This window comes from Nicotiana tomentosiformis, chromosome 3 (genome assembly GCF_000390325.3).
Source record: "Nicotiana tomentosiformis chromosome 3, ASM39032v3, whole genome shotgun sequence".
Lineage (NCBI taxonomy): Eukaryota > Viridiplantae > Streptophyta > Magnoliopsida > Solanales > Solanaceae > Nicotiana > Nicotiana tomentosiformis.
In genome coordinates this window covers 95,119,676-95,263,854 of record NC_090814.1, presented here as the reverse complement: position 1 = coordinate 95,263,854, position 144,179 = coordinate 95,119,676, and the positions used below count along the sequence as shown (strand labels likewise).

Genomic DNA, 144,179 nt, shown 5'->3' with positions numbered 1-144,179 from the left:
TTTGGAGCCATAGCAAAAAGAATTGTCGAATTCGGACATTGTATGAGAGAGTTATGCCCATTTTAATTTCAGGAAAGATTTCCCGTCGCTGCCAGCTCCCAGGGTAGCGTGGGGCGCTAGCCCTGGCGCTGGGAATTTTCGAAATTCTGAAAATTGCGCCACAGGAAGCGCCCCACGCTACATGTGGTGCTACAAACAGAAGGGGCTCTATAAACGGGGGTTTTTGCCATTTTTGACATAAACAGAGTTGGGGAGCTCGATTTGGGCGATTTTCAGAGGCAAACTTCACAAATTGGACTGGGGTAAGTAATCGTAACTTGATTTGGTCTGTTATTCATGAATCTAACACTATTTCCAGCACCTATTTTGTGATTTGGGGGATTAGATTAGAATTTTTCCCAAAATTGATTTAAGAGTTTGAAGACCGAACCGGAGTCGGAATGTAGTAATTATTGTATGGTTGGACTCGTGATTGAATGGGCGTTGATATTTTGTAACTTTTGTCGAGTTCTGAGACGTGGGCCCTACTGTTGATTTTTGAGTTAAATTTCGAATTTTATTGTGAAATTTAGCATTTTCATATGGAATTGATTCCTACACCTCGTGTTGATTGTATCGAATTATTTTGACTAAGATTCAAGGCGTTCGGAGGCCGAATCGCGAGGAAAAGGCTTATTCGAATAAAGAATTGCTCGGATTGAGGTAAGTAACAGTTCTAAATTTTGTCTTAAGGGTATGAAACCTCAGATTTTGGTGATACGTGATTGGTTTTGAGGTGACGCACATGCTAGGTGACGGGCATGTAGGCATGTACCGTAGGAAGTATGACTTGGTAAATTCCATGGAGCTGTGTAGTTGAATAATCAATTTTTATCCACATATTTTCTATGTATTAGAGAAATCGAACTACAAATCATGCTTAGGCTATGTGTTGGCAATGTAGGGACCCACAGAGGTCGGGTACATGTTGAATTACCTGCTAAATTGTTATTTTACACTCGGTCACAGTTTTACTTGCTTATTATACCTCATTCTCTATTGTTCATTATTGATTCATCAAATTGTTGTTGTTTGGGCAGATTTTCATGATTTCTAAGAGCCCGAGAAACTTGAGAGATTTATGACTGAGTGAGGCCGAGGTCCTGATTGTGCGACATTGATACCGTAGCACGTGAGTTGTCCGTGCGGATCCAGATATTATACTAGCATGTGATTTGTCCGTGCGGATTATAGCGCTTGGGCTGAAAGAGTCCCTCTGGAGTCTGTTCACACCCCCATTAAGCACAGGTACCTACTGAGTGCGAGTGCCGAGTGACAAGTGCTGAGTGAATGGGAGGACTGAGTGACTGTTGCTCTGAGAGGATGTATTGATTTCATTATTGTTGCACTTCAGCTGTCATATATCATTGTTTTGGAAATTTTTGAGAGATATTATCTTCTGTTTCAGTTGAACTTGATACGAAATTACTGTTAGGGTATTAAATGTTGAACTTGAAAGCATGCCTACTTTCTTATGTTGGAAATTACTATTATTGGACTTAGCTGTGAAGCTCGTCACTATTTTCAGCTCTTTATTTAGTATTGTTACTTACTAAGTTGGTTGTACTCATACTACATCCTGAACTTCATGTGCAGATCCAGGTGTTCCCGGACACAGTAGGTGTTGATTTCCTCGCGCAATTGATCTTCCGAAGATTCCGAGGTAGTTGTAGGTGTTTCACAAACCTTGTCTCTCCTTCCCCATCTTCTTGCTTATTGTATTTAGCCTCAGACTATTATAGACCGTGTTTTCCAGACTTATGATATATAGATGCTCATGTACTCTGTGACACCCCGATTGTTGGGAATTCCGCGTTGAGTTTTAGGTTTCTATCCCTGTTTATGAGAATTTTTGTCACTTAAACTGCTTTAATTCATTTTCTATTAAAAGGTTTGGAATTATTTTGTAATGTCGGCATGCCTAGTACCACGATAGGCGTCATCACGACAGGTTAGGGTTTTGGGTCGTGACAAAGTCACCATGTGATACCTCATTTCAAAATTATAACAATTACGGGTCTCAGTCCACTTTTATATTTCCACGGCATCTCGTGCCCATATGTCTATCACAACCGCACGGACAATTCACAAGGCAGAAGACATAATAATATAATGAAATGATTGAGAAGTGAACAAATGAGAAATTACATAAAGAAAACAACACATCAAATAGAGGTAAACAACAAGGGGCGCTCCTGAGGTACCGCCTCGTAGTCCCAAAAGTAAATACATAACAGAGGAGCTCCTGAGGTAAATTAACTCAGCAAGAAAAACATCTTCTTTAATCCAAATTTCTGATAAATATATTAACGCCTCTTTTTAAACTTATTTAATTAGTTATTTGCCGATGAAAAATCCATAATGTAATTATTTTCAGGAAATGTCAACTCAACAAGCAGACGGAATTCACATAAAAATCAAAGTAGCAATCACACCAAATTATTATATAAAATAAATTCGACAACCAAAGAATGAGGCATGACAAATAAGGATTAATAGGTGCCAGAAATTTCCAATGTAATACATAAAAATACCTAAGACTTTAAAGCAATAAAATTTGCACATATAAGCCCAAGTACGTACTCGCCACCTCGCGTATACGGCTTTCACATTACACAAATGACACATACGACTCAATACCTAAGGGGTAATTCCCCCACTCAAGGTTAGGCAAGATACTTACTTCAAACCAAAAATCGACTCAAAGCTCAACCACAACTTTGCCTTTCGAATTTGCTTCCAAACCAATCAAACCTAGTAATTTATTTACCAACAATTCAATTTGAGCTTTAGAAATTATTCACAATTCGACAAAGACTTGATTTAAGTCATTTTCGAAAAAGTTAACCAAACGTCAATGTGGGTCCCACTTTTAGGAACCCGACAAAAAATCACGGAATCCAAACACCCATTCCAATATGAGTTCAACCATACAAAAATTATCGAATTCCGACATCGAATTGTTTCAAATCTTCATTTTACATTTGTCACGACCCAAATTCTCCCTCCGTGAATCGTCGTGACGGCACCTAGTCTCTACGACTAGGTAATCCTAATACTTGAGGAAATTAAATGAAAAACATAAAAATTTAACAACTAACAGTAATAGATATTTTAATAAGCAATTGAGATGCCGCTCGGCATATACAATAATCAACTCTGGAAATATACATGACACTCCCAAGACCCGGAACACCGTAAGTCACAAGCTTCTACGAAGTTCTAACTATTCTATACATCGGTGACTATAGAAATAAGAGAAGAATCAACATAGGGGGATAGTGGGGGACTCCGAGGATCTGCGGGGGCGGGCAGATGTACCTTGAAGTTCTCCGAAACAACAGCGACTGCAACTAAGGACAAGGCTGGTAAAAGGAACCTGGATCTGTACACGAAAAACATGTGCAGGAAAGGGCGTAAGTACACTACAGCGGTACCTAGTAAGTGCCAATCCTAACCTCGGCCGAGTAGTGACGAGGTCAGGTCAAGGCCCTACTGGTATATAATAAATAAGCAGGAGAGTATAACAATATAATAAGAGACTGGAATTTAAACAAGGAGAACATAGCAAAGTAGCAACGCAGGACACAAGGATAACAGCAGGGGATCTTTCGAGATACCGTCTCGTAGTCCCGAAATAAAAGTGCAAGGAGATCTCCCAAGGTACTGCCTCGTAGTCTCAAAAGTAAACATGCAGGGAGAACTCCCGAGGAACTGCCTCGTAGTCTCAAAAGTAAATGTGCGGGGAGATCTCCCGAGGAACCGCCTCATAGTCTCAAAAGTAAATATACAGGGGGGATCTCCCGCGATACCGTATCATAGTCCCAAAGTAAATACGCAGCTCAAACTAATGAGTATAATAGTTATAGCAAGAAACCTATAATTTAGACTAAGTACAAGTCAAGAAAGAAGCGGGATTTACTAAACATGTTGAAAAGAGTTTAAATAGGCAATTAGGACACATAGACATGCTATTCTAGGCTAACAGGATAACTACACATGCTAGTATATTCAGATAAGATGAAAAACAGGCTATTACTCGGTAAAAATAAGGTTTTTTCACAAATAGCCCGTGTACGCACTCGTCACCTCGCGTACACAGCGCTCACATATCATAACAACACCAAATCCTAAGGGGATTTCCCCCACACAAGGTTAGGCAAGCCATTTACCTCTAACCAAGCTCAATCAATTGGTAACAATGCCTTTTCAACGAATATCCGGCTCTGAATGGCCCAAATCTAGCCAAAATCAATTACATACCATAAATACAACTATAAGAAATTAATCTAATTAATGAAATCAAAGCTAAAGCAAGAAATTAGAAAATCGCACCAAAATGTCTCCCCGGGCCCACGTCTCGGAATCGGGTAAAAGTAACAAAATATAAACACCCATTCACTCATGAGTTCACTCGTACCAAAATTTTCCAAATCTGATGTCAAAATCTCAATCAAAACCCAAAATCTTAGTTGAAGAACTTCTTCCTATTTTCCCCAAATTTCTCAACCAAATTTCTTAATTAGAAGATGAAATCAACCATAGATTAGTGGAATATAACCACTAAGGAGTTAAGAATCATTAGCCACAAGCTTCCTATGAAAATCCCTCAAAATTTCGCCTTAATCTGAGCTCTCAACTTCCCAAAAATTGAAATGAGATAAAACCCTTGATTTGGTCCTTTTTCTGCCAGTAAACCCGCTTCTACGGGATTTCAACCGCACCTGCATTACCGCACCTGAGGAAATAACATCGTAGGTGCAAAAAATCACTAAAGGGGCTGGGACCGCATCTGCGGCAAGGGGGTCGCACCTGCGTGTGCACGCCTACAGAGCACTATCCGCTTCTGCGATCACTCTATCACATCTGCGATCACTCCTCCATTTTTCCACTTCTGCGCTTGACTCTCCTCACGTGCGATCCTGCACCTGTGGTCTCCCCACCGCAGGTACCAAAACACCAGATGCCTGAAGACTTCAGAAACAACACAAACCCAACTTTTGATCTGTTAAGCAACCGAAACTCACCCGAGGCCCCCGAGACCTCATCTAAACATACCAACCAATCCTAAATCACCATACGAACATAGTCGAGCCCTCAAACCACATCAAACAATGCTGAATTCATGAATCATCCTCCTATTCAAACTTAAAGAACTTGAAACTTCCAATTTCGACAACCAATGCTGAAACCAACCAAACCATGTCCGATTGACCCCAAATTTTGCACACAGGTCATATTCAACCCTACGGACCTATTCCAACTTTCGGAATTGGGATCCGACCCCGATATCAAAAAGTCCATTACCGGTCAAAATCTCCAAAACTTCGACTTTCGCCATTTCAAGCCTAAATGAGCTACAGATCTCCAAAATACTATCCGGGCATGCCCCTAAGTCCAAAATCACCTAACGAAGCTAACAGAACCGACAGAACTCAATTCCGGAGTCGTGTTCACACAGTTTCGACTACGGTCCAAATCCTAAGGCTCTATTTAGGTACTAAGTGTCCCAAAACACTCCAAAACCAAACCGAACCCTCCCGGCAAGTCACAATAGCAGAAATAGGTATGGGAGAAGCAGTTAATAGGGGATCGGGGATATAACCCTCGAAATGACTGGTCGGGTCGTTACAATATTTTTTGAAGATTTTAAAAAAATTTGATTTTCTTCAATTAAATTCACGGATTCATGATATAAATAAGTATGAAATCATAAAATATAAATGATTTAAGATAAAGAACACTTACTCAGTTCAAACTTGAGAAAAATCCCTCTAAAAATCACCCAAACCGAGCTCCCCAACTCTATTTTTGTCAAAAATGGCGAAACCCCCCGTTTATAGGGGTAAATATATATAGAGACACAGGTGGCGTGGGGAACTGCCTATGGCGCCGTTTCCAGAACTTCAAAAATCCTAGCGCCAAGGCTAGCGCCCTACGCTACCCTGGACATTGACGACGGGAAAGATTTTCTCTTATGATGTCCGAATTCGACGATTCTTTTTGCTATGGATCCGAAATTTCAATACGGATCTAATGCTTCAATCAAAACTGAATTCAGAGCTCATTTTCTTAATGTGATACCACTTATTCTTGAAGAAACGAGGTCAAAAACATTCTAGAAATATCCAAATTAAATTTCGTTAACCATCCGAAATCCACCCGAGGCCCTTAGGACATCAACCAAATATATCAACAAGTCCTAAAACATCATATGAACTTAGTCGATGCTTCAAATAATATCAAACAACACTAAAAACATGAATCACACCACAATTCAAGCTTAAATGAAACTATCAAATTCAAACTTCTACATTCGATGCCGAAACCTATCAAATCAAGTCCGATTGACTTCAAACTATGCACACAAGTCATAAACGACTTAATGGACCTATTAAAATTTTGAGAATCGAATTCCAATCCCAATATCAATAAAGTCAACTCCCGGTCAAACCTCCAAACCTTCCATTTTCAACTTTCGCCATTTCAAGCCAAAATCAACTACGGACTTCCAAATAAATATCCGAACACACTCCTAAGTCCAAAATCACCATACGGAGCTATTAAAACCATCAAAACTCCATTCCGGAGTCGTTTGCACAAAAGTCAAACTTCGGTCAACTCTTTTCACTTAAGCTTCAAAAAATGAGAATTATTCTTTCAATTTAATCTCGTATCATCCGAAAATCAAACTCGACCATACACGCAAGTCATAATGCACATTACAAAGCTGCTCGAGACCTTAAACTGCTGAAGGGGACGTCAATTCTCAAAACGACTAGTCGGGTCATTATATTCTCCCCCTCTTAAACAAACATTCGTCCTCGAACGTGCCAAGAATCTTTTCGAGGACATTAAATTACTGAGTGTATTATTACACACACTCACGGGTGATTCTTCGTCACCGTAAATTTAATATGGATCCAACAACGCCATCTCAATTGAAGATTATTTCTTTCATCCATACTTATAAACTTTAAAACCAAATTTCTTACACTCCAAATATTTTAAAAATGACTGATTTTCACATCAACATACGGTATTAATCTCAATCGGCTGTTGCAACTCGTGCCTACACACACACCATACGTATGCCCATAACCACATCTCTGGTCATAATAGTTGTTCATAATCAATTTCAGCATCGTTAATTAACCTCATATTAACCAAAACCTTATTTCGAATTCTCACAACATTGACAACAAAACCTGAGGCATGAAGACTGATAAGTGAAGATTTTGACTACTTATTAGCGCCTTTTAGCTTTCGTTATAGTCCAAAAGTGCTTAATTATATTCCCAAAAATTGATGAAATATGCTTAATTGCAGGAGTATTGGAAAAAAAAGCCAATAAGATGAAAGCCAACTCAAGAAGGAATGATCTGAACTCAAGGACAAAAATCAGGCACAGAAGCTCAAGTGTGGACCGCAGATTTTCATCTGCGGCCGCAGAATGTGAAGGAAATTTAACAGAGTCTAAGTGCAAAGTGTGGACCGCACAATTATTGTGCGGCCGCAGAAGCTATGCAAGAGCTAAAGTTCAGAGAGTCTCATTTCAAGCTCAAAAAGAAATGCGGACCACACAATAAATGTGCGACCGCAGAAATCAGCTACGTGGCCGCACTCAGAAATGTGTGGTCCGCAGAAGAGCCATGTGCGGCCGTACCAAGAATTGTGCGGACCGCAGAATATAAGAGATGCGGCCACAGAGTCAACTCCTGTCAAGACTGAAGAGAAGTGCAGACCGCACATGGAATTGTGCGGCCGCAGAACCTCTAAAAGGGCATTTTTGTCCGAAAATTCTAGCTTTGTATAAATAGACTAGTTTCATGAAATTAGGTTAAGTTTTGAATATTGAATATTGAAAGTCATGTAGTCATTTTTACTTGCCTCATTAGGCAACTTTAGCTTACTTTGGTGATTTAACATTGGATTTTTATCTTTTAATCTTGCAATATGAGTTTTATCATCTTTTCTTCTTTATTTTCTTCTATACCCATTATGAGTAGCCAGATTTCTAACTAGGGTTGTAATCCAACCCTAATGTGTAAACCTAATGGGTGTTTGATTTATGGCTTGTTTATGGTTGGACGTTTATTATTTTAGCCTTGTTCTTGCTTTTAATTGAAGAATTAATGGTTGCAAACATTCGTTCATGCCTATTTGACTTGGTCTCTTTTTGAGAAAGAGAGACTTAGTCTAGGAAAACTTGGCTAACAAGAATTTGGGATAAAATCAAGAGATTGATATTCCCAATTAAAGGGTTGAACCTAGAGATAGTAAAACCCGACTTGAGCATTTTATTAACTGTTTTGTTCAATACCCATTTGGACTTGAGAAAGCCAAATTGGGCAAAATCACTCTCTTACCGAGAGGTATTAAGTTGGTACTTGAGTGTCAATAGCTATAATACACCCCGACCAACGAAACAAGCTTTACAGTTTACAACCCATTAGGCAAACATCTAGGTGAAGGTCATAACCCTAGGCCTTTTACATTATTTGAAAACAACAACAAAAATAATTTCTTAGTTTTAATTATTTATCTTACAATCTTAGTTTAAACTAGACTTGGAATCAACCAAACCTTGTGGAAGTGTAATTTAAGATAGGTTAAGCTCATTCACCACAATATATACCTCTAAATCCGATTCATATAGCTCCCTGTGGAATTCGACCCTGACTCTCTGTTGGGTATTACTATTGCATCGACCATTTCATAACCTCAAATAGAGGTGTGACTTGGACGTGGCTCTCAACAATAATGATCCTCTTGGAAACATTCCTTTGGGGGATGTGGACGTGGAAGATGACCAAGTTGGAGAGGTTCCTCTTGAACCTCAAGCAAATACACGAGGCTGACCGCTTCAAGACAATGTTTTCGTTCCACCCCCACCTACACCAAGAGCGGCTCTACATCGGGTGTTGCCGAATGAAGGGTATGCAAGTGCCATAGTCACGCCCCGCATTAGGGCGGGCAACTTTCAAATCACAAATGTTATGCTCACATTGCTAGAACAATGGGGATTCTTCACGGGGGCTCCAAATCAAAATGCGTACAAACACTTGAAGGGGTTTATGGACACTTGCTGGGGGAGTAAACAGACAAACGTCTCCGAGAATGCTTTAAGGTTGAGGATATTTCCTTTCTCTCTACGGGGGAAAGCCTTGGATTGGTTAGAAAGGTTGCCAACCATTCCACCCATACATGGGATGAACTGGCGGAAGCGCAGAAATTTATTTCCAAGTTCTTTCCCCCCGGGTATATGGCTACTCTTAGAGATGAGATTCTAGAACTCAATGAGCCGTTACATGTAATATAGGAGAGGTACCGAACTATGGTGAAAGAGTGCCCAAACAATGACATGACGGAGGCTATGATTCAACAAACTTTCTACAGGGGGATCAATACTACCAATCAATGCGTGGTCAACCAACTTGCCGGTGAAAATTTCATGACAACGCCATATGCGGAAGCTTGTGAGATCTTAGATGAAATGCTGGATACTTCATCAGCATGGCAAAGTAGAGAAAATGTTCCTCAAGGTGATCCAAACGCGATTCACCTACATAAAGAATTGCATGATCATGGGCAAGCAATTGCCGAGTTGACCACCATAATGAATCAATTAGACAAGGCTCAACTTCAACAAGTGCAAGATCCTAAGCAAGTAAATGCAATGGAGGGAGTTAATATGATGGTAAACAAGAGAAGGCAAAAGGGTCCTCAAGTGCAAAACCGTGCGAAACATTATGTGCAAGAAGATAGTGGGTTTGATCAAGATGAATCTTACAATGAACAAGAGGAGGAAGTACAATATGTGAACAACTTCCAAGGGCAAAGAAATAACTCTCAAGTCCTGAATCAACAACAATGGCGACCTCATGGTAATCAAGGGAATTGAAATTCTAGCAACCAAGGTAATTGGAATGGTGGCAATAACCAAGGGAATTGGAACAATCAAAATAATCAAGGAAATTGGAATGGTCAAAATAACCAAGGCAATTGGAGTGGCAATAGTCAAGGATATTGGGGAGGCAACAACCAGGGGGTGGAATAATAACCAAGGATATCGGGGGCCGGGCATTCAAAGGCCCCCGATGTATCAACAACCGAGCAACCCGCCTCCTTATCCTTCCCATAGTCCAATCTCTTCCAACAATGAGATGGGACGAATTGAAAACATGTTCAAACAAATAATGGATAAGAATGCCGACTCCGATGCCCAACTAGCCTCTCACAACACTTTAATTCGTAATTTGGAAGTTCAATTGGGGCAAATCTCGCAAGCTTTAAACACTCGTCCTAAGGGGGCACTACCAAGTGACATGGTGGTGAACCCAAAGGGTGGGAACAACACGGGACATGTCATGGCCGTTACTACAGAAGTGGAAAAGGTGGGGATTCACCCACCTCAAGTCAAAGGAAAATTGTGGATGATGAGCAAGTGGTACAAGAAGATGAGATCCCGAACAATGTGGTGCAACCAAATGATGAAGTGAGAATTGATATTGATGACAATGTGGAGGAGATTCAAGAGGAAGTGAACCCGTCTAGGGAGCACATTGTTGACATACTGGAACCGGTAGTGCCAAAGGCTAAGGCACAAATGCCAAGGCTTCCACCTCCATATCCTCAAAGGCTTACCAAGAAAAATGGTGAGAATCAATTCAAAAAGTTTATTGACATGATGAAGAGTCTATCTATTAATATGCCATTGGTTGAGGCTTTGGAGAAAATTCTCGGTTATGCAAAGTTCATGAAGGACTTGGTGACAAAGAAGCGGTCGATGAATTGTGAAACTATAAAGATGACTCATCAAGTGAGTGCAATTGTGCATTCAATGGCTCCTAAATTGGAAGATTTCGGTGCTTTCACAATCCCTTGTACAATTGGAAGTGATGACATTGCTAAATCTCTTTGTGATCTTGGGGCAAGTATCAATTTGATACCCTATTCGATTTTCAAGACTTTGGGAATTGGGCAACCAAGACCCACATCTATGAGATTACAAATGGCCGATCGTACCATGAAGAGACTGCTAGGTATAATTGATGATGTGTTGGTTTGTGTTGATAAATTCATTCTCCCGACGGATTTTGTTATTCTTGATTGTGAGGTTGATTATGAGGTGACGATCATTCTTAGGAGACCTTTCCTTGCTATGGGGAAGGCTCTAGTTGATGTGGAAGCCGGAGAACTTACATTCCGGGTTGGTGATAAAAAGGTAGTTTTCCATGTGTGTAAATCTATAAGGCAACCCAATAGCAATGAGGTGTGTTCTTTCGTAGATTTGGTGACCGATGTGATTGTAGATGATGCAAGTGCCGTGATGAATGTTGATGATACATTGGAGGCCTTCTTGCTCAATTGTGATGATGAAGAAATTGAGGGTTACGTGGAATGTGTGAACTCTTTGCAAGGGATGGGTCGTACACTTATGATCCCCGCAAATTGTCCTTGTATCTTGAGAATAGAACCACTCCTCCAACAAAGCCTTCAATTGAGGAGCCTCCCATCTTGGAGTTAAATCCATTACCTCCACATCTTCGGTATGAATTTCTTGGTCCTTCTTCTACTTTACCAGTTATTCTTTCCTCTTGTTTGACTAATGTGCAGGCAGACTCCATATTGGCAGTGCTACAAAAGAAGAAGAAGAAGAAGAAGAAGAAGAAGAAGAAGAAGAAGAAGAAGAAGAAGAAGAAGAAGAAGAAGAAGAAGAAGAAGAAGAAGAAGAAGGATATTGGATGGACTTTGGCGGAGATTCAGGGGATAAGCCCCGTATTTTGCATGCACAAGATTAATTTGGATGAAGGTGCCAAACCATCTATTGAACATAAAATGAGACTCAATGAAGCTATGCATGAGGTTTTCAAGAAGGAGATCATCAAGTGGTTAGATACCGGGGTTGTTTATCCCATTTCCGATAGTTTGTGGACTTCTCCGGTGCATTGTGTCCCAAAGAAAGGGGGCATGACAGTGCTTACTAATGACAAGAACGAGTTGATTCCCACAATAACGGTGACCGGGTGGAGAGTGTGTATGGACTATCGCAAGCTCAAAAAGTCACAAGGAAGGATCATTTCCCACTTCTATTCCTAGATCAAATGCTTGATAGATTGGCCGGTCATGCTTTATATTGTTTCCTTGATGGGTATTCCGGCTGCAATCAAATTCTTATTGCTCCCGAGGATCAAGAGAAAACTACTTTCACATGTCCTTATGGTACTTTCGCATTCTCGCGGATGCCATTTGGGTTATGCAATGCACCGACGACTTTTCAAAGGTGTATGATGGCTATCTTCACGGACATGGTGGAGGATTTTCTTGAAGTCTTCATGGATGACTTTTCGGTGGTCGGAAATTCTTTTGATGATTGTTTAGCAAACTTGGACAAAGTGTTGGCAAGATGTGAAGAAACAAGGCTAATATTGAGGTGATTTCTAAACTTCCACCTCCAACTTCAGTGAAAGGCGTGCAGAGTTTCTTAGGTCACGCGGGATTTTACCGGTGTTTCATCAAGGATTTATCTAAAGTGGTAAACCCGTTGTGCAAGCTTTTGGAGAAAGATATCAAGTTTCATTTCAATGATGATTGCATGAGAGCCTTTGAGTTGCTAAAGCTCAAGTTGACCACTACTCCCATTATCACCGCTCTAAATTGGAATGTTCCTTTTAAGCTCATGTGCGATGCAAGTGATGTAGAGGTAGGGGTTGTTTTGGGGAAATGCATCAACAAGATCTTTCATCCGGTCTATTATGCAAGCAGGACCATGAATAGTGCCCAAGTCAACTACATCGTTACGTAGAAAGAGCTCCTTTCCATTATGTTTCCTATTGAGAAGTTACGCCTGTACTTGATGGGTGCAAAAGTGATTGTTCATATGGATCATGCGGCACTTTGCTACCTTATGAGCAAGAAAGATTCAAAAGCTCGTTTGATAAGATGGGTACTTTTGTTGCAAGAGTTTGATATAGACATCCAAGATCAAAAAGGAAGTGAAAACCAAGTGGCGAATCACTTGTCTCGTTTGGAGGAGGAGGGGAGGCCGCATAATGGCCTTGAAATCAATGACTCCTTCCCCGATGAGCAGCTCTTGGCTATTTCAATGAAAGAGCTGCCTTGGTTCGCGAATCTGGCAAATTATCTTGTGAGTGGTATCATTCTGGTTGAGTTCTCTTCAAACCAAAGGAAAAAGCTCAAACGGTATTGTCAAGACTACTATTGGGATGAATCGTACCTTTTTCGAATTTATACGAATGGAGTGATTAGAAGATGTGTACCGGAGGAGGAACAAAGTGAAATTCTTGGGTCATGTCATTCTTCGTCGTATGGTGGTCACCATGGTGGAGAAAGAACGGCGGCTAAAGTGTTAAGTTGCGATTTCTATTGGACCACTCTTTACAAGAATGCAAGTGATCTCGTCAAGTGTGTGGGGTATTGACTTCATGGGTCCTTTTGTGAGTTCTTGTGGAAATACCTACATCTTGGTCATGGTTGACTATGTGTCCAAATGGGTTGAGGCCGTTGCTTTTCCCAATAATGAAGCGAGAAGTATGGTGGCGTTTTTGAAGAAGAACATCTTTACAAGATTTGGTACTCCAAGGGCTATCATAAGGGATAGGGGATCGCATTTTTGCAACAAAGCTTTCGACACCTTACTCACCAAGTATGGTGTCACTCATAAAGTCATGACTCCCTATCATCCTCAAGAAAGTGGTCAAGTTGAAGTCTCCAACCAAGAGATAAAGAGTATTTTGTCAAAACAGTGAATGCTAACCGGACAGATTGGTCAAAGAAACTTGATGATGCTTTATGGGCTTATAGGACGGCTTACAAAACACCGATTGGGATGTCTCCATACCGATTGGTGTTCAGGAAAGCTAGTCATCTTCCAGTGGAACTTGAGCACAAAGCCATGTGGGCATTAAAGAAGTTGAATCTTGAGTGGGATGTCGCCGTCAACTTAAGGGTGAAACAATTGAATGAGTTAGATGAGTTCCGGTACCATGCATATATAAGTTTGTCCTTATACAAGGAGAAGATGAAGTACCTCCATGACAAGTACATTTAGAACAAGGAGTTTAAATAAGGTGATCTTGTGTTATTGTTCAATTCTCGATTACTAATATTTCCGGGAAAGTTGAAGTCTAAATGGAGTGGCCCGTTTGAGGTTGTGAGTGTGACATCCTTTGGTGCATTGGACTTGAAGAATAAAAATGATGAGGTGTTTAGAGTCAATGGTCACCGGGTGAAGCACTATTTGGGAAAAGTTGGTGATGGCCATGTCGTGGCAGTGATTCATTTCAAGTGATGATGGTAATCTGCATCGTGCCGCGACGTTAAATCAGGCACTTCTTGGGAGGCAACCCATGTTTCTTTTACTTTTTTCTTTTTCTTCTTCTTTAGATAGGTCTTGTTTAATGCTAACTGGTTTTGAAGTGTGTTGCAGGAATGAGTGTGCTTTGCAGGAACTGTGCTCAGAAAAATGGCTAAGTGTGAAAAAAATGCGGACCGCATATTTTGAATGCCATAGCAGAAAGGGATCTGCAGCCGCACAATTCTTGTGCAGACAACTGGAGATCAAAAATTGCAAACTCTCTGAAGTTTGCCTGTCAGAGAAATGGCCAAAGTGCGGGCGCACAAGGAAATGTGCGATCCACACCAATATCTACTGCCACACTCAAAAATGTGCGGACCGCAGATCAACAAATGGTAAATGTGTAACAGGTAAAGAAGTGCAGACCGCACATGAAATTGTGCGGCCGCACTCATCTCTTGAACTCTTGCCCTAACCGGTTAAGTATAAATAGTAGCCTTCTCGCTACTGTTGGGACTTTACGAACTCTGAACAATTAACACAAAGGCAAACACAGTGCACTCAATTGATTCACGCATCTAACACTTATTTCATCATCTTTGATTCTTCCTTAGAATCACTACATTACTGGTATGTTCAATTCATCTTTAAATTTTTCAATTTTCTTAATTTTGTTCATAATTAGTTTAGCTATTTTTAGGCCTAATGTCAAATTCATCATCATGTGAGCTTAAATTTGTGTGGGTAACTTCCTATTTGCTATTTGGGGGATGGGTAAACTGTGTATCATGTCTAAATTGCCACTACCATGTCTAAATTATGTGTGAATTAGAAACCCTAAGTTTACTGCCGATTGTTTTTGAATTGTGCGGCCACAAAAGGAATTGTGCGGTCCGCAGATCAGTAGGCTAGGGAATATGGTGTGAAATGATTGTGTGGACCGCACTTGAAATTGTGCGGTCCGCAGAAATTGAACTGCGGCCACAGAAAAGTGTGTGCGGCCGCAGATCGAGCAATTCTCTGTCTTCAGAGAGTTGTGATTTTTGAGCTTTCATTGTGAGGACACACTCAAAATTGTGTGGACTGCATTTCAATTGTGCGGTCGCACTAAAAATTATGCGGATCGCAGAATCACCACTACGGAGGCACTTCCAAATTGTGTGGTCCGCACAAACCTATCTGCAGCCGCACTCAAAAATATGCGGACCGCACTTCCCCAACCAGCATACTGTTTTATCTGCGACTGTCTGATACCCTGAATTTGAACTATAACTAATTCATGTAGCTATGTATTGCAGACAATGGTTAGATCTCTGGGACGAGGTGATACATCCAAGGGGAGGGGTTAACCCTCTTGAGGCCGAGGCAGGGGTACCCTACAACTCTCCGTACAAAAAAGTTATATCCAAAAAGGCAACCGCCGGGCGAGGTAGGGTTGCAGAGCCCTTTGAATCAAGTTTATATGTCCCATCTAGGGAAGCATCAGACCCCTTGCGGCCCTAGCAGGATGCGCTGGTGTCTGCTCAGCTAACCCGATAGCACGTGTCCTCACTATATGTGAGAGAATAGAGATACAAAGACTCAAATTCCAAAATCCACAATTTCCACACGACAGAAATGAAAGAAGTGGAAATTTTCTAATAGTTTTGTAGCCTCTCGAAGATAAGTACAGACGTTTCCGTACCGATCCGCAAGACTCTACTAAACTCGTTTGTGACTCGTAGAACCTATGAACCTAGAACTCTGATACCAACTTGTCACGACCCAAAATTCCACCGCAGGCGTCGTGATGGCACTTAGTGTCTAAGACTAGGTAAGCAGATTATAATTACATTTCGAGCAATTTTTTTTTGAAACATATAATTTAATACAAGTGTCGAAACTAAAAGCGAAAATAACTATAACAATCTCCCAAGACTGGTAATACTGAGTCACGAACTCTAACTGAATACATGCAATGATCTCAAGGATCGAATATACAATACTATTCGAATAAGAGATGATAGTACAATAAAATGGAAAGACTCCAAGGGACTGCGACGGCCAAGCAGCTCTACGTTGAATCCTTGCGATCAACACACTAACTCTGTCCGAGTCTGATATCTCCAATATCTGGCTCTGCACAAAATGTGCAGAAGTGTAGAATAAGTATATCACAGTTGGTACCTAGTAAGTATCAAGACTAACCTCGGTGGAGTAGTGATGAGGTACCATCAAGACACTCACTAGTCAAATGACCGGTGCAGTGTAGCATAGAAAAATAATAGAAAGACAAATAGCAGTGATAGCAACAATAATCAACTAGTGATATAAACAGCAAGGTAGCAAGAACACCATAAATATTGCCCAAACGAATAATGAACACAAGCACAACCAATTAATCAAGTCCTTCAAAATATACATCTTTTATCTACAAGTTTTTCAAATAGAAATCTTTAGAATATAATCCTTTAAAATAAATATCTTACGAATATAATTCTTTCAAATAAATATATTTCAAATATAATCCTTTCAAATAAAATATCTTTCGAATATAATTCCTTCAAATAAATATCTTTCGAATATAATCCTTTCAAATAAGTATATTTCGAATATAATTCTTCAAATAAATATCTTTCGAATAAAATTCTTCAAATAAAATCTTTCGAATATAATTCTTTCAAATATAATTCTTTTCAAGTAAAAGTCACCATGTGACACCTCATTTCAAAATCATAAAAATTACAGGTCTCGTACCACTTTCATATTTCCACGGCGCCTCGTGCCCATATCTCTATCACAACCGCACGGACAACTCACGTGCCAATATTATCATCATTTACTCGTGCTACCTCATGCCCACATTTCATATCACAAATGCACGAACAATTCACAAGGCAGAAAATATAATAATATAATGAAATGAATGAGAAGTGAACAAATGAGAAATTACAGAAAGAAAACAACATAGCAAAAAGAGGTAAACAACAGGGACGCTCCCGAGGTACCGCCTCATAGTCCCAAAAGTAAATATGCAATAGGGGAGTCCCGAGGTACCGCCTCGTAGTCCAAAAAGTAAATATGCAACATGGGAGCTCCCGAGGTACCGCCTCATAGTCCCAAAAGTAAATATACAACATCAAAGATGGAAAATTAACTCAGCAAGAACAACCTCTTCTTTAATCCAGATTTTTGATGAATATATTAGTGCCTCTTTTTAAACTTATTTAATTAATTATTTGTAGATGAAAAATCTATAATGTAATTATTTTCAGGAAATGTCAACTCAACAAGCACACGGAATGCACATAAAAATCAAAGTAGCAATCACACAAAATTATCATATAAAACAAATTCGACAACCAAAGAATGAGGCATGACAAATAAGGATTAATAAGTGCCAGCAATTTCCAATATAATGCATAAAAATGCCTAAGACTTTAAAGAAATAAAATTTGCACATATAAGCCCGAGTACGTACTCGTCACCTCACGTATACGGCTTTCACATTACACAAATGGCACATACGACTCAATGCCTATGGGGTAATTCCTCCACTCAAGGTTAGGCAAGATACTTACCTCAAACCAAAAATCAACTCAAAGCTCAACCACGGCTTTGCCTTTCGAATTTTCCTCCAAACCAATCAAGCCTAGCAATTTATTTACCAACAATTCAATTTGAGCTTTAGAAATTATTTACAATTCGACAGAGACTTGATTTAAGTCATTTTCGAAAAAGTCAACCAAAGGTCAATGGGGGCCCACTTTTAGGAACCCGATGAAAAATTATGAAATCCAAACACCCATTCCGATACGAGTTCAACCATACAAAAATTATCGAATTCCGACATCGGATTGCCTTTCAAATCTTCATTTTACATTTTTGGAAGATTTTACAAAAATCTGATTTTCTTCAATTAAATTCACGGATTCATGATGTAAATAAGTATGGAATCATGAAATATAAATAATTTAGGATAAAGAACACTTACCCAGTTGAAACTTGTGAAAAGTCCCTCTGAAAATCACCCAAACCGAGCTCCCCAACTCTATTTTTGTCAAAAATGGCGAAACTCCCTATTTATATTGTTAAATGTCTATAGTGCCACAGGTGGCATGGGAGCTGCCTATGGCGCCGTTTCAAGAACTCCAAAAATCCCAGCGCCCCCACGCTACCCTAAACGCTGACGACGGCAAATCTTTTTTGGTACGGAAATGGGCATAACTCTCTCATACGATGTCCGAATTCGATGATTCCTTTTGCTATGGTTCCAAAATTTTAATACAAATCTAATGCTTCAATCAAAACTAAATTTGGAGCTCATTTGCTTAATGTGATACCACTTATTCTTGAAAACAGTCGAAACATTCTAGAAATATCCAAATTAAATTTTGTTAACCATCCGAAATCCACCTGAGGCGCTCGGAACCTCAACCAAATATACCAACAAGTCCTAAAACATCATACAAACTTAGTCGATGCCTCAAATCACATCAAACAATACTAAAAACACGAATCACACCCGAATTCAAGCTTAAATGAAACTATTGAATTCTAACTTCTACATTCGATGCCGAAACTTATCAAATCAAGTCCGGTTGAATTCAAATTTTGCACACAAGTCATAAAGGGCATAACGGACCTATCAAAATTTTCAGAATCGGATTCCAACCCCAATATCAATAAAGTCAACTCCCGGTCAAACTTCCAAATCTTTCATTTCTAACTTTCGTCATTTCAAGCCAAAATCAACTACGGACTTCCAAATAAATATCCGAACACACTCCTAAGTCCAAAATTATCATACAGAGCTATTAAAACCATCAAAACTCTATTCCGGAGTCGTTTGTACAAAAGTCAAACTTCGGTCAACTCTTTTCACTTAAGCTTCAAAAAATGAGAATTATTCTTTCAATTTAATCCTGTATTATCCGAAAATCAAACTAGACCATACACGCAAGTCATAATGCATATTACAAAGCTGCTCGAGACTTTAAGCTGCTGAAGGGGACGTCAATTCTCAAAACGACTAGTCGGATCGTTACCGTAGGTTGTCACATACGTATTACCCCGCTACAAGTTGTAATAATAGAAGATATTAAATCTTTCCTTTATTTATAGGCTCAATATAATTTACCGCTTTTGCTAATACTTTAGAAACTCAATAAGTTTCTTTGAGACTTACTACAATACAATGCCTTATTGAAAATTAATTTTATTTCTCCAAATAGTAATAATTGGCTCTTCCAGAGCTCTTAAATAATTTTATACTAACATATATTCATCAACATCCATATGGTAAATATATATTTCAAGGAGAAAGTTATACCATTATGGTCATGGTCAAAATTATTATAGGCAAGATATGTTACTTCTATTACTTTTGCCCTATAATAATCACATTGCCATAATATTTTGGCATAATCATAATAGGTACGTGATCAATGACCATGTATGCCATAATAATAAAATTATTTTCTTATTTCATCTCAAACCTCCTTCTAGAGGTGAGTGTGGTATATTCACTCACATTCTTCCAAGAATGAATGTATTCATAAATCACATGTTATCACATTCACATTATGAATGGACCATAATCATCTATATATGCTTTACAAAATCTCATGTCAAATCGATCACAAATATTACTTTCACAGAGTGAACGATTATTTTGAGAATCTTTATTGTTCTCTTTACCACAATGATGGCGATTATAGTTTCGTCTATTGCCACATCCACATCCATTGATACCTTCACGGTAATAATTTTGTCTTCTTTCAGACTTATCACATACTGCTACCACATTCTCTTAGGGGAATGAGAATGAAGCAAATTCAATGGGACAAGTTTTTACTTCTGTGCCCACAATCATACATGAATTTGAACATGGCAAGGCATAGAAATTTTACCACTTCGGGTGGTTATAATTTCTCACAAACTCTATTAGAGTTATAATCAAAATTATTGTCTTTGCTTGTATTTAAAATCAAATTATAGAATTTCAAGAATTTAAAAGAGAAAAATAAGGTTAAATACTTACCTTAAATCTAGAATTTATTTCCGAAGGAAGTTCATGGATCAATTGACAATCATTATGCTCAATATTATGTACAAGTTGAGCATCATGCAAGTATCCCAAAGCCTGGCGACCAAAGCAAGTGCCTCTACTCAGTTAGTTAGAGTCTCCTGCTGATAACGTGTTATAAAACAATAAAAGAAGGAGAAGAGTATTAGAGAGAAAAGTAGAGAGAGAGAGAGAGAGAGAGAGAGAGAGAGAGAGAGAATTCTTATTGATTTGTGATGAATTACAATGGAATAGAACTTCTCTATTTATAGGGGGAAAGTGACTTAGCCACCAAGTAACAAACCCTAAAATCTTTTTAAATATAGACATTCACATTAAATACAATTCTATTTATAACACATTTGAAATTTTTTTAAAGTACCGCTTAAAAAAATTCACCTCGACTTAAAATAGATATAGTATTACTCAGGGGCGGATTTACCTTAGGTCAAGCGGTGTCACTGGTCCGAAAATTTTATTAAATATGTATATATAATTAAAAGACAAATAAAATACGATTAAAATACTTCAAGTGACATCACTTGAAACAAATAACTATGTCGCTAAGTTGGTTAAGCTCCTTAATTACTTTCCAGTATAGGTCGTGGGTTTGAAGCCTTAAATCTTCGTTAACATTCAAAATTTTTGTGCTTCATTTACACAGAACATACATTATATTTAGCGGGGTCGAACTGTTGTCCTCTAAGAAGCTAAGATAACTTTTAGCCAGTAGACACTTTTCTATACTGTTGTGACAATAAAGTATTTCTTCCTTGGTTAGTTGTACTAATTTTTTTCCTTATTCCTTCCATCTCCTTTGTAGCCAATAAAATTGATTAAGAACAGTATGTGAACTTTTAGTGATTATTAGGTACTTTATATAGAACAATAATATTTAGTATTATTTCTAATGAGGCTATTTTGAATACCTTTCAAAAAACAAAATTCATGGAAAAGAATTGTTGATTCGAATTGTATTCTCTTTTTATATGATGTTGTTAGTAGTTCTTTGTTTACTTGTATATTTTTATAGTGTGACACCGCTTATGAAAAATTTTGTGTACGCCACTGGTATACTTTACCGTTTTTACCTAGTTGACTTATCCCTCTTTTCATATCAGATATCAGCCATTTGCATTGTAGAAAAATAAATTCTATAGATGTCCATGCTCAAATGGAATTTGTTCGCATTGTCTGGTCGCTTGTGAGACTAGGAGAGACTCATAAAACATATGATGTTAATTTCTACTCCATTGGAAAACATGTTAGTTGTTATTTTATAGTTTATAGAGCTAGCTTCCAAGTTCCAAAGGTTGAATACGGAGCATCTTCTTATTGTTGCTTTATCAGAAATTCAGCATGAAAAAGCTTTAGCTTCCCTGTTTAAATTTGTTTTATTTATATTAGCAAGAATTACCTAAACAGTCATACATCTAATCACTTAAATTAAAATTAGCTATCGAATATATAATATATACAAAATTCATATATAATATGCCTATAACAGTGTACAATATACATAGACTGATTAGAGTAAATAAAAAATCTGACTGGCTATTTATGTAAAGCTTTTAGTACAAAGATATAAGCTGGAGCCCAATCATGGATTGGTCATAAAGGGGATTTTTAACTAGTTATAGTATAATAGAAACCTATTTACCTTCTTTATTTAGGTTCCTTATTAATTTCTTTGTATATCTATATTTACAAGTTATATACAAAATCATAAAAAAGAAGAAAATTCAAGATCCCTTAAATTTAGCCTATCAGTTACATGACACCCATCCCCCATTTCCAATAACCCATACATTTAAGATTCTGTTCCTTTTTCAAAAAAAAATATTCTCTCTCGCTTGATAATCACCCAAAATCTCTCTTAATTTTTTATAACCATTGTTATCCCCCCAAAATTATCGATTCTTTTCTTTTTCCAAAACTTTTCAAACCCAATTTTTTCTTTTCTTACTAATCACCCAAAATCTCTCTTTTTTATTGATACAATGCAGATGAAATTCGGAATATTGCTTTAGAATCAAGTTGTTGGTAAGTTTTGAATCTTGTTTTCTTTCTTTCTAATTTTTTTTATTATATGTGACTTGTATATGATACATCAATACCCAAAACAATACTTGATACAATGCTAATACAATTATACTATGATTATGTTAGATTTTTAGTATAGAGTTGTGATTGAAACTTGAAGAAGAAGGAGATCATAATTATATCACAATTTTTCAGAAATGTATCGCGATTTTATTATAATTGTATATGTATCATAATTGTTGAAGGAATTGTATTACAAATGTACGATAATTGTATATTCATTATATATTGTTACGATCGAGCAGTTGTGAGTTCGTGACGAATTTCACAGTTTGTATCACAAATATATGATAATTATATATTAATTTATTAGTATTGTATCAGGTATTATTTTGGGTATTAATGTACCAAATAGATATAATTGTGATACAAGTATGATACAATTATGTTTTGAGCATTGATGTATCTGATACAATTCAAATTCAATTATGATACAATTATCATACAATTCCTGAATATTTCTTCATTTTCAGTATTGTCTAGTCTCCCAGCAAAAAAAAAACGATGCAATTGATAATTTTTTAATAATATAAAGCTTTCGGCAATGGTGGAAAGAGAGAAGATGGAGATTCTGGCATAGATTAAGGGATTTTGATGTAAAAAAGGAGAGAGAAGAGGAGAGGGGGAAAGGGGGAGGGACGAAGGAAAAGATATAATTGAATCCCTTAATTGAAGGCACTAATAATGGGGCGCGAGACTTTTAAGGAGCAATCTATATAATTTGTTAGAAAAAACCTAGATATTTATTAAAAACTATAAAACATAGAGAACATAGGTAAATAAGTTTTTAATATAATATAGCTAGGTAAAAATCCCGTCATAAAACGAGGGGAAATTGACACATATAGATGGCGAAGCCAAAAACCCATACATGAAGGAACATTCGTTGAGAGCAGCCCACTTTGTTGTCGAAAGGAATTTTTACCTAGATATAATTTTTTTAGACAAATATTTACCACTTTTTTATATTCTTTGAAAATTATATTGTGTTCTATTTTATAGTATTACAGTCTTAGATATTTGTTGTTGCGTGTATTTTCATTTGCGCTCGTGTCTAATTACCTGATTGTTGCTACTGTCTGTTTATTGCTTCATTTACACTTCCTTTGAGTTGAGGATCTTTTGGAAACAACCTCTCTACTTTCATTAGGAGGGGTAAGGTCTGCGTACACTTTACCCTCCCCAAACTCCACTTGTAAGATTTTACCAGGCTTCTTGTTGTTGTTGCTGCTGTAAAAATTATATTGTGTATTTATATTTATTATTTATATACAAGACGATAATAAAATAAGGATCCCTTACTCTTTATACAATGTTGATCAATGTTCTTATTGTCCGTTGCTGCCTTACATATTCGTTTTTATGTATGACAATGGTGTCGTGGTGTTTCAATCTTGTAGTTTCATTTGAAGTCCCGTTATAACCTAGCTTGTCAAGACTTATTCTATCAGGTGTTGCGCAAAAAACTAAGCAAAAAACATATTTTCAAATGGGTACGGTTGAAATTTATTAAAAACATATAAATGAGTCAATATACAAAATTTGAGGAAGATTACAGGTGATTTGGTATCAAAATTCGTAGTTATAATCGAGTTTAAAAAAAAATTCTACGATACATGTATCTCACACACATGTATACTTGGATATACATGTGATACACATTTGATACAAATATGATACATGTGTGATACACAAATGATACACATATTATTTTTTTTCATGTTCATATTCTACTTCGAATTTTCAATTCAAACCACCTCAAAACTCTACCAAATCATCTCAAAACTGAAATTCAAGCTCCTTAAGATGTACCCAATCTATTCTAATAACACCCGCTCAAAAAAAAGTAAACATTTAATCTTTTTTTGCTACAAAAAAGCTAATTGGCTAATATTGATAATATTTGGCAAATATTAATAATATTTTATAATTGATAAATTTTTGTAATAAGGTACTTATAAATTGACATAGCTGGTAGTTATGCTGCAGTTCATTGTCAAGAGTGCTTCTCAAAATTCCGGCCGAAGACAATTTTCCTAAATTTTTTCTTACCAAATCAAAATTTAATCAATAGTCCTAAAAGTTAGTGCATAAGGTGAGGATTGCTCAAGACCATACACTACTAGAAAACTGCCTAAAACAGTCCAGAAATACCGACCGAAATCGGTTGGAAAACTAAAAAAAACCGACTGATTTCTGACCGACTTTAATCAGTCGAAATTAGGTTGGTCGGTAATAAATAGCGATCGAAGTCAGTCGCAATTTTTGACCAATTTCAGTCGGTCAATTAAGTTTCACAAATGACCCAAAAAGAAAAAATTTGCCGAAAAAACCGATCGAAGTCGGTCGATATTTTCCGACCGAATTCGGACGGTATTTTTAATTATTCAATTCAAAAATACACCGTCTAGGAATCAAATCAGGGTCTATACTGTGGCAAGATATTATTCTACCACTAGACCATTAGTACATTTTGGTTTAAGACTTTTTTTTATTTTATTTGTATTCTTTAATTGCATTTTCGCGCGAAAATAACCAACCGATTTCGGTTGGTTTTATTAAAAATATAAAATTACCGACTGATAACAAAGTAGGTCGGTTTTTTAAAATGACTGACTGAAATAACGGACCGATTTCAGTCGATTTTTTAAATTTTAATTTTAATTTATTTTATATGAAAAATTGACTGACTTAAATAACATTATTTTAATTTATAACGTGAAGAATGCAATGTCGGTTCCTGTATTACACTTATGTTTACTTTCTTTTCTTTATTATTATTCAACCTCTCGCGTTTAAATTTTAAATTGTCTGATCTATAACTTTATAGACTATAAGTTTACAGACCTATTCCAATTTATTTTTTTTAAATGTGACTTGTGTGTATGCTATTTTCAAAGGGGACATGGTCACCTTTTTATCTCTTCTTTTGACGAAAAAATAAACCTAAGATATACATACCTTAAAAAAATTATCATCATCCGCTGAAAGATGAGACCAAGAAGATGACGCCCCTCATACTTTAACAATTCCCTAAAGGATGAGACTGAAAACGATATGCCCCTTTGGCTAAGACGTGGCCATACACGCAGGACAAAGGTAGAGTGCGGGATACGGGTTCGATCGAATCCGGTAGTTTTTGTTCAAATTATATATTTGTCTTAAGAAATTCATTGAATATGTACAACTTATTAATTTAGAACTAGTAACTTAAACGGATTACAATTCCGAATTTATAAGGTTCAAATCCTGGCTACGCCTCTACATACACGTGAGTCATGATTTAGCAACATTGTTAGGATCAATTTATCATTGAATAAAATCTACAGAGCCCGATAATTAGATTGAATGTATAAAGAAACTAAGAATTTAATGACTTTTTTTTATTTTAATTTAGCACTTACTCATGGTTTAGTTAATTAATGACAACACGAACTTAGAGTCACTTGAGTTCGACGCCAGTTGCAAGCAGCTCAAAATATTAATTTCATCGGATGGGTTAAAGTTGAAAAATAAGTGTTAGAAGTTTAGGTTAAAAAGAAGTTTATTGGAAGCTGAAGTTATTTTTGGACACCAACTTCACTTTAGAGAAATTCTTTTCTGAAAGCAGAAGATGTGAGAGTAGAGTGATAATTTAAAAACTTCACTTGAATTACACATTTTAAACCAACAATTGTCTTCGATACTGAGTTTTTAATGCATATATAAAGAATAGATAAAAATTATTGGGTACAGTCGAACCCGTATCAAATAGATTAACTCCTCTCTTAAATAAAAGAGAATAATATCTTGTTTGACCAAGCATGAAAATCAGCTTATTTTGAGAACTGCTTTTTTCAACATTCTTTTTCGAAAAAGTACTTTTGGAGATAAACATTTTGTGTTTGGCTAATCAATTTGAAAAATACTTTTGACTAATAATTTGTCTTTGACCAAAATTTTCAAAAAGTGTTTTAAGTATAATTAGGAATTAGGACATGAAGAGATTTACTTAATAGTTAATATTATATAAGTAAATAAATAATTTCAAATTTTATTATATTAAAGATGTTAATTAAGTTTTTTCATTTTATTTAAGTAAAATATAAAAATAAAATTAAAAAGTACTATAGTTCTTTCAAGATGATTTAAATATATCAAAACATTATTCAACAAATATAAAAGCATTCACCCCAGAAGATACTAAGTACTATATTAGAAAATTATCCCAAAAAAAAAAAAATTATTTATAGATTAATATCGTAAGTATTAGGTTTAGAATAAACAAGATTATTTTGGAATATACTATATTTTGTTAAGGGTATTCTTGATAAGAAAAAAAGTCTAAACTGCTTCTTCTTCTGTTTATGGGGAGAAACTAACTTTTTGTGCATCTCAAAAAGTATTTCTGCTTCTCAAAAATATTTTTTTTCAAAAGAGTTGACCAAACAACTTAAATTTTTTAAAAAAATACTTTTAAAAAAAAATTACTTTTGAAAAAAAATATTTTTGAACTTAGAAGATGTTTGGTCAGGTTATAAGAATGTTACTTCTAAACTTTGGCCAAAAGGAAAAGGAGGTATAAAATGACTGGATAAGATACGTATGGTTGCTTGGAGAGAATTTATGTCAACAGTTCTGATCATCTTTTATAACCTTCCTCGATTACATTTATCCCAAGGTTATCCAAACTTCATTTAAGATTGAATCAATGTTGTCCTCATCTGCTTTTGTTCTCTTATTTATTGCAGTATTTTAAAAATTATTTTCAGGGCGAGGCGCATCAAAAATGTTCCGAGGAAATGATAAGAGGCAAAAGTTTCATGAGGCGTATGCCCAATAATTTTGAGTATACGCACAGGTGTTTAAGCGCATTTTTGTAGTTAGGCGTAAGCCCCAAAAAATTTTTTAAATTAAAATAAAATTTATTAAATAAATCATTCATATTACACCCAATTCTCAAAAGTCAACTTATAATTACTCAAAAGTTTTAAAAAGGAACTGAAACATTAAATTTTGAAGTCAAGATATATTTTATTGATAGAAGCCCTAATTTATGATTTTTTTCAATTTTTTATCTTGTCCGCTAGTCTGCTACTATCTCCCAAAAGCAATAAATAGTCAATTTTTTATTTTTGCAAATACAAAGAGAACTCGATTCTCCTTTATAGTAGCAAGTTCAAAGTTAAAATTATAAATTAATCATCATTTTTGTTTCTTTATGTAGAAAGCTTTATTTTTTTTAACTCAAATTACTTGTGTTTATACGTAACGTATAACGGATTATTTTGACTAGGCTTTGTGGGGATGGAGCACATCTATATATATTTTTCACATATTTATAATTTTTTCAATTTTTATGTAATTTTACCTATTTATAAAATTTACTATAATTATTTTATTTAATAAAATATTAAAAATTAAATACTTATAAGGCTAATACCCCGTGCCTCAGGACTTACGCCTTCTTAAGAAATATATAAAACGCTTTACATTTGTATACGCCTTTTAAACCAATGGTTTATTGACAGTCAATTTTCATTTTCAAACCCTAAAAAACAAATGTAAAATTTAAAAATTCCATAAGATATACACAATGTACCTATTATCCTAGTAGATGCCAGCTAGGTTTGGCGTGTCACAAGCTTTTCTTACCAAAAATAAAAATATTCTTGTGATTCCTCCTTTGGTAGACGTCATTTGGCATATGTCACTCCATGAGTACTGATGACCAGCTCATCCGATGATAAAAAAAATTTAGCCTAGCAACTTTAGAAAATGTAACTCAATTTGAACCGAATATCTCGGTCTTAAATTGAATATATATGAACCCCTTATCGGAACTCAATTCTAGTTCCTAAATTCAAGTCTAAAACAGACGAAGGGACTTTATCTAGAGCTAGTCACTGAAAAAAATTAAGAAAGTGAAGGGTACACGACGATTTAATCTGACAGAAAAAGATCATAACTCTTAAGTAAGTGCAGATTCAATTCTTTGTTTCATAGATAAAGGTCGCGATAATTGACTCGCCCATCTCATAAGAGCATTATTAGTCGGCTAATGACTAATGACTAGCTAGAAAAATAATGCTAACATATGTGACCATCTTCCTCTTATGCTGGCTCAATCCTTGTTTACAAAAAGTCTGCATTCTGCAACCTACCTACTAAAATCTAGGCACCATTCAAAATTAGGGTGCTACGTCTTTTCTGTCTCTTTAATGTATGATGATACCAAATACCAAGATATTCAAGATTGTTCTAGATGGGCAAATACGAGCTTGAAAATGAAGAGATGCAGTCTTAATTAAGTTTCATTATCAATAATTATAATACTTGGTGCAAATCCAAATGATTTTTGACAATTACCTGTGCATTAGTCATCTTAGTTGAAGTACACACAAACGATTTAAATATTATCTATATCAAATTAATAAATTATAATACGAAGAGATATGATATCTTTTAAGATTTTAAATTCACTACAATTAATTGAGGGTCCAACGGTACGTAATCTATTAAGCTATCCGTTACCTGCAAGCAATTGCTCTAATAGTAAATTTGTATGAACGCGCGGGTCTACTTAAATAAATGGTCTTCTCATAATGCCAACACACTACAGCCCCACGTTAATCCAGGAGGAAGAAGAAAGTAGTATAGTCAAAATATATGATATTATTTAATAGAAAAAAATCAACTACATGTATTTAAGCGATGAATAAGAAACTCATATTTCTAAAGGGAACTAAGACAATAATATTTTGAAAAATAGGCAGATAGAACACTTCACATGACCAAAGACTTAAACTAATTAACGCAACTACCATTTTGTGATTGGTCTGATCAATAAATACTCAGTATCAGGTCTAAACAATTTTCTCATCCATGCACTACTTGTTTACCCGTAAAATGGTACAGTTAAATTTATACGTGATTTTTAGACAAGTGAATTAATTCGATCCTGAAATAATAAGACAATTGAAGAAATATATAATACTTAACCTTGATATGAAGATAAAATGACAGAAATAAGGATTTCAGTAGTGAAGCCTCCGGGCGCAACAATGATAAGAAAAGTAATAAAAACAAAAACTAAGAAGATAAAATTGTATAGAGCTTTGAGTAGATTGTAGTACTAGTTTTGCCAGAAAATTCCTCTTCCTCACAATGATAACATAGCTCGCTATTTATAGTTACGTCTAGGAAACGAGATCCTAGGATCGTGCCCTTCTTTAATGTCAATTATGAGGGTCATTGATGAAGATATAACGATGAGCATAAATGCCAAATTACTTGTAACGGGCAGCGTATTTAATGCTGTGAAATATTCGTCATTAATGCCATCGGGCGGAGGGTATTTATTGCTTCTTTATGAATGACATTCCTTCCGGTATCAAAAGGGATAGTTGTCTTCGGATCCACGTATCATTCTTTTAGACGGCCACCTAGCATGACATATTTTACCCTATACAGATAGTCTCCCTACTTTCCGGTGATATAGTTTTGTGTTATCGGAAAGTTGGTAAAAATACTTTTTTGGCGGGAATTACTATAATTCCTTCTGAACACTTCTGACGGTTGATTAAACACACGTCTCTATGCATTTAATGCTCCAAACATGCGTCATCCCATAATTCAGCATAGCTTTTGTTCGTTATCGAGGTAATCATGGCTATGAATTTAGCCGCCAAAACTTTTACTTATACGCATCAACCTTCTCCCCTTATACTCCATAACTTTCCAAACTTTCTAAATTCTTTCTTGTTGTTACTCAACCTTTCTGCAACTCCCTTCAAACAGAAAAGCTTTCCTTTCATTCAAATGGCTTTTTCTTCAAAGAACGTTAGTTCTTCAGAGGGCAAGAGCAAAATCGAAGACGCTGCTCCTCCAACGGTGGATTCTATCATTCCTAGAGGTCTTGTTACAATAAAAGACTTCGAAGAGAAATTCCTTTCGGCTCTCCCTCGCACGCGGAATGTTAGCAGATACTCTTCTTCCAATCGTCCTTCCAGTATTCCTATTGTGAAGGAAGACTGCCATTGCTAGGATTTGGACACTGTTGCTCCTAATCTAACAGAACGAGTGACCCTTCCCAAGGAGGGTTCTACATATTTTTATACGTATCCCTTTACTTTGGGTGTATTTTTTTTTAGCGGAGAGCTTGACTCCATTATTGCAGAGTTCTGCCTCCACTATCAAGTCTGTTTGGCATAAGTAAGTCCTTCTGTGTGGAGGACGATTGCTTGTCTTCGGCACTTGTGCCAAGAGACGGGAGAAGAGCTATATTTATCTCATGTGATGAATCTCTATTCTCCCAAAATCTTCTGCGGGGGAATAATAAATTTCAGCAAACGTGGCCACCATACCCTGTTATCCATCATGGATGATGACAGCGACCGTGGGTGGATGGAACGGTTTGTTGAAGTTCCTACCAATGACATCATTCCGGCAATGACTTCATCCTTTCCGGAAACGTGGAACCGCATTCGTAAGCTTCTTATTTAATATTTAATATTTCTTTTATTAGGGATTCTTCCATACCCGTATTGATCCTTCATCCTTCGCTCGTTTCAGCAACTCGATGGGTTCCACCTACGGTTGAAGGCTTGGATCAGTGGGTCCAGAAAATCATGGACGTCACTACGCCCTAAACCCGCACGTGAAAAGAATTGCCCCTTAAATACGGATGGAAGGACAAAAATCATGGTAACTCAGACGTAACTTGTTTCATCTTTTTATATGAGGAAATTGATTGATCCCTTCTATCTTTTCCTTGAAATTAGGTCTACCCGCGGGCTCAGTTGATATCCCCGAGGAGGATGTTTTGGCTGACCCTGTTGAAGCGGCGAGGCTGCTTTAGGAGGCGCTCACTCGAACAAGTGTCTCCGGGCTTGCTTTTGGTACAAGTGTTTTACTATGGAGTCCCCGGCCGGAGAACAAGCAACCAAAAATAAAGCGTTCTTCCACGGCCGGGGAAAAGAATAAGAGGGTGAGTCATCTCCAAAAGTGGTGGTGACTACTGACTAGCCCTCCCTCCGGTCCGTTCATAGACACTGTGATGATCGACGATGATGGGGAAGCTAGTGATGAGGGAGCTTCTCTACATAGAAGACGTCGATCCTTATCATCTCAAAAGGATGCTCAACCTGTTGAGTTAGTTACACCAACTGAGGACGATGCCTCGGCACTCTGGGGGGAATTTGATTTGGTAGAAAATGTCAACTCCCGTTTCCAGGCCTCAATTGTTATGCCTGGTACTGCGAGGCTGAGTACCGGGTCCCTGTCGTCTTCGGTTAGTGAGCATCCAACAACCAACACTGCATTTGACACGGTTGCTTCTCATCCTTCATCGCCATCAGCTTCATCTCCTTCTTCCCCAGTCCTTCCATCAGCAACTACTACATCATCTCCACCGGCCGCACCTGACCATGAAGAAGGTGTTCCTCTTCCCCAGTCCCCAGTTCATAGGAATTTGGGGCAAAATTATGCTGTCCCCTTTGAAGATCCACAGGGAAGGAGGAATGTTACTCTTTTGATCTCCACCGGATGCAACTTGTTATCCCGGCCGGTGGAACTTGCTAATTATCTGAAGTCTTTGGCTTCAGAAAAAGATTGGGAAAAGATTCAGTCTCTCTCAGGATAGTGCTTGTTGAACAATGCCATGCACAATGCTACAACGGTACTTTCTTTACTTCCTTTGTTATTTCTTCTATTTTTGCCTAAACATATCCTGAGTTTTTCCTTTCTTGCTTTGTAGGCCAACTTTCTTTCTTCCGAGGTCCTTTAAAGTTTGATTCGTGAGAAGGAAGAAATTACCTCCGCACGGGATCAGGTTTTGGCAGAGAAGGAGCAAAGTGTCATTCGCCTATCGGAACAGGAAGCCAAATCCACTGAGGCGGTTGTATTGGAGGCTCGTTTGCAGCAAAGCGAGCAAGAGGTGGAAACCCTTAGCTAAGAGATCGCCCCTTTGAAGGTTCAATTTGAAGAGGCTAAAGCTAAATGGGTTGAAGTCCATAAAGTTGTTCTTGCTGCATCCGGTCATGAGGCTGCCTCTACTGCGAGGGCAAAATATGCCCGGTTGGAGGAGAAGTATAAAAATATCCAAGAGCACAATTGAATATTCAGCTCTATTGTCCGTGATATTGACGTTAGCCTCAAGTCTATTTAGATCTGCCCGGGAAAGTCTTTCTGTTGAGGTGACTCAACTCAAAGAAGAATTTAAGCTCCGAGCGGCCTCCCTCGTTGTTGAAAAGACTTACGCCATGCACCGCATGTGGAGAAAACCCGTGGAGGGGCCAAAGCTGATATCATTGATTTTAATGCTGAAATTGCTAAGGCCCGTGAACTTAAGTTGGCTGCTAAAATGGACTCTCGACGGGTCCCTCGGCAGAGCCTGATGACCCCGGTTCTTCTGGTTCTGGTTCTGAATTTTCAGGAACTGAAGAAGAACCGGAAGGTGATGATGTTGAGGGCCAATCTGTTGAGGCATCGACGAATCTTTCTACTTCCCCTGGGGCGGGCACTTCTCTTCCTCCGGGTTCCGGAGAGGCAGCAATTTAGATTTCCATTCTTTTCCCAACTTTTGTACTTGTGCTATTTTTGGCATGTTTATTGTAAATAAAACATCTTTTTTGCATAAGTCTTTCTGCGTTATTTCATTTGCAAGTTTTAACTTTGCATTCCTTTTTTGCTTAAATGTTTTGCGCAAATTTACTATCTGCGTCTGATTATATAAGGCCTTGGGTGTATTTATCCCCGAGGGTGTTTTGATTCTGGGCATAAATTCTTCCAAAACCAATACTTTAACGTGAGGGATTTCATAAGTATTTGCGCAAGTTTGCGTTTTTGAGTCTTTTTGTGCAAGGCTTCGGGTGCATTTTCCCAAGGAGGCATTTTGATTCCGGGCATGAGTTCTTCTGAAACCAACCCTTTAACGTGAGGGTTTTTAATAAGAGAGGGTCGTCTTATGTTTACGGTGCTCTTGAAAAGGACGTCTCCTGTTCATTATGGCACTAGCATTTTAAGTATTTATTTAACTTTCAAATGACAAAGTTAGTTCATCGCTCAGACAAGAAACAAGATGAAAACAAAAGGGCTTCATTTTATTCCTTCCATTTTTAAAAAGTACAAAAGAATTTGTTATGCTAAAAAAGAAATTGCCATTTACTTGTGGCTAATTTGTACAACTTATTTCTATGGGGTTGGCCGCGCAGTCCCCGGTCCCGATGATACAATTATGTTTTCGATTTTCATTCTTCGGTCGACGTGGCAGTCATTGCTGCCTTATCCTCATATCATTCCCCCCAATGTTTGAATGCGAAGAATGCGAATTGGAACACTAGAAGTTTTGCGCCTTCGAGGACCCCATTAATGAATCGCTAGACAATCTTATGCTCGGTAACAAACGTCACTTCCCCTTAGGAATTTATGCTATCGAGCAAAAGACTATCTAACAATCCTTTAATGGTTTGCACTTGCGAACGGTCATGTAACCTTTGTCCTATAGCAAACTTAACTTCCCGGTGGGAATTTTTGCTATAGAGCCAAAGACTATCTAACCGTTCCGGAGTGTCTCTTTGCTTGCGTGCCTTGCCACAAAAGGTTTTATTGCTGCTGTAAAAGCTTTCTTTGTAGTATGCTTTCTGTTGTTGCCTGGTTAAAAACCTTGCCATAAAAACCCAATTGGGTCAAAAACTGGTTGAAGGTAAAAAGAGTCCAGCACATACTTTCAGTTCAGGTGATGTTCATCAGCAATAATATCTTTTGAGGTGTGCCACGTTCCAGTTGCTTGGCAATGCTTCTCTATATTAATTCTCCAATTCATACGAACCTTTCCCGGTGATGGCTGAAACCCGGTAGGGACATTCCCATGTTGAACCTAGCTTCCCTGCGTTGAGCTTCCGGGTATTTTGGGTTACTTTTCTTAGGACCAAGTCTCCTACTTTGAAGTAACGGAGGTTAGCTCTTCGATTATAATATTGTTCCATTCTCTGCTTTTGGGTAGCCATTCTTACATGCACCAAGTCTCTGCGTTCTTCTAGTAGTTCCAAGTTGACTAACATTTTTTCATTGTTTGATTCTTCATCTGCTTGGAAATATCTTAAGGTGGGTTCCCCTACTTCTACCGGGATCAATGCTTCTGCCCCGTAAACAAGGGAAAAGGAGTTTCTTATGTGCTCGCTAGTCAAAGATAGTATAGTATGATATCATGTCCGCAGGGATTAGAGTTAAATAGTATTATCATAGTTTGTAGCTTGATTGCTATCTAGGAGGATCAATAATTGAGATTTATATAATTAATGGGAGCAAATAGGGTTTTGACGGAATAAGTGCAAGATAATTGTCTAAGATTTAACTCTAGATAATTCACTTCTAATGTTCAAGTGAGTCTCTCGAATTCACTTAATTATTAGTACAAATGTTTAGTAGAACTCCTCTCTCGATTAAGCCTCAACCTCACAATATGAACCAATTTAAGCTCTGTAAAGATATGCAAGAATTCGTAGTGGATCGGTCTTTAGGAGAACCTCTTTCGATTATCCTCCTAACTAGGTTTAAATAAGGATTCAACTAGCCTCTTTCGATTACTTAGAAGAATCTATGAACTCAACCAACAATATAGTGCAAATATATCACAAGTTATGCCTCTCTCGATTACAAGAACAAGTGAACATAGATGCAACAATTAAATCTTCCAAAAATGATTCAAATACATAAAAATAGAGTTATAATCCACAAACAACCATCAATACACCAAATCCATCAAAACCCAAAGGGTCCTACTCCATAGACATGGAGAAGTTCTTCACAAATAAAACTAAAATATAGGAAAATATAAATTCAATCCAAACCCGGATCTTGAGTGAGGAAGGAATGATGAAATCCCTGTGCTTTTGTTCTTCCAACTCCTCCTTATCTTCCTTAGCCTCCTTGGTATGTGAAAAGTCCTTCTAGAATGGTGTTTTGGGATATTTAATCCGCCCCCAAAACCAAAACACACAAAACTACCCTTTTCTTAACGAAAGAGGACTCTTACCGGACAGGACATGCGCGTTTGCGCACCTAGAGACCTGCTCGCGCACTTGGTCACGCATTTTGCACATTGTTTTGCCCCAAGATTGCGCCTAGTGCGCGATCGCATACCTGGGTGGTATCAGATGGGAATTTGGGAAAACGTAAAACATGAAAGTTGTATCCATTTTAAATAGCTTTCCAAATATATATTGTGGAGCCCAAATGGATTTATGTGCAATACGTTAGGTGCATTTTACTGGACAATGCATAGTATGCCTGCTCGATTCTTCGTTTCGTTCTTAAAGTGCACTATCATCCATTGATCCCCGAACACGATCCCAAATTAATTCTTGGGCTTTTACTTAGACTTCAAAGCTCCAAAATAGCATGAATTCATGCCACAACTTCTACATAGCGCGGAATCACTCATACAATGTATAAAATACACAATAAGTGCAAAACACGCCTAATTAAAGCTCAACATAAGTAAAGTGCAATGAATTAGATTGCAATATGCGACTAAAATACGGGATTATAGCCTACCATCAGCTGCTTTCAACCTTTTCTTGAGGTTTTGTATAATCGCTTTATTTGTTGACTACGCTTGACCATTTGCGCTCGGATGGTAGGGTGAAGATGTGATCCTCTTTATTCTCAAATCTTCGAGGAACTTTGTGATTTTTGCGCCAATAAATTATGGCCCATTATTGCATATTATCTCCTTTGGAATTCCGAACCTGCAAATTATATTTTCCCACAGGAAATCCATCACTTCGCGCTCGCCGATCTTCTGATAAGGACCTACTTCTACCCACTTAAAAATATAGTTAGTTAAAATTAAAAGAAATCTTACCTTACCGGGAGCCGGCGGCAGTGGTCCAACGATGTCCATCCCCCATTTCATGAACGGCCACGGGGGCAGAATCGAATGTAATGGCTCTGCCGGTTGATGTACCAGTGGTGCTTAGCGTTGGCACTTATCACATTTATTTATGAAGGTTGGCACTTATCGCATTTTTGTACGAAGGTTTGGCGTCTTTCTCCATACGGGGCCAATAATATCCTACCCTTACCAATTTTAACACTAAAGAATCTGCGCCCGAATGGTTGCCGCATATTCTTTCGTGTACTTCTCACATAACGTAGTTAGCTTCGGATGCCCCCAAGCACTGGGCCAACAGGCCTTGGAAAGCTTTTCTGTACAGATGGCCCCTTTTAAAGCTATACCGAGTTGCTTTGGCGTGCAGCGCCTGGGATGCCTTAGAGTCTTCGAGCAGCTTCCCGTGTTCGAGATAATCAATGATTTCATTCCTCTGGTCCCAGACCAAATTAGTCGTACTTACCTCATAGTAGTTATCTGCATCTAGGACTCAGTTCATCAGTTGTACTACTGTCCCGGACTCCGATCCCTTTATTTTTGTTGATGAACCAAGGTTAGCCAAGGCGTCTGCTTCTGCATTTTCTTCCCTCGGGATATGAGTAATCGACCACTCCCGAAATCGAGCCAACAGAGCCTGGACTTTTATCACGTATTGTTACATCCGCTCCTCTTTAGTTTCGAAGATCCCGTTAACCTGATTTACCACCAGCTATGAGTCGCATTTGATTTATATGACCTTGGAGTCTAGTCCCCGAGCCAGTTCTAGCCCTACAATCAAAGCCTCATAGTCTGCTTCATTATTAGTTAAAGGGATTGTTCTGATGGCTTGCCTTAGGGTTTTCCCCGAAAACATGATTAATACTATTCCGAGCCCAGACCTTTTTACGTTGGAAGCTCCATCCATAAATAAGGTCCAAACCCTCGATATCGATTCTGACACCATTACTTCCTCTTTGGTTGCCAGAGGCAGCAATCCTCGACTGAAATTGGCCATAAAGTCAGCCAAGACTTGTGACTTAATTGCAGTCCTTGGTTTGTATTCTATGTCGAACTCATTCATTTCGATGTCCCATTTGGCCAACCTACCCGAGAGTTCGGGTTTGTGGAGTATGTTCTGTAAAGGGAAAGTGGTCATCACAGCTATTGGGTGACATTGGAAATAGGGCCTCATCTTCCGAGAGGCGACTATGAGAGTTAAGAGTCGTTTCTCCAAATGCGGGTAGCGAGTTTTTTGCTCCCGTTAAAATTTTACTAACATAATAAATAGAAGATTGCGTGCCTTCGTCTTTACGGACTAAAACTGCACTTACCGCGACTTCGGAGACCGCGAGGTAGACTAACAATTTTTCACCTTCCTTTGGTTTAGAAAGTAGCAGAGAGCTTGACAAGTATCTTTTTCAAATATCTTAAAGCTTGCTCGAACTCGAGGGTCCATTTGAAGTTGTTTTTCTTTTTAAGCAGTGCGAAGAAAGGGTGACATTTTTCTGATGACCGAAAAATAAACCTGCTCAAAGCTGTCAATCTCCCTGTGAGCCTCTAGACCTCTTTCATGCTTGACAGCTGGTCCGGGATGTCTTCGATGGCTTTGATCTTATCGGGGTTTACCTCACCTTTGAGAAACCAAAAATCCCAAGAACTTGCCGAAGCTAACCCCGAACGGGCATTTCTCGGGGATAAGCTTCATGTTATGCTTTCTCAGGATGTCAACCGTTTCTTGCAGATGCTAAAGATGATCACCTATATTTAAAAACTTAATGAGCATATCGTCTACATAAACTTCCATAGTTTTTCCTATTTGTTTTTCAAACATCTTGTTCACGAGTCGCTGATAAGTGGCTCCAGCGTTCTTCCACCCGAAGGGCATCACATTATAGCAATATATGCTGAAATTTGTTATGAACGAAGTCTTTTCCTTATCGTCCGGATTCATCTTAATTTGATTGTACCCGAAATAAGTATCGAGGAAACTCATTAACTCGTGCCCGGCTGTCGCATCGATCATTTGATCGATGTTCGACTGTAGGAACGAGTCTTTCGAGCATGCCTTATTCAAGTCCTTATAATCTACACACATGAGAAATTTGTTATTCTTCTTAGGAACCACAACTACATTAGCTAGTCAGTCGGGATACTTTACCTCTCGGATTTACCCGATATTAAGTAAGTTAGTTACCTATTCTTTCACGAATTTATTCCTGGACTCCGCAATAGGGCATTTATTTTGTATTACCGGATGTATATTAGGGTCCATACTTAACTTGTGTATGGCTACCTCCGTCGGGATACCTGTCATATCTGCATGCGACCATGCAAAACAATCGGCATTAGATTTAAGAAATTCTATAAAGCCAGACCTAAGCTGGGGGTGTAGTCCTGTCCCCAAGTGAAATTTCCTTTCTAACAACTCTTTGAACAATGCAACATGCTCTAGTTTTTCCGTTGTGAATTTTGTTGCATTTGTCTTTTCTGAAATCTGGAAATATCTCAGCACCTGATAAGATTCTGACGTTTTTACCTCCGGTCTAGCTTCACCCAATTCGGGAGCGGGCACCGGTTCCAATAATTGCTATGCTACGTGTCCCTCCCCTTTGCTACTGGGGACCGAAATTATGTTCATCTCCCTTGCCGCCAGTTGATCAGCCCTTATCTGTTTAACTCCTTCGGGTGTTGGAAACTTCAGCAATTTATGATATGTTCATGGTACTGCTTTCATGTCGTGCAACCATGGTCTTCATAGGATAATTTTATATCCCATATCCATATCTACCACTTCAAAAAGAGTTGTTTACATCACTCATTCGGCATTCGTGGGTAACAAAATTTCTCCTCGGGTCATCACACTCGCGAGGTTGAATCTGGCGATGAGTTTTATGGCCGGAATAATGCCTCCGGTGAGATTAGCTTGCTCCAATACTCTCCATTGTATGATATTGGCCAAATTTTCTGGATCCACTAGAACACGTATAATTTTAAAATCTAGCACATTTAAAGAGATTACCAGTGCGTCGTTGTGCGGTGGAAGCAATCCATCTGCGTCCTCCTCCGTGAAAGTGATATCGTCTTAGGCGACTTTTCGGAGCCTCTTGCTATGGGTTATTGACACTTTTATCTTTTTTACTGCCAAAAAGGTGACCCCATTGATCTCGTTTCCCCGAAAGATCATGTTGATCGTCTGGCACGGGAGAATTTCCCATGCTTTCGAGGGTTCAGCGTTCTCCCGATTACGACAATAATTGTTCTTAGCCCGGTCACTCAAGAATTCTCTCAGATGACTATTTTTTAATAGCGTTGCCACTTCTTCCCGGAGATGCCGACAGTCCCCAGTCCAGTATCCGTTCATCCCGTGGTATTCACACCACAAGGTAGGATCCCTCTGGCTGGGATCAGATCTCATTGGCTTCGGAAATCATGCTTCTTTGATGTTTTTCATAGCCGATACTAATTCTACTATGCTGATATTGAAATTGTATTCTGATAGCCTAGGGTAGGAAGGATCCCGCGTACCTGGCACTTCCTTGTCCTGCAACGATCTATTATTCCGATCGCGATCAGACCTTCTATTGGTAGTGAATCTATCTGTTGACCGGAAACCTCTACTGCGGCCTTCTATCCGTTTGTAGGGAAAAATCGGCCCCTCAAAGACCGTTTATCAGTGTCGAAGTCGTCTTTTGATTTTTTTTATTCTTCTCCCATCCCTTCGCTGATGATAGAAAACCAATCTGGTCATCTTCGATCCTTATTTTTTATTCATACCTGTTGTGTACGTCCGCCCAAGTAGTTGCTTAGAACTCAAGCAAACTTTCCTTCAATTTCTGGGAAGCGTCTGAACTTCTCGGATTCAGTCCCTTGGTGAATGCTTCAGCCGCCCATTCGTCGGGAACAACTGGGAGCAACATCCTCTCCTTTTGGAACCGGGTAACGTATTCTCGTAGTAACTCGGATTCTCCTTGTGCAATTCTGAATATGTCAGCCTTTCGGGCCTGCAACTTTCTGGCCCTGGCATGAGCCTTAATAAAAGAATCTGCTAGCGTCTCGAAGGAATCTATAGAATGCTCGGGAAACAGTGAATACCACGTCAAGTCTCCCCTCGTGAGAGTTTCTCCAAATATTTTCAGCAAAACAGACTCAATTTCGTGAGAAGCTAAATCATTCCCCATTACCGTCGTCGTATAGGTGGTAATATGCTCCTGTGGGTCTTAAGTTTCATCGTACTTTTGTACGTCGGACATTTTAAACTGCTTCGGAATTAATTCTGGTGTCGCGCTCGGTTTGTATGGCATCTGAGTATATTTCTTTAAATCCGGTCCTTTAAGCACTGGTGGTGCATCTGGGATTTGGTCCATGCGGGTGTTTACCTCTCTCATAAACCGTAAAAGTTCATTTTTGAAGGGGTCGTTTTCGTTATTGGGGTCGTATATGCTTCCCCCAGCTCCATCAGAACCAATTTCTCCCCTCAGGGTGTTGTTATCAACTCTCTACGTTGCTTAATTTGCGGGAGCACCGGGGAGAACTAGATCTCGCCTATTTGCATTATTGGGAGCCCCGGATAACGCTTGTTTTAACTCTGTCATAATCTGATCCTGCCGCGTGAGGTGGCCAAGAATAATCGCTTGTTGCTCTTGTAGGACCCTTACCACATCGACAACGTGCTCCTCTTCAGCGTCATCGGGATTTGCATCTATACGTGGTTTCTATAAAATGGTACAGTTGAATTTATACGTGATTTCTAGACAAGCGAATTAATTCGATCCTGAAATAATAAGATAATTAAAAAAATATATAATACTTAACTTTGATATGAAGATGAAATGACAGTAATAAGGATTTCAGTAGCGAAGCCTTCGGGCACAACTGTAATAAGAACGAAAAATAAGAAGATAAAATTATATAGAGTTTTGACTAGATTGTAGTATTAGTTTTGCGAGAAAATTCCTCTTCCTCACAATGATGACAGAGCTCGCTATTTATAGCTACGTCTAGGGAACGAGGTCCTAGGATCATGCCTTTCTTTAATGTCAATTATGAGGGTCATTGATGATGATGTAACGGTGAGCATAAATGTCAAATTTCTTATAACGGACAGCGTATTTAATGCTGTAGAATATTTTTTATTAATGCACCGGATGGAGGGTATTTATTGCTTCTTTATGGATGTCATTCCTTCGGTATCAAAAGGATAATTGTTTTCGGTTCCACGTGTCATTACCTGGCATGCCATATTTTTCCCTATACACTACTCTTATTTTGTCATTGGGTCTTTGAAAATTAAACTTACTTTCCCAAAAGTATTTCTTAATCGATCAGCTTGCGGTTTCTACAATATACTTAGAAAAGGAATATAAATAAATAAATAAATAAATAAATGAGGAAAGAGCTTAACAATCTAATTCGGTGATTAATGGAGGCTGCAAAGACAACGCAGTGACGCACATTCGATAAATTAAGAACAAATATTGTTCACTGCTGATCCGTAGGTCTGTCCTTCCCGTTTTCTAGTTTGTTAACAGTTACTACCATTTGGAAAAAACTTAATCGTACTCACTGTCATTATTTTGTAAGGTAAGCGAAAGAATGACGCGTGGGGACAGGTTTGCCGACCTAGACGTACAATTCGGTTCTGAAGTCTGATTTTTTTATTTTTTTTTATTTTTATTTTTTGCTTTTTTACTTCATTGTTTTTTCTTTGAAAAGATTAAAAACAGCTAGTGAGTATAAAGTAGAAAGAATACACTCAACCAGCTAAGGAATGTGCCTTGAGCAAAGAAATAGTAATGCTTAATAAGTTTGGGACCTCGCTCAGAGCAAAGTTGAGTACATTGCTCAAATTATCACTCAACTATTTAAAATTATTTGTTAAAGTTATTTTTTTCGTTCAAAATTACTTAACTGTGCCTAAAGCATCCAGAAAGTCATTCAACTAGACTTTTCAAAATTTTGATTGCCAAATACCTATTTTATCCTCTAAATTATGAACATTTATCTTCTTTTTATTCTTTTGTAACTTTTTAATATTATGATTTTCTCCTTTTTAATTTATATATGGACCTACCTATAGAATAAATAAATTATATTTATAAATTAAAAAATAAAATGTATTTAAGCATATATAATGCTGGAATAATAAAATATTGAGCATATTACAAAAATTAATTAGAATAATTTGTTCGTAATAATAATTTTAATATTAACAACAAAAATTTATTTACACAATTGAGAATGAAAGAAAATAAAGGTTGTAAAATATATATTTCATGCACGTAATATAAAAATAATTATTTAAATAAAGATATTTTTATAATATATATTATATATTCTTGAAAATTATGCTCAATTATATTATTATTTCGACATTATATAAGTTGAAAACTATTTTTTTATTTTATAAATAAAATATATTTGTTCTATAGGTATCCACAATGTAGATTAAAAAGAGAAAAAATAATAATATTTTAAAAAATTTAAAAATTTGATAATTTAGAGGGTAAAATAGGTATTTAACAATCAAAAGTTTGAGAAATCTAGTTGAGTGACCTTCTGAGTGCTATAGACATAGTTAAATGACTTTATTGTTAAAAACGAAAGAAAAATGACTTTAATTAGTAGATAATTTGGGATAGTTGAGTGATTATTTAAGTAATAAATTCAGCCAAGTGGTATGTCTGGAACAGAATGACTCAACCTCAATTAGAAGATAAATTGGCTTGATGGAGAAAAAGCTTCAGAGCAATAAAATAATAGCTCGAGAGAAAATTCGACAAAAGATAGGGTTATTAATTCTAACATATCTCTATCACGAGTTTGCTAACAAAAAATATAAATGGACATTTTTCGAGAGCTTGACTTCAATTAGCTAGAACTTAGGCACTGGCCTAATAATTACTACTCATAGACTCGGTCTTCATTACTCTCATTTTCTTTCTTTTTGTTTGTTTTCTTCTTTTTTTCTAAGTAAAGGGGGTCATTTGCAAGTGTGCTGTCGCAGTGGGATGACCTCAATCCTTTTCTTTTGCACTTAAATACAAACAAGGTGGCGGTGCAGTAAATAAGTGAGGTAGATTGAATATGAAATTAGTAGTACCTCCTGTCTGTCTCATAAGACAAGACATATCAAAGGGATTTTTCATGTAAAAGGTTCATGAGTCATCGGAGTGAAAATTGGGCAAATATTGATTGTCCTTTTAAAAGAAGCAAATACACACATTCAGTTGCATGGTTAAAGGTTAAGAATTATATACTCATGAGTAAGATGGTGACTTTTCAAGAATTAATTAAAACTAAAAGAGCATGTGCCTATCTTTTTTTCCAGTGAAGTCTTTGGATCCACAAAATAACATGTGATGCTGGGTTTATGTACCTACGCTTCCAGACACTTCAATTTAATGTGAGTCCTTACCCTATTTCCATTTAAGAGATTCACAAAACAAAGGGGGTATCACTTTTTTATTATTATTTTTAATTTTAATGAGGGGATGTTTCTTGATTCCAAACATAAACAACAGTAGTAACATGTCTTGTTTGGTCTTCATGACAGCATATCAATTAATATAAGAAATTTAGCTGTATATATTTATTGTTCATACTGATATTGAACGTCCCTTATACACATAGTTATGCTATTGGACTCCAGCACTGTTCCTTTCTTGAAATTTGAAAATGACACATCCATGGTCCCCTGCAACTTTAAACCAATTTAGAAGTTGTAGGCCTCACTTTCCTTTTTTGTACAACTGTCTCTGCCATTTACTGGTGGAAATTTGAAACACACCCAGCTAGCTAGCTCCTGCATGTGGTAATAAATTTATTGCGTCATGGAAAAATAAGAGGTTGAAAAGAACATGAGATTATTATGCGTTTTTATCACGTATTTGGAACAAATTCAGTACTACTTGTTATTCAATTTCATTTGATATGAATTGCTTTAAAAATCCTTCATAAAATTCAAATGTGTGAACACGTAATTGAGAACAAACTTGCAGTCAGTTTGGAAAGCAATGTGTAATTATTCTGGTAATTACATAGTATAGTAATTACAATAATTTATTTGTTTATTATGATTTAATTACAGTGTAATTATCAGTGTCATATTTGATTGTAGTAGTATAATTACATAGTTAAGTAATTTTTTCCAGATTTACATATAAAAAACATTTACTGCGACAAATACTTATGTGATAACAAATATTAAATATTATTCATTTCTTATGTATTAAATACATATTTTTTGTAAGGAAATATATTAAATAATTATAAAATAGTAATAATATCATAATAAAACAGTTGGTATTCTCTATGTAAATATTTTTATTACTTAAAAGAGAAAAATAAAAATATAGCATAATTTAATAATAACAGTGTATGTCAAATTTCAACAACACATAAGATAAGCTCATTTGGTGCTTAATTGGTCTATTAATGAAGGACGTTGTAGCAATTATACTGAAAGGAACAAAACGTGGAGAAGCTGTAATGCTGTAAAATGTATTGCTTGGTCCATTGATGGATTACAATCTATGTGAAGAAGTTAGAAGGCACTCACTTCTTTAAAACTGACTAACAACATGGGTTTAATGAATTAATATTCCAAATGGAATTAACGAATCAGCTAGCAATAAACTAAAGATATGCAACAGGACAAGGTTGGAGTGAAGTTGCAGACTCATAGGGGTGGTAATGGGGCGGGACGGGTTGAGTCATAATTCGCAAAATTTTAACCCGCACCGCATAACATTTTTTTTGATTTTTCTAGCTGCCCGCATCAACCGCACCCATCCCGCCCTGCTTTTTTTTTTTGTTATGATTTTGTAGATCTAGAAAAACTAAATCAAGATTTTAATATTATTGCAATGAATAAAAAGATTCCGAACATAAATTGCAATGAAAAAAAAGAAAAGTCATGGACATTTAGTGAACTTCTGCTATTTTTGTAGTTCTTCTTTTCGTAGAATATGATATATTTTAGAGTGACAAAGCATTAGGTGAAGAAATATTCATATAATATCCCAATCTATTATTTTTACTAATAGTTAGTCCTTGGTTAAGTTAGTTACGAGACATATTTTGAAAATTCAATTGTATTCCTATTTGTCTACGAAAAATTAGAGATGGGAAAATAGAACTAGAAATATATAAAATTATATTAAAGCCTTTTCTTTTGAATGTTTTTTCAAAAGTAAAAAGAAACAGAATTTGTAAACGGTTACCCCTTTATAAACTAAAGGTTAGTTATGATTCATGGATCGCAAAATTCAGGTTCATAAGAACGGTTACAAAAATTTAGAGAATGAAATTACTCTTAAAAAAAGAGAATTTAGAGAATGAAATATGTAAATAAAGCAAAAGAGCAATTATAATGCAAAACGAATTGAAGGGTAGAATTAGTAGACTTATATTCCCTCAAATGCAGCAACACCCGCACAAACCCGCAGCGGTTTCACCCCAAAACCCGCAGCGGTTTCACCCCGCATTAAATCTTCAAAAATTTATTTCAACCCGCAATCGTCCCGCCCTACATTAAATCTTCAAAAACTTATTTCAACCCGCACCCGCATAAAGACAAACCCGCATTGCACCCGCATAAGGTTAAATCCGCCCCGCGCCCGTCCCGTCCCTTTGTCATCCCTACAGAGAACGTTGGTGAAGAAATCTAGAGTAAAAAATATTTGTCTTATTTATTTGCTCATATGAAAAATATATTTGAAAGAAAAAAAGAATTAGAAAGGTTGCCTTGTAATTACATGATATAATTACACCTAATTTTTTACTCGCCCTTGAAAATTGAAGAGTGTAACTACTCTCTTCCAATTACATCTAATTCCCCACTAATCAAGTAATTATTTGATCAAGCAAACATGTCAAGTTGTGTTGGGGTTACCCAGTTGGTTTGGAGGGTGGTCTTCCATATAGATGACCTGGATCGAATCCCCTCTCAATGCCTTCTGCGTTGAGCCTGTCGCACAAGGCTTGCCTAGTGCAGTTTACATCCCCTGTATGGTTTGCAGGTTATTACATAGGGGGAGGTTTAACCGGTGCGCACAAAGTGCTAACTAGCGGGTGCGAGTTTCCCCTCTCTTACCAAAACAAAAAAAAGTTATGTAATTACACACAAATTCAATTCCTTTTTGCCTTTCCAAACAGGATCTTAATCTTCAGTTTCTTTTCTCATATCTTAATTTGTTATATCTTGTTTATCACACAAGATCCCTTATGTTCGTCCCAACCAGTAGACGGAGAAAGGTTAAGTAAGACATCAATCATTTAATTAATGCTCACATTCAAACCCAAAAAACACGTTTGATTTCCAATTTATACGTTAGAAAAACAGGGGCCATATCAAACTCTAGTGGTGGGTTGTCTTTGTTGTCCATGCACAGGTGAAAGACGAATGAGTATAGTGTCTAATAAACAATTAAAGGTTCATGTTATATGAAATATACTGTGCTTTTTATATTCACTTGAAATTAGCTGCTGGTCTAGTAAATAAGCTTTGAGCCGGCCGGTCCGAATTAATTGAAATCCCTCTTAGAATTTACAACGCATTATTGTTTTCTTGCTTTTGAAATTGTTATAATTATACGTTAACTTTAGAAGCAACGCAAGTCCATGTATGTACGCCGTAAGGGATGAGATGAATATTAATATATGGTGGAGGATACAGTCTATCAAGATAAGGTTTACCCCTTGTCCGAAATCACCATTTTCCTTTACTTGAATTCGATTCACTTTTACTTTTGTAAAGTGCCTCATACAAAAATGATAATTAGGATTGAAATACCCCAAGAATAATTTAGTCATAAGTAAAAAATTCAACAAATACTATATATAAGATATTTATTAAACTAGGAAGAGAACGTGGTAGGGAGCTTTTTCACAACTCATAAACTCTTGAATCTCTCTACGTCATAGCTAGCTCTCCACAATAGAAAATATATAGTAGCACTCCTATTTATAATACTACAAAACCAGATTTGACTAGAATCTAGAAAACATATTCGTACATGATTTTGGTTGTGAATCCTAATTAAACATAAATTAAATAAACTAGTAAATACCAAATCTTAGACGACGTAGGAATACTAATTAATCTTGGTTTAATTTCCAACAACCTTCTTTAAACCAATATATTCAAACTTGAGCATGTCATGAGTAACATCAAGCCTTGTAGAAGTCAAGTATCTTAGACTATCCACCAATTCCCTAAAATATGTTGCATCAACAAAGTCGCGAGTATCATCTTTAGTTAACTTCAATTTCTCTTCAATATTGGCCATATATGATTTGGCTTTAACCATGGTAAATCTCTTCAAAATATCATCAACATATTTTTTCTTTACTTTGAAACCATCTACTTCTCCAAATGCTTTGTGGGTAGTCTTGTACACCCAATCAACTCCAATTGGCAATTTTATAGATTGTAGAATAATATCGTTAACGAACAGTTCATCATGCTCCTTGAGACATTCAATTTAGAACAATGGCATGAAATTAATTGTATTTTCAATATTTATTGTCATGCGTTGTTATGGTTCTCGATCCCAAGCTATTTTTGCCTCAAACTTGGGTGGATCATTAGAAACTTTCTCTTGATGAACCATCTTGCTTCTTTCATTTCTCGGTTCTTCTTCAATACCGTCAAATAATTTTTCTTATGAAATACCAACTTCTTTTGGACTAGCATCCCTTGCAACTAAATCATCCTTTTTATCAATCGCATGAATTTTTGAAAGATCAATTTGAATATTATTTAACTTTCCTTTGCATTCAATATAATCTCTATCATAATAAAAATTACATGTACCTTCTCTTATTTTCTCATCTATTTCCGAATTTTGGCCTTTCTTGATTTATTTTTACCATTATTGGTGTGCCTTCTTTTTCTTTTGGTTGCTCATCCTTTTCTAGCGATGCATAATTTGAGAGTGCTAAGATTTTTAGTTGCTTCAAGAATAACTTTTTTGTTGTTAAACTTTAAACTAAGAAACTACAATATTTTTTCAACAATATTAACATCTTCCAATACTTCTCCATTGGTCCTTAAACCATTGATTATATCTTCAATTCTTGTAAAAAATTCTTTGACAGACTGTGTTGGTCTCATATAAGCCAACTCAAATTGACTCCAAAACTCTTGCAGTTTCTCCTTCTTAATGTCAGCAACTTTACGATATGACTTCACCAAGATTGTTCAAGCCTCCTTTGATGATTTTGCATGCAAATATTTTTTAGATACATGCAATTCGACCTTAATAGCGAGATAGTAGCGTGCCTTATAATCTAAATGTCTTTTTTTCTCCAATTTTGTAGCTATATCACCCGTCAACGTTATACCTTCCCGGGGTTTCTCAAATCCTTCATCAATGGTGGACCATAAATCAATAGCCTTAAAAGAAATCTCCATCTGTTGATACCAAGTTTCGAAATTACTTTTGCCATCAAATACAAAAACGGGACAATTAAGTAGTAGAGTATCCATATTTTTTTGTTGGATCTCACACATGCTCTGACAGAATCTCACACAAGCTCTAATACCAATTTGTAGAATTGAAATATCCCAACAATAATTTAGGCACAAGCAAAAAATTTAACAAAGACTATATAGAAGAAATTTATTAAACTAGGGAGAGAACGTGGTAGGAGTTTTTTTCACAACTCATAAACTCTTGAATCTTTCTACATTATAGCTAGCTCTCCACAATAGAAAATATGTAGTAGCACCCCTATTTATAATACTACAAAATCAGATTTAACTAGAATCTAGAAAATATATTCTTACATGATTTTGGTTGTGAATCCTAATAAGACATAAATTAAATAAACTAGTAAATATCAAATCCTAGACCACATATGAATACTAATTAATCTTGGTTTAATTTCTAACAAATTAACTACTCAAGGGCTTTGACCGTCGTAGACCACCAATATCGGAATATATATGCAAGATTTTTTCTCCAAGTATCTTGTTCTTCAAAATATTCTTCGACCACTAATTAGACATTTAGTTACCAATTCCTCCACAGATATTCTAAGCTTCATTAATTTGCTATGATGAAATCTTGGCAAATGCAATTGAATAAGCCCTATTCCGACTAGATATATTTTACCACATTTTCACTTTGTTTAACGGCCTATAGCTAGCAGGACTGGACTTAACTTACTTTCAGATGTTATCCAAGCTTCTGACTTAGACTTGTGAAAGCTATTTAGTTCGATCGACCCGTAATCGAGAAGTCTCCGCTCCTATACTCGATATCGAAAGCTTAGTTAAGCTTTAATCTGACTTGTGAAAGAGGCTATTGTACTTTGTGCGTGCCAACAACTGAATGAAAAGTGTTTGGTAATTTGGGATTATCATACATGAAAATGTAGAAGATTATGCAAAGCAATATAACAGAAAGTTGAGCTGGCTGTGCATGCACCTTTAATTTGGGCATTTTTGTTAATAACACAACATACTGAAGAAAATCCTGTTTCCTGTTTCTCGTCGAGGAGTTTTACTAGTTATGAATTTGTTCAAATTTTTTCGTGGGTATTGTGCTTAAAATTGTGAGGATTCTATTTACTATTATATTTAAAACTTTTATCTTTGTATTCTCAATCTCCTTAGCTTCGGTCCTGATTCTTTTTTTATGCCATTTGTATAGTTTGAGATTTTTACATGGAACATTGAAATTAAAATTCTCATAGTAATTCACGCTTCAAAAATTTCGTAAACCTTTTACAATTTGAAATTCTCTAGTTTTTTTGATTTAATTAAGTAACACTAAGCATATTAGATCTTCTATTTGATCACGTATAAGGACATTGATCAAATAAGGCTTTGATTTTTCTTTTCTATTTTTCCTAGTAGGCTTTCCACATTAAACTTAGTGTGTTTACAATGCAAACTTTTGTAATAACATTAATATAATTAAATAAGTTTAAAGAAATGTTAGAACTGAAATAATTAATGCCTCATTTTCAAGAGTAAATAGAGTTAATTAAGGAATATATAGATTTATGCATAAATAACTATGATAGGCTTCCTTCGTTTTTCAGGTTCTTAAAATTCAAAATGAGAAAGAGAATTTTATTTCAATTTAATTATATGGAGTATATTACATAAAAAGAAATTTAGGGGTAGTTTATGGTACAAAACTTATCGTCCAAGAAATAATGGATAGAAGGGCAATTTTTGGAAATTTATAACAAATTTATTATTTGCATTTAGCTTGGTTATTACAGAAATAAAGAGATATTATCATTACTAAGAGATATTAGATGTCTTTTGAAAATTTTGCCAATGAGATCTTTGTTTGTCTGATGACTTTTAGTTGAAAGTTCTCAATCCCATCCCATAGGTTTATAGATCGAGGGGTTTACACTACTAGAAATTCGCTAAAAATCAATCAAAAAAATCGACCAAAGTTGGTCGGTTATGGCCAATTACCGACCAAAACGCGACCATTAGGGTGTGGAGGGTGTTTTGATGGTCGGAATGGCTTGCCGACCAAAGTTGGTAGAAAATTACCGACCAACATTGGTCGGTAGCTTAAAACGACCATCTCACAAGTTTAAGTACTTACAGACCAACTTTGGTTGGAAACATATTTTATTAATTTAATTTTACCGACCAAAATTGGTCGGTTTAACTAAATTATATTTTTTTTTATTAATTATTAAAATTTTAAAAAATCAACCAACTTTGGTCGGTAATTGAATATATATATATATATATATATATATATATATATATATATATATATATTTAAAATAATTAAAATTAAACATTACCGACCAATTATGGTCGATAACCTCAACAGTGCAGGAAAAATACCGACCAAAGTTAGTCGGTAATGTTGAATTATGTGAATTCAATGTTCATTAACCGACCAACTTTGGTCGGTATTTTGAAATAATTTTTTATTATTATTAAAAACCGACCAACTTTGGTCGGTTTTTTTGGGTTTAATTTTGGCATAAAATGCCTGTTTTGGCAGCTACACCACCTGCCAGCATACCAATACACCTAATAATAACAACAACAACAACAACAACAACAACACAACAACAACCAAAACATTCAATACATACTTTAAACTAACAAATTAAAGTTCAATTGAACATAAAAATCCAAAACCAAGTTAAAACTAATTACAACTAGTTCAAAACTAGTTCTATTTGTCTAGTCCAAAGTATATAAAAGTCAAGGGGTATTTTCTACAACATCATCACCACCGTCTGATGAACTTTCATTTACAAGACAGTATAGAGAACGGTCTTGTGGAGGACGGGAAGAACAATCACGAGGAGGACGGGAGGAATGATCTCGAGCAGGACGGGAGGAACGATCACGTGGAGGTCGACCCTCTGGAGATGACTCACGAGATCGGGGCAACGGAAAAGCTCCACTAGATAGGAGAGTTCTGATCTGAGCTTGCATGCCAAGGAATTGAGCATCTCTAAGCCTTTCTTTTTCCTTGGCCGCTTCTAGCTCAGATGTGATCTTTGTCACTGTCTCTCTCATAGCGGAGAGGCTCTCTCTATTAAGTTGCTCGCCTTGCGAGGAAGTCCCTATTCCTCGCATTCCATACTTATAGCGATAGAAGTTTTTAGTAGGAAGCCCGTATACCTTTCCCCATTTTGGACCGCCAACAGACTCCAATCATATTCTTTTAGCATCTTCGTCCGAAGGTTGGGTTGGCTCACCCGATTCACCAGCTGGATGACTATGGATGAATTCCTCCACGTTACTTTGGTAGCGACTCTATATTATTTTAAATTAAATCAATATTTCAAAATTTTTATAAAAGTAAATTATAATACTTAAAGAAAATTAAAAGCTTACATATGCAGTCGAGGCCCGGTACTCAACCCACCTATCTTGATCCCCCTCTTTTTTCTTCTTCACAATATGCGTCTCCTTGAATATCTCATCATGACTCATTGGACATTCATACTTCTTTTTCTGAAAATAAATTAATTTAGTTAATAAACAGAATAGATATACTTACAACAACAATAACAACCCAGTATAATCCCACTAGTGGGGTTTGGGGAGGGTAGTGTGTACGCAGACCTTACCCCTACCCTGGGGTAGAGAGGCTGTTTCCAATAGACCCTCGGCATCCTTCCCTCCAAGAACTCCCCACCTTGCTCTTGGGGTGACTCGAACTCACAACCTCTTGGTTGGAAGTGGAGGGTGCTTACCATCAGAGCAACCCACCTTGTCTAAGAATAGATATACTTAGAAAAGTAAAATAATTTAAGCAATTACGTACCAATCTTCTTTTTATTGTCCCTAGGCTGATCGCACCTCCAGTGTGCAAGGAGCCTCCCTTTTCGGATGCGCGAGCTTTCTTTCCTTTTTTTCTCCTCTCTAAGAACTCCGCGGTAAGCCATTGCCTTTGCAAATCATTCCATAAATTCTCAAGTAACCAGCCAGGCCTCTTATTCTTCTTACTAGCATCCGAAAAAGCATCCGCCAATCTCTTGCGAGCTTTATGATGAAAATTTACAGCCACTTTCGTGCTATAGCGGTCTTCTCATACACACTTGCTCTGTATTTCGAAAGTTAAATATCAGTTGGAAACATCATAAATATAAATTATTAAACTGTTTAAAAGAACATTTATACCTTAAATTGATTGAAAATTTGCTCTTTCAGCGAGAATGGGCAATCAGTCCAAGTCGCATAAGGGCCATCATAAAAGCTTTATGATGGCATTGGTGATTATCTTCATAGTCTTATTACCCGGCCTGAACCTACAATTTAATAATAAAAATACATTAATATCTTAGTAAAAATGTTACAAATCAATAGACGCAAAAATAATGAATAACATTTACCCATCACCCTCAAGGACTATGATGATCCTGCCATATCGATCATAATGCACTACCTCGTCATCACCATCCGAAGCATGTGTATCAGAGGCATGTGAAGACGGTGTAGGCGGGTCAGAGCTACTGCCTCGCAGGCGAAGGCCTGCAATAGATGGAGTCGATGATGAAGATAGTTGCAATCCCTGTGAATGCGACATAGCTGGATGCGACCCAAGTGGATGTGATACTGATGGCTGTGACTTGAGTGGTTGTGACATGGATGGATACGATCCATGTGGCTATGATATATAGGGATGTGATCCATGTGGATGTGATATAGATGGCTGTGATTCAGATGGCTGTGAGGCAGCTGGACTGTATGTCGGACGTATAGTCCTATGGCCCTGTGATGGAAGACCTGGTGTCTGAATGAAGGTGTACGGCTCGTGATGCTGCGGCAGCTCAGTATATCCGTGTGGTGGAGGATAAGACATAGGCATCTCTGAAAAGGGTGGACAAGAGGGACTATTATTTTCTACCCTCCTCTTTCCCTTCCTACCCTTTTCTCGACCCCGAGAACTAGTAGGGTCATTGTTACCTTGAACCTTGCCTGCCATATGCATAATATAATACACATTTAGATTGAAACATATAAGAAATAAGCTATAAAACGAGAGTGCTTTAAAAAATCAACTTTTTAATCCTCATCGACGTATTGTTCCTCGTCCGAGAATTCTTCGTCCTCACTTGTTTGAGTTTCATCAGTTGATTCTTCGTCCTCATTTTCTATAATTGTTACTTTATTTATATCAACTTCTTCCAATATGCGTTCAGGATGTTCCAAATCATTTTCTAACTGATCGTCCACTATTGGGTAAACACTGGAGATATCGTTTTGATATGTAACATCTAACACATTCTCGACTTTCACCCTACCTATAGGCTTAGTTTTTATTACAACCCATCAATCGGACTTATTCTGCCGCAATGGATAAGGAGCATAATACACTTGCCTAACGTTATGTGCAATTATGAAAGGATCATAGCGATCATACTCCCTCGTATGATTAACCTCAATTATGTTATATTGGTTGTGTACTTTTGTACCTCTTGTTGGATTTGGGTCAAACCACTTGCATCTAAAGAGTATCAATTTCTTATATAGCCAACCTGTATATTCTAGTTGTAATATTTCTTTGACCACACTATAATAATCAATATCTCCAACTTGGTTGCATCACCACTTTGAACCCACACCCCATTGTTGTTGCTATTTTTATTTTTATAGCAATCCTCTGTATGAAACTTATAACCATTCACTATGTACTTAGACATTGTTGTGACCTGAAGCCCAGGTCCCCACGATATATCTTTCAAAAATTAATTTACACCATTATTTAGATTATTTACCTATATAGTGTTAAAAAAATTCATAAGTTAACACAACTTATGAATCATTTTTTATACATTCACTACGTTATATATATATATATATATATATATATATATATATATATATATATATATATATATATATATATATATATATATATAAACTGTTTGAACCACGTATCTCGTATATACAACATCGTGGCCAAATTGACCCACGAAGTGACTGTGACACATCAAATATTTTTAGTAGTTGCATCAATATGTAGTCACAGTAAATTTTACATTTTGATAACTAATAAATCAATACTTACTTGAGAAATGGTACAACTTCGGGACAATTTAGCAACACATGAAGTGTAGCTGACTTGTACTCCATATCACTCAAACTTCTCTTTCTAACATCCTTAGAACATCGGCCTGGTTGATTGAATATGGACATTGGTGGATATAATGGATCATTCACACATTCGACCGTGTGCCTATTGGGCCTATTCCTAGAACATGGCACGTTACTCTCAAAATAATAAGAACAAAAATGTGCAGTTTCCTTTGCAAGATAGGCTTCGCATATAGATCCTTCAATCTTATTCCTCTGCTTAACAAATTATTTGCATTTGCCAATTGTCCTACATAATGTCATGTTAGATAAGAATATTCAAATAAAATATAATATTACCTCTCAAAGGGATACATCCATCTGCATTGAACATGCCCTCCAAGTCGTGCCTCGTTTACAAGGTGTATTGGAAGGTGTTCCATTACATCAAAGAAACCATATGGGAATATTTTTTTCCATATTACTAGAAATTACACGAATGTTCAATCCATCAGAAGTAGGTTTTCTTCCCTTAATGTGGTAGAACACAAGTCTTTGAAAAATAAACTAATCTCTGTGATGGGTTTCCAGATTCTTTCAGGCAAACCACAAAATGCAATAGGCACTAAGGTCTCCATGAAAACATGGTAGTCATGACTTTTCAAATGGCTCAACTTCCCTACCTCCATATCTACTTTTTTTCCAAGATTCGACGCATAACCCTCACGCATCTTCAATTTCGTAACCCAATCACAAATTTATCGTCTTTCCTCCAAAGTGAATGTATAACTTGCTTTGAGATTGAATACCTTACCATTATTTGTTGTCTGCAAGTATAATTCAAGCCACCTGCAATATTCTTGTAAGTCCATTCTAGCCTCCGGGTTATCTTTTGTCTTACCTTTAACATCCATCACTGTGTTGAACAAATTATCAAAATAATTCTTCTCAATATGCATGACATCAAGGTTGTGTCGGAGAAGATTATCCTTCCAATAAGGCAACTCCCAAAATATACTTTGTTTCGTTCAATTATGATTAACACCATATCCGGGGAATCTATAAGGTGGAGCCTCAGTAACTTTACTGAAGTTCTGGACCCTCTCCCAAATTTTCTCACCTGAAAGTATCGGAGGTGGAGAATCATATTTCACTTTATTATTTTTGAATGTATTTTTCATCCTTCTAAACTTATGATCATCAGGCAAGAATTGACGGTGACAATCAAACCATGATTGCTTTCGACCACGTTTCAAAGTGAACGCTTTACTATTTTTCATGTAGTAAGGACAAGCAGGCTTCCCAGCAGTCATCCACCCAGACAACATTCAATATGCAGGAAAATCATTAATAGTCCACATTAAACTAGCACGCAAATTGAAATTCTGCTTGGTTGATATGTCATATGTTTCAATACCATCATACCACAATTGTTTTAGCTCATCAATCAAAGGTTGCAAATATACATCAATCAAACTTTTTGGATTACGTGGACCGGGGATAATACAATTTAAGAATATATATGGACTAGTCATACACAACTCAGGTGGTAGATTATAAGGTATAAGAAAGACATGCCAACGTGAATATGGTGTCGCAGATATAGAAAAAGGCGTGAAGTCATCCGCACATAGACCTAACCGAATGTTCCTTGGTTCACTAGCAAAATCTGGGTATGTCCTATCAAAGTGATTCCAAGCTTCTCCATCTGAAGGATGACACATAACACCAGGTGGTCTTCTATTTTCAAAGTATCATCTCATATGAGGAGCAGAACTCATCGACGCATATAACCTCTTTAACCTGGGTATAAGAGGTAAATAATGCATCGCCTTGAGAGCGACCATATTCCCGCTGGAAAGCCTATTGAAACGAGGCTTTTCACAAAATTTACATCTGTCTAAAGTTGCATCATCTTTATAATATAACATGCAACCATCTTCACAACAATCAATTCTCATTGACGAAAGTCCTAACTTAGAAACTAATCTCTTTGCCTTATAGAAATCGGGTAAGTTGATATTAGGGTCAACTAGTTCACTCATAAGGTCAATGAAAGAGTCCATGGCTGCTTGAGAAATATTTCAATCAGATTTGATACTTGGTAATCTAACTGCAACAGACAGCTCAGAGTGCGGACTTCCTTCACGTAGTGGACGACTAGCTTCCTCTAACTGTTCATAAAAACGTTTTCCATCATCATTAGGAGTTTGTTCAACATTTTCATTGGGCTCACCCCCGAAGTGCATCCCAAAAGCATCCGCAATCATATCCTGAATTCTAGAATCAAGATTTGTATTCTCCACCGACCTACTACTTTCACCAACAACCATGTTATGAAATATCCCACGGCTACCATCCCTAAAATAACCCGACCATGTGGTCCTAGCGCTTCGTGTTCTTATATATATATGGCTATACATATATATATATATATATATATATATATATATATATATATATATATATATATACACACACACACACACACACACACACACAAACAAACATATACTATAACAAGCTATATATATAGTTAAAGTATTACAATAAAGTGTGTGTGTGTGTGTGTATAGATATATATATATATATATATATATATATATATATAACACGCTTCGTTGTACTACTTGAACTACATATATAGCATGTTATATATAGTATATGTTAGTGTATTCATTATTTGTATTACAAAAGTGTTAACGAATTACATTTATATTATTTAGATAGTAAATATAAAAGTAATTCAAAAGTTTGACCAATGTTGACGTAATAACCGACCAACTTTGGTCGGTTATTTTGCATAAAATAACAATTACCGACCAAAGTTGGTCGGTAAATGCTTCCCTACATTAACCGACCAACGTTGGTCGGTAATTTTAAATATAAATTCTTAAATATTATAAAATATTTTAAATAATAAAATAATTATTAAAATTTTAAAAATTGGGTCCAGATTACCGACCAACGTTGGTCGTTAATCCAAAATTTTCTTGTCTGACCAGCTGGGTCAATTCGTTGACCAATTTACCGACCAACGTTGATTGGTATTTAATTTTTAAAAAATATAAAAAAAAAATTCCAGTTTCCGTCCAAGCTGGACGGTGTTTGGTCGCTTTTTTTGACCGACCAACGTTGGTCGGAAATATTTGATCTATTTTTAGCGGATTTCTAGTAGTGTTAAACCTCAAAAGGTCAAGAGTTATAACTGGAATTTACATTAATTATAAAGTAGATTATTGTGATCGTGGTAGGTCACCTACTAAATTATAAAAAAATTGATACTTAACAAAAGTAATTTTTTTTTTTGATAAGATAAAGATTTATAAAATTTTGATTTAATATTTACCATTAAAAGAAGGAAAATCTGATTTACCACGGGAGAAATCTGATTTACCATAAAACGAATAATCTTATGATGACGGTCACACTTACAATTGGATATTAAAGTGGGCGTTTGGACATAAGAATGGTAAAATTTTTAAAAAAGTAATTTTTTTCAAGTGAATGATATTTGAAAATTAGAGTTGTGTTTGGATATAAATATAATTTTGGGTTGTTTTTGAATTTTTGAGAGTGATCTGAGTAAAAAATTTGAAAAATAATTTTTTGAAATTTTTTAAAAATTTAAAAAATTTTAAAATTCATCTTCAAGTGAAAAATTAAAAATTTTATGGCCAAACATTGATTTCGGAAAAAAGTAAAAAAAAATTCATAAACAAACGGGCTCTTATAAATTGTGTTATGCCGTGTCGGGAAATCGTCGAGTCAATAAGAGCTTCCTGCGCAATTGATCTATCGCCGGAGAAGGAGCAGTTCTTAATTTCAAATCTGTGTTCTTTTTCTTGGTTTTAAAAGACTTTAATTTTTTAAGTTAATAAAGTCGCGTCAAATGAAGTTAAAAAAAAGAAAAAGGAAATAAGCATATTCATAAATTGAGTATTAAATACGGGTCACACATACGGCACATGGCAATAGAAGAGTCTTGTAGTAGTAGCTGCCTATATAGCGTGAACTTTCATAGAAGGTGAATGACAAATGTGTGCTATTTTCGTCATTCGTAACGGTTCACATCACAAATAGTCCCCTTTTTGATAGCCAGATTCCATGGAAACAAAAGTTCTGTCCAGCGGAATCCGCCACTCTACTATCCCTCAAAGTTATATCCGCCCTCAATCCGATAGGCCACGCCTCTCTGAAGTCGTTGATTGCGAAAACGTTCCAGTAATTGACATGGGCTGTGGAGATAGAAACCATATAATTCGTCAAATTGGCGAAGCCTGTCATCTTTATGGTTTTTTCCAGGTTTTTATCATCTCACCAATTGTCTAATTTTTTTTGCTACATGTATGGCAATTAACGAGGAACTTTTAAACTTTATGATTAGGTAATTAATCATGGTGTACCAACGAATTTAGTAGAGGAAATGCTAGAGATAGCTCGGGAATTTTTTAACCTTCCTGTTGAAGAGAAGTTGAAGTTGTACTCAGATGACCCATCCAAGACGATGAGATTGTCCACTAGTTTTAATGTTAAAAAGGAGACGGTTCACAATTGGAGAGATTATCTCAGACTTCATTGTTATCCTCTGGAAAAATACGCTCCTGAATGGCCTTCCAATCCCGCCTCTTTCAGGTAAACCCTTCACCATGTTCTCATTGTGTTAATCTATATTAGTTTCATTATTATGTTAATGGATACATTGCTGTCGTCTGAGTCATTAGTTTAATTCTTATCATGTCAGCCTTTTTTATTTTGGTATACCTCCAAGTAAAAATAGAACAATATCAGTGCGTAAGGAGGTGTGGTCACGTATCTCACATGTTTAAACATATTAAATTAAAAGTAAAATATTTTAAAGAGTATATTCTTTTTGGGCATGTGTTAGGCACGTGTCAGGTGTTTTTCAGTTGTACAGAAAAATCAATATACCTAAAAAATTTATATAGTAATAAATTGATTTGATTGTGAAGATCAGTAATAGTAGTAAATGATTTCATTCTAATGGAATCATTCTGAAGACAGAGGGTCAAATCAATTAAAAAAAATTATTAAAATTCTTTTTTTGTTGCTCTCACAAAATTCATGTAATCTCCCTAACCTTCTAGAGAAGGCATGTTCCATGTGAATGTCCTAACCATTTTCAATTTCTTTATCTTTGCTTTTTATTCTTTTGACATTTTAATGAGTATTTAAGAAGTACCATAGGTGTGTGCTCTAAATTTTAAAATAAAATATTATTTTCAGCGGGAATCAAATGTCCATCTTTCCCAACAAACCCACAATCCTTACGGTTGAACCAAAACCCCTTTTGTTACTGGGTTCGGCAGTATATATTTATATAAATTTAATAAATATTTCAATACAAATACAGAGTTTCGGAAAAAGTTACTGGGTTCGACCGAACCCGTACCCACCACTGTAGCTCCGCCCCTAGAAGTACCATATAGGGGGAATCTGACCAAGAGGATTACTTAAGTTAGTGAGCACCTGTATTTCCATCTTATACTTTCAAAGTTCGTGTTAGGATCGGGAACCCGGATAGTGCGGAATATAACCAAACAACGGTATAATGACAATAACAAAGACAATTGAAGTTGATAACAACGACAATAAAAGTAGATAAAGAAGACACAAATTTAACGTGGTTCGGTCAAAGTGACCTACGTCCACAAGCGGAGAGGAGCAATTTACTATAAGAATAAGAGTACAAAAGAGAGTACAAAATTAGAGTAAACACTCTAATTAATCCCAAATACCCTAAGAGAATAACCTCACAAGATCACTCCAAAGAAAGGGTTCACACAAGTGCTTCCCAACACTTAACTCTCATACAAAACACTTTTAATAAAGGAAGAAACAAGAAATGAAGACTTAAGTCTTGTTGGTGTGTCTAAAATGAACTAATGGCCTTCCCTTTTATAGGCAAAAAGTCTTGACCTCTTAGGTATAAAAAAAGAGATATAACTTGTGCAAATGATGTCCAACACACAATGTAATATTTTTGGGTCCCAAAAAATATTGCCAACAAAGTCTACACTTTGCAAAAATGCTTATACTTATTTAGGTGGACTCTATTTGACAAAATAATTACCATATTATAGTTCGTTCGAATCATATGGAGAGTAGGTGAAAATACTCTTGATTTCTTAAAAATTGAAGCAAGTAAGAAAATAAAATCCTGACCACTTCATTTGGAGAAGGAAAAAAATGGAAATCAATATCTAAAATTTTGAATGGACAAAAAGAGGGGGTAGACGATAGAGATAACAGAAATAAGCATGTGAGGCCACATTTCAAAGATTTAATTGTCGTGCCTCGGATTCATCAACAGTCGTGCTGCCAAATAATAATGTAGGATGAACCTTTCCTCTATATGCCCAAATCCAATTTTTCTAATCGCGACTTTCCACTTGATTTCGTCATGTCTAACAAATATGATAACACCATTTTTGTTGCTATTATTCGCCCAGTAGTTGACACGTAAACATTGTGAACGTCACGGTTGTGATGACGTCAGAGTTGGATGAGGAGGTGGCGTAAGCAGACAAAGTGATAATGATGCCAACTTGTGTTTTTTGTCGGGTAGTACAATTAGGAAGCGAGGACTATCAAAGTCTCCTTTAATTTCAAACTTTTAGGCAATAACAAAAAAATTCTTCAAAAGTACTTTGTTTTTAAGGGTACAAGTATTTTAAATTTATGTGAACCTATTTGATTGTGTATGAAGTTAAAAAAAAAAAAAATTAAATTTGTGTAAAATAATACACATATATTTTATGTGGTTATAGGTAAATTATTTTCAAATATAAAAATAAATCATTTTTTTTATACAAAGTAAAAAAAAAATCACATAAAATGAAACAGATGTAATATAAGTACTTTTAAATATTATAAAGTGCACTTCCTTTTTTTCAAAAATTAATAATAATATAAAAGTATCATAGGGGATAGAAAACTTGCCTTGACAATTTCAGCCCTTTGATTTTCGTTCTTGTACATTTTCCCTCGCGGAAAAAAACTTGAGCGCAAAAGTGGCCTCAGGAAGGACAAGGAGGTGGACCGTTGGAGTAGCAAAATGAGCAATTTATGCAAATACTCATTGAGCTTAAAATAATTATTATTTTTAATTTATTTGAAAATTATTTACAATATATACTTACCCAATTAAAATTAATTATCCATACGCACCCACTCATTACTCGTTTGGCTTGGCTTAGCTTGATTTGGCTTGACTTGGTTTGCTTTGCTTGGCTTGATTTGGCTTTGCTTGACTTGGTTTAGTAACTTAATTTGAGTTCATTTGGTTGGTTTTTGACTGGGTATTAAAAAAAATGGGTAGGGGCAAACTATGTAGGTCGGTAAATATTTTGTCCCGCCTGGGTATTTGTTAAAGACCCGTAGGAAAAAACTGGGCTTATATAAATAGGAAATGGAGAAACATAAGAAAAGAAAAAGAAAACAGGATAGAAACTGAAATAGAAATATATTTAAAAGGAAAATAAAATAAGATTAATACAACAATATATACCGAATTTAATAGCTTGGGGTTTAATTGAAAGATTCAACAATATATACTTATAATTTAAGATATAATTGTTTGTAGACAACATTTCATAGTCATTTTTTATACTAGCAGTGTACGCGCTTTGCGTGTGTATCTATAACAATATTATACAACCTAAAAAAATTGACATTGTTACGATTTAATGATGTATATAAGTTATAAAATTAAAGAAAAGAAATATAAAAAAATTGACATTGTTACGATTTAATGATGTATATAAGTTATAAAATTAAAGAAAAGAAATATAAAAAAATTGACATTGTTACGATTTAATGATGTATATAAGTTATAAAATTAATGATGCAAAAGTTAAAAATGACTATTGTTGATTACTACTATTTATAACATATAACCTAATACATTACTGTTAAATATTTTTCAAATCACAAAGAGAAAAGGAAGAGGAGTAGAGAAACGTACCTGGAAGAGTTGATGGATGTATGTGGCCAGAGAGGAGGCAGAGCTCCTTTTATAAATCAGCAACGACGGTGTTTAAATACTTTCAAATGTGATGAACCCTCTTTTAATCCAAATTCTCGAATGACAGAATCTTTTTCTAAAAGAAAATCGAATTGGATGGGAAATAAGAAAGGAAAAGTTATTAGCCTAAATTTTGAAATAAGCTATATATTCGATAAGAAAGGAAACCTGAATATTAGACGCGAATCTTAACCAACATAATCTTATATTCTTAAAAAAATATAATTGGGTGGTCAATAAGAAAAGAAAAATATTTAAATGAAAAATAATTCTTCCAAAGCAATATAAAAGCATCAAAATATGGCACGACCCAAAATTCACTATAGATCGTGATGACGCCCAACGTGCCGTTAGGTAAGCCAACAGTGATTTACCAACTTAATTATTTATTTTTATTATTTTTGAAACCATAAATTTTATTAGGTAAAGAATTCAATGCATAAAAAAATCATGAATATTTAAAATATTAGTAAAATATAAAATAAAAGATGACAATATCAAATCGAATCATAAATTAGGATATTCCAAAATCCGGTGTCAGAAGTACATGAACATTTACTAAGGAGTACAATAATAGTACAACATCTGTTTGAAATATAAAATAGACATGATAAAGTAAATAAATAGATGAAGACTCTGCGATGCGTAGCATGGAATACAGCTCACCAAAAAGCCCCCTCAGCAGCTGCGCCTACGCGCCAAGATGACCATCAAAGTAACCCGTCAGATCCCGCACATTTAGTGTAGAAGTGTAACATGAGTACGTAGATCAACGCGTACCCAATAAGTATCTAGCCTAACCCCGAAAAAGTAATGACGGGGAGTCGACATCGACACTTACTAATGGTCCAATAAATAAAATACAGGGATCATAATTAGGCGTGAGATACAACAGAATCAGTAGAAAAAGGAACAATATAGGGAAATCTCGTGGGTACTCGGACTCTTAGTGATTTTACGCACGAATTATGCCGAAGTCGTTCGGCCCGATCCATATAGTCGCATAGTAAAGCCAACTAATTAGCATAAATTATAGTTAATTTTTTCTATAGTAACCTTGTTTGTTTATATTTTGACAGTTATAGTAAAGTGATCTTATAAAGAACATATTTCATAACATAATATTAAAATTGGGTCCGAAAATAACTTGACTTGTGAATTATTATTATAAAGAGATATTGCTATATTTCTTTGACTATAGAGTTTATTCAAATCCAATTTCAAATGGAAGAAATCCCCTCCCATTAAGCCGAACAACGACAAACAACATCAAATAAACAAGTTAAGTGTCATACGCATTGTTTTGTGTACCCTGCAAAAGGCAGTCTCATTCCATGAATTTTCGAACTTGTGTCCCCTAGGAGTTTCCTCCGACAATTGTAAGGGATTAGTTTTGCGATGGATTATTTTATCTTTCCTCTCCATTGTTAGGTTACTCTTACGGTAATTACTAATTACATATTTGTTTATATATTAATTGGATAGATAACTATATCAACAAAACGTTATTTTTTTTCTGTTTTTATAATAACGAGTAATCGTAACAATTAAAACAAATGTAAATGACGGTGGGTGAGCAATCAGGATCTGAAGCATATAAATGAGAATATGCAGCTTTTGATGAGTTTGAAGGAGGAGCTAAAACGCGTTTTTCAGGACTAATTAATACCAAACGAAAGAGACTTGGAACATAAATTCAATGGAGTAACGTAAGCCAAAGAATAATGGGATTTTTGGTTCAATCATAGAGCATTTGATTATGGTTTTGTAGAAGAGAAATGAATGGTATAGAATTGGAACGCCGACGTAGCATTTGTTTATTTATTTTCCTATTATTGTAGATGGTTCTTTCACCCAACCCCAGATCATCAAGGTCACCATCAAAATCGATTCTATCTTATTTTCCTCTAATTAAGAGCACTAATTTGTCAGTGTTAATTGCGGCTGGTTTCACGCGTTATTTTTTGGCTTTCTAGTTGCATTTCTGCTTTTAGCTTCCAGATTTGCCGGTTGCCGACTTTATCTTTTTAAAAGTTTCTTTAGGTAGAGGTAGACTTTTGAATACATAGAATTAGTATGATTTACGAGCCCGTTTGGACATAAGAATTTTTTCACTTGAAGATGAATTTTGGAATTTTTCGAAAATTTGAAAAACTCAAAAAAACATTTTTTCAAAATTTCACTCAGATTACTCACAAAACTTCAAAAACAACCCAAAATTATATTCATGTCCAAACACTACTTTAGTTTTCAAATATCATTTTCACTTGAAATTTTTTTTCACTTTTTTTTTTTTAAAATTTTACAATTCTTATGTCCAAACGCCCACGTAATGTTAATTGATTTTGTGGCACATTATTTTTTTTTTTTGGTTTTTTGTTGAGTTTCTTAAAAGATCATTAATTTGTACCTGTAAGAGATGAAAAATAAAACACAAGCAATTTTGTAGAACTGTAATATCCCAACTCTAATCCCGCGTTGCCTAATTTTTATTATACTTTGGGGGTGGCGAAGGAAGAATTGGAAGAGGGGTTACAAGGTGGTGAATCGGATTCTTACCAACAACAACAAAAAACTTAGGTAGCCAATCAATTTTCTCTGCATGTTGACTATCTACCTTGTTCCATTACCTCCAACGTTAAAATTAGAAATGATAGATTGGGTCTGGACAATTTGAAGATACAGTACAGGCCGCTTTCACTTGGGCTTTAAGTCAGCACTGGAAAGACATGGGCCGCTTTTTAGTGCAAGGTTTTAAACCTTCGCACAACTTTTCCTAGATCTGTTTCTATTATGCATTGGAATAGGGAAAAAGAAGGGAGAATATGTGAACATTTTTTGTGTAAGATACTATAGCTGATACTACTATGTATGTACAAGTATATGTTTTTGTAATTTGAAGACATTTCCACTTTGCTTTGAAAAGTCTTATATGATGATACTTTTATAATAGGAGGATTTAAATTGTATATGCTAACAATGTAAAGATTATTACAACTATCAATGTATTTTAATAGGTTATAGTTTTCCTAGTGCTTTAAATGTTACACATTGACGGTATAAAAAATTATTAAAGTGGATGTACAATCTTTTGGCGTAGGTCCAAACTATGATGAGGGTGTAAGTATTTTCTATACAATAAAACAATAAACATAAGTTCTTTGCCAGATTTTAGTACATGGTTATTGTAAATGATTTCAGTATATGTTCTTGGTACATTATTTCTTTTAATTGGAAGAAGAATTAATTAATCTTAATCGTCATTGGTCTGGTTGACAGGGAAATTGTGAGCAGATATTGCACAGAAGTTCGACAACTCGGATTCAGATTGCAGGAAGCCATAGCAGAGAGCCTAGGCTTAGAGAAAGTGTGTATAAAGGATGTATTGGGTGAACAAGGCCAACACATGGCTATCAATTTCTACCCACCATGTCCACAACCAGAACTCACTTATGGGCTCCCAGCACATACCGATCCAAATGCCCTTACCATTCTTCTTCAAGACTTACAAGTAGCTGGTCTTCAAGTTCTTAAAGATGGTAAATGGTTGGCTGTCAAACCTCAGCCAGATGCCTTTGTCATTAATCTCGGTGATCAACTTCAGGTAAATCAGAACTCCCTTTAGTACATTTGATCTGTTGCTTATACACAAGTTAACCAGTGTCTATAAGTTCCGTCCATAAATTATAGCCCGTTTGGATTAGATGGTCGTAAATAGCTGATAAGTTTGAAGTACTGAAAAGCATTTTTAAGTGCTGAAATTAATTTTTTACGTGTTTGGATAGATGTGTGCTGAAACTGATAATTAATAAACAGTTGAAGATTAACTAAAATACCCTTAAAACTTTATATAAGATTATAAATTAAAAAGTTTCTTTGTAAAGAAAAGGATGAACAACGAACATGGAACGACAACTTATGACTTATGATTGATTTTAACTTATAAATATTTGACTATAAACACTTTGAATATTTACCAAACGCATAGATAAGCTAAAATGTGCTTATAAGTCAATTTGACCAGCTTATAAGCTTAGCTAAACACCGTATTAATACTTTTTGGTCATGTTCATTCTGCAGGCAGTGAGTAATGGAAGATACAAAAGCGTATGGCATCGAGCTATTGTAAATTCTGATAAAGCCAGGTTGTCAGTGGCTTCGTTCCTTTGTCCGTGCGATAGCGCGAAAATCAGTGCTCCAAAGCTCCTGACTGAAGATGGATCTCCAGTCATTTATCAGGACTTTACGTATGCTGAGTATTACAAGAAGTTCTGGAGCAGGAATTTGGACCAAGAACATTGTTTGGAACTTTTCAAGAACTAAAGATCCATCTTCATCTTGGACAATCTCTTTGCAAAATTTACTAGTATTTTTCAAGTTTTAAGCCTTTTTGTTTTAGTTTTGAGCGATAGTTATGGGGGTGGGAGTTAAATTAGAAAAAAGAGGAAGAAAGAAACAGTTACCTGTTCATTGCCTAGCTGATTAAATTACCCAATAACAAGAGTCCAGCGTCCTGTTTTGCTACTTGCTGTCAAGTAGTATTAGCAATAATTAGCTCGGAAAGTTGGACTACAGATCTTGTTGGAATTAAGAGGAATAACGGTTCAGTCCAGTTGTAATAGTATAGGAATAAGATTACTACTTATTGTTTAACTAGTTTCCGGTGTGTCTTCAATTTTGATTTTTTAAAAAAAAGATTATTAATTATATTATTTTTTAGAGTTTTGTTCATTTTATGATGCAGACCTGCAAATTTGGGGGGAAAACTTTAAAAACCAATACAACAATACAAGGAAGAACATTACACAAAAAAAAGCTATACAAGAGGAACATAAGCTAACGAATTCACTAATTGCCTTATGTATCGGGATATCCACCAGAAACACCAGAACTCTTAGAAAGGGGAAGGCTCCGCGAAATCTATAAAATTTTTAATTAAATAAATCAACAACAAATATTCTAACTAAGCTTATTTACATATTTAAGTCAATTTACAGGGAGTTCCTTGTAAATTCGACTTGATAATTTTCTTACTTTTTTAGATTTCAACATGTAGTTTACATTTGAATATGAGCAACATCGGCTATGATTGCAGATACTTCATGTCGAGAAGTTATTTGTTATAGAGATATTTTATAGATACTAACATGAAAAAGTTTTATTGATATCATTGTTGCACGTACAAGAGCCCTTTGTCCGATTCAAGATTATGACTACGTTCATCTGTAAATTTGACAAAAATATTAGTTGAATTGCATAAATTATATAATTATATAAATAGAACACGACAATCATGTGTCAAATCACTCCATTACACACCATGTAAACTAATATTTTAAGAAATTTGAACCTCTAGTTTATCTATTAAACTTGCATTGTAACAAAAGATGGGTTAAAATTGATTAAATAATAAATGGCGTAATACACTTCTTAAACGAGGTAACTAAGTCACTGTGAGTATCTAATTTTTGACTATATTTGAATTTTTATCACCTTTTACTATGTAAATATTTTCAGAATTTAATATATATATTTTTTTTTATATATATATATATATATTCTTAATAATTTAAAAGGTCGATTATTACTATTAGTATTATTTTTATTATTATTTTTATCTTTATTTTTAAATAAAATGAATTAAAAACCGAAAATAAATAAAAATTAATTATTATTTTAAAAAAAAAACAAATTTCGGATGGGAATTAAAAAATAGAAATATAAAATTAAAAAGTAAAAGTAAAATTAGGTAGAAATTATTTAATAAAAAAAGTAAAAGAAAGTGAAAAATTTAAAAAATAAAAGTAAAAGAATGTGAAAATTTAAAAAATAAAGAGTAAAATAAAGTTAGAATTAAAAAATAAAAGTAAGGTTATCTGATTTTTTTTTAAAAAAAAGTAAAAGTAAGTGGAAAATAAAAAAAGAAAAGTAAAATAAGTGGTAAATAAAAAAAAAAGTAAAAAAGTGGGATTTTAAATATATTAAAAGTAAAAAAGTGAGAAATTAAAAAATAAAAGTAAAGGAAAGTGGGGAATTTTTTTTAAAAAAAATAAGAAAAATAGGAAATGAAAATTCTTTTTAATTAAAAATAAAATAAATAAATAAATAATAAAAAATAAAAATCTGAAAATTCCGAAATTTTTTTCTATAAATAGAAGAGAAATGTGATGAAAAAGAGAGAGAGAGAGAGAGAGAGAGAGAGAGAGAGAGAGAGAGAGAGAGAGAGAAATAGGGAGAAGGAAATTGAAAGAAATATTTTTGCTTATTCTACGTTAAGGGAATTTCTATTCGTGTCATTCTTTCTTCGGCTTTCTTTCGAAAAATCTAGCAATCCATCACCAAACTCTAACCCGAAACCAACTGGAAACCAAGCTAAAAAGCACGACAAAAACGAGCCAAAAACCCAGCGAAATAGTCCCATTTTGTATAGAAAACAACAGCTCCAAAGTTGAGTCGTAGAGTTCGAGCTCCATTTATCGATTTTGGTCGAGACTCCATTTACATCCTTGTCCATTGTCCGAGCTTCAAAACAGTCTTGTAAAGGTCCATTTATCTCATCATTGTTTTATTAAGATATTATGCTTGACTATATAATTTGATCTTATTTAGATTCATGAAGATTGAAATATTTTTTTTGTATTAATTGTTAGGTCTCATTAGCTTTGTTAAATTTTGCTACTTTCTTGATGATTAACATGAAGATTTATAAAAAATAATTTTTGGGCACGTAGTGAATGTTTGAACTTTAGGGATAAAATCTATGTCTACTAGTTGAAATTGAAAAATGAGGTTTGGACTTTAAAAAAAATAGTGATTGGGCCCGGTGGTTGGGCTGTGCTTAATGAAACATGTACTACTGTAATTGACTAATTGATAAGGGAGTATCTTGATGAACTAGTATCTGAGCATACTCATTAATTGGCTTTAAAGGGCAAATTGTACAACGATCCAATTTAATTTATCTAGTCCAAAATAGTTTCTGTCAGGCCCAATTTAGTAAGAGCAATAGCTGACCCATTTTTCACAATTGATTTCCATAGCTCTTGACCTTACACAGATCTCAAACCTGTAAGGAAAAATAAATCATGAACACGTGCTAGTTGCTTTAGGCGCGATTAATAAATCATCGTGACTATGAGTATGGTTCCTGTGGCATGGTCTCGATACGTAAACCCTAACTCAAGCGTGCGTTTCACGCGACTTGACTTCAACTTCGAATAATAATAAAAATACACATGTTGTAAATCGCGGGTGCATTTTACGTGACGCGATTCGCAATATGTACAAAAACAAATGAGTTTGCGACATCGCGACTTGTTCAAATAGGTTCCATAAATATTAAAAAGCGGTAAAAGACAAAAATGCATAATAGGTTTAAAACATATAATAAATCAGATAATTACGCCAAGTATTAATTGTTAAGCGACCGCGCTAAAATCATGAAACTTGGGAGTGCCTCACACCTTCTCCCAGGTTAACAGAATTTCTTACCCGGTCTTCTGTATTCGCAGACCAAAAATAAAAGTCAAATTTCCTCGATTTGGGATTCTAAAATAAACCGGTGACTTGGGACACCATAAATTATTCCAAGTGACGACTCTGGATTAAATAAATTATCCCATTTCGAATAATGTCACTTAAATTGAAAAAACTCCCTATCCCCTATTCCCTCGGGAAAAATGAGATGTGACAGCTCTGGCGACTCTACCGGGGAATAAGAACCCAGAATCTCTAGTTCAGGGTTCAGAATTTGAGCTTAGAATAGCTGTTATACTTAGCTTTTATTTATTATCTGATTTTTACGTGTTTAAGCCTAATGTGCTAAATGCCGCTTTTTACCGCTTTGATATTGCTTGAACTGTATATAAACTGTTACGAAACCCTCTTCTCTCTGAGTCTTCTAAATCTTTTGGGAAGCGTGCGCTTCGCATGACTTCTTTTCTGTTAGAGTCATACCCTAATTTTAGAACGAGGTTCGGACAAGTTGTAAAGCCGGTGAAGATTCTGTATTCCTGGTACGCTGCCCCTGCCCCCCCTCCCCCGGCTCGAGTTGTCTGCTCGGGTAAGCCAGGTCTAGAACAACACACCTAGGATCTAAACCTAGAATAACATAGCCTCATGCCGGATCCCTAGTAGGAACTTTATTTGCATCACGTGTATTTGACTTTGGGGACTCAACATAGGGGTTGGGTCCTTCTAGGACAGGTGTACCCAATATATTGGACCATCTTGATGTATTTTACATGCTATTTGTGCATATGTTTGTTTCGGCTTGCATGTTAACCGGCTTCTAGAATAGGAAAATGGAACCAAGAAAAAACAAAGAGTGAGGTAAAAAAAAAAAAAATTAACCGGTTTTGAAAATCCAGGTATTTGAAAAATACTGAAACTCTGAAGAAAAAAAAGTCATTTTCAAAATAAGTCATGTTTTTCGATTGCTCCAACACCTGCCGAACTACGCGGGTCTGATTCTCACCGGATGTGAGATACGTAGGCAAACTTCATCGGTTCCGGCCCCAATTTTTAAAAATTCAAAAAATATTTTCCTTTAATTCATTCTTTAGGAGTCGTTTCTTAGAAAAATTCAAACAAATAAGAGATAAGAAAATTTTTAAACCCAAAAATATTTTTTCTTTGTAGAAGTCTTTCATTCGAAAAATAAAAAAGAAAACAAATCAAATCAAAACCCAAAAAAATATTTTCCACCATTTTTAGAAGTCTTTTGCCCAGAAATTCAAAAAACAAATCGTAAATCAAAAATCCAAAAATATTTTCTTTCTTCTTTAGAAGTCTTTGTTTCGAAAATTTCAAAAAATAAAAAATCAAAACCAAAAATTCAAAAATATTTTTTTTCCTCTTTAAAAGCCTTTCTTTCTGAAATTCCAAAAGAAAAAATAACGAAATGCAAAAAAAATAATAAAAAAAATATTGTTTTTCTAAACGCTCTCATAGTTTGAGTGTTTTAAAAAGTAAGTAAAAAAAAGTTAGTTTATTTACTCCATTCCTGATTTTTCCGAACTACGCAAGATCTGATTCATGCGGTGTCATGATACGTAGGCAATCCCCATCGTATTCGATCATTGACATCAAATAAAGTGAGTGAAAAAAAAGGAGAAAAAAGAAAAAGAAAAGAGTGACCAAAAAAAAAATAAGAGTGAAAAATTCAAAAAGAGAACTTTGTGTCCAGAAAATCGCAGGAATGTTTTTGTGAATATGCTGTCAAATGGCGCGAGCAAGCCGCCAGGGCAAATCCTCAAATGGACGAAGCATAAATGGCTATGGTTTTCCTAAAGGCCCAAGAGGCGGATTACTTTCAGAACATGATGTCCGCTATGGGTAAGTCGTTCGATGAGGCTATCAAAATTGGGGAAATGGTTGAAAACGGTTTAAAAACAGGTCGAATCTTGAATCATGCTGCTTTTAAGGACACATCACAGGCTGCTCAGAATGGTTCGGAGGGTTTGATGACCAGAAATGAGAGAGAAGAGGGAGCCATGATGGCTTCGAGCTCGAGGGGGGTCCGCAGGTCATTCAGCCAATCATATGTGCTTCCTAAGGTCCCATCATACTATTATCCCTTCAAGATGCTGCTTATGCCGTGGCACCGCCTCTCTATGCGGTGATGAACGCGCAACCTTACACGCGGTCGCATCATTATACACAAAACCGCGCTCCACCTCCCAGAAATGCACATCTTTACCAAGCTCCATATAATCCTCAACCAAATGTCCCCCAGTACAATCCTCGCCCAAGAGAGCCTTTTAGAAATAATCAATTCACCCCTATTGGTGAATCGTATTCAAGCTTGTTCCAAAAGCTAATCAGGCTTGGTCTGCTCGAGCCAGTGGCCCTGAACCGGCCGAACCTCGAGTCCCCCTCGCACCGAGCTAATGCTATATGTGAATACCACTCTTGGAGCAATGGGACACAGTACGGAGGACTGTTGGACTCTCAAAAGGACAGTTGAAGACTTGATTGAAGCTAAAAGAATCGTTCTTCGGGACGAAGAAGCTCCTGATGTGATGAACAATCCTTTGCCTGCTTACAACAATCGGCCAGTAGTCGGAATAATTTGTGAAGATGAGAAATTTGATCCGGCACTGAAGGCCATTTGAGCCATTGCCGAGACAGAAGAAAAGCCAAAAAACGGTCGCCAAGCTTGAATGTTCCCCATCAGACGGGAGTCTCGGTAGCCAGTCTTGCTATCCTTTCTGCGTCCGGATTATCTCAGGGTGTGATCCGGATGTTTTACTTTATTGTCTTACTTTCCGATGTAAACCCTTCTATCTTTAAAATTCAAAAAACAAAAATTCGAAAAAAAAATATCAAATGAAATTAATATTTCATTGTCCATGAATGTCTTTTTTCTTAATTTTGTCACTTCTTTTATTCTTTCTTCAGTTAAGTTAAATGCAGGTTTCAATAACATGACATGCTTGCGGACTTCATGCTCAGACCCTAAAACGTTGTCAGACTCCGAAATAATGAATCAAGAATCAGAATGCAATCAAGATAGGTTTAAGGAAATAAAATAAAGAATCGGTACAGCTAAAGAAAATTGGCTCCGGATTAGAATGGCCCATACATTATAACGAGATGTACTGCCAAAAGAGTACATTACTCCTAGGAAATATCGAAGGAAATGTCCCTGAAACAACTGTCAATGCAGTGCAGTCAAAAGATACTATGTTTGATCCTCCATAAAATATTAATGTTCTCCGGTTGGGATGACGAAGGCTTTCATTCTCGCTACCCAAACACCATTAACCATTTTGTAAAACCTTTGAGCCGGTTACTCTTCTTTGATTACCCTCTTTGGAACCTAAAAGTGTTATTAAAAAAAAGGAAAAGAAATGAAAAATAAAAAAAGAAAAAAAAAAGAAAAAAAGGGAAAGTGAAAAGAAAACTAAACAAAACAGAAAGAAAAGAAAAACAAAAGAAATCAAAAAAAAGTTTCTTGAACTGCGTTTGACTTGATTCCGAAAGGATACGTAGGCAGCCCCTCTCTCGGTTCAGTCACACTAAAACAAAAATCCAAATTCCCTCAAAAGTGAAACTGGGGCAGATGTTATAATGATTTGGCGATGGTTTTATCTGAAAGGTTCCAAAGTTGTAATTCAATCCAAATCCTTTTTACCCAAATCCTTTTCAAGTCCTTCCGATCAATCGGCAAAGAGATTCAAAATGGGAGGATACAGTTACTCGGATCTGATACAACAAAATAAGTGAAATAAAATGAGAGAGTCTTATTGGTGAAAACCTCACGGGCACCATAAGGCGATGGTAAGCAGAGAAATTCGAAAATGAGAGAGTCTTGTTAGTGAAAACTCATAAAGAGCACTATAAGGCGATGGTGAGAAGAGAAATAAGAGAGGCCAGCTGGTGAAAACCCGCAAAGGGCGCCACTGATCGAAAAGAGGATCCTCACAGTCATTGGCATCGACACAGTCCTGGGCAAAGTTTCTCAGTCTCAAAGCAAGAGTTGTGATGAATTTCTGAGAGTTGGACGGTTTACACAGATCAGACATCTAGTCCAAGAGGCATGTCATGTTCATTGAAGTCTGTATACACTCCAGATAAGTCCTTCTTTCTTTTCCCCGAAAGGGATACCTCTTGTCTAAATTCATTTGTCTATTCCATTGTTTGCTTTTCTTTGAATCCTTTTCGGTTTAACTCTGTTCTGAAACTAAGACAATGAAGGGAAGGCATGATTGATTTACAGGGTTCTCACTTGATACAAGCCAATATGCAAAAGAAAAGGCACCCAATCTCGGCAAGGGCATCAAGTTGACTCCAACTGGCCATATTGGCCGATGTTTCAAAATCAAAAACTATTGAAAGAGGAAATTCAAAGTCAAATGCCCACAAGGGCAAAATAAAAGTTGAAAAGGTTAAGTCCCACATGACTAACCATCATGGAAAAATTTGGAAAAGCCAGAGGTTCTCCGAGGTTAGAAATGCAATCGATATTCAGGAAACAACCAGTTGCAACTGAAAGGACCGAGACCAAGTGACAATCAAGGCCACAAAACCAACCACCGTTTCAAACTGACAAATTATTCTTTGTTTGAAAAAAAATAGGGAAATACGTGTAATCCAAAAGCAACCTTGCAAGAAGCAGGTGCAACTAAAACGAAATTACGCAAAGGCTAGAAATAGTTTTGCAGCAACTACTGCAAAAGGGAAGTCTTCTCCAAACTCTTTCCCGCATTTTACTAATTATATTAAAAAAATATATATGAAATTAAAAAGAAAGAAAAAAAATCATGGTAGTAAAGGGTCTCCAATCCGTAGCTGCGTTTTCCAACATAGGGTCTCCACTCTCTAGTTGATGATTTTTACACATAGGGTCTCCACTCCCTAGTCGCTTTTCCAACATAGGGTCTCCACTCCCTAGTTGATTTTATTTTAGACATAGGGTCTCCACTCCCTAGTCATTTTCCAACATAGGGTCTCCACTCCCTAGTTGATTTTATTTTAGACATAGGGTCTCCACTCCCTAGTCTCTTTTCCAATATAGGGTCTCCACTCCCTAGTTGATATTTTCCAACATAGGGTCTCTACTCCCTTTGATGATTTTCCAACATAGGGTCTCCACTCCCTAGTTGATGTTTTTAGATATAGGGTCTCCACTCCCTAGTCTCTTTTCCAACATAGGTTCTCCACTCCCTAGTTGATGATTTTCCAACATAGGGTCTCCACTCCCTAGTTGATAATTTTTAGACATAGGGTCTCCACTCCCTAGTCTCTTTTCCAACATAGGGTCTCCACTCCCTAGTTGATGTTTTTAGACATAGGATCTCCATTCCCTAGTCTGCTTTTCCAACATAGGGTCTCCACTCCCTAGTCGCTTTTCCAACATAGGGTCTCCACTCCCTAGTTGATGTTTTTAGACATAGGGTCTTCACTCCCTAATCGCTTTTCCAACATAGGGTCTCCACTCCCTAGTTGATTTTATTTTTAGACATAGGGTCTCCACTCCCTAGTTGCCTTTTCCAACATAGGGTCTCCACTCCCTAGTTGATTTTATTTTAGACATAGAGTCTTCACTCTCTAGTCACTTTTCCAATATAGGGTATCCACTCCCTAGTTGATTGATATTTTAGACATAGGGTCTCCACTCCCTAGTCTCTTTTCCAACATAGGGTCTCCACTCCCTAGTTGATGCTTTTCCAACATAGGGTCTCTACTCCCTAGTTGATGATTTTTAGACGTAAGGTCTCCACTCCCTAGTCTCTTTTCCATCATAGGGTCTCCACTCCCTATTTGATTTTATTTTTAGACATAGGGTCTCCACTCCCTAGTCGCCTTTTCCAACATAGGGTCTCCACTCCCTAGTTGATTTTATTTTAGACATAGGGTCTCTACTCCCTAGTCGCTTTTCCAACATAGGGTATCCATTCCCTAGTTGATTAATATTTTAGACATAGGGTCTCCACTCCCTAGTCTCTTTTCCAACATAGGGTCTCCACTCCCTAGTTGATGATTTTTCAACATCGGGTATCCACTCCATAGTTGATGATATTTTAGACATAAGGTCTCCACTCCCTAGTCTCTTTTCAAACATAAGGTCTCCACTCCCTAGTTGATGATTTTCCAACATAGGGTCTCCACTCCCTAGTTGATGATTTTTAGACATAGGGTCTCCACTCCATAGTTTATTTTCTAACATAGGGTCTCCACTCCTTAGTTGATATTTTTAGACATAGAGTCTCCACTCCCTAGTCGCTTTTGCAACATAGGGTCTCCACTCCCTAGTTGATGTTATTGTAGACATAGGGTCTCCACTCCCTAGTCGTCTTTTCCAACATAGGGTCTCCACTCCCTAGTTGATTTTATTTTTGACATAGGGTCTCCACTACCTAGTCGCCTTTTCCAACATATGGTCTCCACTCCCTAATTGATTTGATCTTAAATGCAGGGTACACCATTCTCCGATATCTTTGCCAATATAGGGTATCCCATTCCCTGGCCACATTTTCCCAACATAAGGTACACCAATCCTTAGTTGAGACATCCTTTTGACAATAAAAGAACACAAACCAAAACAAAATGACATTTTCAGGGTACACCACTCCCGACCTTTTATTGATTTCAATAAAGAAGTAGTTTAGAATTTTGTTACAATAACTCACGAAATTTTTCTAGTGCAAACTGGGGCAGAAAAATTTCGTTCGATTGTTTGTTTTGGTGTTTGATTAGGTTTTACCTCGAGGCACAGGGTTCGAAATGACCAAAAGAAGAAGTCTCAATTCAGAATAAAAGAAAAAAAAAGCGAATCCAAAATGCAAAAGCAATCGAAAAGATGTGGAATGCTAAGACATGACTGAAACCACGAGCATTGGAGTCCCGTTTTGATTAGAAGAATCTATAGAACAATGAACTAGAACCTACAACTAGCGAGCATCAAGGTTTAGGTCAGAGTCTGCATGAAGAACCAGTCAAGACTCAAGATCAAGTTTCTGAAGATTTATAGATAGGAATCTTGTAACTTATAATTGATAGGCTTGTTTAGTTTTTTTTTGATATAATAGCAGGATCGCGGACCGGAGCCTCGACGGAACCTCACTTGACTCCTCAACTCATCATTCCACCATTCTCCTTGAACTACATGCGACCTGATTCCCCTATAACCCAGGATATGTAGGCTGTCCAAAACCAGGACTCGGTTGCACCCTATCTTTTATTTCTTTTCCTTTTGAATAATGGTTTGGTAAAAAATTAGTCACGTGGCTCACCTAGTCTTTGCCTGAAAACTCTTCATGTTTCCAAGCAAAGAGGGGCAGCTGTGAGCACCTAATTTTTGACTATATTTGAATTTTTATCACCTTCTGTAAATATTTTCAGAATTTAATAAATATATATTTTAGCTTTGTTATATATATATATATATATATATATATATTTAAAAGGTCAATTATTACTATTAGTATTATTATTATTATTATTATTTTTATCTTTATTTTTAAATAAAATGAATTAAAAAAAGAAAATAAATAAAAATTAATTATTATTATTTTTTAAAAAAATAAATTTCGGATCGGAATTAAAAAGTAGGAAAAATATAAATATAAAATTAAAAAGTAAAAGTAAAAGTAGGTAGAAATTGTTTAATAAAAAAAGTAAAAGAAAGTGGAAAATTTAAAAAATAAAAGTAAAAGAATGTGGAAATTTAAAAAATAAAAAGTAAAATAAAGTTAGAATTAAAAAATAAAAGTAAGGGTATCTGATATTTTTTTTTAAAAAGTAAAAGTAAGTGGGAAATTAAAAAAAAAAGTAAAAAAGTGGGATTTTAAATATATTAAAAATAAAAAAGTGAGAAATTAAAAAATAAAAGTAAAGGAAAGTGGGGAATTGTTTTTAAAAAAAATAAGAAAAATGGGAAGTGGAAATTTTTTTTAATTAAAAATAAAAAAATAAATAAAAAATAAAAATCTGAAAATTCCGAATTTTTTTTCTATAAATAGAAGAGAAATGTGATGAAAAGAGAGAGAGAGAGAGAGAGAGGGAGATAAAAAAATAGGGAGGAGGGAATTGAAAGAAATATTTTTTCTTATTCTACGTTAAGAGAATTTCTATTCGTGTCATTCTATCTTCGGCTTTCTTTCGAAAAATCTAGCAATCCATCACCAAACTCTAACCCGAAACCAACTAGAAACCAAGCTAAAAAGCACGACAAAAACGAGCCAAAAACTCAGCGAAACAGTCCCATTTTGTATAGAAAACAACAACTCCAAAGTTGAGTCGTCGAGTTCGAGCTCCATTTGTCGATTTTGGTCGAGGCTCCATTTACATCCTTGTCCATTGTCGGAGCTTCAAAACAGTATTGTAAAGGTCCGTTTATCTCATCATTATTTTATTAAGATATTATGCTCGAATATATAATTTTATCTTATTTAGATTCATGAAGATTGAAATATTTTTTTTGTATTAATTGTTAGGTCTCATTAGCTTTGTTAAATTTTGCTACTTTCTTGATGATTAACATGAAGATTTATAAAAAATAATTTTTGGGCACGTAGTGAATATTTGAACTTTGGGGATAAAATCTATGTCTGCTAGTTAAAATTGAAAAATGAGGTTTGGACTTAAAAAAATAATAATAATTGGGCTCGGTGATTGGGTTGTGCTTAATGAAATATGTACTACTCCAATTGACTAATTTATAAGGGAGTATCTTGATGAACTAGTATCTGGGCATACTCATTAATTGGCTTTAAAGGGTAAATTGTACAACGATCCAATTTAATTTATCTGGTCCAAAATAGTTTTTGTCAGGCCCAATTTAGTAAGAGCAAAAGCTGACCCATTTTTCACAATTGATTTCCATAGCTCTTGACCTTACACAGATCTCAAACCCGTAAGGAAAAACAAATTATGAATACGTGCTAGTTGCTTTAGGCGCGATTAATAAATTATCGTGACTATGGGTATGGTTCCTATGGCATGGTCACGATACGTAAACCCCAACTCAAGTGTGCGTTTCACGTGACTTGACTTCAACTTCGAATAATAATAAAAATAAATATATTGTAAATCGCGGATGCGTTACACGTGACGCGATTCGCAATATGTACAAAAACAAATGAGTTTGCGACATCATGACTTGATCAAATAAGTTTCATAAATATTAAAAAGCGGTAAAAGACAAAAATGCACAATAGGTTTAAAACATGTAATAAATCAGATAATTACGCCAAGTATTAATTGTTAAGCGACCGTGCTAAAATCACGGAACTTGGGAGTGCCTCACACCTTCTCCCAGGTTAACAGAATTCCTTACCTGATTTTCTGTGTTCACGGACCAAAAATAAGAGTCAAATTTTTTCGATTTAGGATTCTAAAATAAACCGGTGACTTGGGACACCATAAATTATTCCAAGTGGTGACTCTAAATTAAATAAATAATCTCATTTCGAATAATGTCGCTTAAATTGGAAAAACTCCCTATCCCCTATCCCCTCGGAAAAAAGAAGGTGTGACAGTCACTAATACAGATAAATCATTAATTATTTTGTTCATGGATTCTTCAAAAAGAAAAAGAAAAGGAAAATATTGCTTCTAAACTTTCAAGTGAAACATTCAACTTTAAAAAGGAGCCAAAACAGGGGAGAAAATTACTTAAAAAGGAAAAGAAATAGTGAAAAAAGAAAGAAAATGAAGCAAAAATGTTAATTAGCTAAAGATTATTCTACTAGTCTTCAAATAATCAGGTCATCTAGGAAAAGTATAATAATTTAGCAAATACTTACTTCTGGAAACGGGAAGTGCTTATTTGCCAAGGATACGCCAAAATGAATTAGGGGAAAATAAATTTTTGACATAACAAAAGAAATAGTATAGTGTGCTTCAGTGATAGACAAGCTGGTATGCACATTTATAGCGGAAATAATTTAAATAGACTCTACAAAATTGTAACCACCATGGAAGAAGAAACAAAGATGAAATGGAAAAAAGGAGTAATAATTGAAATTTTTTAATTACTGACTGCGTTAATTATAGGTAGATGAACAATTATCCATCTTTAGCCACTTTAATGTAATAATGAGTAATCACTTTGTGAAAAATTATTTTTTTCTCCAAAAGAAAATAGTATTTCAGATTTTGAAGGACATTATCGTAATTTAACTTTTGAAGGTAAGAGCTTCCTACTTTTAGTATAATATGATATGATGATTACTATATTTCCACCTCTGGTTTTACTTCCTTATGTGGAAGTTTACGAGTATCCAATGAATCCGATCAACTTTTGTTCTTGTAGTATGGGGTAGTCGCGCAAAAGAATAATAATTCAAGTTGTTGATTATTCTGAAGTATGCACACATTATGTCAACATAGCATACTATCAAGTCGACTAGGATGCGCGTCTCCTGTGAGTAAAACCAAGAAAATTTGACTAGCAAGTGTGTCTGCTAAAAATAAAACTTGAATGATCTGAACTAGGAAGTGCGTCTCCTAGGGATGAGCTCAAACGACCCATACTAGGAAGTGCATTTCCTAGGAGTGAAATCTCAATTGAACCAAACTAGGAAGTGCGTCTTCTAGAGGTGAAACTTGAATGACTCAGACTACGAAGTGCATCTTCTAGGGATGAACCTGAATGACCAAACTAGGAATCTCCGGATGAATAAGAAAAGAAGAAGAATTAGAAGGAGAAGGAAAAAGGGTTGAGAAAGAGGAAGTGAGAAAGAGTGAAGAAGAGAGGAAGATTACTAGAATTTTCGTGAATGTCGTCCTCTCTCCAATTTGTTAACTACGTAACTAAATTTGAGAGAGCTTAGCTGGCAATATCTGGGCCCTTGATACTTGTAAGCACATAATTTTTGACTCGCGCAACTTTTAAAAGTAATATTTCAAAAATATTTGTTTATTTTTATTTTTAATAGGATTTCAGTCAACTTTTAATTTTAATTTTAAAACATAAGTTTGAAAACACAAAAATAGTTTTATAACTTTTTTTAGCTCATTAGTATTTTATAATATTTATAACGTTTAAAAAAAGAAGGAGAAGCCCAGATACTCCGGTACGGAGTTGTGAGCGGATGGTTGTGGAGGGCACGAGAAGAGGTAGATGGCGGCCTAAGAAGTATTGGGGAGAGGTGATCAGATAGGATATGGCGAGGCTCCAGATTTTCGAGGACATGACACTTGATAGGAAGATGTGGAGGTCGAGTATTAGAGTTGTAGGTTAGGATGTAGTTGAGTCTTGACTTACTTCGTACCATTGTGGGACTAGCTAGGTAGGGTTTTTGTCTAAGATAGCTAGTGACAATGTTGTGTTTTACTACTTCGCTTTTCAGTGCATGTCCTATTTACCAGCTATCGCTTTTGCTTTGCATCTTTCTTCTGCATTTCATGGTGTTCTTATTTTTCCTATGATTGTTGTGGTGATACTAATATTGTCTCCTTTTGTTCTTTTGACTTTTTGTTTTCTTGAGCCGAGGGTATTTAAAAAATAACCTCTCTACTCCTTTGGGGTAGGGGTAAAGTCTACGTACACACTACCCTCCCCAAACCACATTAGTGGGATTTTACTGGGTTGTTGTTGTAAGAAAAAAGCACCAAAAATATTTTTATTTTAATATATAGTTCACTTTAATAATGTATTATTATTAACTAAGATTAATTAGTATAATTTGGTAGTATTTTTATTTTTATTTTTGTTCATTGAGAAAGAATTAAATTTGGACCAATTAGGAGCTCATTTTCAGATTTTAGTGGTCCAGCAAGACAAAGGCACATTCTTTCCAACCCGTTAGCTCACCCTCTACTTAAATACAAGATTAAATCTTGGCCACTTATTATGTTTAATCCAATGGCCAATAATTACTCCCCACAACCATATAGAATCCAAATTAACACCCAAAACCCTAACCTAACTCCTCCATTCTAAGGCAGAGCTGCACACACGCATAGGGAGGAAGAGGAACGGACAGAGAACAGAGGAGAAAAACCTAGCGCTGCATATCATCTTCCTCACAAAAGATCCCAACACCAGAAAAAACACATTGTTAAATAATTATCTTCTTCTTTGATTTTCTTTTCTTACATAGCCATGTAAACCACTGTTACACATCACAAAAAGCCAAAGTTCCACCACTCATAAACATTATTTGACCAGTCATACTCTCCCACCGACAACCATGTGTACTCTACCATTCCTCCAGCCTTGCCAGTTGCAACTACTGCAGATTTACTGTTTTCGTGTCAAAGGGGCATTAGATATTTTAAGGTTTCAATTTTTGCTTTAGTTCGAGCATTCCGGCAAGCTTCGAGGTCGTCGAAGGTCGTTGTCCGAGGTCTTTATTCAGTAGCACGTCGAGGTTTTCTCCGGTTCGAGGTTCCATTTTTCTGTCAAGGTTTCGGTACCAATCTTTGCTGTAAAGATCAAATTTTAGTCAAGTTGTCCTTGGTTTTATCATTAATCAAATATTGAAGTTTTGCTGCAGAAGGTTCAATTCTTCTTCCCTTTCTTTTCCTTGTCTTTTATTCAGATGACATTTTGTGCTCTTGATTATTATTTGCAGGCCGTTTAGTTCTACCTTTTGTTTGGATGAATTTAATAGTACATTTGAGTTTTGAGTTTTGTTGCAATGCCTCATTAGGAGATTAAGGTTTTAAGGCTTTAGAATTAACAATCTGGTGATAGAAAAATTAAATTAACAGATTAAATAGATTTATTGGTGGCTTGAGTAGTAAAACAAGTACTGGTGGGGTTTGGGATTGGTAAATTTAAAAGAATTTGAATCTGAGATAAACATGGGTCGATAAAGTTCATATACATGCTTTAGGATTGAGTTTGGTCAAATAAATGGAACTAATTGTTGAGAAATGAGAATGCCATGAATTGTTTTATTTAGCTTTCCTTTATTTATTTTACTAATTTAACCGTTAGGAGCATGTTAAGCCGTCATTCCTTGGGTAGGCAAATCTTAGGTCATTTTTTTTATTTCTTTGACGAGGTGAGAGGTTGCTCCCTTTAATTTATATTCAGGGGAATGCCCTATAGACTTTATAAATATTTTATTTCGGGGAATGCCCCGTAGTGAATGTAATTCGAGGTCGTGATAGACTTCGTAGATGAGCATAATATAGACTTTTAGTATTTTTCTCTTATTTTCTTTTATTTAGGTGGGGACAACCTTGAACCTCTTTGTGTTTATTTTCCTTCGTGTGTTTTTGCCTCAATTAGAATATTCTTTAAAGCCAACTTGATCGAGTACACAACCGTACTAGTTACGGGACTTGGGGAATACTTAATACTTTCTCCCCGAGTCAAATGAACCTCCTTATCTAGAATGTCTAGTGCAGACTATGTTTTAGAGACTAAATGTGTTTTCAAAAGGAAAAATTATTTTTTAACGTTGACCTGGCACACCGAAATCAAATATCAGGTGGTGACTCTGAAAATTCTTTGAAACACATCTTTTGTCACTTTCTAATTGAAAACCCTTTTGAGCTTCAAAAACCACTTTTAGCATTTTTAAAGAGGGTTAGTAAGGTGAAAAAAGGGGTGTGACACTTTGTTTGTTTCATTCCATGTTTCGTTGTTTATTTATTTATCGCTTTTTCTCATGTGTTTAATTCTTTATAACTGTCATCATTTGCATAACCATGTGTCTTTTTTCCACAACAAGTCTTCCGGAGTACGCTTGAGAATACACAGCCTTTTGTGAGTCACCCATGTCTTTGGGGGGGGGGAGGGGGAGGGGTTGTGGTGGTGGCATGGGAGCGTGGAGTGAGCGTACAGCTAGAGCAGCCGCTATCGACCACGTGCCGCCCCGAATTGCCTTGTCTAGTGAACCCCAAATGCAGGTCAGCTTTTAAGTCATGCTCTTTTGCATTATGTCATTAAGACCTAGCAGGGCTCGATCCTAGGCACCGTGTCTCTTTGTAGGCGGCCTATCCAAATTATGTCAAAACGGGCCCATGGCCCAAAAAGATATTTAATCATCCCTATGTGCTACACGTTGTATTCTTTAAGGGTGAAGGGGTCAATTGGTGGACCAGTGAGAAAGAAAAGAGGGTGAAGTATAAAATGAAGCAAGTTGGGCCAATCCACATTTTTCTTTCATAGTTTTTCCCAAAAATCAAAAAAAAAGAGAAAAAGAAAATCCAAAAAGATTTAACATTTTCCATCATTTTTCTAAAAGAATAAAAAAATCTTTTCTCCAAATCAGTTATTTTTTTAATTTTATTTCGTATCCAATCTTTACGAACTACGCGAACCTGATTCTCGCCTTTCGGGGCGGGATACGTAGGCAACCCACATAGGGTCCGGTCTTCCTAGTGAGTTTCAAGTTCTTGGCTTCGGGGGTCGTAGCCAAATTTTGCATGTCTAGCCACATCAGTCGTTTTTTCAAAATAGAGATATTTTTGCAAAAGTGGTTTGTTATCCCATGTCTTAGAGCCCTAAGTCCACAACAAGGCGTCCTCTCAGTTTTATGGTCCATTCCTGTTGAATTTGCATGTCTAGCCACTTTTGGCCACATCAACCATTCTTGCAAAATGGGATCATTTTCACGAAAGTGGTTCAGTGACCCATGTCTTAGAATCTTGAGTCCACAATTAGGTGTCATATTACTTTAAGGCCTGTCCTTGTTGAATTTGCATCTCTAGCCGTGTTTGGCCATATCGGCTATTTTTGCAAAATGGGTAATTTTTGCAAACTAATTTCTAGGGCCATGATTATTGGGAGTTTGGAGCCATATAAGCCTTAGTGAGATATTTTCATGTCTTAGAGGTCATTGTTGTTGAGTTTGCACTAATAGCCACCTTTGGCCACGTAGGCCATTTTGCAAAAATAGCCCAATCGTGTCTTGCATGTGTCCAATAGGAGGTTTTGTGGCATCGCATAATGTCTTGAGTCACCAGCTCTATTTAGTCTTATTCGTCTCATTCAGGTATGGATTCATTTACCAGAGCTTGAGCATGATAGATGCCCCAGGACCATCCTAGCCATGACCGTTGCCTTCAGGAGCTGTTTGAGGGGACTTTTTATTTTTTGAGTCTGTTTTATGTTGTCTTTTACTTTCTAGTCTTGTACAGTAGTATTGAGTCTTTTAGGTGGTGTCATAGAGTCTGTCATAGTCTAGTTGAGTTCGTCCAGTCTTTTGTTATCGTACTTCCTATTTTGTATGTGAAAACTAAATTAAAGTTATAAATGAAAAGTCCAAAAAGATTCTTATTTTTTTAGTTTATTTTTTCTATCACTTTTCTAGAACTATGCTTGGTCTGATTCATGTGAAACATGATACGTAGGCAATCTACATAGGGTTCGATCGAATTATTTTTGAAAGAAAAAAAAAAAGAAAAAGAAAGAGATGAAGTTGTGGGATGTGAAAATTGAGAGAAACTGTGGGATGTAAGAAAAGAGCGATAATCAGAAAGAAAAGAAAGGGAAAAATGAGCAAATCAAGGAGCGTAAAAGAGGAAACGAAGAAGAAAAGGGCAACGAGAGTAAAATTGGGATGATGCCATATGACTTTCGTACTCTCGGAGTCATTTTAGAACCGATAACTGTGACTAGGTGCATTGCACATAATGTGAGATTATTTTATGTTAAATTCCCTAACGCTAACGTGATGACTTCATTTTGTTCCTCTTTGTTATCTTCATTATAACAGAAGGGTGGTTGGTTTGTGGTTCTTAAACTGGTAACTCTTTTCTACAACATAAAGTCGAAAAGCAATAGCAAACGACAACAGAGTTGAGTTGGTCGATACTGGTACCCGCAAGCAGTTGGTTGAATAGGACATTGGGTTGGTTGAAGAGGTAAGGATGTTGAGACAACACATGGTAGACATGTATCGTGCTTGGATGACTGGGAAGGCACCACCCCCGCCACCACTAGCTCCCTAGATACTACCCTTACCCAAGCAACCCAATAATATTGTCAAATGATCCACCATATTCAGCCTCAGCTTATCACAATTTTCTAACCTCCCTAGTAGCTCCATTGTTCGTCCTCCAACTACTTTTCCCAATAATATTCCTCCTGATATTGTTGAGCCCCGCTAACGACAAGTCCCAGTGGGCGTTCCTGCTCAACGCTTTCAGCCTCAACATCGACCCCATGAATATCCCCGTACTCCAGATAATCCTTCCCGATGCTACTTCTCTCCACAAAATCCACAAAGTGATACCTCACTTTCCCACTTCTCTATCCATAATGCACTGCCATACACTCCACATCTACATGACTCGCATTGGCCTGCACCACTTCCACAAATGTTTTACCCGCCTCCTCATGCATGTCAACCACCTACCCGCAAGAGGTTCCAACCGAGGTCGGAGTATAAAATAAAAAGGCAGCAACAAAGAGAAAAGTCTTTCACTCCTATTGGAGAATCATATGCCAGTTTATTCTAAAGGTTAAGGCAATTGGACATGTTGAAACCAATTCAGATAAAAATGTCAAACCCCCTTCCAAAGAATTTTGATTTTTCTCAAAGGTGCGCATATTGCTCTACTGCCCCGGGGCATAGTATAGAACAGTGTTGGCATCTGAAAAGAGCAGTCCAGAAGCTTATTGATGCATGTGACATTACCGTGCAAAATTCAGATGCATCAGATACTAGCCAAAGTTCATTGCCTGTTCATAATGAGACGCATATGGTGGGTATGATTTGTGTTGAAAAGGAATATGAGAACTCTTCTGAATCCCTTGGAGGGCCACTTGCCGCGAAATTTTCAGCGGTATCAATCTCGGTTCCAGAAGTTGTTCTTAAGAACGAGTTGGCAAAGAGGACCCAAAAGCAATCTGCTGAGGTTATTGTGATAAAGACATGTGAAGGTCCTAGTAATGTCGATATGCGTCTCAGTGGCTAAGATGTCGAGTTTGGCAATTGGAAAGACACTCCTTTCTTGGCTAGCCAGGGAGGAGTTTTGGTGGTTTATTTTGTTGACATTTCTATTATCCGATTTATTTCAGGATTGTAATCCGGATATCGTCTTGTGGTTCAAACCCTTCTTCTTCTTATTATGCCTAGTTCGTTTAGTTGTAGTAACTCGTCTAGTGCTATCTAGGTTGTTCCAGGGTTGTAACCCATGTCTATTTTGCTTGTTTTGTTCTTTAAACCCTTTCACCGTCTGTCTAATGCAATCTCCTGTTTTTCTGTTATTTCTAGTCCATCTTTGTTTAGTTCTCTTTTCCTTTTATAGTTCTTTTCATTGTTGATTCTAGTGACATGACATGTACGCATAACTTTCAGTCTGGTCTTGAAAGTTAGTCTAATCTTGAAACAATAAAACAATGTTTAAATATGATAGGGATATTTGAGGGAAATAAGTAAAGATTTGGACATTTTGAGATCATTTAAAGCCCGAATTGTATGAAACTGGGCAGATAGTTTGGGAAGTTAATAGGACGATAAGGATTTGGTATAAGAGAGTACGTCCTAGACAATTTAAAGCAAGCAACTTTGAGTTCAAGTGCATCTCAAGTTACAAGATAAAGCCAAGAGAGTTTGTCCCAAACTGACGGAGGGTATTCATTGTGAAGAAGAAATCATCCAATGAGAGTTCTGTACTTGACACGACACTAAAGAAAGATGGAAGGCATATCTGGGATATCAATGCTGATGCTGCAAAAGAAATGTTATGCATGATTTTCCTTTTTCACCCTCAAGTTTCATGTGTTGTACTTGGCATTTTATGAGATTGGGAAGCCCTCTTTCAACTACCCAAACACTTTATACCCTTCGGTACCCTTTTGAGCCAGTGCTGATTTCTTTGACCTCCCCTACTTTGGAATTAAGTTAGAGTCATTAAAAAAACAAATCATGCCCCCATAAGGTTTGTTTTAGAAAGTTCATTCCATAGAAAAATTCAAAAAGAAAAAATAAAAAAAAGTGGAAAAAGAAGAAAAAAGAAAAATAGCAACAACAAAAAGTATTCTTTTGAACTACGTTCGACGTGATTCTTGTCACCACAAGATACGTAGGCAGCCTTACGATTCGGTCGCACCAAATAAAATATTTCATAATCTCACAAGGTACAGAGTGGGGTAGTTTTTTTTAGAAATTCCATCTCAAAAGAAAAGAAAAAAAAAAGAAGAAGAAAAAGAAAAAAAAATTAAATTCTCTTGTTGCAGAAACTAGGGCATAAGTTTCGTTTTCTATAAAAGACGGTTCCAAAAGTTGTAAAGTTATACCCCATTTTGTCTTATGTTTGAATTTGAGCATTCTTGCCTTTCTTTCTTTCTAACCCTCACCAAAAGTCATATTACAATCCAAAAAAGACCTTCTAGATAATCTTTGAGAGTGCCGAGTTAGACATGCCAGGAGCATATGATATTTTTACCATAGTTAATGCCTTGTCATCTGCAGAATCAGAGGAAATAAAAAGAAAAGAATAAAATGAGAGAGTCATATTGGTGAAAACCCTCACGGGCACCATAAGACGACTGTGAGTTGAGAGAAAGAACAAAATGAGAGAGGCTTGATGGTGAGAACCCTTTGGGCACTACAAGTCGAATAAGGATCGTGAATCAGATAGGATAATCGGAGCATTGAAGCCCAGTTTCACGGCTTAGAGGTATAGCAAGAGTTGAACATTAGACTTGCTTGACAGATTAGGCCGCTTAACCCAAAATGCATGTCACGGTTATTAGAGTTGGTTTCACATCAGATACCTTTCTACTTGATAATTTTCTTGTTAGATATCATCTCTTTTCATTGTCCCCTTACTCTGTTCCCCTTGCTTTGTTTAAGTCCTCTTTTTGAGTCTATTTCTTCAGAACAAGTGAGAAATGACTTCAAAATTTACTACCAGCTTTTCAATTGCACAAAGCGGAGTCTGACTAGCACATCAAAGTGGCATAAGTCAGGGAAAAGTGGCATGCGCACTGAGTTGATAAAAATTGAAGTGCTTTGGGATTCATGTGAAATGCAAAGGTTCGGTAAATGTCAATTCATGGGCACAATGCAATAGATAGAGGATTTGGGTTTGAACAGATCATAGGTATTTTCTGTGATAAGGGTGACATAGAAAGTGGTTATCCAATAACAATCAAGGTCTTCCAAGTTGAAATCAAAGTTATCATGGCAAGTGTAGGAGCAATCGCCCTCAAGATCAAGGCCACAAACTAACCACCATATTTTAAACTCACAAGTCTTCTTTGTTTGAAACAGAGACGAAGACTATGTCCAAATCAAAGCTTGGAAGCTTGAATTTTTCAGGTGTCGCGTCCAAATTTTGTCAGCACAAAGGTTGTTTGAGAAGGTTTTTACCTGAAAGACATTCCCCTAGTTGAGAAGATCATACCTCCTAGGAATTCTCCCCATTCGGAAGAATTTTTTATTTTTCTTTATATTCAGGGGTCCCTCCTGGAGATTAGGGTCAGCTCCTAGTTTCCTTAAGTTGTTAATTTCTAGTTTTTCTTAAGTTCAGAGGTCCCGCCTGGAGAATAGGGTCAGTTTTTAGTTTCCTTAAGTTGTTAGTTTTTAGTTTTACTAGAGTTCAAGGGGTCCCGCCTGTATAATAGGGTCAGTTTTAAGTTTCCTTAAGTTGTTAGTCTTTAGCTTTTCTTGAGTTCAGGGGTCCTACCTGGAGAATAGGGTCAGATTTTAGTTTTCTTAAGTTGTTAATCTTAGTTTTTCTTTAGTTCAGGGGTTTCGCCTATAGAATAGGGTCAATTTTAGTTTTCTTAAGTTATTAATCTTTAGCATTCCTTTAGTTCAGGGGTCCCGCTTGGAGAATATGGTCAATTTATAGTTTCCTTCAGTTGTTAGTCTTTAATTTTCTTAAGTTCAGGGGTCCCACCTGGAAAATAGGGTCAATTGTTAGTTTCCTTAAGTTTTAATCTCTAATTTTTTCTTGAGTTCAGGGGTCCCGCCTGAAGAATAGGGTCAATTTTTAGTTTAGTCAAGCTCAGTTTATAGTTTTTCTCAAGCTCAATCTCAAATCTAGGAGACGCACTTCCTAATTTGGGTTTTTCAGATTTTATTCCTTTAGGAGATGCACTTCCTAATTTTAGGTTAAAGGTTTCACCCCTATGAGGCACACTTCCTAGTATGGGTTTTTCAGGATATACTTTTAGGAGACGCACTTCCTGAATTGAGATTTCACCCCTAGGAGACGCACTTCCTAGTTTGAATCATTCAAGTTTCACCTCTAGGAGACACACTTCCTAGTTTGGTTCATTCAAGTTTTACCCCTAGGAGACGCACTTCCTAGTCTCGGTCTTTCAATTTAATCTTTTAGGAGACGCACTTCCTAGTTTGGTCATTCAGGTTCATCCCTTGGAGATGCACTTCCTAGTTTGAGTCATTCAAGTTTCACCTCTAGGAGACGCACTTCCTAGTATGGGTCGTTTGAACTCATCCCTAGGAGACGCACTTCCTAGTTCGGATCATTCAGGTTTTATTTTTAGCAGACGCACTTGCTAGTCAAATTTTCTTGGTTTTACTCATAGGAGACGCACATCCTAGCCGACTTGAGAGTATTCTATGTTGACATAATTTGTGCATACTCCAGAATAATCAACAACTTGAATTATTATTCTTTTGCGCGGCTACCCCATACTATAAGAACAAAAGTTGATCGGATTCATTGGATACTCGTAAACTTCCACATAAGGAAGTAAAACCAGAGATGGAAATATAGTAATCATCATATTATATTAAAAGTAGGAAGCTCTTACCTTCAAAAGTTGAATTACAATAATATCCTTCAAAATTTGAAATACTATTTTCTTTTGGAGAAAAAAAATGATTTTTCACAAAGTGATTACTCATTATTACATTAAAGTGGCTAAAGATGGATAATTGTTCATATACCTATAATTAACGCAGCCCGTAATTAAAATTTTCAATTATTACTCCTTTTTCCATTTCATCTTTGTTTCTTCTTCCATGGTAGTTACAATTTTGCAGAGTCTATTTAAATTCTTTCCGCTATAAAAGTGCATACCAGTTTGTCTATCACTGAAGCACACTATACTATTTCTTTTGTTATGTCAAAAATTTCTTTTCCCCTAAAAATTCATTTTGGCGTATCCTTGGCAAATATGCACTTCACGTTTCCGGAAGTAAGTATTTTTAGCAGACGCACTTGCTAGTCAAATTTTCTTGGTTTTACTCACAGGAGATGCATATCCTAGTCGAGTCTTTAGTTTTACTCTCATCATTGCATCAATAGTATAGGTGATTTACAGCTTTGCTAATAACTCACAAATCTTTCTAGTGTAAATTGGGGCAAAAAATTTTGTTTGTTGTGTTGTTTTGATTGCAGGCACCCACCTGGAGAACGAGGGGCAATATTTCAGAAATTGATCCAAGTCAAGAAGCATCAGGAGCCCGCCTAAAGAACAGGGTCAACTTTTAATTTTCAAGTTCAAGTCAGAGAGGCATCAAGAGTCGTCTGAAGAACATGGTCAACTTTCAATTTTCAAGTTCAAGTTAGAGAGGCATCAGGAGCCCGCCTGAAGAATAGGGTCAACTTTCAATTTTCATGTTCAAGTTAGAGAAGCATCAGTAGCCTGCCTGAAGAACATGGTCAATTTTCAATTTTCAGTTTACAAGTCCAAGTCAGAGAGGCATCAGGAACCCACCTGAAGAACAGGGTCAACTTTCAGTTTTCAAGTTCAAGTTAGAGGCGGCAGGATCCCTCTTGCAGAATAGGGGTATCCTCCAGTCTTTTAAATTTAAATCAGAAGTAGCACGAGCCGCCTGAAGAACAAGGTTTGCAAGCTCAAGTCTACTCCAAGTTCAAATTTATTTCAAGTGCAAGCAGCAGGATGCCAACCTGAAGAACATGGTCAACTTTCAGTTTTCTTCAAATTCAAGTCAGCAGGATGCCTATCTGAAAAATAGGGTGAACTTTCAGTTTCAAGTTGAAGGATCAAGTGGAGACATGAACCGCAGACTGGAACCTCGACGGAACCTCACTCAACTCTCTCATCCTCTCCACACACTCCATCACTTCATTCACCTCTGAACTACGCGTGACCTGATTCCTTTATAGCCAAGGATATGTAGGCAGCTCAGATACCAGGGCTCGATCACAATCTTTTATCCGTCTTTATTTCGTTTTGAATAAGCGTCGGGTCATAAATCAATTACGTTGCTTATTGTTCTTTGCTCCGAAAACTCTTTGTGTTTCCAAGCAAAGAGGGGCAGCTGTAAGCACGAAATTTTTGACCTGCGCAACTTTTAAAAGTAGTATTTCAAAAATATTTGTTTATTTTTATTTTAATAGGATTTCAGTCAATTTTTAATTTTAATTTTAAAACATAAGTTTGAAAACACAAAAGTAGTTTTATAACGTTTTTTTTAGTTTATTAGTATTTTATAATATTTATAACATTTAAAAAAAATACCAAAAATATTTTCATTTTAATATATAGTTCACTTTAATAATGTATTCTTATTAACTAAGATTAATTAGTATAATTTGGTAGTATTTTTATTTTTATTTTTGTTCGTTGATAAAGAATTAAATTTGTGCCAATTAGGAGCTCATTTTCAGATTTTAGTGGCCTAGCAAGACAAATGACCATTCTTCCCAACCCATTAGCCCACTATCCACTTAAATGCAAAATTAAATCTTGGCCACTCATTATATTTAATCCAATGGCCAATACTTACTCCCACCACCATATAAAAACCAAATTAACATCCAAAACCGTAACCTAACTCTTCCATTCTAAGGCAAAGCTGCACACACGCATAGGGAGGAAGAGGAACGGACAGAGAACAGAGGAGAAAAACCTAGCGCCGCATATCATCTTCCTCACAAAAGATCCCAACACCAGAAAAAATACATTGTTAAATAATTATCTTCTTCTTTGATTTTCTTTTCTTACATAGCCATGTAAACCACTGTTACCCATCACAAAAAGCCAAAGTTCCACCACTCATAAACACTATTTGACCAATAATACTCTCCCACCCACAACCATGTGAACTCTACTATTCCTCCAGCCTTGCCAGCTGCAACTACTGCAGATTTACTGTTTTCGTGTCAAAAGGGCATTAGATATTTTAAGGCTTCAATTTCTGCTTTAGTTCGAGCATTCCGGCAAGCTTCGAGGTCGTCGAAGGTCGTTGTTCGAGGTCTTTATTCAGTAGCATGTCGAGGTTTTCTCCAGTTCGAGGTTCCATTTTCTTGTCAAGGTTTCGGTACCAATCTTTGCTGTAAAAATCGAAATTTAGTCAAGTTGTCCTTGGTTTTCTCATTAATCAAATATTGAAGTTTTGCTGCAGAAGGTTCAATTCTTCTTCCCTTTCTTTTCCTTGTCTTTTATTCAGATGATATTTTGTGCTCTTGATTATTATTTGCAGGCCGTTTAGTTCTACCTTTTGTTTTGATGAATTTAATAGTTAATTTGAGTTTTGAGTTCTATCGCAATGCCTCATTAGGAGATTAAGGTTTTAAGGCTTTAGAATTAACAATCTGGTGATAGGAAAATTAAATTAACAGGTTAAATAGATTTATTGGTGGCTTGAGTAGTAAAACAAGTACTGGTGGGGTTGGGGCTTGGTAAATTTAAAAGAATTTGAATCTGAGATAAACATGGGTCGATAAAGTTCATATACATGCTTTAGGATTGGGTTTGGTCAAATAAATGGAACTAATTGTTAAGAAATGAGCATGCCATGAATTGTTTTATTTAGCTTTCCTTTATTTATTTTACTAATTTAACCGTTAGGAGCATGTTAGGCCGTCATCGCTTGGGTAGGCAAATCTTAGGTCATTTTTTTAATTTCTTTGACGAGGTGAGAGGTTGCTCCCTTTAGTTTATATTCAGGGGAATGCTCCATAAACTTTGTAAATATTTTATTCCGGGGCATGCCTCGTAGTGAATGTAATTGGAGGCCGTGATAGACTTCGTAGATGAGCATAGTATAGACCTTTAGTATTTTTCTCTTATTTTCTTTTATGTAGGTGGGGACAACCTTGAACCTTTTTGTGTTTATTTTCTTTCGTGTGCTTTTGCCTCAATTAGAATATTCTTCACAGCCAACTTGATCGAGTACGCAACCATACTAGTTACGGGACTTGGGGAATGCCTAATACTTTCCCCCCTAGTCAAGTGAACATCCTTATCTAGAATCTCTGGTGCAGACTATGTTTTAGAGTCTAAATGTGTTTTCAAAAGGAAAAAATATTTTTTAACGGTGACCTGGCACACCGAAATTAAATATCAGGTGGCGACTCTGAAAATCCTGTGAAACACATCTTTTGTCACTTTCTAATTGAAAACCCTTTTGAGCTTGAAAAATCACTTTTATCATTTTTAAAGAGGGTTAGTAAAGTGAAAAAGGGATGTGACAATACTCATTTATTTTTCTCTAATATTAGCCGTCCATTGGGTAATTAAATGATTAATTCCTTACCTCCAGTTTCGAACCCCGTTGGTTACATTTAGTCTACAACTCATAACATACCCAACCTCTTCGAACAATCCTTGACGTCAAGGATTAAGTATCAAAATATGGGAATTTGGCTTTGAGAAAATCTTAATCTTCACATGTGGCATCTTCAGGGGGCAAGTTGGACCACTGGACTAACACCTTCACAGTTTCTACGTTTCCTCTTCGAACCATCTGCCTTTGCAAAATTGCTACCGGCTTAACCAAGAATTGGCCTTCCTCACTGGTACTTGGTAATGCTGACTGAACCACCACCTTGTCACCCACTTTTTTCTTGAGCAAAGAGACATGGAATACTGGGTGTATTTTGGATTCCGAAGGCAATTCCAACTTGTAAGCAACCTTATTAATTCTTGAAATAACTCGGTAAGGGCCATAATACTTGCAACTAAGCTTCATATTTTTTCTCTAGGCAAGAGATGTCTGTCTATATGGTTGTAGCTTTAAATACACCATATTTTCCACCTGGAATTCTCTCAGTTCTTCTTCGATTAGCATACACTTTCATTCTTTCTTGTGCCTTCTGTAAGTTGTCTTGCAATAACTGTTGCATCTGCTGTTTCTTAATGATCATATCTTCCGCTGCATGTACTATATTATCCATAAGAGGTCCCATGGATAGATGGGGAGGTGAGTATCTATACAAGGCTTCAAAAGGGGTAATGGTAGTTGGTGTTATACCACCACTCTACTAGGTGTAGACAGCTAGCTACTGCTTCTACTGATTTGGCATGCTAGCAGTCATACACCTCAAGTAGTTCTCGATACATTTGTTCACCCTCTCAGTTTGCCCATTCGTTTGGGGGTAATAGGCTGAATTATATAGCAATTGAGTACCCACTTATTTGAACAAAGCTTGCCAGAAATTGCTCAGAAAAATTCTATCTCTGTCACTAACTATCGAATCAGGGACTCCATGCAAAGTGTGTACCCTTTTTCAGAATATTTCAGCCACATTAATTACAGTGAATGGATGAGATAAGGCTATGAAGTGAGCAAACTTTGTCATTCTGTCCACCACCACGAAGATCACTTCTTTCCCTTTGGTTTTTGGCATTTCTTCGATAACATCCATGCTAATGTGTCTCCATACTTGGTCCGGAATTGGAAGGGGGTGAAGCAAACCAGGGTATTTGTCATGACTAGATCGGTCGTTTTGAGTATTACAACCATGTTCCCCCATTTACTGCTCAATTTATTTTATAGTTATTAAATGACTTGCCGGGTAATTGGTGTGGGTTCGGTGAGGTTTTGGAATGAATTGGAACACTTAGTTCTAAGGTTTAAAGTTTAAGTTGAAATAGTTGACTGGGTGTTGACTATATATAAACAACCCCGGAATAGAATTTGATAATTTCAATAGCTCCGTATGGTGATTTTGAACTTAGGAGCGTGTCCGAAAAAGTATTTGGAAGTCCGTATTTAAATTAGGATTTAAATAGCTAAAATAGAAATTTAAATTTGAAATTTTGACCGGGGAGTTGACTTTTTGATATCAGGGCTGGAATCTGATTCTGGAAATTGAAATAGGTCTGTTGTGTCATTTATAACTTGTGTGAAAAATTTGAGGTCAATCGGACTTGATTTGATAGGTTTCGGCGTTGAATGTAGAAGTTAAAAATTCTTAGTTTCATTAGGCTTGAATTGGGGTATGATTCGTGGTTTTAGTATTGTTTGATGTGATTTGAGGTTTCGACTAAGTTTGTATGATATTTTAGGACTTGTTGATGTATTTGGTTGAAGTCTCGAGGGCCTCAGGTAGTTCCGGATGGTTAACAGATCAAAAATTCAACTTGAAGCATTGCTGGAACTGCTGCCTACTGGTGTGACCGCACCTGCAAAGCTTTTGATCGCAGGTGCGACGCCTCATGTTTGCACGAGCCATTGCAGAATCGGCCAAGAGTGGAACTGGGCAGTGCTCGCAGGAGCGAAAAATTGCCCGCACCTGCGAGGCCACAGGTGCGAAGGGAGGGGAGCAGAAGCGGAAAATGGTGAAGAAGCCGTGCAGCGCAGGTGTAGAATTTTATACGCAGATGCGGAGCCGCATTTGCATTTGGCTCACCGCAAAAGCGAAGACAACCTCATGGAAAGCCGCAAAAGCGGAGTTTTGGGTCACACCTGTGAGACCGCAGATGCGGCTAAGTGTGTCGCATTTGCGAAAAGCCCTGGACAGAATATATTCGAAGGGGTTTCGAGTTTTTGCCATTTTTGGACTTTCAAGCACGGTTTTTGGGGCTATTTTCAGAGATAATTCACAAAAAACTTAAGGTAAGTCACTTCTGACTATTTCTACTCCATAATATTGAATTATCATCGAATAATCCGATTAGAATATGTGTTTTGAGGTGTAAATCGGGAATTTGGACCTAGGGATTCGGAAATATGATTTGATGATTTGGAGGTCGAGTTGATGTTAGAATTTGGTAAAATTTATATGGTTATACTCGTGGTTGAATGGGCATTCATATTTTATAACTTTTGTCGTGTTCCGAAACATGGGCCCCACAAGTGATTTTTGAGTTAAATTTCATATTTTGTTGAAAAATTAGTATTTTAATATGGAATAAATTCCTATAATTTGTATTGACTGAATCGTATTAATTATGACTAGATACGAGGCTTTCGGAGACCAATTCGTTAGGCAAAGGCATAGCAAAGTAAAGAATTACATGGTTTGAGGTAAGTAATACTTCTAAATTTGGTTCTGAGGGTATGAATCCCCGAATTTGGCATTATATTAATTGTTTGGAGGTGACGCGCACGATATGTGACGAGTGTGTGGACGTAAACCATGGAAATTATGACTTGAATAAATTATGTAAAGTTGTAAAATTAAAGAATCATGTTTTTATTCGCATATTCTCCACGTGTTAAGAAATTGAGCTGAAACTCATATTAAAGATCATGATTAGGCTTACGAGCCGATATTTTTGGGACCCACAGGGTCGTGTTGCTGTTGAATTTAATTGTTTTAAAATGTATATTTCATACTCAGTCATGTTCATCCATTGTAAGGATATTTATGGGATCGGGGTTGCCCGCCTGCATCAGGCCATATTGGCTTTATATATATTGTTATTATATGGAATGTGACTGCCCGCCTGCAGTAGACCTTATAGGATTATTATTATATATATCGGGGTTGCCTGCTTGCAGAAAGCCATATCGGCTTTATATCACGCTTGGGCTGAAGGAACCCCTCCGGAGTCTGTACATACCCCAATAGGCATAAATGATTATATATTCAGGATGGACTTCCCAGGGCATGGACTTGCCTTACTTATTTATATTGTGATGAATTTTCCTCGACATGGATCTTGTCTGTATCATTTATATTTGGGGATAAATTTCCCAAGGTTGGATTGGCCTCATACGGTACTGAGTGACTAACTGTCAGTCGATACGTATATATACGGGATGAAAAATCCCTGGGCTAGATTGGCCATAAACAGTGCCAAGTGACCGAATGATTAGTGACAAGTAGTACATTGGGTCTTTCCACTGAGATGTCATATTTATCATATCATGCAATATTGATCTATTTTGCTTGTGCTGAGTTTAACTGTTGAACTTGAAAGCATGCCTACATTTCTGTACCATTATTTATATACTAGACTGTACCTACGGAGCTCGTCACTACTTTTAGCCTAGAGGTTAGTCTTGTTACGTATTGAGTTGGTTGTACTCATACTACACTCTGCACCTCGTGTGCAGATCCAGGTGCTTTCGGACACGGTGACTGTTAGATTTCAGATTGTTGTCAATTGGAGACTATTAAGGTAGATGTCTGGCGTCCGCTAACCTTGTGTCACGCCCCGAACCTAGGGGCGAGACCGGCACCTGGTGCCTCACCTAACCTAGCGTACCAAATTGCGACTAAGGGACTCTAAACATATAATGTCATAATTTGGCCATGGGGCCACATTGCTAGCCAATTTGCGAAGCAAAATATAAAACTGAATGGAAACTAGCGCTGACTAAACATCAATATAAAGTTGAGCCGACAAGGTCATCATAATTACTACAACTGACAAACCACCAAAATATACATACTAGGTCTACAAGCCCAACCTACTGCACTAACTGACAGGATATGTCTACATGCCTCTGCTAATGGATGTATTGTGATCGGAACAAGGCCCCGACCTACCCATAACATATATACATATATATAGAAGATGTACACGAAAACCTAGACCCTATAACTCCGAAGGACGTGGAGCTTACCGATCATGCTGAACTCTAGAAACACCTACTGAGGATGTTTACCCGTCTGTCTATCTGAACCTGCACGCATGAAATGCAGCGTCCCCGGAAAAGGGATGTCAGTACAAAATAATGTACCGAGTATATAAGGCAATAACATAATTGAAAGCTGAAACTGAACTGATAATATAATAACTGAAAGTAACTGGGAGTCAAAGATGATCTGTAGATATACTTACCTACTGATACTGACTCAACTCCTTCAATATAGTAAGTAAAATAAATGTACGGCCCTATAAGGCTCGGTACGTATAACTGCTCGGCCGTAGTAGGCTCGCTTATAGGCGCTCGACCATACTAGGCTCTGCATCTCGACCATCTTGGGATCGCTTATAGGTGCTCGGGCACAATAGGCTCGGTATATAACTTATCATCTGATTAGAGGTTGCCCAATAGGGGCCTTCCCACCGATTATAGCTCGATGGTGGTGAAAATACTGTAATACTGTATATATATATATATATATATATATATATATATATATATATATATATATACACACACACACACACACACACACACACACACACACACACACACACCCACCCTCTGCTCTCTTGACTGGAAGAAGACAATACTCAATTAAATATAAAGTCTCGATAAGGGATAATACTGTAACTTATGAGACTAGAATAATGTGAATAAATTCATGAATACAAACTTCTCTTTATGTCTCGTTATCAAACATATGTAGTTACGGGATCATGCCAAAATGAAGGAAAGGTTTAGCCTTAACATACCTTATCACAATCTTTCCAATCACCAATTTGAACTCGCCTCTTCTCGCCTTAATTTAAAACAACGATAATAATACTATCATTAAGTTACGAAAGGTACAACTATCACACAACGAACGACAAGCTTATTTTGTATTGAAACGAACAGCATCTTCCCTATAATCCTTACTTCCTCCAAATTCAAGATAACACCAAAAAAAACAATAAGAACATATATACATTATTTTCTAACCTTATTTACACCACAAAATACTACAAAATAGCCCAACACCCCCAATCTCTTCATACACAAAATGACTATCGTAGTAGTGTCAACAACCCGAAACTGTTACGACGAACGGCCAGCCCAATATCCTGCATTTATGTGGTGTTATCCACACCATTCCTCTTCCAAAACTCCACAAAACAATAGTAAAACACGCAGCCCAACAACAACACCAAACAGTCCCCAAAACAGTCCACAAAATAGTCTGCTACAAGTAAATAACTCGAACTCACGGCTTCCGATCACCGTCCCATAAGTTCTTACAAATATAGAACAACTTACTATGCATCTAAAGAAGAAAAAAATGGATGAAAGAGAGCAGTAAACTTACCTTATTTGTTGGATAACTCTACTCCTATCTTGGTTCTTCAAACTCTAGACTTTACCTCCAATTGGAACTTAAAAGGGGGAGAAAATTAATTGGGATTTGTGGGAAATTTTTTTGGGGGGATTTTTGCATAGATTAAGTCTGGTTATTTTGCCCTATTATCAGTCTAATATATGAAAGGGATAGGCTTTTAAAAAGGCCTCTTTGTACGACCCGAACTGACCTATTTTTGGACGACCTGAACTGGCCCATTTTTGGATTCTCGTTTAAGTAAGCAGGTGACAGTCTGCGTAGTCTCGCAAAAATGCCCATATCTATCTACTCCAATATCGTATTGACAAACGGTTTAATGCGTTAGAAAATAAACTCATAGATATTTAATGTGATGTGTGTAACACTCCATAACTCTAAGTATATTGGGAGAAAATTGCAGTTACATTTAACCCAAAGTTTCAGTAAAACTTATTAACGTAACTTGTGATGACTTTCATCGACTTTTGTTCTACCACTCGCTTGACTTCAAAACATAACACACGACTATAATACGACTACCATAACTCATAACATAACCTCCTTATCATGTTAAATATCCTAGTCTCACCCCAAAAGTACATGCTATAATATTCCCAACTTGTCGACTTTCGACAAAATATTATTTTCTTCAATCCCTTTAGCTTCTAAACCTTCCAATCCTCTTTGTACTTGTTGTTCATGATCTTCAGTATTTGTAACTCCGAGGTAACATGATTAACTTACTTTATATATTTTCAAAGATGATTTCATTTTTTTTGGTCCTACATTAATTTACTCACGATGCATTTTTACTTACGAAAATATATGGTGTAACATCATTCTCCCCTTGGGAACATTCGTCCTCGAATGTTTACTCTTAGAGACTTTGAAAATTGTTTTCCAGAACCTCCTCCGTACACTAGACTAAAACCAACCTGCATGAAGCCACAAAACATACTATGCATGCCACACATGGTCAATGTCTATAAATAGCAACACTTTGCCTCACACTGAAAGTCAAGAAATAAGAGCTTACTTGATGACCTACTAGCCTGAATAGAGTTATACTGTAGCATCCCATCTCGAGCCATATCTTCCGTTTGAAATAGGTGGGGGTATTTAGACTTCATTTATTCCTCCGCTTCCCACGTCATCTCTCCCACATTCTTGCTTCTCCATAAAACCTTCACGGAAGCTACCTCCTTATTTCGTAGCTTGCGAATTTGTCGGTCTAGGATGGAAACTGGGATTTCCTCGTATGACAAGTCCTTCATAATCTATACACCATTTGTGGGCACTACTCTGGTAGGATCGCCAATGCACTTCGGTAGCATAGTTACGTGAAAAACCAGATGGACTGACTCTAATTTTGAGGGCAATTCTAATTCATAAGCTACTTGGCCCACTCTCCGAATGATCCTATAAGGCCCAATATATCGTGGGCTAAGCTTTCCTTTCTTTCCAAAACTCATCACGCTCTTCATAGGGGATACCTTTAAGAATACCCAGTCATTAACCCCAAACTCTAAGTCTCGTCGCCGCACGTCAGAATATGACTTCTGACGACTCTGAGCTGTCAACAGCCGCTCCCGGATAAGCTTTACTTTCTCTATGGCTTGCTGAACTAGATCTGGCCCTTGTAACCCATATTCTCCAACATCAAACCACCCTATAGGAGATCTGCACTTACGCCCATACAAAGCTTCGTACAGAGCCATCTGGATACTGGAGTGGTAACTGTTATTATATGCAAACTCGACAAGAGGTAGATATTCATCCCAACTTCTTTTAAAATCCAACACACATGCTCGTAACATATCCTCGAGCGTCTGAATTATGCGCTCGGCTTGTCCATCAGTCTGTGGATGAAAAGCTGTACTGAGATTCACCTGAGTCCCTAGACCTCTCTGAAATGACCTCCAAAATATGATGTAAACTGGGCCCCACGGTCAGATATAATAGATAATGGTACTCCGTGTAGCCGCACTATCTCCTTAATATATAACTTTGCATAATCTTCTGCTGTATATGTAGATCTGACCGGTAGGAAATGAGCTGATTTTGTGAGCCTATCGACTATCACCCATATAGAATCGAACTTACGATGAGAGCGAGGTAAACCCGTGACAAAGTCCATGTTTATTGCCTCCCATTTCCATGTCGGGATCTCTATAGTCTGCATTAGCCCTCCGAGCTTCTGATGCCCTGCCTTCACCTGCTGGCAACTAGGACACTGGGGCGACAAACTCAGCAATGTTCTTCTTCATATCGTTCTACAAGCATACATCCTTAATGTCATGATATATCTTCGTCGACCCAGGATGAATGGAGTACCACGAATAATGTGCCTCTGACATAATCTTGTCTTGTAGCCCTGCTTCATCTGGAACACACAGACGACCCCTGTATCAGGGAACCCCATCTCCCTTGAGCTCTAACAACGGCTTCTTCTGCTGTGGAACTTGCTCTCTGAACTCGGCCAACTCTGGGTCCTCGTACTGCCTTTCCTTGACTTCAGCTATGAGAGATGATTTTGCAGTGTTTTGGAGTACAACTCCACTATCGTCAGAATCTACTAACCGAACCCCCAAACAAGCCAATTGATTAATCTCTCTGGTTAACTGTCTTTTATAGGCCTCTACATGTGCTAAGCTACCCATAGATCGACGACTTAAGGCATCTGCTACGATATTAGCTTTACCTGGATGGTAGAGAATGTTAACATCGTAATCTTTCAATAACTCAATCCATCGCCTCTGTCGCAAATTCAACTCTTTTTGCTTGAAGATATATTACAGGCTTTTATGATTTGTAAATACATCAACATGAACACCATATAAATAATGCCACCATATTTTAAGTGCATGGACAACTGCATCTAACTCAAGGTCGTGGGTTGGATAATTCTTCTCGTGCTTCCTTAACTGCCTTGAAATGTGCGCAATTACCTTCCCATGTTGCATCAGGACACATCCTAACCCAACACCTGAGGCATCACAATACACAGCATAACCCTCTAGACCCTTTGGAAGTGTTAGAACTGGCGCTAAGGTCAACTTGTTCTTAAGCTCTTGGAAACTCCACTCACAAGCCTCCATCCACTGAAACTTAGTTTCTTTCTGCGTCAACTTCATCAATGGTGCGGAAAGGGAAGAAAAACAATCTACAAACCTCCGGTAGTATCCTGCTAATCCTAGAAAGCTATGAACCTCTGTCGGAGTGGTAGGTCTAGGCCAAGATTTCACGGCCTCAATCTTCTGAGCGTCTACCTTTATACCTTCATCGGATACAATATGCCCCAAGAATGCTACAGACTTCAACCACAACTCACATTTAGAAAACTTAGCATACAACTTACGATCACATGGGGTTTGAAGTACCACTCACAGGTGGTCCGCATGCTCATCCTCTGAACTTGAATAAACCAGACTATCATCAATAAATACTATCACGACCAGATCTAAAAATGGCCGGAATAGGCTATTCATCAAATCCATAAATACGGCGGGTGCATTTGTCAACCTAAAAGACATGACAAGGAGCTCGAAGTAGCCATATCGGGTCCTGAAGGCTGTCTTCAAAATATCTTTCTCCCGGACTCTGACCTGGTGGTATCCTAACCTCAAATCTATCTTTGAAAAGAATCTAGCTCCCTGAAACTGATCAAATCGATCCTTGTAAGTGGATACTTATTCTTAATAGTTACCTTGTTCAGCTTCTTATAATCGATACACATCCTCAGCGAGCCATCTTTCTTCCTCACAAACAGTACCGGTGCACCCCAAGGTGAAGTACTGGGCCTGATGAAACCTTTCTCTAGCAAATCTTTTAACTGCTCCTTCAACTCCTTCAATTCGGCATGTGCCATTCTATACGGATGGATGGATATTGGTTGAGTTCCTGGAAGCAAATCGATGGTAAAATCAATCTCTCGCTCTGGAGGAATACCTGGAAGCTCATCTGGAAACATATCTGCATACTCTTTGACTACGGGAATAGACTGAAGTGTAAGTATCTCAACATCTGCGTCTCTAACCCGCACCATATGATAAATGCACCCTTTTACGATATTTTTCCTCGCCTTCAGATAGGAAATAAACCTACCTCTAGGTGTCACTGTATTACCTACACATTCAAGAACTGGCTTACCCGGAAAATGAAATCTGGCTGCCTTTGTTTGGCAATCAACTGCGGCATAGCAAGCTGCTAACCAGTCCATGCCCATGATAGCATAAAAATCCATCATCTCTAGCTTAACTAGGTCAGCTAAGGTCTGACGACTACAAACTGTCACCGTTCAACCTCGATAAACCCGTCTAGCAATAATCGGTTCTTCGACCGGTGTAGATACCAAAAAAGTATCACTTAGTATTTCAGGCACTATACCAAACTTCCCCGCGACAAATGGGGTAATATATGATAAAGTAGATCCTGGGTCTCTGAAGGCATAAGCATTGTGAGAGCAAATGGTCAATATACCTATCACAATGTCTGGTGAAGACTCCTGGTCCTGTCGACTCGCTAAAGTATAGATACTGTTATGATTAACACCTGAACTGGAACCTCTACCTCTGCCTCGACCCCTACCAGCCGAAGACTAAGACTCGCGCCCTGAAGGATGCACGGGCATAGATGATCATGTTGCTGAGCTTGCTGGTTGTGCCATACCCCCATAATCTCTATTTGGGCAATCTCGCATCATATGCCCTGGACGCCCACATGTATAACAAGCATCAAAACCTGCTCGGCATTGGCCTAAGTGTCCTCTACCACAGATGTCACACTGCGGCGGAAATAATCATGTATACCTTGAACCTCGCTGTCGCTGCAAACTCGACAACCGTGAGCTCTCACCTTGGTCCTAACTGAGTATAGCGGTCATACCTGTAACTCTGTAACTAAGGTGGCGGAGGCCTAGGTGGCCGTCCGAAGTACTGGGGCCTATAACTTCCCTGAGACTGCTCTTGAGACCTGGGAAATCTCATCCTCTTACGCTGCCCTTGCTTAATCCTCTCTGTACTCTACTGCCGACGCCTACCCCTTTCTATATTCTGAGCGAATGCCTAAATCTGAGAGATATCCATACTATCCTATAATACAGCGGTGGCATATGCCTCGGTTAACTCTGGGGATAACCCTGCTATAAACCTGTGGATCATGTCCCGCATAGTGGCAACTATGAATGGTGCATATCTAGACAATGAGTCAAAACAGAGACAATACTCTCGAACACTCATATTGCCCTGCTTGAGGGCTAGAAACTGATAGACCCGAGCCTCTCAGATCTCCCGCGGTAAGTACTAGTCAAGGAAGGCATCTAAAAAATTATCCCAACTAGCTGGAGGTGCATCACGTGCCCCTGACCTCTCTCATCCCTCGTACCAAAGGATGGCTATATCTCGGAGTCGAAAAGCTGCTAGCTCAACTGCCTCTTTCTTTGTGGCATGCATAACCCGAAAGATCCTATAAAGCTGATCTATGAAATCCTGCGGGTCCTCCCTCTGATCTATCCCCGTGAACTCTGGGGGACACAAAGTAATAAATTCTCGGACCCTTGAAATCCTAGACCCCTCAGAAGATCCTGCACTAGCTGATGCCCTAGCTTGTTGTTGGGTAGCTACCAACTGTGTTGATAAATGTACCGCACTCCTCAAGTCCTGATCTGATGGAAGTGGAGGGGGAACTGGGTGTGCGGTATCCCTAGGAATCTCCTCAGGTGGTTGAGGAGCCGGTAATGATTGAGAAGGGGTCTCGCCCTGGGCCTTAGACTGGAACCCATTTACTGGGGGTACCCTGCTAGTCACCGTCATCTGTGTATTCAAACACCAACACGTAAGTTTAACTCAAATTTCCTATAACTCGATTTTACATAACGATTTAGATTTGAAAGGAGGGTAACCAACTCCTAAATTCCCTGTAGTTCCCTGCTTATATAATATGGTGCACAACATATCTATAAACAAGACCCTACTAGACACGACTTGTAGATTCCCTAGAACAGAACTACTCTAATACCAAGTTTGTCACGCCCTAAACCTAGGGGCGAGACCGGCACCCAGTGCCTCACCTAACCTAGTGTACCAAATTGCGACTAAGGGACTCTAAACATATAATGTCATAATTTGGCCGTAGGGCCACATTGCAAGCCAATTTGCGAAGCAAAATATAAAACTAAATGGAAACTAGCACTCACTAAACATCAATATAAAGTAGGGCCGACAAGGCCATCATAACTACTACAACTGACAAACCACCAAAATATACATACTAGGCCTACAAGCCCAACCTACTACACTAACTGACAAGATATGTCTACAAGCCTTTACTAATGGATGTATTGTGATCGGAACAGGGGCCCGACCTACCCATAATATATATATATATATATATATACACACACACACATATAGAAGATGTACACGAAAACCTAGAGCCAATAACTCCGAAGGACGTGGAGCTTACCGATCAGGCTGAACTCTGAAAACACCTACTGAGGATGTCTACCCGTCTGTCTATCTGAACCTGCACGCATGAAATACAACGTCCCTAGAAAAGGGACGTCACTACAAAATAATGTAGAGAGTATATAAGGTAATAACATAACTGAAAGCTGAAACTGAACTGATAATATAATAACTTAAAATAACTGGGAGTCAAAGATGATCTGTAGATATACTTACCTGCTGATACTGATTCAACTCCTTCAATATAGTAAGTAAAATAAATGTCTGGTCCTATAAGGCTTGGTACGTGTAACTGCTCGGCCGTAGTAGGCTCGCTGATAGGCACTCGGCCATACTAGGCTCTGTATCTCGACCATCTTGGGATCGCTCATAGGTGCTCGACCACAGTAGGCTCGGTATATAACTTACCATCTGATCAGATGTTTCCCAATAGGGGCCTGCCCACCGATTATAGCTCGATGGTGGTGAAAATACTGTAATACAGTATATATACATAGACCCTATGCTCTTGACTGGAAGAAGTCAATACTCAAATTGAATATAAAGTCTCGATAAGGGATAATACTGTAACTTATGAGACTAGAATAATGTGAATAAATTCATGAATACGAACTTCTCTTTATGTCTCGTTATCAAACATATGTAGTTACGGGATCATGCCAAAATGAAGGAAAGGTTTAGCCTTAACATACCTTATCAAAATCTTTTCAATCACCAAGTTGAACTTGCCTCTTCTCGCCTTAATCTAAAACAACGATAATAATACTATCATTAAGTTACGAAAGGTACAACTATCGCACAACGAACGACAAGCTTATTTTATATTGAAACAGACAGCATCTCCCCTATAATCCGTACTTCCTCCAAATTCACGATAACACCAACACCAAAAACAACAATAACAACATATATACATTATTTTCCAACCTTATTTACACCACAAAATACTACAAAACAGCCCAACACCCCCAATCTCTTCATACACAAAATGACCACCGTATTAGTGTCAACAACCCGAAACTGTTACGATGAACGGCCAGCCCATCATCCTGCATTTATGTGGTGTTTCTCCACACCCTTCCTCCTCCAAAACTCCACAAAATAATAGTAAAACACGCAGACCAACAGCAACACCAAACAGTCCACAAAATAGTCCGCTACAAGTGAATAACTCGAACTCACGGCTTCCGATCACCGTCCCGTGAGTTCTTACAAATATAGAACAACTTACTATCCATCTAAAGCAGAAAAAAATGGATGAAAGAGAGAAGTAAACTTACCTTATTTGTTGGATAACTCCTGCTTTACCTCCAATTAGAACTTGAAAGGGGAAGAAAATCAATTGGGGTTTGTGGGAAATATTTGGGGGGATTTTTGCAAAGATTAAGTCTGGTTATTTTGCCCTATTATCAGTCTAATATATGAAGGGGATAGGCCTTTAAAAAGGCCTCTTTGTACGACCCGAACTGACCCATTTCTGGACGAACTGGCCCATTTTTGGATTCTCGTTTAAGCAAGTAGGTGACAGTCTGCGCAGTCTCGCAAAAATGCCCATATCTCTCTACTCCGATATCGTATTGATAAACGGTTTAATGCATTAGAAAATAGACTCATAGATATTTAATTTGATGTGTGTAACACTCCATAACTCTAAGTATATTGGGAGAAAATTGTAGTTACATTTAACCTAAAGTTTCAGTAAAACTTATTAACGTAACTTGTGATGACTTTCATCGACTTTTGTTCTACCACTCGCTTGACTTCAAAATATAATACACGACTATCATAAGACTACCATAACTCATAACATAACCTCCTTATCATGTTAAATACCCTAGTCTCACCCCAAAAGTACATGCTATAACATTCCCAACTTGTCGACTTTCGACAAAATATTATTTTCTTCAATTCCTTTAGCTTCTGAACCTTCCAACCCTCTTTGTACTTGTTGTTCATGATCTTCAATATTTGTAACTCCGAGGTAACATGATTAACTTACTTTACATATTTTCAAAGATGATTTCATTTTTTTGGTCCTATATTAATTTGCTCACGATGCATTTTTACTTACGAAAATATAGGGTGTAACACCTTGATTCTCTTTCTTTTAGTTATTATACTGTTCTATACTTTCAGACTGTTTTGTTTTATCAGTCAGACATTTTATTTATTTAGATGCTTATGTACTCAGTAATACCGGGTTTTGGGAGTATTTTGTATTTGTAATTGTGAAGCTTTCTATTGAATTCAAGTATTATGTTTTCAAACTTAAAGGATATTGTGTTTTATTGAGGTTGTCGGCTTTTCTAGTATTGAGATACGCATCAGCATGACAGGTGAGATTTTGGGTCGTGACAGTAAAACATCCGAGAAAGACTTTTCAATATTCCTAGTTGTCTAGAATGACCTCCAACCGGAGAGTCATGAAAGATCTGAATGAGGTCCTGCATCAGTCCTCCTATTGCTCTAATATAAATCTTGCCCTTTCTTCTCAAGACTCCAGATGTATAGTGACATAACTCGGGACCTTGCAGATCAACTGAGAGTTGAGTAATCAAGTCTGATACCTAAGCATCTCCTTCATAGCTGGCACTGACCTCTTGCATCCTTATTGGTACTGTCACACTAATAGCTTGAAGATGTGCAGTTTGTGATGAGTCTTGTGCAGTGACTATCCCTTCATGTTGCCTTGAAAGTTCATCAACTTCCCTGTTTTCTACTACTTTTTTGTACTGGACTTCGTAGTCTAAACCAAGTAGCTTTGTAAGCCCTTTTTGTTGAATAGTTGAGGTTACCTTTTGCTCCAGCAGGCACTTCAAATTGTGATGGTCAATCCTTATCACAAAGTACTTGTACTGCAAATAATGTCTCTTTTTCAGTAGCATTTAATAAAGTCATGTATTCCTTCTCATGTATGGATTTGTCCATGTGTTTTGGTGCCAAAACCTTGCTAAAGTAGGCTACAGATCTTCCCCTTTGCATGAGCAAAACCCCTAGTCTAGAGCGACTAGCATCAGTTTCTACGACAAATTCTAGTTTGGTAATGCTAGTACATATGTGTTAGTCATGGCACTTTTGAGTGCTCTGAATGCCTTTTCAGCTTCTTCATTCCACCTGAAAGCATCTTTTTTAAGCAATTCAGTAAAGGCCAGCAAATACTCCCATAATTGGCCACATATTTTCTGTAATACCCAGTTAGGCCAAGGAATCCTCTAAGTGCATTTACTGAGGTTGGCCTAGGCCACTCGACCATGGCTTGAATCTCACCAGGATCAGTGGACATACTAGTCGTAGTGATAACATGGCTCGGGTACTCTACCTTAGATTGCCCAAATGAACATTTCGATTTTTTAGCAAAAATATTATTTTCAAGTGCTTCAAATGATCATGCAGGGCCTAGCTATAGATAAGAATATCGTCAAATAATACCAATACAAACTTCCTGAGATAAGGTTGGAATATTAGGTTCATCAAAGCTTGGAATGTGGCAGGTGCATTATTTAGTCCAAGTGGCATAACTCGGAACTCATAATGTCCCATGTGAGTCCTAAAAGTTGTTTTATAGACATCCTCTGCCTTCATTCTGATGTGATGATAACTAGCTCTCAAATCTAATTTGGAGAAAATCACCAAACCATGCAATTCATCTAAGAGATCATCAACAATAGGTATGGGATATTTGTCTTTGATGGTGATGTCATTTAGACCCATATAGTCCACACAAACCTCCAGTTCCCATCCTTTTTCTTCATTAATAAAGCTGGTGAGGAGAAGGGAGATTGACTCTGTTGAATAGTTCTCATGGTTAGCATCTATGTCACCTGCTTCTCTAACTCTTCCTTCTGGTAGTAATTATACCTATACGAGACTCAAGAAAATTGGTGCAGCCCCAGGCTTTAAGGGAATAGTGTGATCAAGTGTTCTAATAGGTGGTAAAGTCTTGGGTTCTGCAAAGATATCTTCATCGTCCTTCAATATTTCTCGGATAGATTCTTCTGGTTCCTTTGGTTCAGGTGATTGATCCACACTTATCAAAAATAAATGAGCCATGATTGTCTGTCCTTTCCCCAGTAACCTTCCCATAGAGCTACTGCTAATCATGTTGAGGCTACCTTCTTATAGAATTGCATGAAGCACGATTTTATTTCCTTTCCTCCCAATGGTCACACATTTCTTCTCATGATCACACTTGGTAGGATTTTACTTTTTCATACAATAATTGCCCAGAACAATGTCACAACCCCCAACTTTATGATTCTGAGATCCTCCTGGAATGGTTTACCCTGCATCTTCTAAAGGAATCCAACACAATTGAAGTTACATAAGACGTAGTTACCATCTGCAACGGTTACTCTCATAGGGATACAACATGTTGGAACATAACTGGTCTTTTTGACAGCATGTTCATCAATGAAGTTTTGGGTTGCTCCTGAATCCACTAATACAGCGAGACTCCTATTTTTGGCTACTCTTTTAATCAGAATAGAATTTAGTCCTATGTTACTACTCGAGAGTGAACTCAAGCAGATGGCTTCCTGCATTTCCTGCTCAATCTCACATTCAATGATGAGTTCCTGTGGATTATTGCTTTCATCTATAACTTCCTCAATTTCCCCAACCATGCAGTTCAATTGCTTTGGTTTACACTGGTGACCTGGAGTGTATTTCTCGCTACACTTAAAACACAAGTAGTTATTCTACTGGTACTCATATACTTCAGGGGTTAACCTGAAAGTATTGGATCTGTTAATTGGCACTGTTATAGTTTTCTAAGTCACTGATCCTCCTGTAGCTGGAGACGACCTAACCGAAATTGGAACTACAATCGAAACTAATAACGAAAATTAATATAATTAAAAGACAACTCCAACTAAACCTCCATTGCTAAGCTAGGAATCTATAGATGAATAAGAAAAGGAGAAGAATTAGAAGGAGAAGGAGTAAGGGTTGAGAAAGAGGAAGTGAGAAAGAGTGAAAAAGAGAGGAAGATTACCATAATTTTCGTGAATGTAGTTCTCTCCCATTTGTTAGTTATGTAACTAAATTTGAGAGAGGTTAGCTGATAACATTTGGGCCCTTGATACTCAGTTATTCTTCTCTAATCTCAGCCGTCCATTTGGTAATTAAATAACTAATTCCTTACCTCCGGTTTCGAACCCCGTTGATTACATTTAGATTACAGCTCATGACATACTCTTTTTTTCTTGTTTGGGGCCAAAGAATAGAATGTCAGATCAATGAAACTGGGCGCCATTACTTGACTTAAAGGAACTATACAAACATTGGCATTAAAGTTAGATTATCCTCCAGAGCAACTAAATTTACCAGGAAAAAGTAAAACTATCCAAATATCCCTCTAGAGTCTAGACCAATAAATCTCAAATTACAAAGGTGAGCAGAAAGACAAGGTCTAAAAAGGGCAATAAAAGAGATGTTTTTAACACTAAACTTAGCATGGGTATGGTATTACCTTTATTGGGAGCGCTCTACCCCTACAATGTGGAATTTTTCGAAGCAAATTTTGATATAATCGGATCCCAAAGCGGGTACCAATCATCGGATGAGAAACCAAATGCAAAACACATAAGTTACCCCCTAAACTATAGGTCAAATCCCTGTTACACACTTTTTGCGGACGAAAATCAACTTACACGTTCAACATTTTTAAAGTGTGTATGAGAGGCACCGCTTTTGACCAGGTATATTACACGCAAAAAGGAGCGCCTGAAAAGGTGAAAAATGTGTGTCTATAGCTTTATGTCAAAAGTTCAGATTTAATAAAGTCGATCCTATGGTCCAAATTTATTTATTTTTATTTTTATTTTTCTTTTGTTTTCACGTCCAATCCCTCCATGACCAGCGAACCCCTCTTGTTCTCTTCCAACTCTATTGTCTCATTTCACTGAATAATTCTAATAGTAAAATACCTACAAAAAATTCAGTATTAATTTCAGTCCAAGAAAATTCTATTAATTTTAGTCCATGGCCTCACTTTAACATATAATTAGCAAATATTTGAAGACCCAGTTAAGAAAAAATGCTGCAAATACACTTCCCATCCATCGGAATCTCTAAAAATGCTAAAAATTTAAACTTTTCCGGTTCACCTCTTTCAGTTGGCATACTAGCAAACAACTGGAGACCCAATTCGAAAAAAAATGCTATCAATTAGACTTCTTCATTGATAGCCTCTGAGTAACGTATGAGCAAAACACCCAGTTCAGAATATACAAAAATGGCAGAGAGCTTAGAGATTTAGTACACCAAAACCTAGAAGATCAACTCGAACTAAAAAGTTTCAGGCAAGGAAGGGTCGTTACTGGCCTTTTGTTTTCCGATGACGAGATTATTTTCTTGCGATGATTAATGTCAGGGCGATGTATTGAAGGTGGTGCTTTGGATGGGACCTTTCTATTTTATTTTGATTATGTCTATGGCGGCAGTCATGAAAGTGGTATTGGTGCCAGTCATAGAGGAGGAAGCCGAAGGTATGATAGTTTGAAGAAGATAAGAGGCGTGGGGAGGGAGAGGGTGTTTTCTATATTTGCTTTTAAATATTAAGTATTTTCTTTTTTTACTTGAATTAGGACACATGTCACTACCTTATTGGTGCGTGACAACACATATGTTTTGAAGAATTGGTCAAGAAAAAATGGTATGTCTTAGACACATTTTGAAAAGATTAAGTGTGTAAGATAAATTTCGTGGTCATAAAGTGTGTAAGAGGGATTTGATCTATAGTTTAGGGGCTAACTTATGTATTTTGCCGAAATCAAAAGAGAAAACTAAATTTAGCATCATGGGCTAAATGTCTAGTTCGACCAAGTCAGAGTTTGAACTATCCAGTTTAACATAGCTACTCAACCGACAACTGGTTTTGAACCTTCATGGAAATTACGGGTAAAGTCCAAGAAGGGCTAAAAATTATGGTTCAAGCATACCATTGGAGGGCTAAATTTATATGAAAATTTTACCTCTTATAGCAAACTATTACACCCTATTTATTATAAATCAAAATAATTTCAAAATATAATTATTTATAGCTATTTATTTTCTATTTTATAGCAAAATAGGTATTTATTTTAACCATTGAGGCGTGAAATACTTTCATTATCTCTCTCTTCCTTCTCTCTCTATCAGCAAGATTTTCAATCTCTCTCTTATCCCTCAAATCTGGCCATAGTCATGAACCTCCAACTTCGGCTGAAGAAACGAATATATACCAAACTCTGCCTCTTGAGAAAAAGGAGAAGTAATACATACTAGTACTCCTAATAGAAGCAAAAGGAGAGAAAGACGAAGAAGCAACAACAGAAAAAGATGAAAAATCAAGCAAACCTCATCGCCGATCCACAAGAGAAGCACTCGTCAACACATTCTCTGAAATCACTTTTGCTTTCAAACCCGAAGCCCTTTTCTTCCTCGAAAGCCATAACTTCGATTTGGATTTCGCCGGCTCTATTTTCTATTCTTCTTTGCTTTTTAGTCGCATACAATGATACAAATACATTATATTCTGTACAAATACACTGTATTTTTGTATAAATACATTATTTGTTCACCTGTATGTATGTATTCTGAAGGTCTGTACTTTTTGAATACAACTGAATATCACTGTGTTTTGTGATTTTTTGTTGTTTGAATATAGTCGAATTGAATACGGTGAATTCAATACAATGTATAATAGTGAATAATGAATATCTGTGAATTGAATACAATGTATACAGTTGAATTGAATAGATCGGTATACACCTTATTTCTCGATTACCTCAATGTATTTATAAATACAGCCGCGCGAATACATGGAATACAACACAGTAGCAGCAAATTATTTTTAGAATTGATTTTGTTGAGTTAATTGACCCTCTTCCCGTTATTAAACAACTGAATTCTACAGCGAATACAGTCGCATACAACTGGAATCCCATATTTTTTTTTTAAATTCGCAAGCTGATCCTAGGTAATCGTTGTTGTTCATTGGATTCCGGAGGTTCTAAATTTGCTCCTGAATATTAAGGATAATTACATTCTTGAAAGGATCAAGGGCTCTACCCTCTCGCATAAAGTCTTATGCTCTTATCGTCAACCTTCGTGGCTTTTTGCTCGTTTGGTCTCGCTATTTCATTCATGGTTCTCTCTTTCAAGCTTCTTTCCATCCTGGGGATTTCTTCTCATTCCGTCCGTTCTGCTAGGTGGAGCATGATACTTCACGAAGTTTGATTTGCGGTCGGGGTATTATCAAGTGCGTATTGCCGAGGGTGAACATATTTCTTTTCTCTTGTGTTGGCTTTGGAAGTTCCTGTTGTACATCCCTGCCCGATCATTTTCTTCTGATTATCTGTTTTTAGCCAAACTACTAGCTTCTGGGAGGAGGGTTATAGACTCATTCAGGTTGAGACGGACTCCTTGGTTTCTATACAGAAGCTGCACAATGGTTGGGCCTGAGGATCCACATTTCAATATTATCCTGAGAATCAGAGAGCTAATAAGAAGGGATTGGAGGTGTGAATTGAGATCATTTCCCCTATAGATCCACCTTTCTTCAAAATAAAGATATATCAACTAAAAGAAAGCTAAATCGAATTGGAATAGGATAAAGAACGCACGAAGGATCAGAGAGAAAGAGGATTCTAAAAGCGAAAAGCCTAGAAGACTAGATTGTCAGACTCGGAGGTAGCAGTAAGATCTCTGTCTCTAGAGCAAGCATGAGGGTTTTCTAAAAGTCTCCTCTCATTACTTATGGATAAAGCTCTTAAGCTTAAACTTTTATGAACTAAAAGATCTTCCCATTCTAAATAAGAATGAGAGTCTTTCAACTAGATGTGCTCCTTTGGCTGGGTTTGAGAGAGAGAGAGCATGAGATAGTTGGTCTAATAATTAGTCCAACTTCCTTGTATCTGAAAGCGATGACAGGATGTTAGGTCTAGTAAGGAGACTTTTTGAATAATTTACTTTCGTTCGCCATTCCCACCCGGGAATCACTTCACTCCACCGCCTCGTCAGTCTTCTTGCATCTTTTTTAGTTTTGAAAATCGACTAAGCGTTGCGCCAAGCCTACTTGTGAAGAGAAGAGTCGTCGGGCTATTGTAGAGTGAGTTTTTTGGGGGAGAATCACTCGGCGCGGGTAGCTCTTATTCCAAGAACTGGCGATATTCCCTTAACTACAGATTCAATAGCACCGGTTATGAACCCCAAAACCGCGATTTCCGCTATTGTATTCATGAATGCCGTAGCGAAAATACAGCAAATATAGTCGCGTAACAACTGAATAATAGTTATAGAAAGTAATTATATATATGATAGCTATAAGAAGTTAATGACCACTCGACAATAGTGATTTTTGAAAATTTCTCAATTTATATTGGAAGATGGACTAAGTCCAAGATCTACACTCAAACGATGGGTTGAGCCCGCATCACCATGTAAAGGAGGAGTTATTGTATTTGATAAGGTCAAACTGAGATTTTAAAGCTACAAAGATCAGTTTATAACTATTTCTTGTAAATCATGATGATAAGAAACCGCTGAACATGCCAACGGTTAATCCTACATGATTTAGGACATGTAGAAATACTATAGAAATTTTAAGGAACACGTTTAGGATGGTGGTCTGTCAGCCCAAGAGTAGTCCCGTCACAAGAAATAGAATAAAGACTTGTATATTAACACATTACACAATCTAAACTATTTCAGTACATTTATCTCTTGCTACTTAAGATCTTTAATTATCAATTAAATTCAGTTACGTTTACGTAAACAAGAATTAGCACGGATAAATTTCGTAGCTAAATAAAATCCCCTTGTTAATCCTATTTAGACAGGGATTATCATTAGCCCCAGGAGCTATTTAGCACGAATTAGCGACGAGTTCAATTTGTGTTTTTCTAGTAGTGATACGAGCCCATTAGGCTTAAGGATGAATTTAGCTGTCCATTTGCTTCATAGTTTGGCCTACTTGGAAATTTTCACAAGCAAAATGTATAATAGTTTCCTCTTATTCTTTACAGAGAGGGCAGTCACCATCATCGTGCACAAGTTAGACCTTGGTCGGCACCAAATCAAGCAAAAAACTACCTAAAACTATCAACTACTTTTTCAATCCTGGGCTTGACTAATGTATCTTCTATAACCACTTCACTCTACTTAGGTACCAGCACTAACTTGTCTTACGTCAAATTAAAAGTCTTATGAAGCTAGATTTTCTAAATTTCACACTTGCTCTGACGCTAACGTATAAGTTAGTTTGAAAATGAATTCTGCAAAAATAAAACACAAACAAAAGTAGGACAATTAAAATATTCCGAGCCCAACAAATTATTGTGTTTCTTTAAGAATTGAATCCCTTCATTATTGTCCAAGGTTATTAGATTAATTCCTCAAAAATATTCAAATTTATGTTAGGGACCGTTTGGAAAATCCACAAATTTCAATACACAAATTATTATTGGGAAATTATTGATTTAACCGCGAATTTTACTAATAATTACTCACGAATAATATTGGAAAAAGAAAAATAAATAACGAAAATTTGGTCCAAAAAATTTATCGATCAATCAAATTCGAAGCTAAACAACGACGGTGGCGCGATACTTGCTTTCTTCTCAACTCTTTAAAAGCTAGAAGAAATACTTCTATATTGATAGAAACTAAGGGTCCACCAAACTTATATAGAGAACCAGGTTCTCTATTAGTTCCCACAGAACACACACACAACTGTAAGTAAATAACACAATAGAGTTTTACGTGAAAAACTTCCAGCTCACGAGATTAAAAGCCACGACCTACCCTTGTAAGATTTCAACTTCGCTACTGAGCAAACTTTAGATTACAAACTATTGTAACCTAGGAATTAACCTCTTAATTCATCACTAACTTGTAATAACTCTATTACAAGCCCCTTTGTAATAACTCTATTACAAAGCTTACAACTCGACTAACTCTAGCCAAGACACAAACACATGGTTTATCATTTTACAAAGGTTTCCTACACAATGCTTCTAACTAAGCTAAGTAGGAATTACAAGTAAATCACTTTGACAAAGGTGCTACACAACTAAGGACATATGATGACTCAATGCAGGAAACTGGTCTTTCGTTATATTGCTCTTTGTTCTTGACGCCTCGAATGTCATTAGCAGGTTGGCAATACACTTGAGAGAGAGCTTGATGATTTCTGGAATGTGCGAGTGTTATGTTTTGCCTTTGCTTCTTGTTAATATTACATAAGTGACATCACTTGAATGATGCAAGCATGTTTGGTACAAAGGCATTCCCCATAAAGTGACTGCTCCACTATTTGCACTGTTGCGTGTGCGTAGATGAACAGTTGCAGTCACGTTACAAGTGTGGGGAGTTGACTGGTACTGTTAGTAAGGGAACTGATGTCGATCTGTTCTCTCTGTGGTTTCTTGGACTTTGAATGTTGGAACATGTCCCAAACTTGAGACTTGTTGATCTTGAGCACTCAGAGGATGTAGAGCAGGTTCTCCATCTGATTCTCAACAATAAGTTTGTTAAATCATCAAAACATAGTAAGACACATAACTTATCATTAGGGGTGTACAAATAAAACCGACAAACTGCACCAACCCGATAATCCGAGTCAAATCGAGAAAAAAAATCCGACTATGGTTTGGTTTGATTGGTTTGGTGTTGGAAAAAAAATCCGACGATATTTGATTTTGTTTGGTTTTAACTTAAAAATGTCAAACCGAAGCCAAACCAATTTTGGTTTGATTTTTTTAGTTAAAACCAAACCAAACCAAATAACATCAGATTTTTTTTTCCAACACCAAACCAATCAAACCAAACCATAGTCGGGTTTTTTTTCTCAGTTTGACTCAGATTATCTGGTTGGTGTGGTTTGTCAGTTTTAGAATTATTTTATAGATTAAAATATTAATATAATATAATTTTTAAATATTTATTTAAATTTTTCAAGATCTTTGTTTATTAATATTAATAATTTAATAATAGGCTAGAGTTAATTGTAGCCCACTCCTGTAGAATAACAAAATAAGTCCAATCCCAAAGAAAATTACACCCTAAATCCCCAATGTCATAAATTGTACGACTAAATCCCTAATGTCATTTGTTGTGCGTTCATTTCATGAAAGTAACCAGCCTTCAAATTCAAGGTTTGTTCAAGTCGTCATCGACAACCTCTGTTCAGGTTAAGTTCAAGCTTTGTTCAAGTCGTCATTGTCAGCCTCCATTTAAGACAAGTTCATCATCTTGATTTCAGGTATTATCGGTGACGTTTTAATCTATTTTTCAACCTTATAAAGAAAGAAAGTGGGAAAGAAAGAAAACTAGAACTTCTGTATTGCATTGCAAATAAATTAGTTTGTGTTCCTCTATTTCTTTTATTGTTTATTACAGACTTTTGCTTTGTAACTTGACCTTTGACAAAATTATTCAGTTTTCACTGCTTCTTCTACTGTTAGCTTATAAACTTTTATTGGGTCAATTTTGACAAATCTCGAATTAATTAAATTTTAAAATTTAATACCTTTAGCTAAAACGAAGTTGTGATTTAACATTTTAGTTCAAATTATGTGCAGAACTCTCTTTTCGGATGGATTCTGGAAAGGATATGGAGGTGATTGTCAACAATCCTTCGACTATGCCAGTGGTGTCTCAACAACAAGGTAAAGACACTCCTCATCGACGTACTCCTCCTAAAAAATAAAAAAGAACAACTCCCCGAGAACCTTCTGAATCTAGAAAGATTGGTAGAGAGACGTCTGAGATTTGGGATCATTTCACCAAATTTATTGGTAAATGAGGTAAATGTATGGCAAAATGCAATTATTGTCCTAAAACCTTTGTTGCCGCTAGCAAGAATGGGACTATTTCGTTGTGGAATCATTTAAATGTGATATGTCATAAATCCCCTTTTAAATTCGCCGATAAGAGGCAATCATTATTAAAGCCTATTAAAGAAGGATTGCTAGGAGGTGACTCGGGTTCTACTGAAAGGGTAGTGTATAATGTGGATGATATTAGAAGGGCCATTGCCGAATTTATAATTATTGACGAGCAACCATTTAGAGTAGTTGAAGGAGAAGGATTTAAGAGATTAATGGCCAAGGCCTTGCCTAATTTTCAATTACATTCTTATGTAACTGTTGCTAGACATTGTTTGAGGTTTTATCAGGAAAAAAAAACTTAAAAATCTTATCAAGAACCAACGTGTATGCCTCACTAGTAACACATGGACATCACTCCAAAACTTGACTTATATGGTTGTCATTGCACATTGGATTGATGATCAATGGAATATACAAAAGAAAATTCTAAACTTTTTTCCAACACTAGATCACAAAGGTGAGACTATTGCGAAGGGAATTGAAGCATGCTTATTTGATTGGGGCATTGAGAATTTGTTTATAGTGAACTTAGATAATGCAAGTGCTAATGATGCTACCATTAAGCATTTGAAGGTGTGTATTGATGATTGAAAAGGGGTAATACTGCCATTACGCATTATCTTCGATTCGTAATGAATATCGTTATTTTTGTGTATTACTTAATATTAAATATGTTAATTGTTTCTTTTATTTCAGAATATCTAGACTCACCTTTGAGGATTGATTAGATGGATAGTTAACTATAATTTTCTCCTGGACTATTTTTGGAATCATGACTACTTAAAGGTAATTAAAAGAGGTTCTATTAGTTTCTTTACTTTTGTCTATAACATTTCTGTTGAGCCTGAAGTATTTGATTATATACAAATATTTCAGGTATTACAAAAGATTATCCCAAGGAAAAGGATGGAACTGCAATGAATCTCCCAAAGATTGGAATTTGGGTCATTATGCCTTTACTAACATTCTGGAACATGCTCCTCTGGATTAAGATGCCCAACTTCTTAGAGTTTAATATATTCTCTTTTGGTTTATTTTCTATAATCTTGGCTATAGTGTCTACTCTTGAAATGTTGGTGATAATTCATATGTAGAGTGCAATATAATTTGCAGTTTATCTTTTTGGCAGTCTATGACTCTTGGTTGTAACTATTTACAAATATTTCAGGTAATTCTATAACTCTTGGCTATAATTCTATGACTCTTGGTTATAATTCTATGACTCTTGAATCCTTTTTAGCATTGAGATTGTAACACAAAATGGATGATCACATTCACATATTATCTCCTGAAGAATATTGCACAAGATCTTTAATGTTGTAGGCTTGCTTCGTTTTCTTCCGGTATAGAATGGACAATGATAAACTTTACCTGAAATCATTTCCTTGCCATAACCTTCCTTTAATCTTTGATACCAATTATCATTGTATTCTTCTATCTCCGATGAAATTTTTCAAGAAAGCCTAAGCCCAACAATAGAATAGGATAATCCTTCAAAACATGCAAAATTGAATGTGTAAAATGATGCTGCTTACAAGCATATGTGAACGATTACTTCCAGCAAATTCAAGAAAAGATTGAAGTACCAAGAGATTTACTCATTCCTTTGAACCATTTGCTAAATTCTTACGCCTTAAAGTTATGCATAAATACTTCCATCATCTTTAAGAAAATATAGAAGTGCATTAGATATTTAGTCATTCCTTACAACTTAAACCATTGGTGTGAGCAAAGGCTCAAAAGAAAGGTACTAAAGAAATATTTTGGAGTATAAGTTTATCGGAAAAAACTCGAAAAATCCAAAAACCCCGAGAAACCCGAGGAAAATCGAGATTGAAAAATCCGACTTTTGTTGGTTTGGTTTGATCTATAGATTTAAAAACCCGATATAGTTGATTTGATTTGGTTTTGATTAAAAACGAACAAATCCGGTCCATGTATACCCCTAATTATCATATATATATATATATATATATATATATATATATATATATATATATATATATATAAGCACAAAAAATTTTCTTTTCCTATTCAATGAGGGACAAAGTTCCTTTGCAAGGATAATCAATTCAAATCTTCATTTTCTCTATTTCTTTTTCCTCCATTTTCCTGTTCACACCTTTACTCAAAAAATAAAACCCAACACAAGTCTCCAACCAGATTATGATAACTCTTGGCAAATAGGAGACCTATTGTAGGTGTAACAACAACAAAGTCTAAATTGCAATTAAATTAGTACATCCTCAAACGAAATAGAAAAATACAGTATGTTGAAACTTCTTAGGGATTACCGGTGAAAGAAAGAGTCCGGCATTTATTTCTTTGTGAATATTCATAACCAAGCCTACTATTATCATATTGCTAAACCTATGGATTAGTGTTTGAATATTTTCATAGGACATGATCAGATCATCCAAGATGATTTTCTTTCATTTTATCTGCTACGTTTGTTATTCATCATTTGAATTTTGTATAATCGCACATCAATCTTAAATTTAGTCTTTTACAAGACTCTACTAAAATGCATGTAAAACAAGTCTTTGAGTCTCAAAGAAATATGATTGGTCGAAAACTAGTATTCCTTCAATACATGTGTATTACAGAAATACATACAATAAAATTCAAAATCCAGCTAAAAAGCTTTTTCCTAACACACTGCTTTTCTGAGAGCAATTATTTCATCTTCCTTTTTTTTTTTTCCCTTTGAACATTGATCTTTTCAAGGTAAAAGCTATATATTTCTTTTATTTCGCAGTAAAGCCACTCTGTAAAAAGTAGAATTTCAAAATGCAAAATGAACAGTATATTGCTTAATCCTCCAAAGGAATCGATTAATTATTTGTTGAATTCCATGACCCAAGTGTTGTAAGCGCAACAAGCCTTGCGGAATCCAGTAAAACCAGCGCCCTTAGCCAAAGCCTCAAATTCCTTCTCAGTCCTTTCTTTGCCTCCTGGGTTATGTGCTAACATCACAATATCAACATGTACTGTATTCTTAGTTGCAAGTGATGTATCTGGGGCCTCTGGAAGTATGCACTCCGCTATTATCACCTTCCCATTTGCAGGTAGTGCTTCATAGCAATTCTTCAAGAATTTTAGGCAATGCTCGTCGCTCCAATCATGACAAATCCACTGCACGAATATGTTACGTTATCCTCTGATTTACAACTTCGATTTAAATAAAAGCAAGAAAATAAACGAGTTTAACTTCTATATACTGACAGTATAATCCGGGGGTCTACGTATTACAAATAATGCAAAGATAACCACAGGTGACAATTCATAATAGGTGGTGGTACTAATTAATAACGTGAAAATTAAGGTAAATTACGTGTAAATATACTAATAGTATGAAATTTTTTTACAATGTAACTCCGGGAGAATAGGTGCTCTCCTATCTTTTGATTAGGAAAGATAGGCAATGCAATATTTCTTGGTGTGAGGGTGGGGTAGCTAGGCATTACCTTCATGAAAATGGCATCTGCTTTTGGCACACTGGCAAACATGTCGCCACCAACGTGCTCGACACCTAATTACAAGTTACGAAAGTGATTGATGAGCAATACAAACTAGAACAAGAACATTAATGCCATTAATTATCAAATGTAGCTGAAGGGGGAGAAGGATTTTAGCTTAATTACCAGGGTAAGCTGGAGCATCTCCAATAACATGTGGTAAATCAAAGTTAATACCCTTAATAGAGGGATGTTTGGAGACAATCATGTTAACAGTAGCGCCAGTTCCACCACCAACATCAACAATGGAATTTAGGCCTTCAAATCCTTTGTAGTCCTCAAGAATCTTTTTCATTGACATAGTGGAGTGATCAGACATTCCACGGTTGAAAACTTTGTTGAATCTTGGATCTGTGCCATGGTACTCAAATGCTGTCATTCCATAGGCCTTGTTGAATGGGATTCCACCATCTAGTACTGCATCTTTTAAGTGGTACCTGCAATAACAAACATGGGAATCAAGCAAATTAGGTGGAAACGAAAACATAAAAGAATTCAGAGCAAATTATAATACTTTTGTTAACCATTCAACCTACGTAGTGTATTATATGTGGACACGAGGAATCACAAGTCTTGAATTACACGTTCTGAATGTTATATACATAGTTAAAGTGATTTTTTCATTACAAATTAAAGAGATAATTTGAACAATGAACTTGTGAACTATATATCAACATGAGGAATTACAAGTCCCCTACGTAGGTTGTAATTTGATGTTTGTTAATTTAACACTGCAGCTTTACTATTTATAGTGTATTTGTGGTGCTCAATCGTTGTTTCCATTACTTCAAAAACATCTAGGAAAAGAATTATTTTTTTCAACAGATAATGATGGAAAAAAGGAAATTCCTGCTTCCAATTATTCATTTTTCAAACTTCGGTGGCCCACCTTATCACAAGTGTAACCGAATATGAAACTTGTCAACAGGAGCCTGCACCTCCTTTCCATTTTCCTCGCATACATTGAGGAAACTTTATACTAACATAATTTTAATCAATTGTCTGTCGTTTTTTCAACTAGTAGATTCAATCTGTTGAATTACACACCAAGTTCCAATACGGGGCAGCAGTCAACAATGACAGACACAAAACCAACTCAATTAAAATCATCAATATTCAAATTCAACCAACACTAAACAAAAGAAATTTTAGCTGTTAAGGAAAGCACACTACTTTTCTTAGGGCTTAATTAACTATTACTATGTCTCATATTTTTCTTTTTTGAAGATGCCTTGAAAATATGTTATTGTTAATAGCCATAGGAAAAACATAAGAAAGAGAAATGACCTATGATTTTTAATAAAATTGTAACAACATAAATAAAGAAATTGAGCAATTATAAACAAGAATTTCATAGGAATAATCAATAGGCATATATAAGATTGTTTTGAATTCAGTGAGACAGAAACAAGATAGAAACCAGAAGAAATTAAAGGACAGTGTACAAAGCATTTCGTATTCACGTCCAGGGAAGAATCGCAATACCATGATGATGTAGATAATTTATCCTAATGCAAGTATTAACGGTTATTTTTACAGCTTGAAGCGAGAAGCTATTAATCACCTGCATGTATTATATACTATTGAAAAAGCTATTAATCACCTACATGTATTATATACTATTGAAAAAGAATTAAGGGGACTTACCAGCTCTCCATAAGAACTTTATCTTGATTCATAAGCAAAAGTGGGGCAACAGAAACACCATCAGCATTCTTAGTCAAGAACTTACAAACCGGAGCCAGACTATAAAGCCTCTCAACACTGCCATCAGACAGTGTTCTAAGAGTACAATTGAGAACAGAGTAAGTAGCAAGTAGCCTAAGCATCCGATCAAGCATAACGGGTGCTTCTGGGTTCTGGGTTGAGAGCTGAGCAGCTAATTCAGAAGGAGAAATGGCTGCACCTGGACCAGCTTTAGCCATGAGTTCAAGAAGGTCAAGTTCTAACGCTGATTTTAGGACCATAGGAAGTACAGAAGCACTAGCCAATTGCATGGCAAATAAGAACGCTTCGTCTTCTGTGTGAGTTAGACTCTTACTCTGGCTCTGGCTTGTTGAACCCATATTTTTTTTCTCTTCTCTCTTGGTTCTGTTTCAGATTTTACAATGACTCAATTGGGCAAATTAAGGTGAGTTGAAGAAACAGAGGGGTTTTCGATGGTGTAATGAGGAGTTGTGAGTCTGGTATTTTATATGGTCATTTTTGGTTCACCAACCGAAAATTTGGTGGGGCTGTGGCCTACAAATTGACCCCACACCTAAAACGTACTAGTACTACTATTGTTTTGTGAATTGTGATAGCAATCTGACGTAGAGTTGATTTGAGCACTCCTACCGCAATAACTTATCCTTGTGTCCATATTCTGCTGTTTTATTTAGATCTAGAGTTAGATTAAATACTGTATTATTGAAGTTTCCATTTTTCTTTAAAAGAATGCAAATGCATACTTTTAAAAGTGTTCAAAGACTATTTAGATTAACTTTTTAAAATAATGTGAAACTACTTTCTCTCTTTTTTTTTTTTTTTTTTTTTTTTGTCATTGTCTTTTAGACAAATGGACCAATGATGGGGATGAAGGCCGGAAAGGGAGACTATATATTTAGATACAAAGTAAATTTGACTTCCACGTTCTTTATCTTATGGAATATGTTATATGGACAACATGAGAGGTTTTACAATTTTACCAAGAGAAGCTAAAAAATGTCATCCGGAAAAATAGTATCCCAACTATGAGCACGTGATTTTTACCCGACGAAAAATACTCCTACAAATTCAAAATAGATTTTTCTAATTATTCTAATTTTTATAGAAGTTTTAGGAATTTCTTGTTAATTATTGCTTGCATTTAGTTGCATATTTAACATTTTAAAATCATAAGAAAAAAATACCAAAAATGTCTAAAATATTTCATGCATATCATTTTAGGTCTTAATTACATTTAGGATTTAATTACATAAGTTAATTGCCTTATTAAATAAAAAAATCAAAAATATTGGATATTTTTACATTTTTAGTTTTCAGTTGTAAATTAGTAATTTTCTTTCATTAGTCTTAAGTTAATTAATTATTTTTATGTTAGAAGTAGATAATTAATTCAATTCTAAAAATTAGATTATTTTTAGAACTTAACTTAAGTTTTTAATCAATTTTATTAGGATTTAAAAAATTCAAGGAAAAGAAAATGTGAAAGGCTGTGTTTATTTCCGAATTGGGCCAAAACCTTAGCGTTGACCCAATTTCCCTTTAAACCCAACTCGCCCCAAGCCCAGTCCGTTCCATCCCTCACTTAACCCAAAACGGCGTCGTTTAGTAACGTCAATCCCAGCTATTCAACCCATCTCATCCAAAGATTCACAACTCCCTCTCTAATCCCTCATATCTGTCGGAGACCACCCCCAAACCCCCCAGACCCCTCTCACTTCTCCATCTCTCTCACTCAATGAGACCCTAGCCGCCCCCAAATCCCTCACCCCCACCGGCCGGTGGTCACCGTCCAAACAACCCTAAATCTTCACCCTATAATTCCCATACTTCCCTAATCCCAAATCCCTTACCAGTTTCCCCAAAATATCATCCAAACTCCCTGAATTTCAAATTTAAGAAGTCAAAAAAACTTAGTTGTTTTTCTTTTCTGATTCTTTCCAAACTCGGGCTTGTCTTTCGTTATTACCTGGCTCAATCGACTACCTTCAGAGTCGAAGGGTGATTTCATGCCGTTGATTGGTCACCTCCGCTTGATTGGTCTCAGACCCTTTCTTCTCCGTTCAAAACCTTAATGGCTCAGGGTAGTAGCCCCCATAGCTTTGAGGTATCGTTTGGTATTCGACTCTTCAGCCAAGCTATGGTCGTTATCGTTACAGGAAGCCATTGTTTCTGTCTTTCGAGCATGAACCAGTGCTCGTGTGACGATATCGACCCCTGCTCGGATTTCTTGAAGCCAGCAGTGATGTCATTAACGGGTAATACTTCCTCCCGTTCTTTCGTGGTCATTTGGTTTAAGTGTATGATTTACTCACAGACTGGCGTTTTGGTTGTTTCATATGATATAGCTTAGTTTTAGGGTAATTATAGCATATTTTAGTTTAGTTTCATTTATACTTAGCTGATTTTGCTAAAATTATCATTTGAAATGACTGCTTAATAATGCATCAGTAATGGACTATTAGCATATCTCTTCATATGTTTAGCATGTTTAGATTAGACTGGATTTAAATTTATTTAATTCTGTATTAGGTCGCATAACAGTTAGTAATTTGCAAGAAATGAGGGACCAAAAGGTATACTAAAATCAGAGAATCTTAGGTGTTTGGGCAAGAAGTTTCTATAAGGGACTCAAGTGCAATAAAATAAAAGAACTAGGGATAGTTTCAGAATTAAAAGATACTAAAAAAACAGAAAGGGGGACAGCTGTCAAAAGAAAATATCTGAAGAGGGACAGCTGTCCAATTCAGTTATAAAAGATGTTCTTTTCCCTGAAATTTAGGGATGGCATTCTGAGAATTATTCCCTTATCTTTAGGAGCACATGATAGATTTTTCACTTTATATAAAGGACCTCACTCACACATTTTAAAAAAAATAAAGGAAAAAGAAAGGACGGGGGTTACCCACAAAATTCACTCTTCATTTTCTATTTTACTCCCATCCCCTCATTAAAAACAGAGAGGTTTTTTTTTTTTTTTTTATACATTTCAATTCTAGGAAAACTTCAAAACTCTCTTTTTCATTCTACAATGGTTTTGCACCAGAGTCTCATTGGTCTTGGGTCTATTGCTGGATTTCTGGGTTGAAGAATTACAACTAATGTGGGCTGTTTTCTACTGCTATCTGCTGTTACTATGAAGCTAAATTCTCTTCTCTGACTTTCTGACCGTTATTTGGTCATTTATCTGTTGTTTCTGCTTTCTAGGTATGTAAATATCCATACATTCATCTCTTTTCTTTGAGTTAATGAATAAATGTTGTTTGGTGTTGTATTTGTTCATGACTTTGTAGACTTAGCTTATTTTTAGCCACTAAATAGTCTAAAGAATTATCTCTATTGATTTACATCTATAATATTTGTTCATCTACTGTTCAAGATACACTTATGCTGCCGAAGTTTCTCAATGATTTTTTATATGTCAATATATAGTGTTAGTTAACTGATTCTGAGCATGTTAGTTAATGTCATTTGTTTGGTATAAATAGTTGATGATTAGTAGATGAGAATGTAGCTTCACATTTGAGGCAATATAGGAGCAAAGCAAGTTATAAGTCTGACCACCAGTTGGTCAGATCTGCATCCGAGCAGGCCAAGAAAAATCAGCTCAAAATTATGAAGTATGGTGACATTATGCCTGTTGTCCTAAATCAAAAGAAAAGCCATGGATAACACAGTTTGGAGTTTACAAATCACATGCAAATTAGTTATTTAGATTTCGGAGCAAGAATTATGTAAATAATTATCTGTCTCTAGTCAAATTCAATAAAAAAAAATGAAATTAAAACATGTATTATTAGTAGATCTAGTTCGTTTCTTTCTACTTGTAGCTCTGAATCCGTATAACATATTTTGAGGCTTTGAGGTTTATGTGTTTGGCTTTTCATTCCTTTGTGATTGATGTATAAAATGTTACACGACCTAGTTGAGCTTGAGCCATTGTTCATTTCGTTCCCTCAAAGCTGTCAGGCCTAAAAGGGTGGCCTCGCGAAGGAACAGGGTTAAGTTTAAGTCATACAGACATTGGGAATTTTAGCTACCATTTCTGCAGAATGAAGGCTTTCTTTTAGAGGTTAAAGACGTCTTGGGCTTTATTGCAAGCCCATGACTTTGGCCAGTATGTGAACTATTTCTGGTTCCCAAAATATTAATCATTTTGTTTAGTTTAAAATCAAGATATTGAAGTTAGTAAAGCGAATCATATGAGTATTTGGATTCAAATAAGTTTTAATATTTCGATACCTGACTATTTGATAGCATTGAGCCTTCACATACCTAAAATCTATAACACCTAGACCTCACACATATAACCTTGCGTTCCAGAAATTAGGCAATTCTCGAATAGTATGCTTTTAGACACGCTTTTAATTAATTAAATAATCATGACTATGTACACGTTCGCGTGACATGATTACGATTTCAAAAATAAATAAATAATCGTATACATGCTTTAGGCGCGCGTGTAATTGACTTTCGTAATTATGTACACGTTCGCGTGATATGATTATGATTTTCCAAAATAAATCAAAGTATGCGTTCGCGCGACTTTGGCCAACGATCTTAATATTAATAAAGCGGAACTAATTGTGTACACGTACGCGTGACATGATTCACACACAGGTGATCCGTTTCAAAGATAAATCCATAAGCGCCATATCTAAAAGTGGTAAAAGGTAAAATGCACATAGGTTCTAAAACATGCAATTAAATAACTTAATTAAGCCATGTATGATTAAAGCGACCGTGCTAAAATTACGGAATCCGAGAGTGCCTAACACCCTCTCCCAGGTTAACAGAATTCCTTACCCGGTCTTCTGGTTTCGCAGACTTTGAACAGAGTCAAAGTTCCTCGATTTGAGATTTAAAATAAACCGGTGACTTGGGATACCATAAATTATCCCAAGTGGCGACTCTGATTAAACAAATAATTCCATTTCAATTAATGTCACTTTAATTGGAAAAATTTCCCTATCCATTCGGAAAAAAAGAGGTGTGACAACTCTAGCGACTCTGCTGGGGACCGAACCCAGAATCTCTGGTTCAGGGTTCAAGAATTTGAGCTTGTTGTTGTGATTTTTACTTGGCTTTATCGATGGTTATTTTTGTATTTGTGGGCCTAATGTGCCAATTGCCGCTCATTTACCGCTTTAATATTATTTGAACTGTATTAAATTGCCTTCTTACGCCTCTCTTCTGAGTCTTCTAAAAATATGGTGCACACGTATGCGTGGCCTGCTTTTCTGTTAGAGGTCATGCCAAATAAGACGAGGATGGATCAGCCACTAGGCCGGGTAGACTTCCGTGCTCCCGGTACGTCGCTCCCACATCGGCTCAAGTTGTCCGCTTGGGTAAGCTATGTCTAGAACACACCCCCAGGTTTAAACTTAGAATAACATAGCCTTATGGCGGATCCCTAGTAGGAACGTTTGCTTGCATCATGTGCATTTGACTTAGGGGACTCAACACAGGGGTTGGGTCCGTCTAAGACAGGTGTACCCGAAATAAAGGCCATCTTGATACATCTTACCTACTATGTGTGCATTTATTTCGGCTTATTTGTTGACCGGTTAAGAAAATAAAAGAAAAACCAAGAGTGAGATAGGATAAAAAATTCACCCGGTTCTGAAAACCCCGGTATTTGAAAATGCCTCGAAACTCTTCCAAAATTTTTGAAAAAAAGAGAGAAAATGCATTTTAAAACTGACCGAACTACGCGGGTCTGATTCTCACCGGATGTGAGATACGTAGGCAAAACTCATCAGTACCGACCCCAATTTTTCCAACCAAATAAATAAAGTATGCCTATTGGTCAAAAATAAAATCGACCCAGTTTCGGTTAAGTCTTGCGCCGTTTTGCCGAAATAGCCTTAGAATACTTTTAAATTGTCGAAGGTCTAGTCTCGCCAAGAACGGACATGTCTGTCAATAAGGCATCACTTTTTCCATAAAGTTCCTTACCTCGGCCTCAAAACTTTATTTGAAAGTGGGAAGGGGCTATTATTGCAAAGATAACCATTTTGGCCAACGCTGCACAAACAGTCACCTGCACATGATTTTCCTTGAAAAAAAAAATTTGTTTTTGCAAAAAGGTCTGTTGGTCTGTCTTCCGAACTAGAGTCAACCCTAACTTTGACCATTCACAGGTACAAAATGAACACTGTCCAGAATCCGCCATTAAATATTGTAGAGCAGGCTCCACTGCAGCTTCAAATGTGATGGTATGGCTTGGGTAAAGATGGTGAAGACTGGGTAGTAGAACATTTGGGTGCTCTCACGGATATTATGAAGGTCAAGCCTCGGAATGATCTTATCAAGGCTTTAGTGCCCTTCTGGGATCCCGTTCATAATTTTTTTCGCTTCTCGGACTTTGAGCTCACTCCCACCCTCGAGTAAATAGCAGGATATATTGGTTTCGGCCGGGATTTGAGAAAACAACAACTTATATTCCCAAGGCCTCCCTCTGTGCGCCGATTCTTCGATATTTTGAACATCAGTAAACAAATAAGGAAGAACAATGTAAACGATAGATATTGCTCTTTCTACTTCCTGTACTCCAGGTATGGACATCCAAATGGGTTTGAAACGCATGAAAAGGGGTTGAACAACAAGCAAAGCAAAGATACTTGGAAAATTCATCGTCGCTTTGCTTTCATAGTGGCATTCCTAGGCATCATGGTCGCGAATGAAAAAGGGACGATTGATATCCGTATGGCTAGAATTGCACAAGTCCTAACTGCCAAAGAAGATCACACACTTGCTCCACTTATATTGTCGGATATCTATCAGGCATTAACATAGTGCAAGTCTGGGGCGACGTTCTTTGAAGGTTGCAATATCCTTCTACAAATGTGGTTAATTGAACATCTTCGCCATTATTCGAAATTTATAAGCTACGGACCAAGCAAGAGCAACTTCATTGAGAGTTATGAGGAGAGGGTAAAAGATTACAACTCTCCAGAAGGGGTTGATGCTTGGATCGCCCACTTGAGAACTTTAAAGGCGAATCGGATTGAGTGGACTTTAGGATGGCTCCCAGTGAGGGAAGTCATACACATGGCAACCACAAAGAACTATTTGCTATTGATGGGCTTGAGAAGTATCCAACCATATGCACCGCAAAGGGTTATAAGACAATTGGGAAGATATCAAGTGGTGCCTCAGGATGAAGATTTGAGTGTCCAAGTTATTGAGCTACACCTCGAAGCCCCACTTCCTGAGGCTTTAATCCAACAAATCTGGAATGGTTGTCGATACTTAAAAGAGGACACCCAAGTGCCCGATCTCGCAAGAGGAGAAGTAGATCCAAGTTATGCCACATGGTTCGAAAGAAGAAACTGTATTATTGACGAACCAGAGCCCGAGCCTGAAAGGCCCGCCAAAAGGCCTCATATTCAGGCTTTTGATGACAAAGTCCGAGAGCGTTTGGCATGGGGAGGAAAGGAAAAGAAATATCAAGCCACCATCCATGCCTTAGAGGAAAAGTTGAAGAACCTCGCATTTGAGAATGACTTACAGGAACAGGTAACCGAAGATGAAAAGAGAAAATTGACCCGAGACGCCTTACATGCGGATAGCAGCCGAAACGCCTGTAAGGAGCGAAAGAGATGAAAAACTCATCGGCAACCTAAGGATGAAGGTGCATGACTATGCGGCTGACTTGACAAAGGCCGAAAGAGACTTGTTAAATGCTCAAGCAAAGTTGGCCAAAGGTGCGGAAGAACAAGCCAGATTAGCCCACCAGTTGAAGCAGAAATATGACAAAGAAGTAGCTATTTTACACAAAAGGTTTGTTGCCCTTGAGAATCAAATGGTCAAGTAAAGACAGGATTTCAAGGCAAAAAGAGAGCATTGCTACGCATTGATTTATCAATTACAAGAAAGCATGCAGCAGTTACAAGACCAAAACAACACAGATGCACAAGTGTTGGAGGCTCGGGCCCAGTAGATTGGACGTTTACTTCAAGAAAAGGGTGTCATCAGAATGAGGATTAAAGAGATAGCTGATTATGTTATAATGAAATGCCATGAATGTGAAAACATGACCAGGTCTATGTTTTTTGCTTCTGTGATGACATTTGTTTGCCAGGTGATGGTTGACCTAGACCACCTTCAAGAAGATATTGCCCGTAGGCCCGTGCGGAGACCGGTCGATGTCCCGCAGGCCCCCGGAGTACCAGTGGAGGCCCTTATGTATTTTTGATTGTTCAGTTTTTGAGTCTGTATTTTACTTTTTATCGAGTTTTATTCGTCTTTGTCAAGGTTGTGTATTGTTTTATTTCGAGTCTGTAGATTTTCTTTTGTAGTCATCACTACTTTTAAGTCCTTGTTATAGAAAATCCAAAAAGATGTCTTTTATTAATGAAATATTGAAAAACCCCAAAAAAAAAAATCTTTTCTTTCCTTTTGCATTTATATCCCTGAACTATGTAATGATCTGATTCATGCGACGTTATGATACGTAGGCAATCCCCATAGGATTCGATCATAGTCTTAAAAAAAATAGAGAAAAGAAAAAAAAAAGAGAGGAAAAGAAAAAGGGAGGGAAGAAAGAAAAAAGGGGCCAAACAAAAGGAAGAAAAGAGAATGAGAATTAAAAGAGCGAAACACAGCAAAAGGAGAGGAAAAAATTAGGATTTGAAATTTGGGAAAAGAGCCGGGATGAAACACATAAGCCGCCGCAAAACATTTAGAAATGTTTAATTGCTCAAGTGCATTGCATCCCCAATATACGATTCCCTATCTGTTAAATGCTTCAAAATTGACCAAGTTATTGTGTGTGCATAAAAAGTCAGTTTCTATTTAGATGGTTAGTTTGTTGGCATCCTGGCAAGTCACCCCTATAACACCATATCAAAGTGCAAGGCAGCCATAACTAGCAAAGAGTCGGACACGGGTATTGTTGACCCGCTGAGGGAGATTGTAGAATCGGAGTCTGAATTGAAAGAGGAGGCCCACAAGTTGAAGCATCAAATGGCTGAGATGTATCAAGCCTGGATCAAGGGGCATCCTCCACCTTCATTTTCCGCTAACTACACAGAAAATCCCGCTTTCATCCCACCACTGGCACAAGCCCAGAATCCCACTACCGTTGATCTTTCCCCTCAGCATGCACCGGGTTTTACCCCTTTCCACCACTACCCCGGCACCTCGTCCCAAACTTTCCATGCTCCACTAGCCAAAACAACCGCATACCCGGCTCCGACATCTGCTCCTGTTTTCGTAGCCCCTCCGCGAGCTACCCTCCACGGATCTTCTAGTGAACCCATGTTCCAAGCTCTAGATACCCAATATTATGCTCTGGAACCAACTTTCAAAGTCACGGATCCTTATTCCTACACCCCTCACTTTGAACCTCCTGTTGAAACTGAGAAACCAACCCGGAACGTGGACCATGATGAGATATTCAGGAAAGTGAAGAGTCTAGAGCAATCTTTAAAGAACATGCAAGGGATAGGAAGCCAAGTAAGTGTGGCTTACAAGGATTTATGCTTATTCCCTGATGTCCAACTGCCCGCTAGGTTCAAGATGCCCAAGTTTGACATGTACAATGGACATGGAGATCTCATGGCCCATTTGAGAGGCTTTTGCAGCAAGATGAGAGGCGCCGGTGGGAAAGACGAATTATTAATGGCATATTTCAGTCAGAGTTTGAGTGGGGTGGCTTTAGAATGGTACACCCGCCAAGACGCTAGCAGGTGGTACACATGGGACGACTTGGCTCAGGCCTTTGCTCGGAACTTTCAGTACAATATAGACATTGTCCCGGATCGCCTATCTTTGACCAAGGTAGAGAAGAAGCCCAGTGAGAGCTTTAGGGAAATATGGTTTCAGATGGAGAGAACAAGCTGCACGGGTCAATCCTCCAATGGAAGAAGATGAGATGGTCGAGTACTTTCTTCAAGCCTTCGAACCTACTTACTTTGGCCATTTGATCTCAGCCATAGGTAAGTCCTTCAACGATGTGGTAAAGATGGGAGGAATGGTGGAAGAGGGACTCATGTCAAGAAAGATCATGAGCTACTCCGCCATAAAAGCAACCACACAGGCAATTCAAAGTGGCACCGGAAGCCTGTTAGACAAAAAGAAGAAATATGGTGTCGCTATGTTTGTCTCTGGATCAGGGCGTGGCCCAAGGGGTTCACCTCACCAGTACACCCAACCTCGACCCCAACCTCAAGCCTACACCCAAGCTCCATATAATCCATCCCAACATTATTTCCCATCACAAGACCCTCAATATTCAGTCAGACCACCCCAATACCATGTACAGTCATATGCGCAACTCCCTCCTTACCCGCAATGGCGTGCTCCAACTACACAAAATCCTTATCCACCCCCACAACCATACCGAAACCATACTGGTCCAAGCTTTCGACCAAGTCCAGATTATAGAAAAGAGATGCAGCAGCGGAAAGAAACCTTTACCCCTCTTGGAGAGTCGTATAACAGTTTGTTTCAAAGGTTGAGGCAGTTGGACGTTTTGAGGCCGATTGAGCCAAAGATACCAAATCCACCTCCAAGGAACCTCGATTATTCCCTCAGATGTGCATATTGTTCTGATTCCCCAGGGCACGACACGGAGAAGTGTTGGCATTTGAAGAGGGCGATCCAAAAGCTTATTGATACAAATCAAATTGTGGTCCAAATCCCGGAGGCGCCAAACATCAACCAAAATCCTTTGCCGGCCCATACAGAGACACATATGATCGAGATAGTTCATAGGGATGGGGAGCCCAAGAACTCTTCCAAGTCTGTTATGATGATCCGGGCTAGCGAGAGTAATCTAATTAAAGCTCCAGATTCTACAGAAGCAATGCCCTTGACAGTTGAAAGGCTGTCGGAGAAGCTAAGCGCGCTCAACGTGAAGCCATCTATATTGGTTGTGAAAGGGCCTCCGATTGATGTTGAAGCGAACCAGGAAAAGCAAAAAGTGGTCGTGCCAGGGGTCCCAGGCAAGCCTGTTATTATCGTGGAAGGGGCTCGTATTATCCCCGTTATTATTAAGCCAGTGACCCAATTACCAATGGTTGACACAAAGGCCGTCCCATGGAATTACAAACAGGTGATAGTAACATATAAAGGGAAAGAAGTAGAGGGAGAAGTCAATGAAACCGGAGGACTGACTCGTTCTGGGAGATGTTTTACCCCAGAAAAACTGAGGAAAGCCAAGCCATTCATGGATGGCCACATCCCAGTAAAGAAGCCGGTCACCGAAGAAGAGGCTAAAGAATTCTTGAAAAAGATGAAAATGCAAGACTATTCCATTGTAGAGCAGTTAAGGAAAACACCAGCTCAGATCTCCCTTTTGTCTTTGCTGATACATTCAGATGAACACCGCAAAGCCCTAATGAAGATTTTGAATGAGGCCCATGTTCCTGATAAGATCACGGTAAACCACTTGGAAAAGATTGCTAAGAAGATTTTCGAAGCAAACAGGATTACTTTCTCAGATAATAAACTTCCTATGGAGGGTACAGAGCACAACCGAGCTCTTTATCTCACAGTGAAGTGCAAAGATTCTGCTGTCTCAAGGGTACTGGTTGATAACGGTTCTAGTGCAAATATTTGCCCTCTGTCCACTTTGCAAAAGTTAAAGATCGGCACTGAAAGGATCCACATGAACAATGTATGTGTTCGAGGCTTTGATGGAGGAGGGAAATATTCTGTCGGTGATATAATGCTCGAATTGTCAATAGGGCCAGTTGAGTTCACTATGGAGTTCCAAGTGCTAGATGTGGCTATCTCCTATAACTTGTTGTTGGGCAGGCCCTGGATATATACTACCAAGGCAATCCCGTCTTCTCTGCATCAAATGGTAAAGTTCGAATGGGACAGGCAAGAAATAGTTGTGCACGGTAATGAGAACTTATCTGCTTACAATGACACAATTGTTCCATTTATTGAAGTTGAAGATGATAAAGGGCCTTGGGTGTACCAAACATTCGAAAAAGTGTCTGTCGAGAAAATTCCTGAAGGAGAATGCATTCCAAGTCCAAAGCTACCCTCCGCGTCCGTTATGGTAGCAAATGAAATGTTGAAGAATGGTTTTGTGCCGGGCAAAGGCCTGGGTTCATCTCTGCAGGGTATTGCACATCCGGTGTGTCCACGCGAAAGATTCGGTACATTTGGTTTGGGATTCACACTCACAGGGAAGGACATGAAAAAGGATAAAAATTTGAAAAGAAAGGCATGGTCACTTCCTAAGCCTGTTCCACATATCTCCAAGTCTTTTGTCAAGCCTGGGGTCGCAAAACGCCCAATATCAACAGTCCCAAAACCTATGGTCGACTTTGATGAAGAGTTGATCAAGAGGTTACAGAGTCTGTTTGATGAGGTTAATATGGTGGAAATCGGGGAAGGCTCCAGTAATGCCGATGTACAGCTCGTTGGGCCAAATGTGAAGCTTAGCAATTGGAAAGCTACTCCTCTCCCCACCCGGAAGGAGTTTTGTTCTTTTTATGCTGGTTTCAATGACATGACATACATGAGGAATTTTCAGCCAAATCTTAAAAGCCAATCTAATTCCAAAATAACAATCTGAGAAGTAGAGTGTGATGATGAAACAGAAAATGATGAAGAAGTAGCATTTCAGAAAATCAGTAGAGAACTAAATCACTTCGAAGAAAAATCCAAGCCCAATCTGAATGAAACTGAAGCAATCAATTTAGGAGATCAAGATAATATCAGGGAAACCAAGATAAGTGTGCATCTGGAACCACAAATTAAGGAAGAAATAATCAAAGCACTGTTGGAATATAAAGATGTTTTTGCATGGTCGTATGACGACATGCCGGTTTTGAGCACTGATTTGGTAGTTCATAAATTGTCAACTGATCCGGCATTCCCTCCAGTCAAGCAAAAGTTAAGGAAATTCAAGACTGATATAAGTGTGAAGATCAAAGAAGAAATCACAAAGCAGCTTGATGCAAAGGTCATTCGGGTCACTCGATATCCCACTTGGTTAGATAATGTCGTGCCAGTACCAAAGAAGGATGGTAAGACCAGGGTCTGTGTTGATTATCGTGATCTCAATAAGGCAAGTCCAAAAGATAACTTTCCATTGCCGAACATCCATATTCTAATCGACAATTGTGCCAAGCATGAGATTGGGTCTTTTGTGGATTGCTACGCGGGATATCACCAGATCCTGATGGATGAGGAAGATGCAAAAAGACAGCATTCATCACACCATGGGGGACATACTGCTACCGGGTAATGCCATTTGGTTTGAAGAATGCTAGGGCAACTTACATGAGGGCAGTGACTACCATATTTCATGACATGATACACAAGGAAATTGAGGTTTATGTATATGATGTGATCATAAAGTCAAAGAAGCAGTCCGACCATGTTGGAGACTTGAGAAAGTTTTTCCAAAGGCTCCGCAGGTACAACCTCAAGCTCAATCCGGCAAAATGTGCATTTGGTATCCCGTCCGGGAAACTGTTGGGATTCATAGTCAGTCGACGTGGTATTGAGTTGGACCCATCAAAGATCAAAGCCATCCAAGAATTACTACCTCCAAAGAACAAAACCGAGGTGATGAGCCTTCTCGAAAGGTTAAACTACATCAGCAGGTTTATTGCTCAACTCACGACAACTTGTGAGCCCATCTTTAAGTTGCTAAAGAAGAATGTTGCGGTTAAGTGGACTAATGAGTGTCAAGAAGCATTTGATAAGATCAAGAGTTACCCGTCAAACCCACCTGTGCTGGTCCCGCCAGAACCTGAGAGACCTTTAATTCTCTATTTGATGGTATTGGATAATTCTTTCGGTTGTGTGTTGGGTCAAAACGACATCACGGGCAAGAAAGAGCAAGCCATTTATTTTCTCAGCAAGAAGTTCACTCCTTATGAGGTTAAGTATACTCTTCTTGAAAGGACATGTCGCGCCCTGACTTGGGTGGCACAAAAGTTGAAGCATTATCTGTCATCCTACACTACTTACCTCATTTCTCACATGGATCCTCTAAAGTATATCTTTCAGAAGCCTATGCCCACAGGAAGATTGACAAAGTGGCAGATTTTACTCACAGAGTTTGACATCATCTACGTGACTCGGACCGCAATGAAAGCCCAAGCCCTGGACGATCACTTGGCCGAGAATCCGGTGGATGAAGAATATAAGCCACTGAAGACTTATTTTCCTGATGAAGAAGTGATATACGTTGACGAGGCTGATCATGATGGAAAACCAGGTTGGAAACTCTTCTTTGATGGAGCTGCTAATATGAAAGGTTTCGGAATAGGGGCTGTACTCATTTCTGAAACAAGGCATCACTACCCCATAACAGCTCAGCTTCAATTTTATTTCACTAACAACATGGCTGAATACGAGGCATGCATTATGGGTTTGAGATTAGCTATAGACATGGGATTTCAGGAAATATTGGTTTTGGGAGATTCAAATTTATTGGTTCACCAGATTCAGGGAGAATGGGAGACTCGGGATTTGAAGCTCATACCATATCGACAGTGTCTGTATGATCTTTGTCAACGATTCAGGTCGATAGAATTCAGGCATATTCCTAGGATTCATAATGAGATTTTCGACGCCTTGGCTAATCTAGGGTCAATGTTACACCATCCAGATAAGACTTATGTCGACCCTCTGCATATCCAAGTCCATGATCAACATGCTTATTGTAATGTGGTTGAAGAGGAAATTGATGGTGAACCTTGGTTCCATGATGTCAAAGAATACATCGAGTCGGGGATATATCCGGTACACGCCACAGGTGATCAAAAGAGAACCATTCGACATCTGGCTAGTGGATTTTTCTTGAGCAGAGGAATCTTGTACAAGAGGACTCCAGATCTGGGACTACTAAGGTGCATAAATGCTAAACAAGCTTCGACTATCATGGCCGAAGTACATGCCGGATTTTGCGGACCACATATGAGTGGCTATGTCTTGGCAAAGAAGATTCTTCGAGCAAGTTATTATTGGCTCACCATGGAACGTGATTGTATCAGCTTTGTTCGTAAGTGTCATCAATGCCAGGTGCACGGTGATTTGATTCATTCCCCGCCATCTGAGTTACACACAATGTCTGCACCTTGGCTCTTTGTTGCTTGGGGCATGGATGTCATTGGACCAATTGAGCCTGCAGCATTGAATAGGCATAGGTTTATTCTGGTGGCTATTGATTACTTTACCAAGTGGGTCGAAGCTGTAACTTTCAAGTCCGTGACCAAGAAGGCAGTGGTAGATTTTGTTCATTCAAATATCATTTGTCGATTCGGAATTCCCAAGGTAATCATCAAAGACAATGCGGCTAACCTCAACAGTCATTTGATGAAAGAGGTATGCTAACAGTTCAAGATTATGTATCGAAACTCCACTCCGTATCATCCTAAGGCAAACGGAGCTGTTGAGGCTGCTAACAAGAACATAAAGAAGATACTTCGCAAGATGATGCAAGGTTCTAGGCAATAGCATGAAAAGTTGCCTTTTGCTTTACTAGGTTATCGCACTACTGTTCGCATTTCAGTAGGTGCAACTCCTTATTTGCTAGTGTATGGAACTGAGACAGTCATACCTGCGGAAGTTGAGATTCCATCCCTTCGGATCGTTGCAGAAGCTGAAATTGATGATGATGAGTGGGTCAAAACCCGGCTAGAGCAGCTGAGTTTGATTGATGAAAAATGATTGGCAGCAGTATGTCATGGTCAATTGTATCATAAAAGAATGGTAAGAGCATACAACAAGAAGGTGCGTCCCCGAAAATTTGAGGTGGGCCAGCTGGTATTAAAACGCATCCTTCCACATCAGGCTGAAGCTAAAGGAAAGTTTGCCCCAAACTGGCAGGGGCCGTTCATTGTGACAAAGGTGTTGCCCAATGGTGCCTTGTATTTAACAGACATAGAAGGCAAATGTGTAGATATGGCTATCAATTCTGATGCAATCAAGAGGTACTATGTATGATTACTTTGCTTACCTTCAATCACATTCTGTACTTGGCGTGTTCAAAGTTGGAATGACGAAGGCATTTTGTTCTGCTACCCAAGCACTTTTATCCTTTGTTACCCCTTTTGAGCCTTATTTGTTTTCTTTCATACCCCTCTTTTGGAATCAGAAGTAGAGTTAGGAAATAGAAAAGAAAAAAAAAGAGAAGAAGAAAAAGGAAAGAAAAGAAAAAAAAAAGGAGAAAAAGAAAAAAGAAACTTTTAGTTTGGAACTACATTAGACTTGATTCCTTTTAAGGATACGTAAGCAGCCTTACTCTGAGGTTTAGTCCCATCAAATAAAAAATTCAAAATTCCCCAGATTCAAAAAAATTGGGGCAGAAGTTTTAGTTTTGCAATAGGTCTAATTCCAAAAGTTATAATTTTGAACCCTTTCATCTTAAGTCATGTTGAGTATTATACCACCTTTTATTTCTAACCCTTTCCAAAAGCCTATACTACGGTCCAAAGAAAGACCTTCCGATCAATCTTTGAGGATGCCAAGTCAAGTGAGATAGAGGTATGATTTCCATCATGGGTAACACTTTGTTCATTGGGTACAAGGAGAATAAATAAAATGAGAGAGTTTTATTGGTGAAAACCCTCACGGGCACCATAAGGCGATGGTGAGCTGAGGGAAAATTTAAAATGAGAGAGTCTTATTGGTGAAAACCCTCACGGGCACCGTAAGGCGGCGGTGAATTGATAGATGAACAAATGAGAGAGGCTTGTTGGTGAAAACCCTTCGGGGCACTACAAGTCGAAAGAGGTTGGTGACTTTACAGAAAAGTTAGATCATTGAAAGCACAGTTTTTGAAGTATGAAGACATGACATGAACTGAAATATGATTAGGCTGATCAATCCGAAATGCATGTCATGATCATTAGAGCCAGTTGATTCATTCAGATAAGTCTCTTTTCCATTTTTCTTCAAATAGTCATCTCTGTTTTTTCCTTTTTATTCCTAATTCTCGAAGTCACTTGGCTTCGTTTCTTTTGGGTCTATTTTTCTAAGTCTCTGTCAAATTAGTCTTTGTTAAGCAATCAAGAAAGGACTTCAAATCTCATTACCAGCTTTTTATTTGCACCAAGCGAAATTCGGCCATGCACATCACAAGTGACATGATTTAGAATGAGCAATGCGGTGGTAACTGAAGTTCAGGTGGTCAAGTGATTCGTGAATTTGTAAGAAATGCAAAGGTTCAACAGTTGTCAGATTGAAAGTGCCATACGACGAGTTAAGTGTAAGGGATTCAAGTCATTCAGAGGTTTTATGGTCGAGGTCCGATCAAAAGGTCAAACAATTCTTTGTAGCCCGAAGCAGCTAGTCCAAATGAAGCGGGGTAGTGGCATAAGCAGACGCTTTCAGCAAGGATGCCACAAACTAACCGCCACATTTTCAAACTGATAAAATTTTCTTTGTTTTAAACAGGGGCACTACCCCTTGTTTGCTTTGCCAGGAATCCCCCATGAGGAAAGCATGTTCTAGATAAGTTCAATTTTAAGTCATCAGGCGCCCACCTGGAGAATGAGGGAATTCATTTCAAGTTTTAAGTCATCAGGCCCATGCCTGGAGAATGGGGGATTTCATTTCAAGTTTTAAGTCATCAGGCGCCCACTTAGAGAATGAGGGAATTCATTTTAAGTTAAAGTCAGTCATCAGGTGCCCACCTGGAGAATGGGGGATTTCATTTCAAGTTTTAAGTCATCAGGCGCCCACCTGAAGAACGAGGGAATTCATTTCAAGTTAAAGTCAGTCATCAGGCGCCCACCTGGAGAATGGGGGATTTCATTTCCAGTTTTAAGTCATCAGGCGCCCACCTGGAGAACGAGGGAATTCATTTCAAGTTAAAGTCAGTCATCAGGTGCCCACCTGGAGAATGGGGGATTTCATTTCAAGTTTTAAGTCATCAGGCGCCTACCTTGAGAATGAGGGAATTCATTTCTAGTTAAAGTCAGTTACAGGCGCCCACTTGGAGAACGAGGGAATTCATTTCAAGTTTTAAGTCATCAGGCGCCCAGCTGTAGAATGAGGGAATTCATTTCAAGTTAAGTCAGTCATCAGGCGCCTACCTGGAGAATAGGGGATTTCATTTCAAGTTTTAAGTCATCAGGCGCCCACCTGGAGAATGAGAGAATTCATTTCTAGTTAAAGTAAATCATCAGGCGCCCACCTGGAGAATGAGGGAATTTATTTTAAGTTTTAAGTCATCAGGCGCCCACCTAGAGAATGAGGGAATTCATTTCAAGTTTTAAGTCATCATGCGCCCACCTGGAGAATGAGGGAATTCATTTCAAGTTAAAGTCAGTCATCAGGCACCCGCCTGGAGAATGGGGGATTTTATTTCAAGTTTTAAGTCATCAGGCACCCACCTGGAGAACGAGAGAATTCATTTCTAGTTAAAGTCAGTCATCAGGCGCCCACCTAAAGAATAAGGGAATTTATTTCAAGTTTTAAGTCATCAGGCGCCCACCTGGAGAATGAGGGGATTCATTTCAAGTTAAAGTCAGTCATCAGGCGTCCACCTAGAGAATAGGGGATTTCATTTCAAGTTTTAAGTCATCAAGCGCCCACCTGGAAAACGAGGGAATTCATTTCTAGTTAAAGTCAGTCATCAGGCGCCCACCTGGAGAATGAGAGAATTTATTTCAAGTTTTAAGTCATCAGGCGCCCACCTGGAGAACGAGGGAATTCATTTCAAGTTTTAAGTCATCAGGCGCCCACCTGGAGAATGAGGTAATTCATTTCAAGTTAAAGTCAGTCATCAGGCGCCCACCTAGAGAATGAGGGATTTCATTTCAAGTTTTAAGTCATCAGGCACCCTCCTGGAGAACGAGGGAATTCATTTCTAGTTAAAGTCAGTCATCAGGCGCCCACCTGGAGAATGAGGAAATTTATTTCAAGTTTTAAGTCATCAGGCACCCACCTGGAGAACGAGGGAATTAATTTCAAGTTTTAAGTCATCAGGCGCCCACCTGGAGAATGAGGGAATTCATTTCAAGTTAAAGTCAGTCATCAGGCGCCCATCTGGAGAATGGGGGATTTCATTTCAAGTTTTAAGTTATCAGGCGCCCACCTGGAGAACGGGGGAATTCATTTCTTGTTAAAGTTAGTCATCGGGCGCCCATCTGGAGAATGAGGGAATTTATTTCAAGTTTTAAGTCATCAGGCGCCCACCTGGAGAACGAGGGAATTCATTTCAAGTTAAAGTCAGTCATCAGGTGCCCACCTGGAGAATGGGGGATTTCATTTCAA

The 144,179-nt window shown here is 37.1% G+C and overlaps 5 protein-coding genes and 5 long non-coding RNA genes across 12 annotated transcripts; 6 read left to right on the top strand and 4 right to left on the bottom strand.

The window, feature by feature from the left end:
- Positions 1–12,350: 12,350 nt before the first annotated feature.
- On the top strand, positions 12,351–14,113 carry LOC138908188 (uncharacterized). The gene is made up of 5 exons (XM_070198835.1): positions 12,351–12,450; positions 12,507–12,745; positions 12,884–12,988; positions 13,133–13,467; positions 13,867–14,113. Exons 1-5 carry the CDS (start codon positions 12,351–12,353, stop codon positions 14,111–14,113), a joined length of 1,026 nt encoding a protein of 341 aa, XP_070054936.1.
- Positions 14,114–40,163: 26,050 nt separating this feature from the next.
- Positions 40,164–40,538, bottom strand: LOC138908186 (uncharacterized). Its single transcript, XM_070198834.1, has one exon. It carries the CDS (start codon positions 40,536–40,538, stop codon positions 40,164–40,166), a length of 375 nt encoding a protein of 124 aa, XP_070054935.1.
- Positions 40,539–51,544: 11,006 nt separating this feature from the next.
- On the bottom strand, positions 51,545–52,898 carry LOC138908784 (uncharacterized). Its single transcript, XR_011415188.1, has 3 exons — positions 52,635–52,898; positions 52,202–52,321; positions 51,545–52,120 (listed from the first exon to the last, which is right to left on the bottom strand). It is a non-coding gene; the product is annotated as an uncharacterized lncRNA (long non-coding RNA).
- Positions 52,899–58,813: 5,915 nt separating this feature from the next.
- Positions 58,814–63,053, bottom strand: LOC117278228 (uncharacterized). Its single transcript, XR_004508561.2, has 2 exons — positions 62,874–63,053; positions 58,814–59,124 (listed from the first exon to the last, which is right to left on the bottom strand). It is a non-coding gene; the product is annotated as an uncharacterized lncRNA (long non-coding RNA).
- On the top strand, positions 58,994–67,589 carry LOC104102216 (protein DOWNY MILDEW RESISTANCE 6). The gene is made up of 4 exons (XM_009609875.4): positions 58,994–59,191; positions 59,274–59,521; positions 66,213–66,537; positions 67,014–67,589. The coding sequence occupies exons 1-4, from the start codon at positions 58,994–58,996 to the stop codon at positions 67,254–67,256; spliced, it is 1,014 nt and encodes a 337-aa protein (XP_009608170.1). The 3' UTR covers positions 67,257–67,589.
- Positions 67,590–82,310: 14,721 nt separating this feature from the next.
- On the top strand, positions 82,311–85,628 carry LOC138907112 (uncharacterized). The gene is made up of 2 exons (XR_011414857.1): positions 82,311–82,885; positions 85,337–85,628. It is a non-coding gene; the product is annotated as an uncharacterized lncRNA (long non-coding RNA).
- A 7,435-nt stretch (positions 85,629–93,063) lies between these two features.
- LOC138907111 (uncharacterized) lies at positions 93,064–109,797 on the top strand. Of its 3 annotated transcripts, none has more exons than XR_011414856.1 (3): positions 93,064–93,643; positions 97,422–97,489; positions 109,417–109,797. It is a non-coding gene; the product is annotated as an uncharacterized lncRNA (long non-coding RNA). The 3 variants fall into 3 exon arrangements; XR_011414855.1 differs by having other exon boundaries at positions 109,379–109,797; XR_011414854.1 differs by lacking the exon at positions 109,417–109,797 and having other exon boundaries at positions 97,422–97,873.
- Positions 109,798–118,907: 9,110 nt separating this feature from the next.
- Positions 118,908–120,952, top strand: LOC104102218 (uncharacterized). Its single transcript, XR_687624.4, has 4 exons — positions 118,908–119,126; positions 119,446–119,532; positions 120,451–120,540; positions 120,631–120,952. It is a non-coding gene; the product is annotated as an uncharacterized lncRNA (long non-coding RNA).
- A 1,366-nt stretch (positions 120,953–122,318) lies between these two features.
- On the bottom strand, positions 122,319–125,452 carry LOC104102219 (caffeic acid 3-O-methyltransferase). The gene is given in 5 exon segments (XM_009609876.4): positions 122,319–122,642; positions 122,644–122,889; positions 123,222–123,286; positions 123,399–123,709; positions 124,920–125,452. Coding segments are annotated over 5 exon segments (1,095 nt in total). The 5' UTR covers positions 125,339–125,452; the 3' UTR covers positions 122,319–122,588.
- Positions 125,453–132,606: 7,154 nt separating this feature from the next.
- Positions 132,607–140,627, top strand: LOC138908185 (uncharacterized). The gene is made up of 10 exons (XM_070198833.1): positions 132,607–132,761; positions 133,808–134,671; positions 134,808–135,021; positions 135,247–136,242; positions 136,330–137,440; positions 137,543–137,936; positions 138,365–138,731; positions 138,963–140,231; positions 140,295–140,400; positions 140,443–140,627. Exons 1-10 carry the CDS (start codon positions 132,607–132,609, stop codon positions 140,625–140,627), a joined length of 5,661 nt encoding a protein of 1,886 aa, XP_070054934.1.
- Positions 140,628–144,179: the final 3,552 nt, after the last annotated feature.

What these genes read in the sequence shown, in the direction of transcription:
- LOC104102216 (XM_009609875.4), top strand. Translation starts at nt 58,994, where the DNA reads ATGGAAACAAAAGTTCTGTCCAGCGGAATCCGCCACTCTACTATCCCT. An exon ending in TCCAATCCCGCCTCTTTCAG is followed by an intron (nt 59,522 to 66,212) that starts GTAAACCCTTCA and finishes TCTGGTTGACAG; the next exon opens with GGAAATTGTGAGCAGATATT. An exon ending in ATCTCGGTGATCAACTTCAG is followed by an intron (nt 66,538 to 67,013) that starts GTAAATCAGAAC and finishes TTCATTCTGCAG; the next exon opens with GCAGTGAGTAATGGAAGATA.
- LOC138908188 (XM_070198835.1), top strand. Translation starts at nt 12,351, where the DNA reads ATGGTGGAGGATTTTCTTGAAGTCTTCATGGATGACTTTTCGGTGGTC. An exon ending in GGACAAAGTGTTGGCAAGAT is followed by an intron (nt 12,451 to 12,506) that starts GTGAAGAAACAA and finishes CTCCAACTTCAG; the next exon opens with TGAAAGGCGTGCAGAGTTTC. An exon ending in AATGCAAGTGATCTCGTCAA is followed by an intron (nt 13,468 to 13,866) that starts GTGTGTGGGGTA and finishes ATGGGCTTATAG; the next exon opens with GACGGCTTACAAAACACCGA.
- LOC138908186 (XM_070198834.1), bottom strand. Translation starts at nt 40,538, where the DNA reads ATGGGGAATGATTTAGCTTCTCACGAAATTGAGTCTGTTTTGCTGAAA.
- LOC138908185 (XM_070198833.1), top strand. Translation starts at nt 132,607, where the DNA reads ATGAAGGTGCATGACTATGCGGCTGACTTGACAAAGGCCGAAAGAGAC. An exon ending in ACCCGCCAAGACGCTAGCAG is followed by an intron (nt 134,672 to 134,807) that starts GTGGTACACATG and finishes ATATGGTTTCAG; the next exon opens with ATGGAGAGAACAAGCTGCAC. An exon ending in AAATGCAAGACTATTCCATT is followed by an intron (nt 136,243 to 136,329) that starts GTAGAGCAGTTA and finishes GCCCTAATGAAG; the next exon opens with ATTTTGAATGAGGCCCATGT.